The 144179-nt window shown below is 37.3% G+C and overlaps 3 protein-coding genes across 3 annotated transcripts in view; 2 read left to right on the top strand and 1 right to left on the bottom strand.

The window, feature by feature from the left end:
* The window catches only part of LOC149785090 (uncharacterized), a 2360-nt gene extending 865 nt beyond the window's left edge, over nt 1-1495 (top strand). The window contains exons 2-4 of the mRNA XM_089931256.1: nt 318-390; nt 707-860; nt 1043-1495. Coding sequence (XP_089787382.1) covers nt 318-390; nt 707-860; nt 1043-1046 — 231 coding nt within the window. The 3' untranslated portion in view covers nt 1047-1495. The remainder of the gene's footprint in view (nt 1-317; nt 391-706; nt 861-1042) is intronic.
* The window catches only part of LOC149785089 (nose resistant to fluoxetine protein 6-like), a 42729-nt gene extending 39055 nt beyond the window's left edge, over nt 1-3674 (bottom strand). The window contains exon 1 of the mRNA XM_089931274.1: nt 3287-3674. Within this exon, the coding sequence (XP_089787400.1) occupies nt 3287-3611 (325 nt within the window). The 5' untranslated portion in view covers nt 3612-3674. The remainder of the gene's footprint in view (nt 1-3286) is intronic.
* Nucleotides 3675-44067: 40393 nt separating this feature from the next.
* Nucleotides 44068-111374, top strand: LOC149785091 (RUN domain-containing protein 1-like). Its single transcript, XM_089978836.1, has 17 exons — nt 44068-44209; nt 45562-45705; nt 49469-49613; nt 51395-51487; nt 58622-58729; nt 61884-61993; nt 68873-68915; nt 70254-70344; nt 73442-73500; nt 81021-81110; nt 90085-90233; nt 98470-98590; nt 102201-102293; nt 103235-103345; nt 105573-105763; nt 106874-106968; nt 110436-111374. Exons 2-17 carry the CDS (start codon nt 45563-45565, stop codon nt 110540-110542), a joined length of 1749 nt encoding a protein of 582 aa, XP_089834962.1. The 5' UTR covers nt 44068-44209; nt 45562; the 3' UTR covers nt 110543-111374.
* The last annotated feature ends 32805 nt before the right edge of the window (nt 111375-144179 follow it).

Consider the following 144179-nt stretch of genomic DNA (forward strand, 5'->3'; position numbering starts at 1 on the left):
AAGTCATTATGTATTAATATTTTGCTTTCTTAGACTGTCAATATTTATTATTTTCTTGTTTTATTTCTTTCAGTTGGATAAATAACAGTTTCCAGACAAGTTTCTTTGAAAGGACATTCATGTTGGCAGTAAACGTCACATTTTATTAGCCACTGACGAACAACTCAAAGTTTTGGGAAAAGCCAAGGTCTGGTACGTAAATGCCACCTTCAAAATAATCAGGGTCCCATTTAATAATAACTTATTATTATTATTTCATGCTGTAATGTTGCATATTAAAGTAACTTATCACGGTCTTCTTCTTTGTTTATAATTAGGTATTCAAAGCATTGAAGCGACTTCTCCAGTCTCCTCCTGCTGTCAAAGAGATTGTTGCAAACTTTGAAACAGGTTAGTACAGCAGTAGTAGTAGTGATTTTAGGTGTTGTTGCTAGTCTCCTAATATTAATATAACACATTTTTTTTATTCTTCTCCAATTATTAGCCAATGAATTATATTGTGTAATTTTACTGATGAACTATTTTTCTTGATTCTATCAAGCTATGGCCATTTTATACGCTCGTATACCTTCTGTTCATGTTAGCTTTCAGTATAATTTCATTTTACCTTTACATTAAAACATAGTTGCTAAAAATTATTTATTTATATTACTTAGCACAAGCACAGACTTCTTCATCACCATCACATTATGTTTTATTTATTTAGGTATCTGGCTAGCTTTCCGGCGTGTGTATCCAGGAGTGCCTATCCACGACTGTGCATTTCACCTGGGGCAAGCCATGTGGCAAAAACTGCAGGAATTGGGGTGGAGAGAAACCGTAACATTCAAGAAAAGAGTGTTCATCAGTTTTGCAGGAAGGTAATAATTATTACTGGCACTCTGATGAATTTGCTAATTTTTATTTTGAATGATATCTCTGTCATTGTTAAGGTAACATTTCATTGTATTATCTCCCATGTTTAAGGCTTCCTTATTATTCATAAAAATTTTAATGTGTTATCTTATTAAAAAATTGCTTTCATTATGTGTCTCTTTTTCAGGTGATAGCGCTACCATTTTTGTCTGCAGAACATATGGCCTCTGCCTTTGCTCATCTTAAGGAACAGTCCATGAAGATTCCTGTTATACAGTTGGGCTGACTATGTGGAGTCAACCTGGATTACAAACACCACATTCCCAGTTGAATCGTGGTCAATGCTTAGAAAATCTGTTAGAACCAGTAACGATGTAGAGGGTTGGCATCGTAGGATCAACACAAAAGCTGGCAAAGCCAATCTTCCTTTATGTGTGCTAGTTAGCCTCTTATACAACAAAGCCACTTCAGTTGTTACACAGATTCATCTGGTATCAGAAAAAAAGTTGAGAAGATACCACAAAAAAAAACATATAAAAAAATACAGGCAAGAAAATTCTGTGTGTGAAAAGAGTACCAGAACGGCATTATCTCCTCCTCAAAATTACTGAAACGTTGCAGCAGCATATACAACCTGACAAATGACCGACAAGGAAAATTAATTGCATTTATATACAATGATTTTTTAAATCTGAAAACAGAAATGCATATAGTAATTATGTTTTCTTCATGTATGTAAATAAAACTGGAATGTACAATTCGGAATAATGTTGTTAGTCTTCTGTTCTTTAAGAAACCTGTTTGAGCTAATCTTTCGTCTTACTGAGACATCTCCTTCAATCATTCATTGGATTGTAGTTTTTACTGTTCTATTCTGGAAAAAATGTATGCCATATTACATGGGGTGCTGTATTATAAACGTTTCAATACTGGCAGAATCAAAGCATACATATATATCTTTGGTTATTTAAATAATTAAAAAAATCAGTTTTAACACACAGAAGTAAATATATGTAAAATGCAGTAACAAGTTAAATCATCTTCTCTCTCTCTCTCTGTGCTCGATTATTTATGTGCATTATATTTAGGAGGATAGCAAAATAAAACAGATTATGCCAAACAATGAAAACAAATTTTCACTTACCATGAAAAAATATTAATATTTGTACTTAGCTGAAAACGGAGAATTTCAAATATGCCACTAACTTGTTAGTTTCTTGTGATTGGTGAAAGTGTCCCAAAATTTGCACAAGTATGCTAATGCAGCCAGCAGTCAACCAAAAAAATGGCTTGGTGGTCCGCATAGTATACCAAGTGCAACACCTTCAAAAGCAGGCAACAAAAATTGAAATTAACACCAATATTGGTCCTTGGAGAAGAGAAACTTAATCAAGCAACACTGTTTTATCTGCATTCAGCCCCGTTTAAAAAAAGATCACAGAATTTCTAGTTGATTTGAGAGGATAAACATTTGTAATTTTTTCAGTCACGATAGTCATTACTAAATAATACCAAGAAATATGACAATGTTTGTTAATTTGAATGATAGAAAAAAATGGACTTATTAAGTTATTTTAACCTGGCCAACATTTTATTTGTATTTTTACTGGCAATGTGAATTTTTTACAAAATGTTTAGTACATGTATGCTATTATACAGTGAAAACAAGACAATTACTGTAATTCTTTGTGTTTGGTCAATTTTTTGCCCAGATATGCTTTGCCCATGCAATTTTTAAGGTAGGAAAAAGATTGGGCCAAGAGAGAGAGGTAAATATGACAATACTGTATATTTGACCTGTAAATTAATGGGTACGAAACGACCAGTACCTCGGGTATGAAACGACTAGCACCTAGGGTACGAAACGACTTGGGTACAAATGACCATGAACCCGATGTGTTTGGGGAAGGGTGTAGGGCGACCTAAAAAAAAATTCAAAAACAAACACACACAAATATATCAGAGAGGCGTCAGACATTGTAACACTACCATGGTTATAGCTGCACGCTGATTTGTATTCATTCGTGGTTGTTACGTGTGTTTTCGCAAGTACCTGCTTGGGCCGATAACTCAGCCCTTCGCCCGTGATGATATTGTCCATCAGTATCAACACATATTCATAGGGTTTATTTATCGGACTAGTACCTGGTTTGAAAGCATGACTAGAAAACAAAACGTTTCAATATACCGCACCATGAACCAATGCGTAGACTGCGCCAAGGAATGAGATGCAGTCTACGAGAAATAACTTTATATGTACTATAAATATATTTAAATTGTACACATACTGTTATTTTGTGTTGTTACAACTTTAGGTGTTTCTTTAATTAGAAAACATCAGATTCGTGTGATTGCTCAACTTAATGCACTTGTATTGCCTTCAACTCTGAAAGGGGTCTCGTAACACATATATTGACCTACATGTACTTACATTTTAATGCCCACTGCTGCATGGGATTTCCCAGTGAGTTAGTTAAGATCATCAGTGTATCTTTTAAACAGGAAGATTCTCCCGCCGATAGTTTCAGTTTGTTTTCATCAGTCATCTTAATACTGGAATAAAAACCATACATTTCCCCTACCTGGGGCCTCATTTCTTCCAACATTGAGATTAGAACATGGGACGCTCGCATCTTTGAGCCGATGAATGCGTTTAATCCAATTATTTTGTCAGAATAAGTTAGACCGTTACAAACTCCATTTGAAATGGAAATTAAAACCACGTACAATGCACATGATTTCCAGAATTCTCCCATGTTGATATTTCAGTTGGTTGGTCCAAATCGAACAATGACAACGACAACGCTCCTATGCTAGCAGTACCTATGAACAGAAAAGTGTTATGACGCTTTACAAGGTCACGTGATAGGTTTCACTGTCTACATAATAATAAATAATAATGAGGACTTTGTATAGCGCCTAATTTTTAGAAGCTGTATGCGCTTTACAACATTAACAACACCTTTAACATAAAAAAAACATATATAATGATATTATTACAACAACAACAACAACAAAAAACATGAAATTAGAAAACATAAAACATGCTGAAAATATTTAAGGTAGGAAACATTATTAGGTCTTTAAGTTTGTTCCCGCAGTCGAAACAATTGAGTTTTAAGAGCACTCTTGAATGGGATCACTGTGTCTTTGTGTCTAAGTTCAGTGGGAAATTCATTCCACGTTGCTGGGCCCTGGTATGCAAAAGAACGTTGTCGGAATACTGAGTATACGATTGTCAGAAGAGGAGCTTAAATATCTTGCTGGTGTGTACACATGCGTGAGGTCGGAAAGGTGTGTTGGACTGGAGTCCGTCAGTGAAACGTAGCACAGAGATCAAATTTTGTTTTTGATTTTGGATCGAATCGATAGCCAGTGTAGGGTACAGAGCAGCGGGGAGGTGTGATCTGATCGTGGTACTCTGAGTATGATCCGAGCAGCTGTGTTTTGAACTTTTTGAAGTTTCTGAAGTAGATACTGAGATGAACCAGACAGAATTTACAATAGTCCAGTCTTCAAAGTACTAATGAACACACAAGTGTTTTAGTGGCATCAACTGAAAGATATTTGCGAAAGGAGCTGATGCGTCTCAGCTCAAGATATGCAGCCTTGCGTATGTTCATAACATGTTGATGCAATGTGAGAGTACTGTCCAGAGTAACACCTAGTTCGTACTGACTGTGTTAATTTAATGTTGGTATTGCTGATATTTATTGTTTGAGGTAAAGGATGTGACTCAAAAATTCTTTGTGTTGTGATCAGAATGACCTCAGTTTTATCACCATTCACCTGCAGCTTGTTACATGTCATCCATGATTTCACATCAGAAATGCACCTCTCTACACCTATGATGGTAGCATCAACTTCAGTTGGGTGGCTAGATTTGTATATTTGCGTGTCGTGAGCGTACGACTGGTGAGACACTGGATGATGATCTATGACACTTGAGAGCGGCTTAGTGTATAGAATGAACAGAACAGGTCCAAGAACAGACCCCTGTGAAACACCACAACACACATTAATTGGGCTGGAGTGTATTCCATTTGCAGACACAGTTTGTGTCCTGTTGATCAAGTAGGACTTGAATCACAGTAAGGCTGTATCATTAATGCCAAATACATGCTAGAGGCGGTGAAGTAATATATCATGATCTATTATGTCAAATGCTGCAGAGAAACTAAGGAGGGTGAGGACTGTAATCTTTCCGCTATTTAAAGCAGAGAGAATGTCATTAACTACTTTTAAAAGAGTAGTTTCAGCACTGTGGCAAGGGCGATATGCAGATTGTACATTGCTAAAAAAGACTTTGAATTCAGGTGAGATACAAGCTGGGATAGAACAACCTTTTATAAGATTTTTTATATGAATTGGAAATTAAAAACTGGGTGGTAGTTCTTTAAATCGTTATGGTCTTATGTCACGTGTTTAGGCTCGAATAAACAGTAACACAAGAAAGAGTAAAAACAACCTTTGAAAAATATAATAATTTATTTCCTGGAAAAATTCTTTAAAAATGAAAAAAATATGAACTTACGGTTTTATAGAATCAAATCCAAAAATAATCCAAGAATAATCCACGATTAAAATTTTGAAGTCCTAATAACAAAATGTTTTACTAATTTCAAGTTCGAATCCCGAAGAAGAATCCAAGATAGAAGACGATGACGTATGGTGAAATCTGTAGTGTTGAATTCTACTGTTCCTTGTAGAAACAAGAATTATCACTCCGGTTTCTGATAGCTGAATAAATCTTCATTTAAAAAAAATGTCCTTGTTCATCAGTTTCACATGAGCACACGTATTTTTCAGAAAAATAACAGAATTAATCCTTTGGAATCCAAGTAATTTGAAATAATTCCAAACAGCACAACATACAACTTCTAGTGTAAGAAAAAGGCCCAGCTGCAACTTCTGCTGAGAATAATTCTCCAAATTAGAGGTTATATGGAATGACAATTTTTTTTTTAAACTGACAAACAATTAAAATGAATTAGATCAGATATAATTAAATCAGCTATACATAACAATGGTCGAGTGTTGGTTTCTTCACCAGAGCCTTTACAATGGCAGTTTTGTAAAATTATGGGAATTCCCCGGATGAGAGAGAGGTATTAATAACATCAGTTAGTGAAGGAAATACTGCATCTAAGCACTCAAGCAGCAGTGATGTTGGAACTGGATCAAGTTCACGTGACTTTGGTGCACCTTTCATCACGATCGTACGTACTAAATCCATAGAGACAGGTTCAAATGCCGCTAATGGTTGCCGCTGAAATTCTGTATCCCAACTGTATGGTGTTGACGAGTCGATTGAAATTGTGTTGTCAAGCTTATCTCTAATGGTTTGTACTTTGTCACGGAAGAAATTCGCAAACAGGTCCGAAGGTCGACTAGAGAGAAGGTAGTTAGAAGTGGTTTACTACATAGTTAGTAATCTCGAAGAGCTCTTTGCAGCTGGAACTTTCCATGATCTTAGTACTGTAGTGGGCTGATTTCGCTGCATGAGCTATGGTTTTGTGACGTTCTTCTTAGCGGCTTCATATATTTGCTTATGAATATTGAGTCTGGTGGAAAACCAAGGACTCTCAGCTTTGCGGCGGTCACTTTTAGCAGTGCGAAGCTGGTCCTTATCTCTGCTATACCACGGAGAACACTTTTGAATTGATAATCTGCACTTGGTGGTTGGGGAATGTTTTTCGAGCAATGAACGCAGGCAGTTATCGAGTTGTTCTGCTGTAGGAGGTAAGCAAGTTGTTAGGTTTGCTTGGATGTCACGCATTAGTTTGGTTCTATTTATCATACGGAGGCTTCTCTTAGTAGCAAATAAAGGTGGAGGGTTCGGGACTGATACGTCAAGATGGCATATAATGCAGTGGTGATCTGATGCAAGTTCGTGGGATACCAGGGAAGACCGTATAATATTATCATCATGACTATGAAGAATCCAGTCTAAGATGTGACCATGTTTATGGGTGGTTGGTTAACTGAGTGACTGAGGCTCCAGTAATAATCAGGTTGCCACCTATCGAATTTCCACACTCCAGGAGATTCGGAAACTGCTCCAAAAAGAGAGATTCAGTCAGTTTGTTTTTCTACTAGGAGGAGGGCGATGTAGGCAGACAAAATGGACTGACCTTTGTTCCAGTGTGAGTGTGGTTTGAACTAGTTCAAACGATGTTTGGTAGAAATTGAAAGTTGTGGCGTGGTTAAAACGTTTGATTATGAAGTTCTTTGTGATGACAGCAATTCCACCTCCGCGAGAGTGGCGGGGGAACGACTTGATGGAGTAACCGGTGGTTGTTAGATCCGCGCACTTGCGCTCATCGCCTGATGTTTTTAGCCATATTTCTGTCAGGAAAAACTCGTCGATATTCTGATTGTTGATAAAATTAACTATTTCTGTGCGCTTTTCCGATGGTCCTACTGATTGGGCATTGAATAATGCAAAACGCAGAGGTATCACTTGGATAGTTGACACAAAGGTTGATGATTTAATTAGGTTATCTAAATTAACGGTCGAATTTTCAAATTTGTTAGACGGAAAGGGCATAAGGGAAATAACTGGAATTCTTCTTCCTGTTCTACGCCAGCCAGCTTTGAAGCAACTTTTCTTTTTTCGCTTCTGTTTACATTAAGTATTGATCAATGCTGTCCCAGTTCGTTTAGTCTAGAGCACAATGAAGTGTGGAGAGCCATGGAGTAGTCATTTAAAGCAAAACTTTGCTTGTTGTTGAGAGAGAGAGAGAGAGAGAGAGTTGATCTCATATGGGTAACGACTTAATATTGAATTTATGAAAGGAGTTGAACAATGTCCAGCTTTTGCAAGCCTTGGCGAGTTTCAGAAATTTAATATTAAATCATCGGCGGCACGATTTACCCAAATACACCCAAATACTGTCAAAATATACCCAAATACATCCAAAATACTGCCCAAATACTACCCAAATACTGTGCAAATATACCCAAATACTGCCCAATACTCTCAAATAGTCCAGAAACAAGCACGTGAAATATGTCTATGGATAATTACATAAGATGATCCCTATTTCCAGTGATCGTGGCCAACGATCTTCTTTTCGTCCTTATTTGCTATGTATATGCTATAATGTTTTCTGTGTCTGCACTGGCCTTTGTGTGGTAAACTTTTTTCTTTTGGTAATTTGGTGTTTATTTCTGATAGAAAAGTTTTGTTTCAAAATGAGAGACAAGGTGATGAAACTTTAAGATTATATACCTTGCATTTGACTGCTTGTAATGAACAGTAATGTTTTGTTCAGACTGTCTAGCAGTTTATTAATGATCAAAAAAAAATATACAACTTTAAACTCGTCCTATTTCCAAAGAAAACATGCTGCAATTATCAGTACTCAATAAGTAGTCCAAAAAAAATCCATGGAGGAGGGGGGAGGGCACACACTCGAGGGCAGTAGCTAATTATATCTAAATGTCGAAGGTGTGCCCATACAAAAAAAATTAACATTCTTCTAGAATATAGATAACTGGAATTAAGTATGCAAATTATGATCATATATGTAGTCTCTTACCTAATGGTAATTGGAGATGTTCGTTACATTATGTACAAAGAATTTCTAATTACTTTAGTAATTTAACGTATTTCATTTTGACACAGAACTTAACTTTGCATTTAATTGAAAAATTGATTCCTAACACGATGCGGTCATGTTATTACCTAGTTTTGCCTGGGTACAAATAGTCTACATCGTGAAATGGTTCTCTGATGCATGGATGTTATTTAAGTATAACCTTTTGGGACAATCATATTTCAGCGTTGATGTGTGTGCCGCATAGTTTACCTGTTTTGAAAAAGAGAGTCGCTTGTTTACGATGTGTGCAGTGAAGAAGACAGTGTCTAAGTCTTTCATGGAACAGGATTCCTAAAGTTGAATCGAGTTAATGGTAAGCAAAAACTTACTTTTGCATCTACCACTGTTCTGTGATTAAAGAAGGGATGTATCGTAGAATCGCAAACATGGTATATGTAGCTCTTTTCACCGGTTGACACATGAGCTCATAGTTGTCTCAGCAGGCAAATTTCGCGAAATTCACATGTTTTGGAGCCCGTAACTTCAGTTTGGTACAACGCAGAAAAGACAATGCCGGCTTGATGAATAGAAAAATATCTCGGGAGTACAACAGCCATAAAGTATGGTCGTGTGCCTTTAAAGACGGAAATAGAAGAAGGAAATCGAGGGTCATGGGTGGAAGCAAGTATTTGGAAGTTACGTACATTCTGTCTTATATAATATGATAGAGAGGGTCCTATGTCAGAACTGGTCATGTGGATAATCTAAGGTATTTTTGTCACTCTGTATGATTTTTTTTTCCTTTCAGATTATTGTTTGTTTTTCTCAACATCAAGCTCGCGTCGAACACCTGTGAGTCTGATAGACGCAATAGCTTTCATTTGTTGTGCGTAAAAATAGTCCCAAACAAATAGTAAAAAAGTATGTCATACATTTTTGCTAACTATAAATCAAAGAATAAGTGTCCTTCCAAATAAACAGAACATTTTTAAAAAAGACAAAATATTTATAAACACAAAATGTCCAATGCATGTAATGTCGCATTGTTTGATACGGTGGATAGTACCAGTCTGAGTTGGCCTACATATCACAGTGTAATTGTTTACGTTGAAATTCTACATCACAGATAAACATTAGATTGTTGCGATATTTTTTTAAAAAATAAGGTTACTGGATGCCGAAATACACATATTTACTGTAATGTATGTGTGACCAGATATTTGCAGTATTTGATTTGTAGCATTAGATTGTACAGATGACGTAAACAAATCTCTTTTTGAGTGGGACTTGCATCACATATTTACTACGTAAATATGGTGTGGTTGGATAAAGTTCTGTCAGTTAGGGAGACCATTTTATGTCTGTATTCTTCTGTGAACAAAGGTGAGTTTATTTACTTCAGTAAGTTCACCTTTAAACCAAGCTTGTATATAGGGTGGATTCCATGCTAAAAACATACCGTCTCTCCATCCCCACCCCCACCCTCACTATCATCTGAGCAATACCCGTAGTTTTACTTGTTATTGTTCTTGTCTTGTTTTGTTTTTTTGTTGCCATTTTTCATGCTATGATATGTTATACATGACATAACAAACCCATGTGGGTGTTGTTACATATTTAGGCTCTTACAAAAAGTAACAAGAAAAAAGTGAAGACAACAAGCTTTATACAATTTGGCAAATACTTCAATTCCCTAGAAAAACAAAATAAAAATGAGAAAAAGAACTTACGGGTTTACGAATCAGATCCAAAAATAATCCAAGAATTAAACAATAGAAGTCCTTGTAATAAAACGTCCTAATGAAACTGAGTTCGAATCCAAATGAAATCCAAAATGGAAAGTGATGAAGTATGCTGTGGTCAGCGTCGTACTGCTGTGTCAATAGTTCTTTGTTGAATCACAAAAAATAATATTCCAGTGTTTGAATTCTGAGTAAATTTCGGTAACTGTTCTTGTATAAGAATTAATTTAGAGCAATAGTATTTCCATGGAAAACAAACTTGTAATCCAAATAAAGTAAATTATACAGAATAATTAGCCCAAAAACTGGTCACGACATAAAACACTTTAACGTCTCAAGTGTTAAGGCACTAATGACTGTTCTTTCTCAAAACATCAATAATAACTCTAGCTACAACGCAAAACAGATGCCCGGATGTGGGTCAATCCTCTGGAAAAACCTAACTGATACATGTTATTTGAGACGTATTCCAGATATTGCCTTAATCCACTTTATGAATCTTACTCTGAGAAAGAATAATAAAAAAGGTTGTTTACTACAATTTTTACAGGTTCTGAATCAAAGTCAGGAACTAGGTCAGCATTAGATACAAAGTTTCTATAAAGTTGTTTACGTCAAAAATAAAAATAAAAAACAGTCAGAACTGAACAACATCAAATTCAGTAAATAAAGTTACAATACACTATCATGTAATAGAATTTATAAAAAAAAAATGCAAAACTTATAAACAAACAATTAAATCAAAAATAAATTAAATCAAATATACATAACTGGGTAAATTGGCCATATTGAAAAAACAAGACCATATTTCCCAATTCCTTTTCGCGAGTGAAATCAAAAAACGGCGGCCAAAAATGTTCGTTCAGAACAAAAATTTCCACAATAATTCCATTGGACTTATTTGGATTAATCGGAAGCACATAAAGTGATATTTTTATATTTTGACGAGTGGTAATATAAAAATATGAAACTACACATACTATAGGAAAACTGTACGGACTATGTGATATATATATATATATATATATATATATATATATATATATATATATATATATATATATATAGTTCCGATATTTTAATATTGTTGCTAAGGGTATTGACGGAAGTTAAGTAAATATACTCACCGCTTGCTTGCATGGTTATAACGTGCCCGCATTTGAATAACTATTTTTGTCTTATATAGAAATTAAAAGGTCGACTAGATGTCAACGTCCAGAGGTAGTTTTACATAGATAAGTGAGCAGGAGAAGGTATGAATATTTATAAGTTTGGACTGGGCGATCTTGACTGGTACACTAGTGTTTTATTTTCCAATAGTCGCAACATAAACTTCACTTTGCATACAAATATGCGGCGGCCGTTGCCGTTAGATAGGGAATTTCACGCCACATAACTTTACTTCTCTTTCTGTTCTTAATCATTTTAACACGTGTTGTTTTTGCAATATATTTCGTCTTGTTTCTAATACGAATTTATGTTGTCCGTTTCAGAGTTAAGGACTGCTTTCGTTTCAACTTCGCCCTTAAATCCAACTCGACAGAACCAATGTTTTCACGTCGCTGATTAAATTTTAAAAAATAAAACTTTTTAAAGTTTCACAGAACTACTTTGTCCGTTAAGTACTCTAGATGACTCAGCATGCAAAATAAATTATCTATCTTATGAAGACCCCAGCCTGTTATCACCTTAAGAAATACACATTATTATGTTATGTTAGGAAATTATTCGTGTCTTCCTTTGCGTAACCACGGTTGCTTGATGCGAGCTTGTTTTTGAAGAAAAAAAAACAAAAAAAAACAATAATCTGAAGGGAAAGAAACTCATACCGAATGACAAAATTACCTCAGATTACCACCATGACCCGTTCGGACATAGGACCCTGTCTATCATGCTATAAAATATACTTTTATTACAATAGACAGGTCCCTACGACAGAAAGGGTATGAAATCAAATGATTTAACCTAGCAAAGAAATGATAAATCCTGATTCCAAATGATGTGGTGTCACATGAAATGATTTAACGAACAAAACCAAATGATGAATTTAGATTTCAAATGACGTAGTATTAAATGAAATGATGTAGTGTGAAATGAAATGATTTAATCCAACAAACAGAATGATGAATTCAGATTCCAAATGATGTTGTGTGATATGAAATGATGTAGCATGAAATGAAATGACTGAACCCCAAAAATGAAACAATGAATTCAGATTCCAAATGATGTGGAGTTAAATGAAATGATCTGATATTAAATAAAATGATTACAAGAACAAAACGGAATGATGATATCTGCTTCCAAATGACGTGCTATTAAATAAAGTGATGTGGTCTAAAATGAAATGATTTAACTCAACAAATGAAATCATGAATTTAAATTCCAAATGATCTGGTATTAAATAAAATAGTTTAAACAACAAAAGGGATTGATGGATTCTGAATCCAAATGACGAATTGTTAAATGAAATTACGTAGTATGAAATGAAATGATTTAACCCAAAAAATGAAATGATGTATTCAGATTCCAAATGATCTGGCATTAGTTGAAATGGTCTGAAGAACAGAATGGAATGACCAACTCATATTCCAAATGACGTGGTATTAAATGAAATGTATGGAAAGTAAACGGTCTGACTCGAAACAGCATTACAATATAAGGTCAAAATGTAAAACATCTAGCGTAAATCCAAACAAACACAGACTTATAATCGACAGGAGTTTCTATAGTATTTGGCTGAGATTTTTGCGGACGACATTTAACAGCTAAGCCTGCTAAGGTTAGTGTTTCTTCTCATTGGATATAAACAAGAACTATGTTTTCCAGTCAGTATAAAGTGACTATCCAAATTAATGAATGTGTGTGGGTTTTTTTTAATCTGCCTTGTACTGCGCGAGTTTTCAAGGCTTTAACTCAGCTAGATCTATCAGCTAAGGAGATTAAATCTTCAACTTATTTAATCAATAGTAATTACCATACACACTAAACCAACAATTTGTTGCCCGCAACTTTTTGTATGTGTCATGTTACCGGCCATACGTACATGGACATTATTCGTCCAAGTTGTATATGTAAGAATTCTTATTTTTCCTCCATTTAATCTAGTTTGCATTGACATATTACTGGTTTTCTTCTTTTAGTTTTCCTCTGGGAGATCGAATATAATTTTATTAGAAATCATGATTCGCGACTTTTAGTGCATTTGAAACACCCCACTCTCCTTTCCAAACGAATTGAAAATTGGGTGGGGGGCTTAGTCATATATTTTGAAAGAATAATACGTGAACAATAAACAGTTGCCTCCATTGGAGTGTTTCTTGGCGAAGAAGAAGCACAGATCATGCTTGAATAAACCCATACTTTAGAAAATGATGTGTGAAAATAAAACGGAAAGACGATGGATTCTATCAGAATTTTAAAAAATAGCATCAACGACTTGTAAGTGATACCATGTAGCCCTTAGGGTAAAAACGCTCTCGTTCTCTCTCTCTCTCTCTCTCTCTCTCTCTCTCTCTCTCTCTGCCATAGAACGGTCTAAGCTTGTACTTTTTGTTTTCTGCTGACTGCTGGAACAATGCTAGACTTTACCTGCTATCCATCGATTTAAGTAGCATCGATATGGTATTTATTTGTACCTAGCTCAATTGCCTGTCCTAGGACGGGAGTGATACAAGTAAGTTTCATCATAATTTTTTTAAATAAAAAGTAAACAAAAAAAATAAATAATGGGATGAGCGAGTTTAAAGAAAGTTTGAATTTAAAAATACAAAACGGTGTTTAAAAAGATTGCGACCTCTTGTTTGGCAGCCTGACACATAGAAAGATAAATGTGGGTATCAATATATAAAGGCTAGCAATTGCTCGTTCTAGGATGAAAGTGATAAATTTTCAAGATAAAAAAAGTAACAAAATTGGGATGAGCTAGTTTAACAGAAAGTTTGAACATAAAAATACCAAAACGGAATATACAAAAAAAATGGGATGCCGCCGCGAGTTTCGAACTCTCGACCTCTTGTTTTGCAGCTGGGGCACACATACAAATGTGGGTGTTTATATATAAGACTAGGTTAATTGCCCGTCCTAAAACACGAATTTAACCAATTAAAATTATTTTTTTTTTAATTGGATGAGCGAGTTTACAAGAAAGTTTGAACATACAAATACAGACAAGTTTTTAAAGATATGGGTTGTTGACACCCTTCAGCTCTCCCCAGCATGTTAGCTGGTTTGAACTTTTGAGGTGACACCCTGGTGTTCCGGATTATGTGTGTTTTGGTGTGGGTTTCCCTGTTCTCCCAATTAGTGTTATAAGTTTTTATGATTAAGTTAATAAAATTTCACTAGAATAAGTGTAATTTAGTCATGGTTGCTCTATGTTTTGTTCATCAATTCATAGAGTTTAAATTGTCCAAAAATGCTTGGGGGGATATATTTCCTTCCCTTTGGCTATGCCTAGGCTGGCAGTGGGCCTAGATCCTATCATCCCTTGCTTGGAACTTAGGATTGTACTACCCACCCTAAGAACTATTAAGTCCCAGGGTTGGATTCCATTCCTTTGGTCCCTGTAGTTTTGCATGTTGAAAGTGACTCTGCCAAAGCCATTTTGTCCATGTGTCGAGGAATAGTGAGTGCTTTGTTGTAAGTGTTCCATTTAGTTGTATGGACAGTTCTATGTAGGTCAAATCTATTACAGTTGTTTTCCTTCTCTATACTTATTTGTGTTAGAAGAAATTTTGAATGCATAGATTTAAGCCGAAAAAAAAGTATTTAATGTCGAACACAATAAGGTGTCTATTTGTTTTGTGTTTTGTTTCGTGTGTTGTAGCTGTGTGGGGTGGGCGACAGCTACATTGGGGAATTAGCTGGTAGAGCCAACAAACAAACATCTAGGTTACATATTTATTTCAAATTCAAAAGCTCCCTCTAACCCTTTCTGACTCTGTATACCAGCCCTGCGGACTTCACTTGAGACATCCTGATATCATATTTCTATAACTCGCTTGAATGTTTCTGGTACATAGATCTGTGTTCCTACATTAAACTAAACATTTGATATCTCACTAATGATTTGTCTAGAAGCTGATTTGAAAACATATAAATGATTATATTATATCTGATCAGACTCACGCTCACTTTCAGCCTCTTCCTCAAAATATAAATGTTAAATAAATGTAGTTTAAGTGTAAGGGTTGGCAAAGATTGTCAGAGTTCAAATATAAAATATATATTTCTTTAAAATCTATATATAAGATACTCTTGCTAATTAGAGAAACTTAATCTACTATCTTGTCTCTAATATCATCAGCATTTTCAAAATCTAAAACTAATTGTAAGTCCTGTAAATAATCATGTAATTAATTTACATAAACACAAATGCATGTTCTCACTTACATAGACCATAGAGCTAGACCTGTTAAACCAAATGATTAATGTCCACAAGGTCATGGGGTGAGTGTGCTGTAAAGATTCTGCTTGTATTGTGTAGGAAGATGTGGATTCTATTCAACATGACTATGTACAAGACTAGAAAATTGGAAAACAGCTAAATCATATAAAAGTCCCTACTACAAGTGCATGTGTTGTGTTTTGTTAAAAGTGTTTAGTTGGTTTCTATGCCTTAGCATATTGTGGTCAAAATATGTTTTGTTATCTTGTTGCACCTTAGCCCAATAAGCAAAATGAAATTTCCCATCACTCTGACGTGATGGAGAACACTGTTGTTATGTAGCTTTAATTGATATCAACAATGCCAGTACACTTCACCTCCCGATGCCGATATCACACAAGATGCAATAAATGCGGAGGAAAGCACAAAGGAAAATGTGCTGCAAATTCATATAAATGTGCCAACTGCAGAGGAAAACACACACCAAACTCTAGGGAATGCCCCTACACAACACATGAGATACATACAAATCATACAAATCATGAAATACGGGCAAATCTCCTGTAACTTATCCATAAATCTGAGCAAGAACAACAACGCAACACAAGCAGCGACACAAACAAACCAAGGGAACCCTACACCAACAACACCAACTACCTCTCATGGATCACGCGTTACGCACAGTCGACCTCAATCACCCACAACCAAGAGGAATGACACACATACATTAGACAATCAAGAGGAATGACACACATACATTAGACAATACACAAAAAACAGATACTACACTCAAACAAAACATACAAGAACCAGCACGTAGTCAGCACATACACAAGAAAAATACCACCCCTAGTGCAAGAGAAGAGGAAAAATAGGTAAATACCACAACAGAGGACAATATCTATCCCGCCTTAATACCCAATATTTCACTGACCTGCGGGAGGGTATACAACAGAACACGCAGCACAATCAAATTAAAAAGCAAGACTTCATCCTCTTACTCCTGCAACTACTAGAAACAAATCTTGCCCAATGACAAATAAAAACTCCAAACTTTCCTGTATCTTATTAAAAATCATGCTAAACAAGTAAATAACAACATTGAACAATGGATACACATAACGACAAAGAGTATGCAAACAAACTCATCATATGGCAGTGGAAGTGCAGAGGCCTAATTCCAAACCATGGAGAACTAATATCAGCCATTAACATAACCACCAGCAAACCGAAAATGCTATGCTTACAAGAAACGCTCTTAAATGAAAAAAGTAAGAATCTTCACAAAATAAATGATTTTCACAAAAAGTTTTTAAGCATAGGAGTAATGGAAAAAAAGGATGAGGACTTGCCATATGTGTTCACAGTGATATTACAGATTTAAAAGAGATAGACACCAGCCTTACTTTAAATGGAAACCTAATTGAAAATCAAATAATTAATATCAAATTGGGACAACAAAAAAAAACCTTACATATTTATAATATATATAACCCTGGAGGAAATAATACAGTCCACCCAAACTTTACTCGGTGCTATTCAAAGGTAAGGGTGCAAATATTATAATTTGTGGGGACAAATTCCAGACACCACCAGTAAGATGTTGCGGTTAATTTTTTATCAGCTGCTTCCAGCATAAATGTTTCTTCGGTTCCGCTATTTAACACCAAAGACACAACTCCGGAAAACTTATTGGCTGAATGCCGCCATGGATATGTAGTGTATATACTAAATTTTGCAGCACTGAACACAGACAACCTGTACACACCATTAACTGTTGCGGTATGTTTGATAGTATTATTTTGCTGAGACCATATTGCGTACCCGGATGACACTGTGTATACGTTATTGATGATCTGTTTATGAGGAATTTTAATCAGATTAATTTTGTTGACGATCTCAGGAATTACACTTACGATGTCTTCGAGTGTTTTATTAATTGTATCAACGTTCGTCTTGATATCAGAGTTTCGTGTCAGCGGTCAATGGAGTACCAAAGAAAACATCTGTGATTTCATCAGTTTTTCTAAGATTTCTACGAAGATTCGTGAACATACTAACATGAACGTCATACTCGGCCCGTAGCGTGGATAATTTAGTTTTTTATTTTGAGTTGTTTAGCAGCATCAATGTTATTGGTCGTACAAGCGTGTGAAACTACTCCCTGGTAATCTTAGACCTTTTCCGGTTGCTTTTTTAATGCCATTTCAGCAGCGGTTCCAGCAGCACCTAACGCGGCCGCCTTTTCAACGGCTGGTGCGGCTGTGGCTATCAACGCTGCGAGAAGTGGAAATATTCCTCCGGTTTTAACTATGTCGTTGATGGCTCCGGCGGAAAGTTTAAGTCGTATTCCAGTCTTGGATTGTTTAGCGTCATTGAGGTGTTTAAGTTGACGCGCTGTCAACGACAGTTTATTTTCACCGCCTGTGATTTGATTCTGCTTTAGCTTTATTGTGGTCCCACATATTTTTGCTGACGCGGATTGTAGCTTCTTGATCTGACCAGGAGTCAGACTGGCACTAACATGATGGTAAGACATTTTTATAAAACACTCGTATTTCTAAATAACGTGGATTAAGGATTTTCCACTGGTGCATCAACGATTCTCATTCGACCACCAACACCTTGAAGTAACACTGCTTCGTCGCTAAGTATAACCGCGATTGCTCTGTAAGGACCATGAACAACTGGTGGGCCACTCGCGACAACAGGAAGTTGTGTTACCTGAGCTCTAAAGTGTATATCAACAACAGATTGCCTAAATAGATCTAAATGTTCCAGCGAGAAGTAATAGATTGGATACAATGTTGTAAAATCCAAATGTGATATTTGTAAACCAGTATCTACGCTTTGATCACGTCACATATACGACAACAATCGATCATACGCGCGAGCAACATGATTGTGCTCAAAATTTAAAGTTATATCCTCGGATGGTTCTTGATGTCCATTTATCCTCAAAGAAACCTCACTGACTCCAAGAGTGTCAAATATCATATGGGAGTGTTCTTGATTACCCACCCGATTAACATTTTGCAGCGCAACAAATATGTGTCTCGGTGCAGAAATACCCTGCTGAGTCGCTATTTGCCATGTGAATAACCCAGCAACATTACCTTGGATACTATCAGTGGACCTTGAGTACCACGACAACAGAGATTTACCACCTGTGTTCATAAAAGAAAGTAATCGCTGTTCTTCAGCAATCGATGAAGTCATTACTGGCATCCACAGTGAAAGTTTATGTAGATTTACCTTACCAGTAGCATCAGCGGCTGGTCGCCAAATAGCGTCATTGTCGTTACCTTTTCGTACAAGCACAACTGTATGTTTCGCTCCAAAGATAACTTTTCGGACATTTCTGCAAATCCAAAGATATGTAATAGTGAAATCGCGCATGAAAATCTTCCACGGTCACCTTTCAGCGCTAATTTACGTGAGGCAAATTCCATAATGTAATTAGGGTTGTGACTATGTGGCATCAAAAAATGAGCACCTGGTCTATCTATTGTTGTAGGTGGACCCGGTTGTGGGTTAGTCTCAGTATTACGTAGCACTTGTACAAAACTAAATTGTTTGGGGTCAGGACTATTAGAATTATCCTTGGCAAACATCATTGACGGACCGGTTGATCTTGTATAATCGTCGGAGTATCTTGCTAACCCTACTATTGCAACGTCAACGTCGTTTTGAATTGTTTCTATGTTTTTTTCCATCAATCATGTATGTGGCACTGTCAAATAACGCCATAATACCATTATTAACAAAACCAACTATGACATAAGCTCCATATGGTGTACTGGCAACAACATCTGTTACAAGCTCATCTTCTACTTCAATAAAAGCGTCAGCGGGTAGAAATATATACTTGTATCATGGATCTGCAATTCAATTCTTCCTCGTGCATTGGGTACACGTGCTTCATAAGAATAATACTGATAATCACGCACAGATTCATCTTTTTGGACTGGTTCATTCATGTCAAATGCTGTATCGGATATACGTTTGAACATCTCTCTCTCTTATAGTAGTTTTTATTGAAATCTTAATAGTATGTGTTCATTTTGAAGATACCTCTCCAAAAATGTGATCAGTAGTTACCATAAATAGGTGAGCTGTTCCGTTTGTCATGTCATTTTTTTTTCCAAAAACGTACAACCTAACCACTGTATAACGATGATTTTTTTCTATCAGTAAATCGTTGGATGAAGTAAAATCTTGAGTTGAAGAGCTTGGACAATTCATGTATCTTAGCTTTATTCTTATTTTGGCACCGCAATGTGTCACGGAAAAGTTTACAACATTAGGTCTACCGTTTTTTTTTTCTTCTCAGAAAGGCAACAAACACATGACTTTTTAAAGAATAACGCGAGTGTCATTGCACTGTATAACCCTACCTATGTTTAACTCTGAATTCTAAAACCAAAACATGCGTTCAGAAACAAATTTACCAATGTTCGACCTATTTTCTCTGAGTTTAGACTGTCGATAGAGGACACGCGTACTAATAGTATGGAAAAATGGGAACCAGCCTGCCAAAATAGAGTATTTATATGGGTTAGGCTGACCAGGATTGGTTAATAATGTAAGTTATGTTGTAGGAAAAAGAACCTTTTGAGAGGTTATCCTAGTTGTAAGTGAAAAAAATAGAGACATTGTTTTATTGATGGAATTTCAGTCCTTTAACATTCTTGAGTTTGGATTGCTCATTACTAAAATTAGCACCTGACTCTTTGGTGCAGAATTGAAAGCACATGTTTCAAACAAATGCAGGTCCAGAAAATGCCGCGGCTCATATCCTTTTCTCTACACAGAAGCTGACATCCAGGTTTCATCTATACTGATAAATATAGGTTTGATCATGAGTACTCAAAAACTGTAAGTTATTGAACTTTGAAGATCATGGGGTTTGCATAGGTTTACTGTGGGGACTGAATTAGTACCGTGATTCCTAGAACAGGGCGCGTTTTGGTGTTGCTTTTTCCCCCGCCTTAGATATGTGAAAACTCTTCAACAATGTTGGTCGCGTGTGCTTCGAAATACAGGACATCTCTTAAATTTGAGATATACAGCAAAATGTTAAGCAGTCAGTTGACAATATATATTACAATACCTTTTTATAACATTGATGAATGAATGAAAACAATGAACATTTCTCACATAGAATGTGAGGTTGTCTTAGTTATCTTTGTCCTATAATACCGCAATTAATAATAAACCAGAAATGGTGTCCTACGTTTTTTCTTTACCATTCTTTCTTTCTCTCTCCAATATAATGTTAAGTCTGCCCATTTCTCAGAACACTCCAGACTAAAGTACTACCCGTTCTATTGTCACCCAATGCAGTAACACGTGTGTGTGTGTGTGGGTGCGTATGTCTGCGCGCGTACGTTGTGTGAATAGTATATTTGGGGTTTGTACGCGTTCGCGTACGTTTGTATGGATAGTATATTGGGGTTTGTACGCGTTAGCGACGTTGTGTGGATAGTATATTTGGGGTTTGTATGCGTTAGCGACGTTGTGTGGATAGTATATTTGGGGTATGTATGCGTTCGCGTACGTTTGTATGGATAGTATATTGGGGTTTGTTTTCCCTCCCTTCTGTGTGGATAGTATATCTTGGGGTTTGTATGCGTTAGCGACGTTGTGTGGATAGTATATTTTGGGTTTGTATGCGTTCGCGTACGTTTGTATGGATAGTGTATTGGGGTTTGTATGCGTTTGCGTACGTTTATATGGATATTATATTTGGGTTTGTACGCGTTAGCTACGTTGTGTGGATAGTATATTTCGGGTTTGTATGCGTTAGCGACGTTGTGTGGATAGTATATTTGGGGTTTGTATGCGTTAGCGACGTTGTGTGGATAGTATATTTGGGGTTTGTACGCGTTAGCGACGTTGTGTGGATAGTATATTTGGGGTTTGTATGCGTTCGCGTACGTTTGTATGGATAGCATATTTGGGTTGTTTTCCCTCCCTTCCGTGTGGATAGTATATCTTGGTTTTTTTTCCGCTTCCCTCTGTGTTGATATTATATTTGGGTTTTTTTTCTCTTCCCTCTATGTGTGTGTGTGTGTGTGTGTGTGTGTGTGTGTGTGTATTGGTCTCTGTTTGTCTCTATAAAACTCACCTTATCCCTATCAAATACACTCGTCCTACCTACCTACAGTAGCGCGTATTCAGGTCAGCCACTTGCAACACTGTTGCCATTTATCCCCTAGTGTTCAGTACAGTGACGTCACTGACGCTGGAAATTTTGAGACTATAAATATGGACTTGGGGATTTCCACAGGTTGTAGCTATACATATGTACTAGAGTTCATAAACAGGAACGTCACTCAAGCTAAGGCTTTAAAAAGATAGTGGGATTTTCCAAAGGAATAACCCACAAGTTGTAGCTATAAATAGATAGTGAGATTTCATAGGAATTTCAGCTGATTATAGCTATAAATAGATACATGGGTGTTTACCCACGATCATCACGCAAGTTGATATTGTAAGTAGTTACTAAGTTTATCCATTTTAGTCTAAACTATTGTAACTTAATTTTCGGGGATATGTTTATTCTATGACAATTTCGTCATTTTAGCGTTACTTTTAGTCACATCCATTTTGGCGTTGAGCTTTTCCTTGATTATAGCTATTTATAGCATCATTACAATTATGCAAATTAGTAGTTAAGTGGGACGATATAGGGTCTGTGGCATTAGCACTAGAAAACACCCCTGGGACGATATAGGGTTTATGTAATTTTAACATGGACAAAACCCCTGGGACGATATAGGGTCTAGGGGAATTAGCATTACAGACATTTCCTGGGACTGTATAGGGTCTATGTAAATTTAACATTAACACCCCTGGGACTGTATAGGGTCTATGTAAAATTGAAACAGGGAGGGGTCTCTATTTTTTTTAATAAAAAAAAAATGGGGTTGGCAATTGAATTCTATCTCTTTTCGAGAGATTGGAGTGGCCCTGAAAAGGGCCTTTGGGTTTCTTCTTCTTCTTCTTCTTCTAACACCTCCACTTCTTCAACCATCTTCTCACTTTTGTCACTATTCCTGTCTTCTTTTTCTCCTTTTCTGGCATCCAGTCAGGATGGCCTAGAGCTCTAAACTTTTCCTGAACTTTTATCCAATTCTGATTCAGCCTCTCAAACTCTGCCCGTTTCTTTTTGTTTTCCTCATCCTTTCTTTCTTTACTCCATGTCTCCTTTATCTTCTTTACTTCTTCCACCATTACTTTTCTTATTAATTCTTCAGCTTTCTTCAGCTTTTCCAGACCTCTTTTGACAAAGGGCCAATCTAACCATTTCACCATTCCTTCCAAAAAGCACCTTATTTCTACAATATTATCCAAGGCCTCTTTTAACATTCCAATTTTGACATATGCAGGATTAATAAACCCTCTCAACTTCTTCACTTCTTCTTCTATTAACTCCTCTATCTTCTCCCTGGCTACTTTTAGTTTGTTAGCAAAGTCCAGACTGTTTCTTATCCTCCATTCTCTTTCAATTCTTTCCACTACATATTCACTATCTATCATCCAGTAGTATGTTTCCTTTAAGTTGTTGAACAGGTCAGATACAGCTACCATTTTCTTTCCGTTATTCCGTAGAATGGTGCGAACGATGAACACTGTGGGTTCTTATAGTTAAAGCGCGGACGTGATGGAAAACATCCCCCTGAAACAAAAGTTATATTACCTAGATCATGACCAAACAACGCGCGGATGTGAAGGAAAACATCCCCCTACTTTTCTCTTCTCATATTATCTACTATCCACATACGTGAAGCAGCAATAAACAAATCCAAAATCTACTTTCCACACACGCAAAGCATTAAAATGAAAGCCAAATCTACTATTGACACAAACATACGTTATTGATTACAAAACCCAATAATCTACTATCCACACAAACGTACGTGAGTGCTTACTAACACAAACACATACACTCACACTAGGAAAAAAGAGAGTGAGTGTTTATATTCACACTACATACACACAATGGCAAATCGATTACTATTTCTTTTCTAAAGGTTTGGGTAGCCCTGAAAAGGGCTGGGTTTTTTTTGTTGTTTTTTTAAGAACTCCAGGGCACCTGGTTTTTCACTCTTCTTTTGACTGGGAGCGCAGAGGGAGGATGATTGGCTTCAGCACCCCAATCCTCTGTCTCTGAAATATTGTACGAAATCCTCTCTCCTATTTTCTTTTCCTCCTCTTCCCTGTCTTCTCTCCTCCTCTTCCTTCTTTATTCTTCCCTCTTCTACTATGGCCTCCGCTGCCAGTTCATTTAACAGGCGCCTGGCATATTCCAGATATATCTGGAGTTCAAGAAGTTTGCTTATTCTGGTATTCATTGTCTTGTTAACGAATGAACAGGGTAGCTAGACTGCCAAGCGAATTTCAATTTATAGTTAAAGCGCGGGCGTGAAGGAAAACATCCCCTAAAACAAAATTTATCTTACCTAGATCATGACCAAACAACGCGCGGACCTAAAAGAAATACTCACTTTTTTATACTACCCATTACTAATTTAAAAATTTTCATTAATCACTTCAATATACTATCCACATACGCAAAGCAATCAAATCAAACCCCAAATCTACTCTCCACGCACGTCAAAAAGCAAAAAAAAACAAATATTATCATTATCCACACAAACGTACTTGATCTCTTACAATCACAAACACATACACTCACACCACAAAAGAGTAAGTGTTTATATTCACACTACTCTACATACACACATTGGCAAATCGATTGTTGATTCTTTTCTAGAGTATTGGGTAGCCCTGAAAAGGGCTGTTTTTTTGTGTGCGAAGTTGAAGCTAGGGCGATCTTTTAGTTTCTAAGAATGCGACGTCCTCTGACGATAGACTTTATGACGATAGGTCTGCTTCTTCGGAAAGAGAAGAAGAACTCTTTGGTGTCGATACGACAGTCGACAAAGCCTCTGTCAGGTTCAGGTTGCTGCTGCTGCTGCTGTTGCTGCTGTTGCTGCTCTCTCTGCTGTTTCTGAAGTCTGTACTTCTCTGTCCATTCTTCTTTCTCCCTGTTCATTTCTTCTCTGAAAAGCTCTTCTATCAGGTCTTCAGTGACTTTTAACATTCTCACATTCTCTGTTTCTTCAGGCTTCGGTATCAGACTGTGTCTGACCCTATGCAAATTCACGTAGGCTTCGTTTAGCTTAGCAAGTTTGGAACACTTCTTCGTAGGAGGATGAGTCGACAATGGATGGTTAGACTGGAAACTACCCTGGTTTTCAAAGTCAAAGCGCGGACGTGAAGGAAAACATCCCTCTACGATTATTGAGCCGGAACTTTCAATGAGTGTCATGAGAGGGATAGTAAGAAGTCAAAGAGCATGAATCAAGATTCCTATAGCCAAACAAACCACAAAGGCATTTTTTTTCTTCAAAACACAACATTTTTTATTCATAATCACTTAACACTAACAAACAACTCTAACATTTTTAACAATAATCCAACAATATAACATCAAACATTTTTTCAAATCACAAACATTTTTTTCAACTAACACATTATTTTGGACAGGGCTGAAACGTTGTGAATGAAATTGTGATTTCCACTGTTGGAAGTCATTAGGCCATTGATGGACACTACGTTTCCTAGCTTGAGACAAAAGATAAGCATAATGGTCACAAAACCATTTATCTACTTTCACATCGTTTCTTGAAGAAGAACGAGGATCAAAATGAGTCACTAAATGTTCTAAAGAATAGCCCAGGCTGCGATGATGCAGAAAATACACACAATATTGTCCACACACCAAGGAATCTGTGCCTTGTAATTTCACATTATTGAATCGGGTGGTCTGAGCATTTCTTCTCATAAAGTCAATGATATCGTCTTCCAAAGGAGGTAATCCATACGAATCGAAATATTCCACACATCCTTCTTGAGGAAAGTAGACGGCTACCCAGTGGGTTCCTGGGAGATGACTGTCGTCCGTGTTGATCACATAAGCTAGATGGTCTTGAGGTTTGCGATGAGGGAGTTCATCTTTAGCACAGACGACAGGATTCCAAGAAGCCGTGTACCAACTGTGGTTCAAAAGGTAATAAAGTTCCCAGGTATCCATTTATTTGTGTGGTTTTTTCTTCTTCTTCTTCACAGGTAATGATAAGTGATCAATTCGATTCTGACTTTTGCTTGAAAATGTCTGACAAGTAAAAGGCGTTTAGCTTCGTCTCCCCACTCTGATCCAAGACAGCTTCGATGCGATGGATCTCTTGAGTGGTTAATGGTGGACAAGAATGTTCAAGCAAGTCTTTATACCACTGACGCAACACGACTTCGTCCGAGATGAGACTCCAAGCTTCGTCCAGATACTCGTTCAATTTTTCTTCTGGACTCAGCATCAGGCATTTATCGTGTTGAATTTGACTGGGATGATCGTTTTGACATCCATAGCAATCTTTCTTGATCAATTCCGTCATTTTTTCGACCAAGTGTTTGGCAAAACAGGAGACTAAATGGGCTTCTTGTTCTGGCCATCTTGACTTCATCATGATGACTTCTTCGTCTTTGTCTTGAGATTCTTCTTCCCCGGTCTCCTCACATTCCATCTCCAAAGTTTCTCCACTAGGTAAAGAGGAATAACAGTCATCCAAGGCTTCTAATAGTCTAGAATGACTTCTCTCAAACTGTTGATTTCTATGGTATTGTCAAATTCTGCATACAGGAGGACGTTCACTGTATGATCTGGAGGTGGATTTGCATACTGAAGTTCCACACGAATCTGACCGGATTTTATAGGGTGGAAATGTCCTTCGTCGCTGCCTTGGTCTGGAGTGAAATCAAAACCCCACAAAGCATAGCCTCCTGCATAATCGTCGTACGAAATACCGTGACTGGTGTTGGTTCCTAACTGTCCCGTGACTTCGTACAGGGACAAGTACGATCTCAAATAATTCTTCGCGACACCAAAGTTAGGCTCAAAGGGTCGGGTACACATGGTCTTGCCGTCGCTACTGACTTCGATCTTGGACACATTGTAATGTTGAAACTCAAAAGGATTTTGATCGTGGGTTCCGTTGAAGGCTGAATTCCTGACGATACCAACAATCAAACGTTTGGGTAACTGTCCTTGGAACAGATGATCTTCGATCATAGATCGCTGTTCAGCGGGAATGGTGAACGTTTTCACTTCTACGCGTCGTATCGGATACTTGGCGGTCGTTCTGCTCAACGTGTGACTGACGTCGTTTCCCACTTTCGGTAACACTTCCACACGACGCACGTAAAGTCGGGCTTCTTGAATGATAGTTTTGTATTCATTGGCATGGGGTATCAGATGGAAAGCGGCACTGCTACGATTCAGTCTCAGACGGATATCCACCCCGTTCAGCAAATACTTTTCTTGTAATCACATGTCCAAATGCAAACGATCCATCAGTTCTAAACTTCGCCCTTGCAGAATTTTCTTACGACGGTCGTTAAACCCCACATTGTGAGGATTGTCATCTTCTGTCAGGACTGTGTCGCTAAACGTGGCTACACCTGCCGTGTCAGGTTTCCATACCACGCAAGCATCCAGATGAGTATTCTTGGCTTCTTTTCCGTACGTCAAGAGATTTTCAAGGTAGGCACGATATGGGTAAGTATCCATGCTGCTGATGACCAGTTTGTTATTGAAGTACAAGTCCACTTCGCTGAACAAGGAATGCATGAAATTGTTGACAGGAGCTACTCTAGCATCGCCTCCTGGATTGGTGTTGTCCATTTTGATCACTTTCACTTTCAAGTACAGGTAACTGCTATTCAGATCGATGTAATCTTCGGGCTGACCTTTGATTTCAAACTCGATGGGAGCGGAATCCGTCAAAGAGGAGACGGGATGAAATTCCACCCACTGGGATTCTTGCATCGTCATCATAGTGGGTGGCATGGCAAACAGATCCAGTTCCGACTTGGAACAAGCGCAAGAGTCTCGATGCATCGTTTTTTTTTTTGCTGTTTCTCAATACTTTAATAATCGAAAACGTCTAGGTCTCGAACGGTTCTTCTTTTCTTTGTCTTTCTAGCTTTAGACGTGTGAAGTCTGGTGAAAGGGTGTTTTCTTCGTCGTCTCTTTCTGCCTTGTCCTTGCTGAATGCCTGACTCAGTAGCGTGCAGGGCATTTATAGGTGTTTCTCGTCGACCCAAAAGGTCTTTACCCGTTTGCAGCAAGACATTTTTGCCTGCCCTCATGAAAGCATCTTTGACATCCATAGCAATCTTTCTTGATCAATTCCGTCATTTTTTCGACCAAGTGTTTGGCAAAACAGGAGACTAAATGGGCTTCTTGTTCTGGCCATCTTGACTTCATCATGATGACTTCTTCGTCTTTGTCTTGAGATTCTTCTTCCCCGGTCTCCTCACATTCCATCTCCAAAGTTTCTCCACTAGGTAAAGAGGAATAACATTTTGGAGAAATTCTTTGCCTTGCGTCAATGCCGCATCTTTCAAGGCGTGCAATCCGCGTGTCACCATCGGTTTCAACACCGGAGCCACCGAACGAAAGGCTGATTTTAGCACATCTCCTAAACCGTGTCCTCGCTGTCGAGCAACCCCTCGGTACACTGGATACATGACTTACGAGTCGTGAGAGAACCGTTTTCGAAAATGGAGTTTCACCGTGACTTTTCCTTTGGTGAATGAAATATTTTGTCTCAGATCTCCTTTTATAGCAATCTAGACCGTGTCCAAATATGACTTGCTGACAGGCAAATAATGAGGATGTACAAATTCGCGGTGGACGTGATAAGTGTTTCCACCTTCCTCGTCAGCGGCCGTGGCAGAATCCACTTTGAAAGGAATGACACGCAGTAATGGCACGGAGGTCTGTCCCACCACGTTGTACTTCACCACATCGGAGTACACAAAGATCAAATTTAGTCCTTGGTTCACTTCTACTGGGGAACGAAATAACTTGCTAAAAGAATCGTTGTCGGAAATGACTGGCAATTCGTTTTTCTTTAGCATGGCCATCCTCATCTCCGTATCCCCATCCAACATGTCAAACAATTCAGCACAAAATAAAATGGACATGATTTTACCCACCTCAGGAAATTTCATTTGGAAGCGACGAGCTACTTTGTGGTATTCCAGGGTGACACTTTTTTTGACACTCTCCAAAGCTTTAAGAAACACGACATTAAACCTGGAAGCAATGGTGCTCACCAAATATTGACCACTAAAATAATAGCCTGGAGGAATGAACAAGTGATAGGTGGTCGACTTTTGAGTTTTTGTGCCAGGGGTTTTCTTATCATATTTCACGTGGGCATCCAAGTACTGTTGCAAGGGTTCGTCATGAACTTCCACCGTAAAAATATTTTGATTGGGAAGGACATTGAGTACTTGGGTCGGGTGAATGATTTCCACTAAAGCCACTTCCCAATGGGCTTCGTGATCTAATTGGATGGCCTGAGGTAATTTGGCCGTGTAACAACACAACGTGTTGTGGGGAAACACCTCCATTGTTATTGTTCATAATTCCAGAGTTCTATGGCTATCCGAGGGATTACTGGACGTCAGAGGAGTGTCTCCGCCCAAAATGGGGTTATTGTTTTTGTTGGAGTGGTGACTGACACTGGCACTGGACACAAGGTTCCCGTTGTTCCCGTTGGAAGAGAATTTCAGGGAGGGATTGGGAAGCAGGTAACCGATGCAACTGCTTAATAAAATGGTCCATAATTGTTTGTCTCCTTGTTGCAAACTCAAATTGGCAATGGCTGCCCCGATGACACAATACACCACGAAAATTTGGCAGAAAAAGACGATTTGCGTTTTAGGCACACGTTCTCCACACCACATCCACAAGGGTTATTTCTGTAAATCTTGCACGGAAGAACTGGGTGAAGGAGTGGTAGCCGTAGTAGCTGCGTCTGTGTGAAAGGGCATGATGGTCACTTCTTTTTATAGTCGATGACTTGCGAAGCGTCGATCCAAGAATCAAAACTGGGTGGATATCCTTTCCAACGTACTTTGACTTCTCTGACATCGTTTACCCACTTTACGGGTTCTGCGTTCGAGAATGCTTTCGATGTCGTACACGTCGTCTTCTTTTTTGGTGACACGTTGTAACTCGGGCAAATAAAACATTCCTTTGAGCACTTCTCCGTTCATGTCTTCCAATTTATAGACGGCAGGATGACGGCCATGCACTCGTCCAGTGACACGAAACAATTCGGTAGTCCAGTTAGGTAAGTAACCTTTGTCGAAAGTGCGTTTGGTTTTGCCAATGCGTACCCAATCTCTTACGACCAACACTCCATTTTTCTTGGGGACAGCCCTCGTCGGGGACGTACCAAACAGGCGCTCAAACACCAACACTTCGTTCTCGGGAGTCACTTCTTGCGGGGCACGTCCCGATGGTAAGATTGGTTGTACGCTTTCACCAGGTGCGGTAAGATGTCGATGTACTCCAGAGTGTGATGATGCGTAAAATATTTCTACATGCGTTCTTTCAAAGTGCGTTGAAAACGTTCCACGATGCTGGCTTTGGTTTCAGGATTCTCGGTGGTAAAAAAATGAATGTCACGTTTCTTTAATTCTCTTTGGAAAGCTTGGTTGAGAAATTCGGTGCCTTTGTCCGTTTGCTATCGAAGAGGGTGACGACCGCTTTGTTTCAACACTCGTTGCAGGGCTCGCACTAACTCACTGCTCGATTTGGAAGTCAAGGGTACGACCCAGGCAAATTTGGAAAAGACGTCGATGACACAAAACAAATATTTGTAGCCACGATTGTAGCTGACCAAATGAGAGACATCGGCTAAATCGGCTTGCCATTGATGATCGATGCCTTCCACTTGGGTGCGACTTCTGGCAAACTTGCGTCGAATGGGTTTGTGTAAAGTGTAGGTAGCTTGTTCTTGTAACCATCGTTGCACTTGAGGTAAACGGAAACTTTTCAGTCGAGTTTTGGCAGCACGATACAATGTTTGAACTCCTGCGTAACCTGCAGGATGGGAGAGATCGTAGTAAATGCTGGCTAACACTTTTTCCATTTGTTTGTGTTTGTTTGTTTGTTAATAAGACACCCACTCTTGGAGGATGCTACTCTTTTTCTCTTGGGGTATTTTCTTGGATTGCAATGCTTTGCGTGTGCGACCAGCAATAGGTGTCGAGGAGGAGGATGTCTGAACAGGGGATATCGGTTCTTGTTTCACTTCTGTCTTCACTTCTGTCTTCACTTTCTTTTTCTCTTGTGACGAAGAAGGGGTGGTCATCATGTTTTTAATCCATCCAATTCTGGAGGTAGGTGGTGTTGTTAACTTGCTTACTTTTTCTGGTGGAGTTTCAAACCCTTCTTCTTCTTCTTCTCCTTTTTCTGTCTTGGTCACTGGTAGTGGTGATGGTGCTGGACTTTTCATCAAGGTCTTAAAATCTTTCAGAGTGGGAGGAGCTGTTTCGTCTGAGGCTTTCTGGTGAAAGAGTTGCAGTCGTTGCAAGAGTTGACCGTACTTTTGCGATTTTTCTGTTTCGGACAAATCTTGGCGATACATCAAGGACTGCAATTCGTGTTGTAACTGGGACATCTCGCTCAAATGGGGATTGGGAGGTAAATGCGGGGTACGTTGTTCTTGCCAACGATGGTATTCCATCCATCGTTTATAAGGCACTAAAGCTAGTTTTCGTCCTTCCATGGGATGTCAGGGGTCAATTCTGAGATCTTGGGACTCCAGAGGGCCTTTTTATCTTCCTCCCATCAGTCCTCCCAACATGGTTCCCAAGACTTCTTTCACTAATGGGCCTAACAAGAGGGGTAAAATTCCTCCACGTTGGACCAACATCTTCTTCTTTTGTCCGATGGGAATTTTCTTTTGAACCATTTGGCGAAGAACGTGACGAGGTTTGCCTAAGCATTGTTTCTGGTGTTTGGACAAAGGGATCGTGCCTTTCAAGACGTTCAAACAACATTCGCACACGGTATCGATGACCTCTTTGGAGGCTGATTGAATGAGTTTTTTTCGTAGGGGTGGAGAAGCTTTGGACAGGACAGATAACATGTCCCCATGTTTGACTAAACGAGGAGGCAGTCCTTTCCTTTTCTTTCCTTGGGGTTGTTTAGAAGAGGGATGTTTTCTGGAGGGTGACATCTTCAGGAACACCAAAACACTGATACCCCTACCCGGTCACACACCTTTTTTATACTGGAACGCGTCGCCACTGATTGTCTTTACGTCGTATTAACTTCAGGACAGGCATGACACGTCGTTCAGGGGTACGTAACGGACTAAATCGAGCCAGTTCTTGCTTGGACAAACCCAGTAAACTATGTAACATGCCCGATCTTTCTTGAACTTTGATTTTGGGAGAAAGTACTTTGTGAGCAGCAACCACTGCCACTAAATTGTAGGGTCCTGCCACTAGGGAAGTTCTTGGGGTTATCAACGGAGAAGTTCTTGGTGTGATCAACGTCTCCAAGTACTCTTCAGTTCTTGGTGACATCAACCGGGAAGTGGATGAACCTGAAGCTGCCGGAGACGCGAGCCCGTATTTGTGGATTTTTTTCTCGACTGATGCCATACAAGGGACGAATCAATTTGACGGGGAGATGTGATTGAAGGGACGTCATGTTGACGCTATGTGAGACAGACGAAAAGTGTCTGAGGATTTTATAGATTTTTTTTGTTGAGAGAAATTAAGTCGTGGACGGAGACGTGTACAGGACAGGCCCTCCGTCTTGGCCCCGGTGGTGAAACAATTGGGTACGAAATCGCAAATCATCGGGGGTCGTAGGTTTCAAATCGATGAGTAAATAGGCGTGTGGAGTTTGAGTGGCATCGTCGTACGCCTGAGTCAGCCAAGGCGTCCCTAACTGTTTGGCTAAGACTTGCACTTGCGATTTATCTCCAGGGCTTTTAAACAAGACCACGTAATGCGCATTGAGACTGATGGTGCGATGGGCTTTACTTTGTTGAAACAAATTTTGGGTGATGTAAACGACACTGGCATTACGGTGATGCCCTTTGCGCGTAAACCACAGTTTAATTTCTTCTTCGTCTTCTCCTAACATGTCGTCAAAAATGACCAAATGGGTTTGACGGGAGTCAGAGACGATGCTGTCGTCTTCTTTAGGAATGCCTTCCACAAACACGATGGAATCGCCTTGACTTTCTCGCAAGGGGCTGTACGCCGATTGCCACTCTTTGTAACACCACACGATGCGCTGAGGTGGACGATCGATCAAATGATGTTTATGTTCAATCAAACGTTTGACGAATTCGGTTTTGCCTGAACCGCTAGGTCCAGCAATGAGCATGTTAAAGGGATGGCGAGGATACAACTGGCACGATCTAAGTGTTCGTCGATGACTTTGACAGTAGAGGACGAGCGAGCAGAGACAGCAGAGGTAGCCATAGTGTTAGGAATGTCACTTGTGACACGAAAACAAACAAGACAAGAGTTTATATACTTTTTCAGAACACGTTTATTGAATGTTTTAAACATGAACACGAAAGACAAAAATACATAAAAGCCAAAGGCTTAAGTACAACGATAAAAGGCACATGAAAACCATTAACGTAGAATAAACAGAAGTGTCTGTACAACATGTTTTGGGTAATGTTCTGACCAGTTCTATAGGGGGTAAGGTCACGCAAGTGTCCTCCCAAAAAGGTCTTTCAGGCATGTCCACGACAGTCCTGTCCTAGGTGACGGGTTCTTCTTCTGGTACCGTCACCAACACAGGTTGAAAAGTAACTTTATTACTTGAATAACTCTCGTGCATACTGGGCCACTTTTTGGGTCCAAGCTTCAAAACCCCCTTTTCTCCAGGCACGGACATCTGTCCAATGGGGGTGTAAGTCACAAGCTACACACTCATCGTCATACACGTCTTCGGTAGCTAAAAGTTGACGAATCTTTTTTTCACGTAGAGGTCGAGAAGTATCCAGATGAAAACGCAAGGCTTTGAGCAAAATGAGTGTCTCGTGAACATTTAAAGGCACCACTTTCATGTTGAATGGGGTGGTAAATACTGTTCGTAAAGAGTCCACAAGGAATCGGCTGGTAAACGAAATCCCAGAAAACATGTCACTAAGACACACACTATGCGTCGTCCCAAATTGAACGGATACAGTTCTTGTAATAACTGATGGTAATGATCCACGGTTTGAATATGGTCATTGAGTTCCTTCCACGGAATCTGTTCAATCACTTGTGACATAAGCCGTGGCATGGATTCCTGATTTTATAGTTTCTTTATTTCGAAAGCAATAAATGTACTTTCTAACTAGACATCTTCGTTCTCCAGTGGGGAATCTAAATCTTCCATACTGTAACCTAAACTTCAGAGTTTGTTTAGATGTTTGCTCTTCCGCTAAGCAGATTCCACGTAAAATATGTTGGTAATCCTTTAACTTGTCTTCCTCAATGCGTTGCACTAGGTGAATCTCGAAGTAACCAAAATGATGAACATTTCGTTCATTCACTAACTCAAAGTGTTGAACAAGGTCTGACCACTGAAACAATTTCTGACGAATCAGTTCTTTTATACCATTCAGGTACCAGTGGTTAAACATCTGGTGACGTAACGGATGCACATGTTCTTTACGTTTGACTTGTATTTTGACCAGCTCTCGGTAAATGCGTTCTCTCAACTCCACAGGCAAAGCACGAATGTTCTCTTGTAAAGTATCCATGAATAGGTCATACTAAATTCTCTTTCTGACACAAGAAATGTACCGTTTGCACAGACATGGTTTTAATTCATTGTCGAATCTAAATCGTTTAATCACTATCTACACATTAAAATTCGTTCAGAAGTTTCGTCTTTCACTAAGTTGACATTGCATAAAAGATGTTGGTAATTCGTTAACTCTTCCTCTGGAATTGGATCCAGTAAGTTTACAATGTAGTAGATAGAATTATCAATACCAAACCAATTCTTTTTAAAACCAGGGGGTCGTTGATCAATGTCTGTCCAATGGAACACTTTCAACTGAATCAGTCCTTGTATAGCATTCAGGTACCAGTGGTTCAAACACCGGTGACGTAACGGATGCAACTGTTCTTTACGTTTCACTTGTACTTTGACCAGCTCTCGGTAAATGCGTTCTCTCAACTCCACAGGCAAAGCACGAATGTTCTCTTGTAATATATCCATGAATAGGTCAATCCGTACAATTCACAATCTTCTCCTAGAGCAAAAGTAATCCACATAATGAGTAATTTCTGACCACTGCCATTCAGGGTAACGTTCAAGAATGTCACTGAACTCCTTTGATGTAAACGGTCTAGAATAATATAATAGGACGAATGCACACTTGACCTAGAGAAAGCTAACACTTTGATTGACTTTTTCACTTTCCTCTTGTGAATTTCTCGGCACAAAAGTTCTACAGTCACTCATTGAGATTTCACTCTGGCAAACCCCTGCCAAACTTCCTTGTAAATCTTCTCTTGCAGTTCTTTAGGTAATGATTCAATATCGTTTTTGAAATGAAGTTTAAATACTGGTCTCTTTGATGTCCAACATTTGACTCCTAACCAATCTGGTTTCTTCTTCAACGACATGGTAAGTTACTTCAATGTCTCGGTCCCACTAAGGGTAAGTAATGACAATTCGGTGACCAACGAGCATGTTCTAGGTAGGCCGAATCTTGCGGTTCCCAGTGGTGAAGTGACACACCGCAACTGAAGTACTTGACTTTATCCCCTTCGCCCAAGTAGAAAAATCCGGCTCTGGCTAATTCTTCAGGGGTCGGTCCTCCCAGATACTTAGGCCATTTTCCTTTGAACGATTGAAGACGATTTTCCGACAAACGCACAGGAAACGAATATTCGTCTTTCACAGGTTCGTTTCGATGAGGGTTGGGTGACATGGACAGGAGTTTGCTCAGGGCTGGATGACATCCGTAGGGGGGTAGACTTGAAGGTGGACATTCACCTTTAAAACGAAACCCAGTAAAGTGTCCAAGAGGACAAGCGGCATCGCTTTCACATCCCTCAGGTTTGACACGCACAACATCACTTTCCACGATAGGGGTAGTGAGAACAAAGTTCCCATGATGCTTTACGGCATCGCTAAGGTCACAGCGTACAGCATCGTTCCCATCACAAGGCTCACAATCGCATTCCACTTCAGAAGCCCCAAACTTGAATTGTGCCTTTCTGAACTTGTTTTGTGTTTCTCTGAAAGTATTCATCTTGTTCGCTTGGTCTTGGTAGTCACAATGAACTATCGATCTTGCCTAGGGTTCCTTTTTCTATACAGACCAATACGAACGTGTCCATACGGTAAGGTGAAATGATTGGGAAGTCGAACTCGCTTCTGGTGCACGATTTGATAGACTTTTTCCAAGGGCCGACTGACGATGTGGTGAGTGGGTAAACGTACAATCTTGTTGGGTTGATAGGTGATCACTTTAAAGTGGTCATCTTCTCTAGACTGCAAGGCTTCTTTCAATACGTCAAAGCTCACCACTCGACTGGTACGATAATTCAGAGTCAATCCTTTTACTTTACACTTCGTGTGCACTTCTCCTTGTTTCTCCCGGTATTCGTAACCGTAATTTTTAGGACCACCACTGGCGAAACTTAGAATCTTGTCGTCGGGGTGTTCGTCTGTCCAGGCTCCTAAACAGTCTCCTTCGATGTCAGGGTGCTGTTGAATCGGGTGATGGATGTAAATGCAACTGTCCGTGTCAAAGTACAAGACGCGTTCCCCTAACAGTTCTAAAGTTTCGTACAATTTTAACCGAGCATGAGCTGTCACGTAAGCCGCAATGATGACATTTCCAAAGGGGTCATCTTGTACAAAGTCCAGATCTTCTTCGTAATTGACCAAGATCAAATCCTCGCGAACGACGTCCACGTGTTTCATGAATTTGGTTTTGTCGTGAATCATCTGAAAGTAGCAGGAAGGTTCGGTCAAATATTTCGTCTTGGGTAAACACGGTCGTTGTGCCATTTTGCCCCACAAGCAATTTAACATCACTTTGGCAAACGATCGCCTGCCTTCGTTTTTCTCGATGTGATCTAAAGTGATGCCTTCTTGTTCCCGGTATTTCTCTTTGAATGTCTTTTGGTCTTCGGGAGTGTGACACCAGGACGGATAGCCACTGGCTTCTTGCTTCAGTTTCAAAAAGGCATCCACGTTGTCTGCGAAAATGCCTTTCTGCGTACAGTCACCCTTGTGGTATTGTTGTGTCTTGGGAAAGTGACAAATTTCGTACACTTCTAACACTTGGTATTCCATGCCCAGAGCTTTGAACAATTCTACGCTGACCCAGGTTCCCGTCAAGGCCCGTTCTTCCTGGGTGTGCTGACAAGGTTGATCTTGGTTGCACGTTTCGGCACAAGTACGGCACAAAGGAAACATCAGTTTGCCTTGGCAATGGTGAGGTAAGACGGGATGGTACAAGTCCGTGGGAGGCAAAACTTTACACTTGATCAGACCTTCGTATTGTCGAATGTTTTTCAGGTCGATGTGTTCCGTCAACAATTGTGGGTGCCCTGCAGGAATGCGACAATATTTGCACACGTAGGGATACAGCGAACACACGTCCAAGTATTTGATTTCTTCTCCTTTATCTTCGTCGGCTTGGTACAGCAAACATCCGTACAAACTATCCCTCGGGTTCACGGGGTCCATGAACTGGTAACTTTCCACGAGGCGTTTAAACTCGGGATCGGTTTTCAAACAGTGATCGTACTCGTGTTCCAACATTTCCACCACTTGGTATCCTTCCTGTTTTAACTTTAGGCGTCGCTGACAAGTGGCCTGGTACAAGACTTCCATGGTTCGTTGTAAAAACTGATTTTTAGTGCCACGATCAGGGTAACAGACGGGGCATCGGTGAAATAAGCAACCGTTAAACTCGTACACGATCTTGGGGTTTTCTAAGTCCCAGCCATCGACCGAATGCGTTCCGATGGTCTTTTCGCCCCCTCCGTTGCGGGCATGCTGAATCCATTTGTCTTCCTTGTCGCACAAGTAATGTAACCAGCGTAGGGCTTTGACCGAGTATTGACGTTTGACATAGTTGGTCGTTTGAGGACTGATGACAGCCACGGTGTTTTCAGGCATGAATCGTTGCCGGTACACTAAGGAACACGCTTTGGCAATGGTGCAAGCTTCTTTCAAAGGATCGACCCCTCCGTGTTCCATGAACAGTTCTCGAAATTTTCGACAGCATCGACGTAAAATGTCCACGTCGGAACGACAATACTTTAGCATTTCTTCCTGAAAGTCGAAAGGGTCCGAGGCGTGAGCCTGGTACCAAGTGTAGAAAGCTTCTCGTTGTTCGGTACGCATGTTGTCAGGGTCGTAATAGTGAGCCTCAGGCAAATGGGGTAGAACGGCGTGTTGATTGGCTTCCGTATTGAAAAAGTGTGGAAAGTACCCTTTAGCCATTTCTGTCATTCCAAACGTTTTAGGCATTCGACTCAAAGGCATGGCCAAGTAACTCAGCGAATCTTTAAACTGCACTTGTCCCACTTGCATGAAAATGATTTTGGCTCCGTTCAAAGTGACTTTAGGACGTTCGTTGCCATGTTCCGTATAGTATCTCAAAAGAAACTGTCCATCGTATCCGGAGAAATTGTGAGCCATCACTGTGGCATGACGATGACAATCTCGGTAACGTTCAATGTCCTCTTGGCTCCACGTCTTGTCGATGGGGTCTAAGACCCATTTGGCAAAATCGTCTAGCGTCTTTGGTCCTCGAAAGATTTTTTCACGCCCTCCAGGAATTTTGCTGCAGTGAGGGCAATAACTGAAGATAGGTTCTTGAATACACTTCTCGCACGCTCGATGAGCCGCGCAAAAATTAGTAATGTGAATGCCGGTCTCTTGCATGCATTCGAAATCGAAAAAGATGAAATTGCCTTTTTTATTCTTGTGACCGTCCTCTTTCTCTGGTTGGGGTTGGTATTTTTGCACGTAACATTGGTGTTCCAAGTCCACGATGTCGTGACAAATGTGACATTTTTTCTTTCCTCGACATACGTGTGCCTTGGTATTATTGGTAAGTATGCCTTGTCCACACGCAGGGCACAATCTCAGCAATTGACAAGTACATTTCTTCTGTGAACCTTATGTTTTTAAGTGTTGTTGGTAACAGGTAGGACTGAAAAACGTGCGCAGACAAGTTGAACAATGCACTGGTTCTTGTCCTTCGCTCAGACAGGGTGGAGAGGCCAAACATCCTGAGCATTTCGATCCGCAATGTTTGTGCTGCTCTCGATTATTATAACCATAGTCACATTTCTCACAGTAATAACCGTATCCCAGGAATGCGGTAATACTGGTAACGGTATTGAAATGGTCGTCGTGATGATAGAGGTGAATGTATTTTCCATCTTTAAAGTCTTGGCCTCGAAACAACAGAGGCCCACGCACTTCTTGAGGGTGCACTTTCAAGGTGTAGCGTGGAGCTAGGACATCTTGCAATGTTTGCATCTCAGGAATGCCACAGGATGTGTCTTTGGACAGGCCAGCTTGTCGTAACAGAAGTTCTGCTTCACTTCGTTGTTTGGCTCGGTCCGATTGTCGAATTTTCTCCCAGTCTCTTGTCCATTCTACCGTGTCGTTCTTGTTGACATAGGTTCGTCCCACCACGATAGCCCTGGCTAAACACATCTGGTCTTGAGGGTTGTGAATTTGGACGAGGCTACGCTTAATGCTGCGAAGCTCGTTCACCAATAATGTCGAGTGTGGCTTTTCCATCGGTGATGTCAAACTTGTCATTAGATTGTTGTACGTGTTGAATCTTGTCCATGACTTTGGAAGCAGTCAATTCTGCAGGGGTGCTAATCTCGATCCAAACAGGGGATTTCAAACCGTCGTGTTGTATGGAAAGTCTCAAGCGATCGTCTTCTTTGGGTTGACATTGTCGCTTAAGTGTGGTAAGTAAAGAATCCCACACCCCGGTGATGAACCCTTCTGCTTTCTCCAACAGTACGTCGGACTTGAAATTTTTAAACTTCACCGTGTATTTGTAAGCCGTGGTTCTACATTTTCTAAAGGAGCGCTTTTCTGTCTCTCGAATGGAATAGTATTTTTCAGGGTTGACTAAGGGTGGTGAACTTTGTTTAGAGGGTTTGGATTCTGGTTCACTCATGTCCTCTTCAAAATCACTGGCATGAATTTGTGCCAAGACTTCAGCTGTGGTACGAGGCGATAGATCACGTTTCTGCCTCTTACTTTCTTCTTCTTTCTTCTTGAATGAATTGGATCGTTTCATCTTGATAGCAGAACTTCAAATGACTAAAGTTTAAACACCATGGACTAATTTATAGTCATGGCAGACCAGCGTATATAAAAGGGTGTGTGTCTTGTCCTTTCACTATTCATTTCGCTCTCAAACCGAGCACAACGATGGAAGAGACTACACAAATCGAACGTTTCATCAGAGCCTTGCACGGGGTCATTAGAAAATTCTCTTCAGACCAGCCGACGGACTACTCTCCTTCCTTGCGAGATAAAAGTCAAGATACTTGCTATATCTGTCAGAAGAAAGGGCATTGGTCTTCAGAGTGTCCAGACCGTCAAAAAAGAAAAAAAAGGGGTTAGAAAAGACAAAAGTCAAGATACCTGTTATTATTGTCAAGTAAAAGGACATTGGTCTCCAGATTGCCCAAAAAAGAAACAAGAGGAGTCAGAAGAAGAGAGGGATTCTTCAGAGGAAGAAGAAGAAGAGGAAGAAAGCAGACAGGTGAAGAAAAAGAAACAGGAGAAGAAAAGAAGACGGGAAGAAAGTGAGGAGGAAGAGGAGGAAAAGACTGTAACGGTGAAGAAATTCAAAAGAGAGACTAAACAATGAGACAGAAGAAGTTTACGAACTTTTTAAAGTACTCTGTTGTGAATTGTGAATTGGATTGTAAATATTTATAAAAGAATAAATTAGTCATAAAAAGGTAAGTGTCTTTGGGTTTTGATTTTAAAATAAGAACGTGCACTCACACTCATACACACGTACTATAGGGGTAAAATGGTTCTTTTGAGTTATTGGCAATTGAAAGTCTATCTCTTTTCGAGAGACGTGGGTGGCCCTGAAAAGGGCCTTTTTTTGGTGTAGGGGTGAGCTTAAGCAATCAACTTTAACTGTGTTAAGCCTTTGCCACGGCCAAGGCCTACTTCTGGACTGCGTACTGTTAATGATAATGATGATGATTTGGTTGAAATCACTAAGGGTGGTACGGTAGGCTTAGTCACAGGGTTGGAGTGTTTAGCTCGGGAAGGTCGTATTCTTTTCGGCCGTAATAAAGAAGTCTGATACATTTGTTTCAGACTTCTTAACTCCGCTAAAATGTCTAACAGTACCGTGGCCGTTTGATTTTCACACCCTTGTTTCTTTGCTGCTGCTTCTTCTTCTTGTTGATTTTTTCTTACCTCTTCTTCTTGCTGTTGTTGCTTTAGAAGAAAAGCTTGTTCCGCTTCCTTTTGCTGTTGTATAAATTTCTCCAATTCTTCTTTCTGTCTCTGTCTAAAATTCTCCACGTGTGGTAATGAAGGAGAAGGTGGCGAAGGTACCGGAACAAATTCTTGCGAGGTAAAAAAATATTCAAAATCCCAATTCACCTCTTCTGAAAGTAAGTCCGGGTTCCCTTGGGTGGTCTCCACTGCTGGTGCACCCCAAATGATCGTTTTCTGAGTTTCCGTCATGTTGAATAACTTTCGCATGAATTGACCGCGCACAGGCGCTAGCGAATCTATATAGACCATGTGACGTCACAGACTGCTCTCTTCGGAATGGATGCGGGCTGACTGAATTTTGTAAGGCGTGTTTGGATTGGTCAACAAACTCAATCCGTTTCAATCCTTTCTCTTCTTATAAATAAGTGCAGTTCACTGCATTGATTCACCTGTTCTCGGCGCCTCAACATGTGGACCGACGTACAATCTTCCACGCTTGTCTTCGATGATGTTCCAGACGGACATACCAATGTATGTCCGATCCAACTGGACAGTTGTCCATAGGACAGACACCAGCCTATGGATACGTAGGATCTATGTAGAACGTCAAGGATGCCTCAAAAGAGTCCTGATTTACGGTCCTGCAATCAGGCGCAGCCTAAGGACAAGAAGACCAATGCGGTGCCCTTTATGTTAATATATCTTAATATTAACATAAAACCCAAAGGCCCTTTTCAGGGCCACCCACATCTCTCGAAAAGAGATAGACTTTCCATTGCCTACCCCATTTTTTTTAATTTTTTTAAAAAAAAATAGAGACCCCTCCCTGTTTCAATTTTACATAGACCCTATACAGTCCCAGGGGTGTTAATGTTAAATTTACATAGACCCTATACAGTCCCAGGAAAGGTCTGTAATGCTAATTCCCCTAGACCCTATATCGTCCCAGGGGTTTTGTCCATGTTAAATTTACATAGACCCTATATCGTCCCAGGGGTGTTTTCTAATGCTAATTCCATAGACCCTATATCGTCCCACTTAACTACTCAAATTTTTGAACACCCCAACAAAATTTCAGGTCTTGGTAATGCTTTATATATAAATCTCAGGCTTGTACTAGTGTATGTCTGTCTCTGTCTCTGTTGTGTTTGGCCCTGTACTATCATTGTCCCTAGACAGTCCCACCATGTTAAATTCCCCTTGACGCTATACAGACCCACCATGTTCAATTTCCCTTGACGCTATACAGGCCCACGATCTATTCCCATGTTCAATTCCCCTTGACGCTAAACAGGCCCACCCTGTTAAATTTCCCTTGACGCTAAAGAGGCCCAAGATCTATTATTCCCATATTAAATTCCCTTGACGCTAAACAGGCCCACGATTTTTCTCCACGTTAAATTACATAGACGCTAAACAGGCCCAGGGAGGTTTTTAATGCTAATTCCCACTGACGCCGAACAGCCCCTATTCACTACTCTGCTGGTTTGGGAATTAGACCAGCTTATATTCTTTCTTATTTTCTGGGTCACATTAGTTGGTCCTATGGTTAATTAGCTGTAAGTGAACCATTCTTTGCCGCCTTGTGCGGAGGGGCCTGATTGATTGATTAATTGATTGATTGATTGGTTGGTTGGTCATGTATTAAGATCGTGTACAGCGATTCACCCTATAACGATTAGTTAATGTGCACACCGTTGTCTTCTAAATTACTCGACGCTTTAGTGTATGCATCGCATACTTATTAACTGCATGGCTTAAATGTGCATGTCTGGACACCGGAAAGGGTTCCGGCTGGAGTCTCCAAGCGTCTGCATAATTGTTCTGAAACTCCATAGATGTACTATTTAAAAAAATTATGCTCAGTTTTTTTAATGAAATCGGGCGATCCCATACAATCAATACTGTTTTATCCACATTTTTAATTATGACAACCGTACTATAATGTACTTAAAAATTGCATTAATTAATATCATTCGAATTTGAATTTTGTGTACATCAGTTTTGGAAAAAAAATGTAATTAATCCGTGAGTTAAAGTTACTCCTTCAAATTTAACATCACCACATAATTTTCCTAATTGTATGGTTGTAATTTAGACCCCAAATCGGTAAAATATGTGATTTAAGAGAGCAAAATCGAATGGGAAACCCGATACAGTCAGGCCATAAATAAGGTCCAGGAAAATTCAAAGATGAACGTAGTGGAAAATAATGAAAGAAGTAGTTAGATTAAGGTCACAAATGTATAGCATCCAAATGGAAGAAAGAAAAGCAATCAGACAAATATATTAGAAATTACTCAAATAGATAAAGCAAAAGTTATTTCAAGACCTATTGTAACAAAAAGATTCAACACATCAACTTTACCCCCCCCCCCAAAAAAAACGCTTAATTAAAAAGAAGACACAAACACACGAAATGTACCACATTAAAAGTGAAAACTATAATATTGGAGTATGCAAAATAGATAGTGTGTGTGTGTGTGTGTGTGTGTGTGTGTGTGTGTGTGTGTTTATAGTTGATAGTTGAAGATTTAATAAATGCATTAGTATTTGTACATTATAAAATAAAATCACAGCAACTAAAATGAAATTTAAAAAATAAGATGTTGAACACGTTTTCAGTTTTAAATCTTTGATCTTTGACCATTGAAAACAAAAGAAAAAAATTAATTAACAACCAGACGCATTTTTTAAATCACTTTTTCAAACGTTTTGGATATATGTGGCAAACATCATCAAAAAAAAAAAAAAAAAAAGAAGGGGGAAAATGATCAAAGACAAACAACAGAATATTTTTGAAATGCTTCAGAACATTCGTATTCTTATATGATACTCGTACCTGGCACAGAAATAAAAAAAAAAAATGTTAGGTATTGTTCGGCCTTTCTCTTATTACTGGCTATTAACGAAAATCCCAATGTAAACATATCGAAACATCTAACCCTGATGATACAACATTTAAATCTGAGTAGAAATTATGTTGACTAGAAATGTTGTGAAATCAGGACCAGCATTTTCCTTGCGTTTTTTTTTTTTTTTTTTCTTTTCTTTCTTTTTCCTCATGCTGTAATTCGGGTACTGAAACAAGTGGTCCTCGCTCTCTGCATTTTGTTGACTACCATATAAAATTTTACGAAACTTAACATAGCGAGGTATCTTTTCTTCGGAAAGTGCCCGGATATTCATAAACGTTATGTTTTCTCTTAAAACAGACCAATAAAGCTGTATAATTTTGGTCTGAAAAATGTATTAAAATATTTGGATAGACGGCAGTATTCTGGCGATCCCATTCAGCAAAGAGCAGGTAGCATTGATGAACAGTCTGTAATGTTTTCGTCTTTAATGGATGACCATATGGCCACGGCAGTATCTGTTTGAGATGGACGATCGATTTTAATGTTCTATGTACAGAATCTGTTAATTAAGAAATTATTAAAAAATTTTGCTGCACATTTACCATCTGAATAATTAAGACGATTTAAAATAAATTCTTAGAGACCCTTGAAAAGATTAAAAAGCAATTTTATTTGACCAGCAAGCTTTTTTGTTATGTATTTTTCTTGTATAGCTCTTGGCTAACTCAATAATCTTACAGTATAACACGTCCAGCTTGAGAGTTATGATGAGGCAACATGTTATTCCCAGTACATACAGTATAGCGTGTTGCCCGGTTAACTGTCTCGGGAAATAGAGGCCAAAGTTTCACGAAAATCTACTTGAACAGAATGTTCACATTCCATGGCTACCATTGTATTTGCATTTTAACCAAAGTTGATGTCTTTGGGACTTGAAAATGCATCCATGTTTTAGACATAAGTGTGTTGGCAGTTACAAGCGTACTTAGTCCTACGTGTAAGACTTTGATGCTGATATTTATGTTTTGGGCATCAGGGTCTTCCTGCCTAATGGCACTGTGTAGCGCGTTTTGATGTTGACTAACATCGTAACGAAAGTCAAATTTTCTGTAATATCTCACACAACTGGCAATAATAATAACACTGCTTTTCTACAAAGTAAAGTCATAATGTTTTAGTCAGACTTTACTTACTCTGGTGTCTTTTTCTCTTAAATTCAAATTCTCACAAAAGAAATGGACCAGTTTTCAAATATGATAGTCACAATGAACATACTGAAAATCGTTGAACAAATGGATGGTCATATCAACATGGGTTTTTTACCTGAAGTCTTCAAATGGCATCTGGTTTGGCCTAAATGAAAATGATTTGAAAATCTTATAGCTCAAGATTATCAGAGTTGTATTTAACACTTGCCAGTTAAAAAGAAGGAATCTAAAGATCATTTTTTATGGTTGATCCTATGTTCTCAAGTTTACATTGTTTTTAGCAGGTGAGGTTCTGCTGTAATTGAAATAGATTTTGCTGATATGTACAGTATTTGCAGAATATCAGTTTAACCCTGCCTAAAGGAAAAGGAGTGTGCTAGGGCTTAAAGGTTGTATGATATAAGGTTATGAGTAACAAAGGAATTTTGAAGACATGCTTCATTTATTGTCAACCAGAAAAGTACCTCATATAGGATTTTTCACACAATGTGTGTTTGTTAGTGATTAGGGTACATTTGTTTACTATAATATAGATCATTATTATAAGTGTCAGACTAAACTACAACCATCATTTATGTGCATTTTCATTTCAGCATGATGCAAGAAACAACTGTCTCGGATGAGAATAATGGCTATGATAGTTTTGATGAACAAAACAATGAGAGACCAACAGAGAGATGGGCACCTTTAGGTGCAGCTTCCAATCCTGAACCGCCTCTTTCAGGGGTAGAAGAACGGTAAGATTGTTAGATATGACCAGCTTGAGATTTTCCTGGAAATTGTAGAGTTTGCTGCATTTGCAAATTAAAAAACAAAAATGGCAGATTGCAAGAGAGGTTTCATTTTGACCTTTCCTCCAAAACCCCTATTACTTCGAATACTGTGTCCCATCAGACTTCAATGATGACTTGAATTTACCTTTAAAGTACTTCAGTAACTCGTGCTAATTTCTTTGATTCTAAATTATTGTTTAATTACTTTTATTAATTGTTCTTATATCAAACTGTCAGTTATCATTTACAATGTCTAAAGTATTTAGAGTGAAAAAATAAGACATTCTGTAATATTTTACAATTTGCTCACTTAGAACACTGTCAAAGTATGAAGTAATCTGGGAAGATTGCAACATCACCATTGATGAGATCATGCATCCTGGTGACTTTATTGACTCGCCTAATATTTGAGATACATCGCATGAGATAGCAAATGACATAGATGGCTTTTTTTGGGTAACCTTAAGAGTGCATTGTTAATTTTTACATGCTCCTTTCAAATCCTAAAGGGGCCCTGAGTGACCGAGCAGTCTAAAGCGCTCTCCATTACTGATCACTGCCATGTCACCTCTGTCTACAGTATAACTGTAAGTGTTATTTTTCCGGGTCAATGTTACTGATCCAGAAGTGATCGTGTACACAATGTTGTCCGTGATTTTGTTCATCTCTTTTAATTTAGCGACGATGTCAGTGATTCCTTTGGCAGTGTGTGCGAATGTTGATTATGCCCGATTAAGGTCTCACTGTAACGATGCCACCATGTCAGAGATTGGGGCCCCGAGTGGCCGAGTGGTCTAAAGTGCTCTCCATTACGGATCACTGCCATCTCACCTCTATCTACAACATATTTCCAAGAAAACAGGTTTCTTCAGTTTGAAACTTTGCCTCACAGATTCATTTTATTGATATCATATGTTGTGAAACAGTCTAAACCTTTAAAGAAAATGGCACCAGATGTTAAGCACAGCAGGCTTAATGGTGTGAGATGTGAATGAAATGTGACTGAAACTAATAGAGCAGTTGGATCTTTTCACACTTAAAAACATGTCAGGTCAGAAAAAAGAAAAAAGGATAAAATAATACCATATTACAAACTTTAAAAAAGAATAAGAGAGTCATGTAATACAGCACTTTGATTGAGCACATCATCTAGCTGATTGCTGAATTCGTGACTTCACAAACATTCAGCCATGGTTAGACATGTAGACTAATTCAAGTGAGTGTTGAATATAAATAATTTGCAAGTATGTTTTGTGTTTGTATTCTGGTTCAGTTTCGCATCGATTCTGCCTATTTCGGATAGGAATTTTGAACAGTGCAGAACCAGGATAGTAGCACAAATAAAATTTACATTTTTCATACAGTGTACTGTAATTATTGCATGCGATATCTAGATAACACCTTTTATACTCAGATTACATTTTTTTTGCCACTTACATTAGCAATAATTACACTTATACGTCGCTTTGTGTTGGCATGTATGCACATGCAAGGGCACAGCCTAAGGAAAATATTGTATCAGCATCACAACAGGTTACCTTCACAGATTATTTTGTAGTTTTGCAATGACACTGGCTGCTACTTCTGCTAGATTTGTTGGGGCTGATTTTTATAAATCTAAATTATTCCCATGTATAAGGCTGTACAGTCCCTAACCTGTATCTTACATGAAACTCCAAGCTGCTGTACATATGTTAGGAGACTGGAAACAGGATAATGGGGAGGTAACTCCCTTTGCTACAGACCAATTCACCAAATGAGTTATTTATGGGTAACATAAATGAAGAAACCAATTTTGTTTTATGTAAAATTTATTTTTGCTATAACACCTGATCATAATATGGACTCGCACGCCCTAGCCATCCCTGCAGTTACATCCCTGTTAGAGCTGGCACATTCACTCCAGTATTAACTGACCATGTTTGGTGCCAAGCCCTTTGAGGGGAGAAAGCACTAGCCTGTCTTATATCTAGGCAAAGAGATGACTTCGTAGCAATTTTTTTTGCTGTGGTGATGATTTTTGTAGCTTTGGAAAGCTGGATTTTTAAGGTAATGAATCTACTCCTTAAAAATATTTTACTTTAAAATTTATTTTTATGTTGTCCTTCTGTGTGCATGATGTCCATGCTTGGCAGCAGGATATCTACTATACTTCAGACCATGAAAAGTTTTACACTTTATCATGGTCATAAGTAGATAACCTGATTAGATTTTAAGATTGGTTGATGTGTTTAAAGTTATCAACAGCACTTGGGATGATTATTTAACAGCGATAATACTCAAAGAACCAGCTGACTTTGGTGTACTAGGTATTTTTGTATGAAAACTATTCAGAGTATTAAATAAATTACTTCGAATCGACAGTTCATTCGAATATGGCAGCTCAAATTTCCCACAATTCATCACTTCCTGAGACGTAGGTTGTTGGCCCTGACTAGTAGTAAATGAATGTAATGTATCAAGATAAAGAAAGATCAAGGTAATTGAAAAGTTTCCATGTTTCTTCAATAGTGTACAATAGATTTTGGTGCTGTTTGGTTGTGTATTATTATACCTTGTCTCTAGCTCAGATTTTTTCTTTTTCAATGAACTTCTTCAGTGCATGTTTGCAAGGTTCATAAATTGGAAACAATGCACATTTTATTGAGATCATATCCACTGCACGGTAGTTGTCAGATGCGACTCTATGAGAAAGCATTGTATGCAGAGCTTATCTCAGCGAGAAGATGCAGCAACTCCATTTGCTTAAGCTGTCAGCTACAGCCCTCTTGGTCCTCTTGTTTGTTGAAACTTGTACATCTAATGATCATTATCAGATGCTATCACCTGTGATTTTCTATCTTGTAATACAGATTCCAGTGTGAAAGATCGTTTCTAGATTTATGTCAACGAAAAAAAACATTCTGTCTTGTATTGCTTTACAAAGACAGAATGATAATGTCTTAACATAACATAAATTAATCAACTGTATTGAAGACTGTCATCTGTAAGTATGGTATATACTCGCTTATAAGTCAAGTCAAACTACAAATAACAAAGATCCTGATCTGTTGAGGCATAATGCACCTGCAAATCATGGTCTGTGTTGTTTGTTCTACTGATTACTCCTAACAAACTGCACAGACCAAGACCTGCTGGCACATTATGTGACAGCAGATCTGGGTCAGTGCAGTTTGCAGCTGGACTCATAAGTGACTACATACAGTATTTCAGGTTTCAGGGGTCAAATGATTACAGTGCATTGTTCAGTTAGTAACACGACTATATGCAAATTAGTTTTGATGCATTGAATCCTGCTTATACAAATCCCAGTTTATTTGACTTTTATTTTGAAAGCGTAATCAAGCTGGGTATGTAATATATTAAAAAAACGCATACATGTTTTGTTCTGAGTTTGGGAAAAGAAATAATTTTATATGGCTTCAAAATATGTCTGGCCTGACTGCCTGGACGTATCCCTTGTACCATATCAGACTCATTCTTTCTGCCAACTCGGAACAAAACACATGCAGTTTTGTCTATGTATCTCCTGTGAACTATATGATACATATCAGTATTTTTTAACTGCACACTTTTCATAATATAATTGTATCATGATGAAGGTGGTGATAGACATCTGTAATATTATATTGCTTGATAATGCTTAACTTCATTGTCGTATATAAGATGATGGTGATGATGATTGTCATCATCATCATCTTAGACATTATAATTCTTACCCTTCCAGGCATCCAAGTCATTTAGAACAGTTGACACAATTAGAAGAAGAACAGGAACAGCTGAACACCTCTCTCCTGGCCCTAACCACCCATTTTGCTCAAGTTCAGTTTCGCCTGAAACAGATTGTCAGTGCTGAGCCAGATGAAAAAGAAGTAAGTGTCCATCTGTCCTAAGATAGGCATTCCATTGTTTGATTTTTAAACAGTTCAGCGTAATCAGTTCAACACCCACCCACCCCATCCAACCCCCACAGAATATCAATATGACTGACTGTTCAAATCTTTTTTATTGTACTTAAATTTATGGCTTGATACTGTGATTGTCCAAAAAAGCTGTATCTGTCTGACTGTAGAACATTTTAAAAAATATAGGTCACACTGAGTGATTTTCCATTCAGCAATGCCTTCATCTTGTTAATGACATGTTGCATCCGAACATGATTGTTATTTAGGCTCTAGGAGCATCTTCGCTAGCCAAGGTTCCTGTGATAACCCTATCTTCACTTTGGCATATTGAGCAGATATTTCTGTGCTTCAGGTCTGTGAATTTCATTGGATGCGGCGGAAAGACACTGCATCTAATCAAAATTAAAATGTTCAGATTTGAACACTGTTCCTACATGATTGAGACAAAGGGAACACAGCTTAAATGGACTGATAAATACGCAGTTTTCCAGTGCCAGTCCCTGTTTGCACAAATACCTTTCACTCAAATACACATGTAATGGCTTCTGTCTGGCACATAGTCATACTTTCGATGTTAAACTTCCAAAGTATACTTTTTAGGCTAATTGCCTCCACCATTTTTGACCGATGTACAGTGCACCATGCTGTTGGCTAGTTGGCATTACATGCTAAGGGAGGCAACTCATGAAATCCAATTGATGTCAATGAACGAAACAACAATACATCTGTTTGATCCACTAAGGTGTAGATAGGGTTATCATATCTGAACCTTGGCTAGCAAAAATGCTCTGGCAGTGGAGGAATCTTGTTTGTTTTTTTTTTTTTATAGTTACTAACTTCTTAGCATTTCATTGCCAATGCATTATTTTACAATCACTTTATTAATTTTCCAATACAGATAGCTGTTAAAATTGAGTCATTTTTTAATAGGTACTCATTTATCATAATGACTGAAATTTAATAAAACTATGCTACAAAATTACTGCAGCACATTGGATAAAAAAAACTGCACTTCATTTATCACATAACTTTTTATTTTTGGCTTTGAGGGATTTCAGTTCCTTCATGCATATGGCATAGTGTCAATTCTCTTTAACAAATATAGTTTGCACTGCTAAATACAGTATCAAACTTTTTAGTCTTGCTGAAATTAGTAACAAAGGATTTATCCAATGGCCTTCATCAATTTGAAATGTCAAAGGAGACAGCTCAGATATTGGTAAATAGTTATCTTCCTTGGATATTGTTCTGTTGATGTTAGAACTGGAAACAAAAAGTTAAAAGAAAAACTTTTGAAAGGAAAACACCACAATAAATTAGAAATTCCTCTGAGAATGTTTCAAATGTTAATGTAAATTCTCTTTTAAAATCTAAAGAAAAAAAACTCTTGAAAATTTGTGTATATTATTTTAGAGTAGTGTAATTATGATAGTAAAAAGGATTCCAGTAGCAATATCTATGGAGTTATGTTCTTATGTTGGAACTTATGTAGGTTATTATCATTTTAACCTTCCAAGCCATCAGTGTTCTCAGTACTTTGATTCAGTAATGTAATTTCATAATACTATCAAGCATCATATCAAAGTATGCTTTAAATTACTTATGGCATAATATTATTACAATAGTGAATATAAACACTGTGGTAAATTGTTGTTTCTGTTATTGTTGTTATGCCTTCGATTACCTGTGACAATGTTATAACAGTAGTGATTATAAACACTGGTAAATTGTTGTTTCTGTATTTTTAGTCCTTATTAAAAGAACTAGAGGAATTTGCCTTCAAAGGTATCCCTGATGTGCGTGGAAGCAAAGTTCAAGATGCACAGTTATTGGAAGAAATGGTAAGATTTTTTAGAAGTAACTTTTTATTCAGAGATTGATTTGATTTCTATGTTATGATGATAATGATGAAGTCCATTTATATATGACATTACTGCTGGAATTTTTTTATATTTCTATGAGGTTAGCATACATGCCAACCATTACGCTTTTGGCGTAATCATTACACTTTTTTCTGCTAAATTACGCCTTACGCATAAATGTATTCGGATTGCATGTTTTCGGTATATCCCCCTCCAAAAAGTTAATAATTTATTTTCTCATTTTTGTTAACATCCCATTAAGCCCACAGACAGTATTCTAGAAGAGATGACTTCTTTGTAACTATGACATAAGAGTACACTTGTCCATAGACTGTCATGCACTTTCCTAACAGTATTATGTCTATTTAAAGCAGCTGCCCTATTTCCAAGAAACATGCTGGTTTCTACTTTCAAACTTTTGATCTCAGTTTATATTGATAGCATCTGGATGGCTTAGTTAGGAGATAACAGACTGGTTTTCTAACTTCTAATCTTTGCTTGCAGACTTTTCTTTGTTCTAATTCATATCTGGTACAGAACCAGTCTTTAGGTATTTGGTGCTAAAAGTCAAGTCAGATTTATTTTAGTTGATGCATGTGTTAGAGCAAAAATGTTCTTCAAATAATTTCACAGATGGATTAGGAAAAGACGAAAAACCAATTCAGAGATGAATACATGAATTACACAATACAGTATTCCATTCTAGGGAAGCTTCACGCCCCTTGCAGGTTGTGTGGAAAGGATTTTAATATTGGTCAAGGTGGTAAAACAAAGAAACCTTGAATTAGCTTGTTTTACTAACTCCAATACTAAGGTAACTTCTTTTTTTACAGCAGAACTAAATTGTGGACACAAATTTTATAAATGCAGAGGTGTTATGTACCGAGTTCTTAATACAACACAGACTACCCTTAGTGGTAGAAGACTACATTGGTCCTTTGTTCAAACGGATGTTTCCTGATTCCAAAATTGCAGAAAATATGCATGTGCAAGAACTAAATCATCTATTATTGTTAGGTATTTAGCAGAAGATACTAAACTTAAAATTGCAGGAGCCACGAAAATTGGGCCGTTTAGTATTGCAACAGACAGGAGTAGTGATTATGATGACAAAAGGTTGTACCCAGTCTGTGTAAAAGACTTGGACAATGAAAAGGACAAAGTCAGAGTGCTCTTCTTTTGTTACCAGAATTAACAGTAGATTCCAGTGGAGAAAGCATTTTTTTATTTGCTTGATAATGCTTTTAATAAACATAAGTTGGCAGAACTGTATGGGTTTTCAGCTGATACTGCATCAGTGATGACTGGAATTCATAAAAGAGTTGTATTCTCTATTTTGAAAAATGTCTCCATCATTGTACAAATCAGGTTGTCTCTGTCATATGATGCACCATGCTGCAGGAAAAGCTGTTATGCATTAAATAAATATAAGTTGGCAGAACTGTATGGCTGCTGATAAATTAAAAGGAGAACTCCTGAAGTATCAAGTTGGCACTCTACCTGACGATGTACTTCATGCAAAGAGAGTTGATTTTTTTCATCTTATTTCCCAACTAAAAGACCCAATAACTGGAAGATATAAATTTCCTCTTCTTTGTCAGGTTATGAAAGGAATATTGGTTCTTTACCATTCTAATGCTGACTGAGAGATTGTTCAGTATTGTTAACAAAAATAAAACTGAATTCAGATCCAGGCTCTGTAACCCAGCGCTTAGTGCTCTAATGGTGTGCAAAACATTCATAGTCTCAGCTGGTACAAAGTGTTTTGAAATGCAATATGAGAGTCTGTTGCTTTTTTAATTGATGTTAAAAGTCCAGAGGGATAAATAAATCATTTTGTACATCTGTTCATTGAATTTTTATCATGTTTTATGTGGATTACTCTTTTTGTCCACTTGGATTACACTTTTTCCTCACCAGGGGTTGGCATGTATGGGTTAGCAGAGTTCGTAGAGGTTTCATGGCCAGATATGTGCAGCTTTGTCATTAAAAGCTGCCATACAATGGAACTGGCTGTTTAATTTGATTTTTTTATGCTGGTCTTTTGTTCCGAAAATCCCGTATTAAATGTACATGAATTGTTCTTTTCTGCCATCTGTTTGTCTCTGGTGGCAAAACATATCACTTTTCTGACAGCATTGTCATCATCATCAGTAATATATAGGTGCTGTGCTAAAGTCTTTTGAAAGTCACACGTCATCTATTCCAGTAGCTACACTTACCTGAAACTTTTGGATGATTATAAACAATGTTGTAACCTTGATTGCAACAAGCAGCTTAATGAATTATGAAACAGATTTCATGGCCACTAACTTCAGTTTCACTTATCATATAATATTACATTTATGACAAGGCCCCAGGTGGCTCAGTGGTATAAGGTGTTTACCTTTACAGATAGGTACCTAATGATGCTACTTGTAAAACTTTACCAATTTTATCCAAGTTTTCTGATCAGTTATTTCTGCACATTTTGGAGATAAGTGCATGAGAAGAAAAATATAGTCTGGCCAAGTGAGAGTCTTTATGACAAGTTTGATGAATCCAGAGCTGTTTCTCCCTCTCTAGGGTTTCACAGAGCATGCACAATTCATCCAGTTTTTTTTTTTTTTCTTTATTTAAAGTATGAAAATAGGTATACATTTTCATCTGCACAAAAGAAAATTATTTCAGATATTGCTACAAATTACTATTCATGATATTATTATGGTCTAATTGTTTGGTGTTCTGGCAGTTGATTTGTAACATGGGGCTCACTGTCAGTTTTGGACCAACTTTTAATTTGTTGCATCCTTTATCATACTAATCATGTTTTGTAGTTGTGATGCATTTCATTAAAAGATGGCCTAGTGGTTAGAGTGTCTGCCTCGGATACGGAAGGTCGTGGGTTCAATCCCTGGCAGAGTCATACAAAAGACTTACAAAAATGGTACTAACAGTTGCCTCGCTTGGCGCTCAGCATTAAGAGGCTAGTGTTGGGACTGGTTGACCTGGTGTCAGGATAATGTGACTGGGTGGGACAACATGCTACATGTCAGCGACATGATTCCCCAGTGCTAGACATCACTATAAACTGTCTCACTGCAGACATCATAGCGATATGACTGAATAATTGTTAAAGCTACGTTAAAAATCCAAATCACACACACATTCATTAAAGGAACATGGGCCGGGACTGATAGTCAGGCCTAAGTTACAAATAGATCACCATCCTATGATAGGTAAGTGAATAGGACTAAAATTCATCAGACAGCAAGAAACAATGATAAAAAAATAAGATTATACTTTAATATCAACTGTAGAGTTTAGTGTTAGGACTGTTAGGCCTGGTGTCAGAATAATGTGAATGGGTTGGTCATGATGCTATATGTCTGCAGCATGATGCCTAGTGCTTGACATCACTGTAACTGCCACACTTCAGACATAGTGATATGACTGGAAAATTGTTCAAGTTACATTAAGTATCCAATTCACACACTTTAATATCAACTTTAATTACAATATTCATACTATTGGGATATTTGGGTGCTGGCAGAATTAATGTTGCGCAGAGTCCATATACCTGTTAGTGTGCACAAGGTTGGATGAAAATCCATCCACTGCAATACATTACAGTGCAATAATCATGACATATACATTTTTATACTCATAGGAGAAATTGTGTAAATAAAATATTTGCATGACAAACATTTCATCAGGTTATTTCACCTTTGTATTATCACACACACCCACCCTCCAACAGTGAGTGAAATTTGGTAATACTCCATGCTTTTATCAACCTCATTATAGATTAATACCACTACAAAATCATGGAAATGAAAGCAGCACAGGTTTTTACTGTGAGACCCAAGTAATCGGTAGAAAAGTAGACCACAAATGGACAGTTTTCTGCAAATTTACTTTCCCTGAAAATTGCCCAGCAGGTGCCAACATAGAGTTAGTCCTAGCTAAAAACTCAACATTGGCTGACATATGTTCATGATGCCTTTGCTAATAATGATCAAGATAATATAGGTTATTTTATCCACCAACCCAACCCACCCCAGCCTTAAAAATTTACCCCTAGGCCCAACATATGAAACTGTTTAGTGCTACCTCTGACTGAAATTTGATGAGAACAAACAGGTTAGATAGTAACCTTTAGCTTTATAAATGTTAAATACAGCTTATGCCTTTCACAGAAATTTTCTGGTAATAAACCTGCATATTTCCATCAAATATTAAACGTTATCATGACATCATCATTCTCAGAGATTTTACTTTACTGAGAGTATGTCAGGATAGTTTGAAAACATATTATTTCTTAAAACTTAAGTTTTAAATGTAGGAAAATGAGAGTTAAAGAATAATTACAATAGTGTGAGGTGAGAAGTATAGAGTGACTTTCCTCTTTTACAATGCTGGTTTGACCAATAAAAAATTACTGAAGGGAGATAATTCCTTAACATTAAAGATATGATATTTTACAATGACGGATTCATTACAATAACAAACTATCTGGAAATGAACTTGACCATTGTAAGAAGTGTTAACTGATTTTGAATGGTTCTTAGATCCTTAAAAATATTTGAAAATTTGGGGTTGGCTTGTAAAATCTTTGAAATTGTTGGAAAAGTTCTTTAATTTTTTAATCTATTATTTTCTCTGAGGAAATAAGAACATTAAAGCTGAATAAAATATCTATCTTTTTCACATTAAATTTTTTTTTATTTTCATATTTTCAAACAAAATGTGAATAAATAATAAAATAGGATAAAATTGAGTGGATTAAATGACACACCATACCATTTGAAGTTGCTGTTTTTTTGTATTGGTGCATTCATTGCATTTGCAAAATGAAAACAGAACATGACCCCATCTATGACTGAGCAGTGTGTGCGATTAAAAAGGAGCACAGAATGTGACCCCATCTATGACTGAGCAGTGTGTGCAATTAAAAAGGAGAGCATTACCCACTTTACAGTTGGTGAAAGTTGTTAGGGTCAGAAAGTGATGTGCAAGACATGCAACAAAGTTAAATGACATTTCCAGCATTTGAGAAAGTGTGTGAAAAGTAAAAACCAGAATAGAATCACAATAACAAATTTGTCTGCTATCATCTTGCACTCAGTTTTGGAATATTGACTGTTAGTTCACCAGTTTTCTCATCAGCATTTGAAATTTGAAATATTGAATAGCTGAATCTAAAATAAAGAAATTGAAGAATATCTCTGTTAGTATTTTTGTTTTTTTATTCCTCTTTTACCTGTTAATGCAGTAATAAACAAAGTAACATGCATAGAAAGTTCAGTTCTCTTTAGAAAATACAGTGGTCCCCCTTCCCTCTTATATGGCCACCCCTTCTGCACCGGGGAAAATGGCCTTATAAGACAAGTGGCCTTTCCAGAGGGGAGTAAATTTTTTGTGAGAAGTACATGTAATGTACATAGTACGAAAGCTACATACTTCAAAGCATTTAATATCTTCATTTAATATCTTCATTTAAAAGTAACATTAATTATTAAAAGGTTCTTCTTGTTATAATAAAAGACTTATTTCAACTGAATATACATTAATAGTTCTTATTCGTGACATACGCGTGATATGCGAGCAGGTATTGTTGTCATGCACATTGCAAAACCATTCAAAAACGTCATTTTAATCTTGGTACATACATAATTTTCTTTCCATTGTTCCATTTTCCCACTGCTGCTGAATAACCTCCTTGTCGGTTATGACATTGATTAGTTGAGTCATTTCAACATAAAATTGTTTTATTCAAGTCTTTTCCAGATACAATTGTTCGTCAAGTCCCACCTCCCCTGATGTGGTTGAGTAGAATAACCGACTTTCTTCAAAAATAAGTCTCCAATTACGTGATGACATGTTAATGTTTGGTAATGATTTATTCAGATGTTGCTAACTGTATGCGATTTAATTATGCAGACAAAACTTTTGTTAATTGGATGAAATGCATTCTTTGTAAAGGAAGCCATAATTGTGTTGACACGTGATTTTTCGGTCTTTGTCTGGTACTCTGTTTTGTTCAAGATTAATTTCTATGTGTGTGTTAATGCACAAAATCTATTTTTAACCTATGCTGACCCTGTTATGACAATTACGTCTGGTTGTAACCATCAAAGAAAAGAACTCGACAGATGTGTGAAGCCCAAAACTCTATCATATCATAACATCATTAAGCCCATTTCCTGTAAACATTGGCTTTTATAGACAATGATACAATATTAATCTTACTGTTACATGTACTTTAGTCAACACTTCTTTCAGTCACTGAAACTTGACATTGGGAGACATGTATCAATGATAATCTGATTACTTACCTTACATCACGATATGAATTAATTATTGGTTCTGTATACATTTGAACAACAAAGTGGCCGCTCGTGAGGGAAACATTTGACATTTTTGTACTAATGTGCTGGTCGGGTTAGAGGGGTGGCCGTTCTTGAGGGGTAATTTTGAATACAAACTTGTCGATGCCAAGGGATTCTGGTCGTAAGAAGTGGGCGGCCTCTGGTTGGGTGGTGGTGGGGTACCGTTCAAGAGGGGGACTACTGTATGCTGTATAAAATCTTTTTTAAGCCAATGAAAACTTGCCAAGTCCAGGACTCTACAAACCATGTTGTGATTTTCAGTCAATGATACAATATTAATCTTACTGTTACATGTACACTTCTTTCAGTCACTGAAACTTGACATTGGGAGACATGTATCAATGATAGAGATAATCTGATTACTTACCTTACATCACGATATGAATTAATTATAGGTTCTGTATACATTTGAACAACAAAGTGGCCGCTTGTGAGGGGAACATTTGACATTTTTGTACTAATATGCTGACCGCTGGTCGTGTTAGAGGGGTGGCCGTTCTTGAGGGGTAATTTTGAATACAAACTTGTTGGTGCCAAGGGATTCTGGTCGTAAGAAGAGGGTGGCCTCTGGTCGGGGGGGGTGGGGTTGCCGTTCAAGAGGGGGACTACTGTATGCTGTATAAAATCTTTTGGAAGCCAATGAAAACTTGCCAGGACTGTACAAACCATGTTGTGATTTTCAGTCAAGATATTAAGTTTTATGAATTCAGGGCCAGCTTTTCAAACATTTTCTGTTTTTCAGAGTGACAAAGAGCATGAACTGAAAATAAGTCAGCAGCGAGAAAAACAACAAGAGTTGATAAAACAGTTAAAAGCACAACTGGAAGATCTGGAAACTTATGCATATGAGGTAACCCAGTCTGAGTTTCCATTTTTAGACCAGAAGAGTTTATGGGTCTGCCATTCGTCTGTTGTGTTGCATGTGTAATGTGTCATCCCTCCATACATTAGCACAAGTTTGTTATCACTACTTCTCTCAAGAATACAATGAAACATTATGTGCTTGTCCATCTCAAGGTCCAGTTAATCATTAATGAAAATGGTGTTGTTCATACAACCAATATGGCTGCCACATCAGCTGTCTGGAAAATCTTTTGTTATCAGTACTCCTTTTGAATGGATGGTCATATTGAAATTGAGCTTTCACTAACAGACTTCTTATGATGTCTAGTTGGTCTTAAATAAAAACCGTACCCATTTGACATCCAGTATGACCACTAGGGCATAACCGACTTTTGATCCGGAAATCGGATTCCACCGGATAATATGAACTTCCGATTAATCGGAGTCGGACAAGGCAGGAACGACCGATTCGGATAATAAAAATAATAAAGTTGAATTTCTATAGCACCGTGTCTAACACTGCGTGTCATTCGATAGTGCGTTAATAAAGTTAAATAAGAAGTCAGAAAAGTCCAATATGGTCAACACAACGGGGTGAAACGATAATACTTGAGTTAGACCGAAAGATTTAAATTTATTAAAATATATAATACAGTCCTACCCGTTTATGTCAACATCCTCAATAATGAAGGCATAATATTGAATACATTGACACATGCTAATGAGGTATTAAAAGAAAATGATTCCGCAAGAGACCAACTTTATAGGACCAAACAAAAGCCTGTTTTATTTTTATTTGACCGCGACATTAAAGCATGGTGGCAAGATCAACTAATTGTTGAACAAAGAATGGGTCGGAACTGGCAAAAAAATAAAAAATTTCATGGATTCTTTGTGGCTTTGAACTTCGTTGCATTTTGCTATAGTCCTGCCATATCCTTCCCCTTGTGACATCGGTGTGATATGCAAAACGTGTGTAACACGGTTTAAAAAGTTAATTTGAAAAACCTTTTAATTTAGCATTTCCGATTAATTGAATCGTATCCGGAATCGGAAAAATTTCATGCCCAAAATCCGGAATCGGAAATCAGTAGAAAAATGCTAATCGGTTATGCCCTAATGACCACACAGTGTACATTTTGAAAATCTTATCATTACTTCATCCAGATGGAATGTCATATTGATCTTTGGTTCTTATTATGATATCTAGTTGGTGTTACTTGAAAATGGTGCTGATCTGATCTCAAATATAAAGTCATGTTGATATGGGGTTTTCGGCAGAAGATCTCTTATGGTATCCAATTGGTTCTGAATGAAAATGATGTTGACCTAACATCAAACAATGTTTACTATCTTGTTAGACTACTCCTTCAAAATTTATGGTCCTATTGACATCGGTTTTTCAGCAAAGAGTTCTTAGGATATTTGGTTGCTTGTAAATGAAAATGGTGTTCCACAGACATCCAGCATGTTGAAAATGTTGTCGCTAATTCACCAAAATTGTAATGGTGCTGAGTTCGTTGTAAATAAAACTGGTGCTGATCTTACATCCAGTATAGCTGCCACAGCAGCTAATTTGAAAATCTTGTCATGCAAGAATATCACAGATGGTTTCAGCACTCAGCAGTTAGATAGAAGAAATTGTCTTAAATTCCTTGAAATTCTGTTCGGAAAGTCCTTTTGTTATAAGCCCACCATATGATGGTGTCTATTATGACATTGCCAGTCCATCTTTATAACCAAATTCCGTGTTACGTTCTGAACAGTAACTTGAGTTTTCCACCAACTATTGTTACCTGACTTTGTAAATAGTTTGCTTTTTGGCATAAAGGAAGAGGCCTGTCAATTTTGTGTTAAAAGGTAACAAGTTGGTGTCAATGGAATTGGAAGAGGAAAAATATTTTCTGCTTAGTAACATTAGTTGTACATCACAGATCTGGTCCATATTTTGTTGATGGCTTGGAGTACAGACAACCTTTTACTTTGGGGTCAAAGGTTAAGCTTGTATTGACCAAAAGAAGAAAAATGGTTTTGTACAATAACTTTACTTCACATTACAGACCTGGACTAATTTTTGTAGATGTCTTGCACTTCAGTAAAGCCAAAGTCTCTTACTTTAGGGTCAAAGGTTAAGGTCACAGACCTGGACTGATCTTTGTAGATGTCTTGCACTTCAGTAAAGCCAAAGTCTCTTACTTTAGGGTCAAAGGTTAAGGTCACAGACCTGGACTCAACTTTGTAGATGGCTTGCTTATGGAGTAAGGTATAAGCCTATTGATTGGGGTTCAAAAGATGAAAGGACAGGATCACTGGCTGAAAGAAGAAAAGTGGTTTTTGCGTAATAACTTTGATTCTAAACCAAACACCTTAACCAGAATTTGTGGAGAGTGTGCACCAAAAGTTAAAAATGAGGCCTGTTGATTTTGTGTGACATAGTCTTTTGTTACTCAAAGAAATTGGCTTTTGCACAGATACATTTGTTTTATGATAAGATCCTTAACCAGATCTTGTGGATGGTTAGCATGTAGAATAATAAAAAGCCTGAAGACTTTGGGCTCAAAAGGTCACAGTCATATTAAGTCTAGTAAGATAATGTCTGCACATTAAGTTTAGCTCAAGGCCACATACCATGAAAAGGTCAGGGCCTTTGAGACCAGTGATGCCGTACTAGTACTGACTGTTATACACAAGGAAGACTTATAATATGACATTCATTGTACTCATGCCTCTTGTAAGAAAAGAAGGTGGTAAGCGTGGTTTAATAAACAATGATCACTCCTTTTATTAACAAAAGCTCTCAGCCTTGAATAGTGTTGCTTTGGATTCCACCATATTTGTTACATTTGCAGAAAATAGTTTAAATCTTTTGGCTTATTGTTTGTTTTATTGATGAATATCATGCAAACGACTATGCTTTGATACAATAGGAAAATATTGTGATGCAAGTATTTCGTAACTGTCAATTTACTGTTCCATCTTCACATTTTTTAATAACATTGATACAGTAGTTATAGTTGCAATTGTATTTGTATAATTTATCAGTAGCATGCATTTCTGCATATATTTTATCAGATTTTTTGTAATTGAGTGATTCTTTTATGTAGTCCATGTGACTTCTTATTCTATTTCTGTCTCATATGGACATTTTTTCTTTTTGGCAGACAGGAGATGCTAATCTACCCACTAGCAGAAAGATTGAGAAGCAGTCTGTTATAATTGATGAGCTGAAAAACCGACTTGATTTGAAACTGGACAACTTTGACAGGCTCAGGTACAATACTTCACTTCCAACATTGTTGTATCTTCAGACTTGGAATAAGGACAAATTTGATTGATTAGATAATATCTCGACACTGTGACTCCCCCCCCCCAATAGTTCTGTAGTCTGTTCCCTTGATTACTGTTTGGAGCAGTATTCCAGTTCATTCAGTAAATTCCTTCCCCATGCTTTTTGTCTCATCTGTCTAAGTAAAATTTGAGAATGGATATAACTTTTCTAACATTAACATTAGGACATAACTCCACTACCTCTCGAATCTGGCACTTTCAGAAAGACTGAACATTCATCTTTCTCGTCTGTATAACATTTAAACAAGGCGAAGAACTTTTACTCATTAATTCCCCTTACCATCACTAGATGTTTGCCAGCATAAGCTTATGTTCAGTATGAACAACATCTCGCATGCTTCTCAAAATCCAAGGTTATCTTTGTTAGTTTTTTTTTTAGCCCATCCATCAGCAAAGTTGGACTAGCATTTTGAAAAAAGGTCTTTACTACATGTTGCAATCATCCATTTTTCAGTTTTGATAATGATTTTCTGAATTATAGCACAGTTGTGAACTTTGTGTATCAACACAATATCATTGGTGCATTGTTGATTCTGCAGTGTATGTGCAACATAATTTTAAGGGATTTGGTTCACATTTTTGTGAAAAAGTCTAAGAGCAAAGAGACATGGGAAGTCTTGATCAGCAGAAAAGCAGTGTCACCAGTCTTCATCCAAAAGCATCATTAATTGCCATTGTAGTTGGTGATGCCATATACCCCCAACAAAATACACACGGACAGACAAACAAATTACGTGTATGATACCCACCGTGACTATTACCTCAGGTCAATTCAAAATGGAGGAACAAGGGGTTGCTGAGATGCAAGCCCCACATCCATCCCAGACAACACTAGAGTCACATATTCACTGGTACAAGAAGCGATGATGCATTTGCTGGCCTCAGTAATTGTGTCCCTACATCCATCACAAATCTCCTATGTACTCTTTTATTTCACAGTGGATGTAAATCGCCCTACAAGTATAAGCAGGGCCTTTGGGCCAGTAAATTCGGGCACATAGGATATTTTTGAGATATTGATGGCCTCTATTGCCATCTTTCAAAGTCGCACATTGCCACTCAAGTTGACAACCAGTCAGTCTGTGCTTTTGATACCCAGTGTTATTAACAGGGCTGCACACAATACAATGGCTAACCCCCTGAAGACTTTGGTTAAGCTGTCATATAAGTAAGTACCATCCAGAGGTTCCATAGCATTTAGAATCATATTGGGTTCCAGGTAACCAGCTCAGTCATTTCATTGCACATTCCACCCAGACAGTTACTAAACCGACTGTCCAGCCAGCCGTCATTGCACTTCCAGGTTGTCCATACCAGCAACCAGCAGATCATTGATTTAAAGCATTACTGTTGCAGAGATACTGTGCCAAACACACAGACAATTGCTTCTAGCAGTCCTTGCAGCCAGGTATGTTCCATATAGACATAATATATATAGACACAATGCCTGATGTGTACAACCCCATAGTGATTGGGGGAAAATCTCAACAGCTTGACATACTCCAATCCCACAAAAGAGTATACACAGTTACATACTCCAATCCCACAATAGAGCATACACAGTTACATACTCCAATCCCACAAAAGTATACACAGTTACATACTCCTATCCCACAATAGAGTATACACAGTTACATACTCCAATCCCACAATAGAGTATACACAGTTACATACTCCAATCCCACAATAGAGTATACACAGTTACATACTCCAATCCCACAATAGAGTATACACAGTTAAGCTTCAGACCATCCATGGAGAAAATTTACTGAATTTTGTCAATTTCTTAGTGACCACTGCCACCATCTACTGGTTAGAAGGTGAAGCTTTGAGTAGACTTAGTAGATCACCGCTCCTTCCGTCTACTGCTGCAGTCAACAGAAATAAATGAGATAACCAGTTGCCTGTTGATAATATCCATGATCTGGGTAACTCCAAGGTATACTTTTCCAAAAGCCAGCTGCCAGCATCATTACACAGGTTAGCTTGTCGAGATTTAATATTGTGCTACCGACCCTTAGATAAAAACGTCACCATAATCAACATGACAATTCTGCAGTTTTATAAGGTGGATCAGAATGCTTTGCATTACACCTTCAAGCTGATGTGATATATGGTTACAGCTTCTTCCATGCTATATTTAGCATCACTAGTTATATTTCATTGGCTGAAAGTTGGGTAATGACCATCCATGGGATTCAACAGCCTAAATTGCCATGGTTATCAACAGGGCTGCAAACAACACAACAGCGAATGACCAGATGGCCTCAGATAAGGTAGATCTAGTGTAGTGAGACGCCTGTCTCTGCTTAAATGCACTGAAGCCACAATGTTCCTTGGCTGTTCTTTATGTACCCTTTGGTATCCCCCTACTATACAAATGTACAGTAGTTAATGTACAGAAGCCAGGAACACAAAAATGGCCTTTCCTACTTACCTTGCATCCTGCAGCTGGCCCCTAAATTCTAGAGGAAATTCTATGTAGGGGATAGGAAGCAAGCTTCCTCTATCCCCAAGCCTTACAACAGCTGTTGTTGACTTGCCACCCTGACTACCTGCAGACAGCCTACTGGTTGGCACCAGACCCTTATTTTCCAGTCTTGGATTGATTTGTTTCATCAAACCAATAGGCCATACAATATGTTTCCAAGGGACTTTGAATTTTGTTTATGTAGCCCCCTCCCATTTTGTCTTCCTTTTGTATGATGGATATACTGTCCAATCAAGAGAAAATAGGAATTTTGAAAAAGGAAATTTGGCTATTACTCAACAATCACATGGTGATGATAGTTTGCAAGATGAAGACTTCAGGGTTGTATTCTAGGCTGTTTCTAGTTCCCAAAGCAAACGGACAACTCAGACCAGGGATAGAATTCTAACAGCTCAACAGGTACATCACTGCACAGAGGTTAACAATTTAGATGGCACAATCAGCCAGGCTTTCCATTAAATTAGGACAAATTTGCAGTCAATCTAGAACTAACCAATGGATATTTTCATGCCCCTATCCATCCAGCTTCACACAAGTTTCTTAAATTCGGCTGCCATGGAACAATATACCAATTTCTTGCACAAATATTCAGTCTCAACATCAGCCTGTGGACATTCACAGTGGTCCGAAACTGTATTGTCATTCTCTTCCAGTCAGTCTTGTCAGTAGTAACTGAAACATAACTGACATTCTCCAAAAATAAATGGTAAGTTCCACTTTAGCAAAGAGCAGAAACAGTCTTCTTTCCCATTTTAGTCTTTTCGCTCATGAAGTCTATTTCCAGTAGGGAGTCAACAGCATTAAATGCTTTAATCCAACTTTTTCTCTGGCTTTTGAAGAAAAAGATTGGCCCCATTTACTGTTAAAAGGCAATTGCTGTTATCTCAAAATCTATTTTAAATGTATTCAGTCAAATTAGACCTCTTTCGTAGTAGATTGGATATTGGTCATGATAAGGATGTTTCAGATGTGCCAGCCAGTTTTGACTGAATTAAATCCGTCTATGGTTTTGACATGGTTTGATTCAGATCAGTTCAAACCTTTTGACAGAACAGCACTGAACTGCCATCATACAAAATATTGACAGCTTTATTTTTGGCACGCAGGGTAACCCTTTTACCTGCCATCATACAAGACATTGATTGCTTTATTTGTGGCACACAGGGTAACCCTTTTACCTACCATCATACAAGACATTGATTGCTTTTTTTTTGGCACACAGGGTAACCCTTTTACCTGCCATCATACAAGACATTGATTGCTTTATTTTTGGCACACAGGGTAACCCTTTTACCTGCCATCATACAAAACATTGATAGCTTTAGTTTCAGCACACAGGGTAACCCTTTCAGTGGCCCTGATATACAGGTTAGATTGAATGGTTCTGTTTTTTTAATAATATAACCAGGTGGACAATCAAAGGGTGATCACCCATTCCTTCTTGATTGATATGTCAATAGAGGAAGCAATCCAAAACCCAATCTGTGCTGTCAAGTACATGCACATGGAGAAGGATCATGGGGCCGGAAAATATTTCTTTCTTCTGTTTAAGGCACAGAAAGATGTTTTAAGACTGCAAGCCCTTGCATCATGGCCTAATTGCGAAATACACTCACTGTACTCAGAGATGTCAAATGATCCAATACACCTAATGAATATCCCAGCTCATGAGATTAGAGTGATCTCGCCAAGCCTTATTTTTTAACAATGTTTCAATCTGATGCATCATCGAAGCTATAAGTTTGGCATGGACAGTCAGCCTTCTCAGACTTGTATCTGTATGATCTAGCTTGTCAGGGACAAGAATTGAATCTGGTGTGTTCTATGGCTGCAGACTAGACAACCACCAGAGCAATTTGATATTGGCACATCCTTGTAATGGGTGTGGTTCAGTACTTTCACTGGATACGCATAGCTACCAACCCTCACAATTTTTCAGCGAATTACGGATTCTCCAATTCTTGGTTATTTTAAATCTTAAACGTTAAGCGCTAGTCATAATATTGGCAGTTGCCGAAATGGCCCGATACTGTTGGTCATGATATTAGTAGAACTACAGCCGATTGGTACAGTTGGCCCGGTAGCAAGCATTTTAGCCGATTTTAATCTATATGTATAAGAGTAGTTTTACCAATGCTTTTGAGAGAAAAACTGGGGTCTAACAGGAATTTCGCTCCATGCATGTGTCACCAACACTGATTTGAATTACCATTCGGTATCACATCAGAGATCTTGAAAATGGCTTCACCACCAAGGAAAAATACAAAAAATTGGCCATGCATTCAGCCATTGAACATTGTTATACATCGTGCTTTTTGCACACAGTGTGCCGCAAATTTTAGTATTGGGCATGATGGCAGAGACAATGTGAGGAAGCACATCAGTTGCAAAAAACACGTAGAGGTTGTGAAAATTAAGATTTTGCAGATTTCATCTCTGGAATATTTTAAGCCATCGATGGAAGACCTGCAAGCTTTCTTGCTAAACACAATCTACCTTTGTCAGCTGGAGACCATGCTAAACATTTGTTCCCAGACTCGAAGATCACTTCCAGATTTTCCTGTCGAAGAACTAAAAGTGCTGCAGCTCCTGTGCATTCCTCACAGCAACAGTGACAGTGAAAGAGTATTTTCTCTAGTGAGGAAAAATAAGACAGACTTTAGGACCTCCTTAGGTGCAGAAAATTTGTCAGCAATTTTAGTCACCAAGATCAACCAGCAGGCAAGAAGCCTGAACTGTTTTGAAAACAAATTTACGATCAAGCAATCAAGGAGGTTCAAGTCTGCCGTAGTATCATGTCTTGATAAATAACCACAAGAACAAGTGTAGTTTATAAATACCATAATAAATAGAAATGCAGATATATTTCTGCATATATGTAGTGTTTTTGTTTTATATTGCGATCTTGATCTAGTGTATATAGTATTGATGGTCAGAGTGGATGGAGTTATTGTCATGGTATTTTTCACTAATTCATGTCCAAATTCACTAATTTTTAACCCTATTTTCACTAATTGCAAACCTGGAAGGTTGGCAGTTATGGATACTCTAGAATTGTTTTGTTTGGAAAGGAAAATACATCTGACTTACCTGGGTACTTTTGTCACAGGCTATAAAACCATTGCTTGTGCTGTCTTTATGTTAGGAGAGTGGTTTATCCTTCATACAGGGAATCCAGCCATTTTTCCATCAAAGGGTGCCTGTGGTAAAGGTAGGAGTCTCATGCATTTCCTTGTCCTGTTACATATTCTCAGTGCTAATTTGATCGGAGAATTTAATTGACAGAAGTAGATTTTTTAGAAAATTAAGTTTCTCCCAGAATATTTACCTGATCCCATTAAACTCTTCTGTTCGTCCCCAAGAATGCATGCATCCTTGCTGATGTATGACTTGGCATGAACTGGTAAGTTGATGGGCAGCCACCTAGAGGGGAGGTAATGGGTAAGAGTTTTTTCCCCTTGTTGTATAAACAGGAAAGATGAAGTATTTTTTCTTTTCATTATTGCTGGGTTTGAGAGGTGGTGGGGTTTATTTCCTAACATTAACATGATTAGGTAAGTATTCTGTGGGAAATGTTATTTACTAAATGTTTTCTTTCTGCTGAACCTTTGTTTAAATTACGTGTACCCTAATCTCCATCAACTATGACCATGGCAACCTATTGACTGAATGCCAAATTCTTGATGGTACTGATGTCTTTATAAACAATCTTTTTGGGGCAAAAAGGTTTCCTTCTATTAGTCACTACCTGTAACTTGTAGGAGGGCACTATACTTCAGACATGACATCACAGGGTGGCAAACCTTTTAAGCACAAATTAAACAAAAAACACTGATGGTAGACAAATGAAATATGGTTGACATAATAATATAATAAAAATGATTTTATGAAGAGATAGATAGATATAGATATATATATATATATATATATATATATATATATATATATATATATATATATATATATATATATATATATATATATATTCTGATCATTACAGCAGTTTTGCATCTTTTACAAACATTTTTTAACATTTTGATTTTCTATTCAAAAACCATGTTTACACTTGCCTAGTAAGCAGATATCTCAAAATCTATTTTAAATGTATTCAGTCAAATTAGACCAGTTAGACAATTAGATATTTTGAGTCAGTCCCAAGACTTGATTAGGTTCTGATTAATGTGACCACATTTTTCATTGTATGTTTTTTTACACATTTTTACACCTACATTACTGTACACTTTAATGATAATAAAACAGGCACTGGTGTACAAATGCATAATTGTTTTGTTTTTTTTTTAAAACTTTCAGTGCAGAAGAACTAAGGGAAGTTGTTGACCATGCGATAGGACAGGTAGGATTTTTTTAAAGACATCTTTGACAAGTTTTTCATTCAGACATCAAGAACAGAAAATTATTTTGTTGCAGATATTCATCATGTCCGTGTTCTGCACAACTCAGAATGATGTGATCATTGTACTGTCATGTTATACATATGAGGGGCCCCAGGTGGCAGAATGGTCTAAAGTGCTTGCCTTTAACGATCACTACTATTTCACCTCTGTCTGTGTGGGTTCATCTATCAGACTCAGCCTTTGTGGATACATGAGAAAGCTTGCAAGTAGGTTCCCATGGGTTGGTGGTTCATTCTCGAGGTTTTCCATGTTCTTCCACAACCATTTATACTGTCCACTGTGCATAGCCTATCATGTGCTGTAAAATATGTTGTTAAGCCCACAGCAACAACAGTCATATATATGACATCACTTGTCATCAAATTGTATCTTAGAGCTATGAAATTTTGGATTAATAATGATGTGCCTGCAACTTCTCTCTTTGGTAAAATAATGAAAAAGGCAAATGTATGACATTTTTAAAAGTGGCAATAACAGTCCTGTGAAAGAAAATCATTCCTGAAATTTAGCTATGTTCAGCTTATTTTTGTGTGTTAATGTGTTCTTACGTCATTTTCCTTGCAATAAAATTTAAAAATGGAATGGTTTTCTTGGAAAGTTGGAAGCTAGGAAAGCACTACAAATAAGAATGGAAAACTATACATCCTTACCAAGGGGGATTACACATGTAGTAGGAATTACCCAGATATTGAGTGTTATGTAACTGGCTTACCAATGTAAAATTATTTTTTCTCACAAACCATGTTGTGAGACTTGTATATTCCACTTTCAGTGGTTTAGCATGTTACAGTGATGATAAAGTCTTAAAGTTCAAAAAGCAGCATGTGTTCAATCTTTGTTTATCTGTTTGTCGGAGTACTTGTTCTTCTTTCACTAGTGCATGTGTTATCCAAGCTCAGTGACATCATACTTAAAAGCACTTAAAAAAACTTATGCACAAAAGTTTTCATGACAAAATTGTACGTGTTACAATGAATGGTACCAAGGTATCAAAGTCAACACACACAGGGCATTGATATACAATCATGGCAGAAGTGATTAAGCAATAATTGACACTTAGCTTGCGATTTATTTGATAAGCAGTTTATTTGATGTACTGATAAGTACTAATTGACAGTTGAGATTTTATATAATCATGGAATATCACACTTTCAGGAGATTAATTTAGTTTACTTCAGCTGACAGAATTGAATACCATTCTTTTTATAACTATTCTTTCTTCATTCAAGTACTATGAGTTATTCTTATGGGATTTTTTTTCTCCCTTTATTCCACAGATTGTTAACCCTGCCAAATTGAAGGAAAAACTGGTTGAACAGCTAACAACACAGATAACAGATCTTGAAAGATTTATTCAGTTCTTACAAGGTAATAAGTTAATATCAATCCACAATTTTTGCCGACAGTATCCTGGTGATTCATGTTGTAAGTTTTCATGGTTTTAAAAAAACTGACATTTTTGTTGGAACTTTGTGTACATGCATCATGGTAAAAAAAAAGATCCTGTTTTGATGATGGCTGGATCATTTCCCTTTAGTTCTTTAAATTATTGGTTTATGATGAGTACAGAATGGATAAACGTTTGTAACACTAGAAGAGAAATAAATCCACAGTATGCATTAAGAGGCATGCTCATTGTCTCGATTGACATTTTCTATAGCACTGTGACATAAATTCATGACCTCACAGTGACATAAATATTTCCAACAGTTATAACAGTATATTGTTGATTTTATTGCTGTAGATTGTGACTTTTTATTGGTCAGAAAGCTCATTACTATTGCTTTTGTGTTAGAAAAAAGAATTAAACAAAAAAATGCATCAGGAGGCAGCATTGTCCAGGGATAGGGACTCTGGCAGTGAAGATCAGAAGGTTTTTGGGTTGAGTCCTGCCATAGCAGTGCTGTAGTGTCCTTGAACATAGTACTTTACACTGAATACATGCAGGGCTGGATATAGGCCGACCATTCCCATGACCTAGTGGTTAGAGCATCCACCTCAGATGTGAGAGGTCGCAGGTTCAGACCCGGGCCAAGTTATACCAAATACTTCTAAACGTGTACTCACAGCTGCCTCACTTGGTGCTCAGCATTTTAAATTGCCAAAGATGTTCTTTTATGTTGAAATATGTTTTATCATCTACAAAACTTCAACACCAACATAGTACTTAGGCAGATGTTGGTATTAATCTGCAGTTGATGGATATCCAAGCCATGGTGTGTCTTTTATTGTATATAGTGCTTTCAAAAATGGGTTTTCCATGACTTGTAAAATTTGGGATACAAAATTATAGCAATTATTTCATGTACCGTAAGTCTTAGACACATTGCACATTTTTTCTCCTTATTGATTGATGTTTTCTATAAGCCATAATATTATGTACCAACAATCGACTTCATGCTTGTTAAGAGGCTGCCATTATGAATTATTAGATCAAAATGATCTAAATTATGACTTGTTTAAAAAATCAATAAATATATTTAATTTTCTATCAATTTCTTCACCTTTCAAATATATATAGTTTTATCAAAATGTGTATTTGCTGTGAGTATTGACACAATGTTGTACCCATAACAGCAATAACTTCTTCCATTTTATTTGGTTCTAATTTAGTATTATCAATTTATCCATAACTGTATTGGTCACAACTCTATGTCTGTGGACAAGTAAATTTTGGCCTTAACTTGAAAGGGTTGTAATTCCCATTTTGTCTAAGCAATATTCACACAAGTGCCAGTCATACTTACCAGTGAGTATCATATGGTGTGTTGTATATTTACAGTGTATGTTGATATTTATCTATTAGGACTGAAACTGACTGCAACTTCTAATGATACTACCAATGGAAGAAATATGTACTGGTTTATGTGATATCTTTTCATGGTTGCATTGAAATGAATTTTATTGGTTGGAGGATAGGGCATCCCCTAAGAAGCTGATGTTTTGAACCAGTTGCATGACTGAAACAGTTATGTATAAATACAATGAATTGTCCTAGGAATGCATCAAGATGGATCATTTTTTTTATAAAGCCAGGCCCATATGGTGAAAAGTTAAATGAAAGGTCAACAAAACAGACTAAAACTGAACTTGACTAATTCAGGGAATCAGATAAAAAAAGAAAACAGGAGTTCAAAGATTCTTGGCTGCAGGAATTTCCATTGCATCTTGTATATAATATATGTAAGAGATAGCCCACAACTGCAGGGAAAATGAATGGATTGTTTGAAGGACTAGTTATTATAATGGAAGATACTGTTAACACACCAAAAAAGTGCATACATGTCAGTTAAAATTTGATAATATAATGGTCAAATATGAGAAAAAGAAGTGGGTGATTTAGACAGAGTAATTGATAAGTACAATATGAGCCAAACTGAGCATTACAAGTAGCTGTTTAACAATGCATAAGCCTTAGCAAAGCGGGGACAATCTTTTTCAAACTCCGAATTCCATTATGAGGTTCAAATCAGAGATGTAGTTGAACTTGGAAATGATAACATGAACAGAACTACATGCATAGATTTCATCAACAGTATATTTGACCTTCTTATGAAAAATGTAAAGGATAAAATATCTAGAGCTAAATTCATATCCATCCTTTCAGATGCTAGTACTGATTGACCATTATAGACCAATAAAATGCATTCTTATTAGATTTGTAGACCCTGACTATAAAAGTAGAAAGTAAGACAAGTGATAAATATCCAGTATTTTTTTTACATGCCACAGACACCGCTCCAGTGGCCAAGTGGTTAGTGCATCCACCTCGGATGCGGGAGGTCATGGGTTCGATCCCGGCCAAGTCATACTAAAGACTTACAAAAATGGTACTAACAGCTGCTTCCCTTGGTGTTCAACATTAAGAAGTTAGTGTTAAGACTGGTCGGCCTGGTGTCAGGATAATGTGACTGGGTGGGACATCATGTTACATGTCTGCAGCATGATGCCCCAGTGCTAGACATCACTAAAAACTGCCACACTGCAGACATCATAGCAATATGACTGAAAAATTGTTAAAGCTATGTTAAAAATCCAAATCACACACACTCACACACACACACATGCCACAGATCCATACTGTGATCATTTAAATGATGCAGCTTAAAAAACCTAAACATTTTAACAGTCCTGTCTTGCACTGTTCATTTTAGCTATGAAAATATGGACTTGTGGGTTTTTTATATGGACAAGTAAACGTTTTAATTTACTTGTCATGGACAGTTTGATTTTGACAAAATTTCTGCACCCCTGTATGCATGTGTTGTATTGCAACATGAAACATTAGATGCGATTATCACACATTAGCAGTGATATGTGTTACACAGCAGAGAAAGAACATGCATCATGAACTGCATTGCAACACGAGAAATGAGTGATGACATGCAGTTTATGTGCATGTGATAGCAAGCTTTACTTTCAGCATGGGTTTTACTTATTTCTTACAGTGCATGACATTTTTCAGGGGAAGCAAGTAGTCCTGGGCCACTTGGAAAAGAGAGATGCCTCTGTCCTGTTCATAAGGTACGAATCAGATTTTTGTTCACCCACTTGATAAAGAATTTCAGTTATTTGAGACCTTTCATGTCTTGCTGAATCTCAGTGATTTGAGATCCTTCTTGTCTTGCTAAATCTCAGTGATTTGAGATCCTTCTTGTCTTGCTGAATCTCAGTGATTTGAGATCCTTCTTGTCTTGTTGAATCTTAGTGTTTTGAGATTCTTCTTGTCTTGCCCACAGCAAATACCACAAAACAAGAAATAGCAGTTGCATCATCTGTCTGTCCATCCATCTAATATTAGCATTTAGATTAAAGTATTTTTAGATGGCATTATCACCCGTTTTCATTGCTGCATCATCATCAGACTTTGCCAAGAAATGTACCGTGGTTGAGAGGAATATCTCTGGAGATTGATGGCCAAGGTGATCTAAGGTTAGGTGTCAGTACTTGAAGTTTTGGATCTGACAGATCTATAGGTTAGTACTTTGGGATAAAAATATTGCTACTGGTGTGGAGATCAATAGGTTGAAAATCAAGGTCACAGTGATCCATTTCTTATGGGGGGCTTGGGCTCTCATATCGTTTTTATAGAGGGGCATTAGATTCTAAACATTCACCAGCACATATCGTACATCCTTGGAGATGATGGATCCAGGCACGATTAAAAGGTCAGAGGTCTATGGCACAGAGATTATTTAGTCATGTGTTATTAGAGCTGCAAATAATATTGTATATGAGAAGGTAAATTTATGAATTTTTGTCTTGTTCTGAATGTGTCATTGTCGATATCTAATATACTGATACTGATGGTATACTGATCTTGGACTCAGTGGACTCCATTTGACCATTTAATGAAGTCATACTGTTGTAAGGTGCACCTTGATGACTTCTTGTCCCCTAATTCAGTTTTAACATTGTGATGCACCATGCCACTTTTCTTGCATGCCTTGTCTCTTTTTAGGTACTTTCAAAATGCCAGGCTCTTCTGGGGGTCTTGCTGCTTTTTTACAAACATTTAGTGCCCTTTTTCTATCCCAGTCAATTGCATATTTTCTTTCCACTTAATTGAAACAATGTCTAATAAGTAGTTTCCCATCCGATTATAATCCACATGAAGGCTAGTAACATAGGTAAGATTTGTCCTCATTTCAGAAAAGTATGAGGAAACTTCCTGACATACATTGAAAGTTGTAATCCTGCCCTTGTGAAAGTTGAATCCATTTAATCTAGTGAAAAAAAGAAGAAAAGGAAGTAGAGAAAGTAAATAAAGCTATTTCAGAATGTATTTATAGCTTTAGTAATTGATAATTACTATTATTGGTAAGATATATTTTTTGCATTTTTTATTACTCACGCATTCGATTTCCTTTATTGGCATTATTGATACATGCATCTTTTGTCAAAGTTTGAAGAAAAAATTAAAGCCAATACTGAAAAAGATTAACAGGATTTGGAATTCTTCAACTTTTTGGGATAAATTGCACATAAAACATCAGATCTTTAGAATGGATAAGTCAGCTGCTCCCGATGCAGATTTTCTAAATTTGCAACAACAGTGATAATAATAATTGACAATAAATTAAGATGCCATTTTAACCATGAGATGGATGCTTGTTAAGATCTTGAGGGAAAGACCAACTTGATAATAATCAATATCACTTTCATGTTTGTAATTTTAAAGCAAGTCAGTAATTGCAGAGAGAAAAGATTATTAAATGAGAGAGAGCGCTCAGTCCACAAACAAAACTCCGGGTATATTAAGCCATTTTATTGCCGACCCTCTTGTATGTTTGCAAAACCTGGACAGAGTACAGATGCCATTCCAAGAAGCTGAACCATCTTCACATTGGCTGTCTGAGGAAACTGATAAGGACAGGGTCCCAGACACAGAGGTTCTTACATGATCAGGAATTTTAAAGCATCCATATTCTGCAAATAAAATCACATTTGAGGTGGGCAGGCCATGTCACCAGGATGTCAGAAAAGTGATTACTAAAGAAGATCTTCATCTAAATGAGGGAGGGAAAGTGATCTCAAGTTGGTCAAATGAAATGCTTCAAAGATTCGCTCAAGTCATTCTTGGCGCACTTCAGTATTCACCATGAGTCTTCGGAAGATTACTGCAGAGTTTCGTCCATAACGGAGCTACAGATTTTGAATGAAGAACTGCAAAGGCAGTGCAGAAGCAAGCAGCATAAATCTCAGAACTGCAGCAAATACTCTATTGATCAAGCAAACCCAAGGAGATAAATCTCAGAACTGCAGCACATCCTCTATTGATCAAGCAAACCCAAGGAGATAAATCTCAGAACTGCAGCACATCCTCTATTGATCAAGCAAACCCAAGGAGCATCTCCTGTCAAGTGTGCCACAGATAGTTCTGATACAATTGGACTGATCAGCCATTCATGAACTCATAGAAACCAAACCAAACAGTAATGTCAAGGTCGTCTTTGTACTAAAAGACAAACTACACACACACATACACACAAACTCGCATCAATGTATCCCCCAGTGGTGCAAAATTGAGGGTTTAAAAAAAATCCTTGGTGTCAGAACTGGGGGCCAAATAAAAAATGTGGGGGTCAAAAATGTACTGATAAATTTTCATCTGAATTGTACTTTTTCAGCTTGAAATAGGATATTGTAACTTGCACAACATTCTCTCTCTCTCTCTCTCTCGCTCTAAACATACAAATAAATACAACATGCACAATTAACAAATGCATTGTCCATTCAAAGAATAATTTTATTAGTTCAATTTTCTTTTAAAATCATACTTTTAACAGTCTCCTTAAAATCTTTTTGAAGCCATATTACAACCAACACATTACGTACAAGCCAGTACAAAAACCAAATAAATCTTTCTAACCAAATGGCAGTTAATTTTCTGACTGTCATAAAATGTGTACTATCATCAGTTTCATTGTACTTTGCCCTAAAAGACATTTATCCAAAAATCAAGGAGGCTAATGATTCATCTTCTTTCTAATAAGTTACACTTGAACTTTAAGATCTTTCTTTTATTGCAACAAAGTTAAAAACTAGCAAAATCTGCAATGACCCCTGACTGTGTAATCCAAATAACGCATTTATCTCAACGAGTTTACTGATTTCTTTGTTGTGAAAGAATATCTTGGGTTATAATGTGTTCTCCAGATATCTTGTGGCGAACGAGGGCAGATTTTTTAAAATTCTTAAACCCTGTCATGAAAGGATTATTCACTTTTGCAGTCTTTGCAATCACGTGATCAAAAGTTACACCGGTAATCCTAATGGATGTGCCATATTCCAGTCAAAGGAATTATTTTCTCCATTTTTCATTAAAGTTAGATCCACAGTTACTCTTTTGTAATCTGCTTCTTTCACTTTCTTCGTTAATGATTCTTAGTGCACAACGTTTTATTCTGGAGATCACTTTCTAGTGCAACAAGCATTGAGGTTAAGCATCTAGATGAAATACTGCTGAGCTCCATGGAAATCGCGTGAGAGCTCGCAAGATTATGGGAAGCTACTCTGTCATAACATTGCCTATGTTAGTCTGGTTCCTTGTTTCTTATGTTCCCTGCGTTGCACTCTTATACAAATAAGGGAGCGCAATGCATGAGTAAATAAAGCGGGTAAACAGTCAGTGCCTATGCTTGAAGTATAGACGATGCCATCCCTCGTCCAATGCATTGGATATTAAATAAATCCTGATCACATTATGTGAATCCTTTGTGTAAAAAAAAACGCATGGCAACAAAATGTGTGTCAATTTTCTCCAGCGTGCTTCCCTGACGTACAAATGTATGTAAAGGGAAACACTGTCCCATATACAGCATTATAATGAGGGAGTATTATCGTGTAGTTCATTGCAAATTTTACTATAAGGTGGTATTCTTTATGACTCCCATGGGCAACATAATATGGGAATACTGTATGTATATTTATAAAATTACTCATTCATAAATCTCATAAATATACATACAGTACTCCTGCATTGTATAATTTATTCATCTTTTGATCTATTTCTCCTAACATGAAACAAAATTATGTTAATACCCTTTGCATTTAATCAGTTTTAAAGCGTTTTATTATTGTCAACAGATTTCTCACTTTTTGCTTCACCAGCAATAGCTAATGTTAAGATGGACTGTAGAAACATAAATATTCACGGGGACAACATTTTGTAGTTTGTTAGTAAACAGAGTTTTATTAGAATAAAATTGTGGGATCACACTGTTTGTCATGTTTTTGTTCAACAATACTATCCTTCATGGTGGATTTAATTTTATGGAAAATGATGAAATTGAATCCCCAAGAAATATTTCTTAATTTTACAGTAGGTACTGTTTTCATACAGCCTGTAGCTGTGGCAGCATTGTCTACAATGCTTAGATTTTATGCAAGTTCTTTAAAGTTATAATAATGTATAGTATTCATAGCTTTGTTTGCAGGCAAAACAGACAGACAGATTGTTTCAATGATTTCTGAGCAAGTCATTATTTAAGTTTAGAATAATCATCAAATATTAAACTGATTTGTTTTGTGCCTCTTTAACCCATATTATCTGGGTTATTCACATTTGTGGTATTATCATGAGCCTAAAGTTATGTTGCAATATTGCCATACATGCCAACCATTATGCTTTTGGCATAATCATTACGCTTTTTTTCACCAAATTACGCATTACGCGTAACTATATTCAGACTACGCGTTTTCGTTATATCCCCCCTCCAAAAAAATTAATAATTTGTTTTCTCATTTTTATTAACATCCCATTAATTCCACAGACCATATTCTAGAAAAGACAGCCTTTATTATGTAACTACGACATAAGAGTACACTTGTCCAAAGACTTGCATGAACTTTCCTAACAGTATTATGTTCTATTTATAGCAGTTGCCCTACTTGAAGAAACATGCCGGTTTATACTTTCAACTTTTGACCTTGGTTTCTATTTATAGCAGCTGTTTGGCCTTTATAGTAGAGAACAGACTGGTTTTCTAACTTTTAATCTTTGCTCGCAGATTCTTTGTTCTAATTCAGAACAGAACCAGTCTGTAGGTATTTGGTGCTAAAAGTCAAGTCAGATTTATTTTAATTGATGCATGTTAGAGCAAAAATATTTTTCAAATAATTTCACAAATGGATTCGGAAAAGATGAAAAACTGATTCAGAGACGAATACATGAATTACACAATACAGCGTTCCATTCTGGGGATCCTTATGCCCCTTGCAGGCTGCGTGGAAAGGAATTTAATATTGGTCATGGTGGTAAAACAAGAAACCTTGAAATAGCTCGTTTACTAACACCAGTACTGAGGTAACTTCTTTTTATAAAGCAGAAATAAATTGTGGACACAAATTTTATAAATGCAGATGCATTATCTACCGAGTTCTTAATAAAACTAGGATAGCCTGTAGCGGTAGAAGACTACATTGGTCCTTTGTTCAGATGGATGTTTCCTGATTTCAAAATTGCAGAAAATATGCATGTGCAAGAACAAAATCATCTAACATTGTTAGGTGTTTAGCAGAAGATACTTCACTTAAAATTGCAGAAGCCATGAAAATTTTTAGTATTGCAACAGACAGGAGAAGTGATTATGATGACAAAACGTTGTACCCAGTCTGTGTAAGAGACTTTGACAGCGAAAAGGGCAAAGTCAGAGTGCTCTTCTTTCATTACCAGATTTAACAGTAGATTCCACTGGAGAAAACATTTTATTTATATGCTTGATAATACTTTGAATAAACTTAAGTTGGCATAATTGTATGGGGTTTTAAGCTGATACTGCATCAGTGATGATTGGAATTCATAAAGGAGTTGCATTTTATATTTTGAAAAATATCTCCATCATTGTACATATTAGGTTCTCTCTGTCATATGATGCACCATGTTGCAGGAAAAGTTGCTGATAAATTAGAAGAACTCCTGAAGTATCAAGTTGGCACTCCACTCTTACCTGACAGTGTACTTCATATGTATAGAGTTGATTTTTTCATCTTATTTCCCAGCTAAAAGACCCAATAACTGTAAGATATAAATTTCCTCTTCATTGGTTCTTTACCATTCTAATGCTGACTGTGAGAGATTGTTCAGTATTGTTAACAAAAATAAAACAGAATTCAGATCCAGGCTTTGTAACCCAGCACTTAGTGCTCTACTGGTGTGCAAAACATTCATAGTCTCAGCTGGTACAAAGTGTTCTGAAATGTAATATGAGAGTCATTTCCTTTTTAAAGCTCAAAGTGTTATATATGAAAACTTGAAGCAGTAATTGATGTTAAAATTCCAGAGGGATAAATAAATCATTTTATACATATGCTCATTGAATTTTTATCATGTTATATGTGGATTACTCTTTTTTGCTCGGATTACTCTTTTTGTCCAGTTGGATTACACTTTTTCCTCACCAGGGATTGGCATATATGTATTGCCATGTTTTTACGATATCATTACAGTACAACATTGTCAATGCATGTCCATATACAAACAACATAGACCCTAACCTGTCTTTGCATAATATGCTGGCAGATTAGCATCTGTGTTGTTTGTTGTACTGATTACTTCTAACTAAAAGAATAGACCCAGATCTGAGGTTGCATTATGTGGTGGCATATATTGTTCTCTGCAGTTTGTATTTGGACTGGGCTTATAAATGAGTATATATATCAGGTTTATACTATTTCAGAGCAATAGAATATTTTATTAGCAACGATTCATTCTCCACTGAAGACATATGCCTGATCAAGTGCCTGGGTCAGGGTTACAGACACACAGAAAATGACGTTGTGGTGTCCACTGTCCATTGCCTGAAAACTTTTTATTTATATCTGACAATGATAATTATGATAAATGTCCTTCTCTGTAATAGTGCTTTGTATAAGATTGAAGTGGAAACAGAATTAAGTGATCCAGGGGTGGGTGGGTTTGGGTGTAATTTAAAATCTTGAATTCTTGGATCTATATTTTTATGTCATGCTGAATCAATGATGATGCATCATAATCTGGTAGCATCACTAGTGTAGACATGATTGAATCTGTGGTATTAGTCATATTTTGTATGTAGACATGACTATCTGGTAGCATCACTAGTGTAGACATGACTGAGTCTGTGGTATTAGTCATATTTTGTATGTAGACATGACTATCTGGTAGCATCACTAGTGTAGACATGACTGAATCTGTGGTGTTAGTCATATTTTGTATGTAGACGACTATCTGGTAGCATCACTAGTGTAGACATCACTGAATCTGTGGTGTTAGTCATATTTTGTATGCATGCATGACTATTTTTGTTGGCAGGTGAAAGATATTCTAAGCAAAACATTTTTTTCAAGTTTAATTTTGATAATTATTTTTGAAAACTGTTTTATGTTCACGAAAGGAATCTCTGTGTGGAAATACATAGCGCATTTTTATTCTTAAAAATGTATTAGCTACAAAATTGTTTGACATCTCAAAACTCTAAAATTTCAGAGTCACAAACAAAGGTTGGTTTACAGTACTAAATTTTTATTTTCAACTGATGTGCTAATTTTTATAATTATTTCAGATTCCCGTAGCCTCAGATTCAGGACATAAACATGGTTCCCAGCTGTCTCATTCACACAAATCCCATCCAACAGGCCAAAAAGGAATGGAGGTATGGAGATCAAATTTCATCATTTCTGTGCATGTGTGACACAGTTTTCTCATATGTGAAAAGCATGTGGGATACATCTATCTCTCATTGAAACTGGAAATGACATTGTTATGCTTGTAACGTCATGAACATTCCTGCAGTTTTAGTCCTGGATACATCTATGTTTCCAACCTGTATACAGTTCTTGTTTTATTGTGAACTAAATATTTCTTAAATGTAAAAATTTTAAGAAAATATTTTGTATTTCTATAGCTATATCAACACCAATAATATGCCATCTTTCTTTTCTCAACACTTTTACCCATGTGAGAAATGATATGATGTGGGAGAGAAAAATCCCATCCTTGGAATCAGAATTTGGGGGCAGGTCCTTCCAACAAATTCAGACCTTCAGATGGAAGTTCAGGGTTGCATCTAGGACATGCAATCATGCAAAAAAAAAACCCAACCAAATATAAGATTTTTTGCAAGATTTTAAATCCTGTGTGGGCAAAATCGCACAAAAAATAAGAATTGTGCTCATTTTTTGTTATGAATGCTTTATTTTATTCTTTTAAAAAATTTTGCTGTAAAATTCCTGGTTGTCACTCTTGGCGAATATGTTGTACTTGTATAGTTGTAAATACATCACATATTTCTGTGTGTCATGTGCTCACTTCTGATTGGTTAATAACAAAGGTCAGAAGAGCACGTTTGATACAGAGTCTGGCTTGGCAGGACAATGTGTTAAATGGCTAAATCAGTTAAAACTTGAACCCTTTTTCATTATTTTAGCAGTAACACTTCTAACAACAGTCAGGGTGCAGAAGTGTCTGTCAATAGGCACAATGACAGCGAACAAACACTTCCTGATGCTAATCCCATATCGGATGATGCTAGTGATGATGTGCTTAAAAATGGCGGCGATAAAACTAAGGGTCCATCTAATGCCAAGAGAAAAAAGTACTCTTTCAATTCAGACTGGAAACAAAATCGACCATGGCTGAAAATGAATGAAAAAAATGAGATGCTTTGCAGATGGTGTGTAAAAGCTGGCCAGAAAAATTCTTTCACACTTGGAAATACTAATTTTAGGTCATCAACCCTTGACAGACATGTTGAATTACCAGCTCACAAATATGCGATTCAGGATTTGAAACTAAGTGAAAATCTGAAAACTAATGCATGACAGCTATCAGCAAGAAATCTGAATCAATTATTCATGCTAAGTCAGTTGCCTGTTACTTGGTGAAGGAGAATATTGCTTCTCTAAAATATGGCTCACTGTTGGATTTTGTTGACTTTCTGGATGTTTGTGTTGGCAACATGAAAGTAGGAGGAAACACAACATATTCATCAAGGGCTTCAGTAGCAGAATTTCAGGTAAGTCTTTATTTTATTTACATTTTTTCTATTGAAATTTAGATGGAAAAATGGTGTATAATAACAAGCAACCAAAACATGATCAGTTAGGTTCTGATCGGTGGATATCTTGAGGAATCCCTGTGTTAGTAAAAATAGTTATTGCATTACGATCGGCCAATGAAATTGCATTCGGTAGCTAGTCGTCATAACTTCCTGTCAATGTTTAATGGTGGATAACATTTTCTTTTTTCATCAATCTGGACTATTGGTACCTGTTTCTTTTGCCATGAAATTCTTTCCTGTCTAGACAGGTCACATTTCAGTATCACTGTAACGAGTTTTCATGTGTTTGGAATGATGATACAGTCTCTGTAATTTCCTGAGCATATAAGGAATTGCTGTAGACATTTTGATACAGTACATTAGTCAGACAAATCCCACCGCATGAAACTTATATAATGCTTTAGTAAATAAGTTATTATTATTATTTGCTTTGATTATCATTGCAGCAAATGACACTGACCCTGATCTGCTTATATCACAACTGTGCATATGTAGGGACCCATCAGTGATATATATAATACCAACGTTTTTTGTTTTGAAAATCATCATATATAGACAGGCATAATCACTTCATTACTATACTTGAATGATTTTAATTAACAGAGAGTGAGAGAGAGAGAGAGAGACTGTAGTGCCATATTATTGTAGCATTTAAACCTTGATGGGATTTCTTAAAACAGCTGAATTATCACAATGCAATATCCTTAGATGCTCCATGGTCTTAGGTTAAGGTTCTTGCACAATTTTTTTCTAATTTTGGTCATTTTACTTTGTTTTTTTAATATAATATATTTGTTTTACATTTCTCAAATACTTTAATAAAAATAAAATAATAATAATAATAATAATGATGATAAAATACTTTTATACTTTGATTTATCATTGAGCTTTATTTTTTCCAGGATTGCATAGCAACAGTGAGAGAATCAGAGTTAATGCAGAAAGTATGATGTAGTCCATTCATTAGCATCTTAATTGGTGAGAGTACAGACATTTCAAATACCAAGAAGCTGGTCATTTATGCCAGAATCATGGAACCAACCATGTTCATTTCTACAACACATTTTCTTGGTAATGTGTCAGGAGAAGAAATCAAAAGAAGCTATCAGTCCCCCTTTGTGTGACCCAAAACATGTTTTGACAGAGTGGTCTCTTGCTAAGGCTATCATTAAAAGAGAAATGTACCCTAGAGACAAAATGTGTGGACTCTGGCAGATTGTACATCAACATCTTGCAGACACATTTCCAAATCTTCAGTTAGCATCAGTGGCCATGGTTATGCCATACCAAATCGCTGACTTTGAGAGAGGATTCAGCAATCAAAATCGAACCAAAACTGCAGGATGAAGCCGTATAGAAGAACAGACTCATAATGATTTCAATTGAAGGACCTCCTCTGAGAGATTTCAACTTTAGCAAGGCATTGGTAGAGTGGAGGATGAGGAAGGACGGGAGGCTATTTAGGAAATAGTGATCACATTTGCAAAATAATGCAGTAACAATTACAGTCTGTCTTGGATACAGATGTATATATGTTCCAGTAAAGAGTTAACTATTATAGAAACTGTAAAACTGTTATAGAAACTGTATATACTTTCCCTAATTCATTTTTAGCTTTGGACTTTTCCTTAAAAATTATTTTTTGTCATCCATGAAAGGAAAATATGTGCTCTTCTGATCTTTCTTAGTATGGATTTGTAATCAATCAGAAATGAGCATGTGACATGCACGAAGTACATGACTTGTTTAAGATTGACCAGAGGAGTGACACTGTTTTCAGTCTATGGTTTGATTCTTTAATGGTTTGTGTGTCTAGATAGAATGTTATTAGAAAACCTAAGACTTTGATTTCAGTTTTAAGTGTTATACTGTAATATACAGAAGACATGATATGCATTTAATGCACATATTATATTTGCTATTGTTCTTTTTGAATACATTGAGGTTTTTTTAACACCATTCTGGAAGCCCCACCTTATGGCTATGTTGGCACCCCCTTTTTTCAGATTCAGTGGGGACAAATACCCACATTTTTTAAATCCTAGATGCAACCCTGGAAGTTCCCTAACCCACACTAGTGTCTCTGTGTTTTCTCCAGCTTGCACAATCCCCTCTAAATTTAAGGAATCCCCAAGCATGTTACTATTGAAATTAGCAAGCACTACCTATAATGTAAGTGCATGTGAGAGATCAGCTTCCATAACCAGTTGCTTTCTAAATGACTTTTTGCAATGGTACAGTGAGATGCTCTCGTTGATTATCTAGTAACTGAAATTATTGTTTTGCCATCTACACTAAGCAAGATTGTACAGTGGACATAGAGTTTTCAGTATTTGGTGGTATTGTCTTAGCTGTTTGAGTCAAATGCATATGATGTCATCATCATAACACATGAATGCTGCGGCTATACCAGCAATGAAGACAAACAAATGTACTGTCTCTGCTGTTGCATGCAGTTCTAATGCATGCAGCATATAGCTGTTGTTATAATACATACATCATACTGAGACCACTCCGGTAGTATAGTGGTTTGAGCATCTGACTCAGATGCGGGAGGTCACATGTTTGAACCCCAGCTGTGTCATTCCAAAGACTTGTAAAAGGGGTACTTAAATCTGCCTCGCTAGGTGCTCAGCATTAAGAGGTTAGTGTTAGCACTGGTTAGCCTGATGTCAGAATAATGTGACTGGGTGGGACATCATGCTACATGTCTGCGATATGATGCCCCTGTGCTAGATATCACTATAAACTGTCACAATGTAGACATTGTAGCAATATGACTGAATTTTTTTAAAAGCTACATTAAGAATCTAAATCACACACAATCCATACATGCCAGCCATTACACTTTTGGCATAATCATTATGCTTTTTTCCACTAAATTATGCCTTATGCATAAACATAATCAGATTACCCATTTTTGGTATGTCCCCCTCCCAAAAAATTAATAATTTGTTTTCTTATTTTTATAACATCCCATTAATCTTTCAGGCCGTATTCTAGAAACATTGGCTTCTACATAACTACAACATTAGAGTATGCTTGTCTGTCCTTGCATGCACTTTTCTAACAGTATTATGTTCTATTTATAGCAGCTGCCCTATTTCCAAGAAACATACTGAATTTTACTTTCAAACTTTTGATCTCGGTTTCTATTTATAGTAGCTGTATGGCTTAGTTAGGAGAGAACTGAATGGTTTTCTAATTTTTAATCTTTGCAGATTTTATTTTCTAATTGATATCTGATACAGAACCAGTCGGTATTTGGCACTTTAAGTAAAGTCAGATTTATTCTAGTAGATGCATGTGTTAGAGCAAAAATGTTTTTCAAATAATTTCACACATGGATTAGAAAAAGACGAAAAACCGATTTAAAGATAAATACATGAATTACACAATACATTGTTCCATTATAGGGCAGCTTCACACAGGCTGTTTGGAAAGGATTTTAATATTGGTCATGGTAAAACAAAGAAGCTTTGAATTAGCTCATTTTACAAACACCAATACTAAGGTAACTTGTAACATCTTTTTTTAAAGCAGAACTAATAAAAGCAGCAGCGTTATTTACCAAGTTCCTAATAGAACATGGACTACCCCTAGCAGTAGAAGACTATGTTGGTCCTTGGTTCAAACGAATGTTTTCTGATTCCAAAATTTCAGAAAATATGCATGTGCAAGAACAAAATCATCTAATATTGTTAGGTGTTTAGCAGAAGATAATTTGCTTTAAGATTGCAGAAGCCATGGAAATTGGGTCGTTTAGTATTGCAACACACAGGAGCAGTGATTATGATGACAAAAAGTTGTACACAGTCTGTGTACGAGACTTTAACAATGACAAGGGCAAAGTCAGATTGCCCTTTCTTTACCAGAATTAACAGTAGATTCCACTGGAGAAAACATTTTTTATTTGCTTGATAATGCTTTGAATAAGCATAAGGTGGCAGAAGTGTATGGGATTTTCAGTTGATAATGCATCAGTGATGACTGGAATTCATAAAGGAGTTGCATTCTATATTTTGAAAAATGTCTCCATTAGTGTACATATCAGGTTGTTCCTGTCGTATGATACACCTTGCTGCAAGAAAGGCTGCTGATAAATTAGAAGAACGCCAGAAGTATCAAGCTGACATTCTACCTGACAATGTACTTCATGCGGACAGAGTTGATGTGCAATGGCACCTTTTTTCCCAGCTAAAAGATCCAATAACTGGAAGATGTAATATTTTCTCTTTTTTCTCAGGTTATGCAAGGAATATTGGTTCTTTACCATTCTGATGCTAACTGTGAAAGATTAAGTTTTGTTAACAAAAATAAAACTGAATTCAGATCCAGGCTGTGTAACCCAGCACTTGGTTTTCAACTGGTGTGCAAAACATTCATAATCTCAGCTGGTACAAAGTATTTTGAAATGCAATATGAGAGGCTGTTGCTTGTTAAAGCTCAAAGTGCTATATATGAAAATTTGAAACAGTAATTGATGTTAGAAAACCAGAAGGGGTAATAAATCATTTTGAACATATGCTCATTGAATTATATTATATTATGTTATATGTGGATTACTCTTTTTCTGCTCGGATTACTCTTTTTGTCCACTTGGATTACACTTTTCCTCACCAGGGGTTGGCATGTATGAAAATCAAACATATAGCATATTGCTATTATTATAATGCATGCAGCATATTGCCATTATTGTAATGCATACAGCATATTGCCAGTGTTGTGATGCATATGGCATATTGCCATTGTTATAATGCTTTCAGCAGCATATTGCCATTGTTACAATGCACACAACATATTGTCATTGTTGTAATGCATAGAGCATATTGCCATTGTTATGTTACATGCAGCATATTGTCATTGTTATAATGCATAGAGCATATTGCCATTGTTGTAATGCAAACAGCATATTGCTATTGTTACAGTGCATACAGCATATTGCCATTGTTATAATACATACAGCATATTGCCATTGAACTGATGCATACAGCATTTTGCCAGTGTTATAATGCACTGAGCATATTGCCATTTTTATAAAGCATGCAGCATATTGTTATGATGCGTGATCATTGCTGCTGTACTGATAATGAAGTAATGATGAAAAATGTATAAGTTTTACCTTTATACATTAAAAGTTATTTATCACACACACTTTTGTTGATACATACTTATAAGGGGTCTATGTGAAAATCCTGGAGAAATCACTACATACCTGCCAACCACAGTTGAGAATTGTTATCTACTCATATAAATCTGTAGAAAATGACTGAACATTCAAATTTAAATTTTAATATTTGTTATTTATTTTTTGATGCATTTAATATACTTCCAGACAAAAAACAGCTGGTACAGTTGTCAGTTTCATATATTAACACACACACACACACACACACAAGTGTACATCAATATGTGCACGCACATAATCACACACACTTACATTAAATAAAAAGTGAACTAGCCAATAATCTTTAATAAAAATGGCTTAAACATTTTCATTCAACACTACAGAATGAATGTCATAACATCTGTTAACATTCATCTCCAATTCGCTAAACTTCAAACAAGTTGGGTTCTTCCACATTGTGTACTTTACTGGAACAAACTTGCCAGTTTGTCCCTCTCACTATAGTGCTCAATGAAATAGCAAACAAAAAAATCACTTTAGCTATTGTCTGTCAGTTAAGTAACTTGTGGAGTTGTGGGATTTTTTCTTGGACACTCTGTACCTTTGAATCATCTTTATGATAATTGTACAACTGCCCATGGGTGATAGTATTCCCTGTGCATTACGCATTCTGTGTGGATTACAACTGTTTATTGTTTGTACAGGCTATAGGTATATATTGTAGTGTCAAGAAAGGTCTCTCTCTGTCTCTGACTCTCTCTCATTAAGATTTTCAGGAAATCATTCTAGAAAACACAACCATGTTGTGCAGTTCAGGTATAAAAAATTATGTTTTTCATGTGATGCTTTGTGATCTGACAGGTATGTCACCAGTGTATACGATTGATTCTCTTAGTTATTATCATTGATTGCCAAGCTTGTATTAGCAGATAATAAGATATGAATATCACTTTTCGGTTTTAACATTAACATCAACATTAAGATTTAATATTACAGTTAATGAAATTTATATAGAGAGGGTAAATCATAGAGCTCTACTCAGACCAGTTATATACAGAGAGGGTAAATTATAGAGCTATACTAAGACCAGTTATATACAGAGAGGGTAAATCATAGAGCTATACTCAGACCAGTTATATACAGAGAGGGTAAATTATAGAGCTATACACAAATTATATACAGAGGGGGTAAATCAAAGAGCTATACTCAGACAAATTATATACAGAGAGGGTAAATCATAGAGCTATACTCAGACAAATTATATACGGAGATGATAAATCATAGAGCTATACTAAGACCAGTTATATACAGAGAGGGTAAATCATAGAGCTATACACAGACAATATATATACAGAGAGGATAAATTATAGAGCTATACTCAGACAAGTTATGTACAGAGAGGGTAAATCATAGAGCTATACTCAGACAAGTTATATACAGAGAGGGTAACTCATAGAGCTATACTAAGACCAGTTATATACAGAGAGGGTAAATCATAGAGCTATACACAGACAAATTATATACAGAGAGGGTAAATTATAGAGCTATACACAAATTATATACAGAGGGGGTAAATCAAAGAGCTATACTCAGACAAATCATATACAGAGAGGGTAAATCATAGAGCTATACTCAGACAAATTATAGACAGAGAGGGTAAATCATAGAGCTATACTCAAATTATATACAGAGAGGGTAAATCATAGAGCTATACACAGACATATTATATACAGAGAGGGTAAATCATAGAGCTATACTCAAATTATAGACAGAGAGGGTAAATCATAGAGCTATACTCAAATTATATACAGAGAGGGTAAATCATAGAGCTATGCTCAGACAAGTTATATACTAGGAGGGTACATCATATGGCTGTACACAGCATACAGGTAGACTAAAATAGATCCAAAAGTGGAAGTTTGCCTACAGTATACAGTCTTAAGCAGAACATTGCTCCCCTTACTAATTATGTCTCCTGAATAAAGTAACCTGGATATTTTCTGTGAACCCTATAAAGCAATATTATTGAATAAGATAGTAATCAGAAATACATTTCAGTTTGGGCTTCATCTTTGAAAATTATGCCATATTTTCAACACATGCAAGTTTTTATAAACTACCACACTCCTCTGAGACTAATTTCTACAGTATAACTAGTATGAATTAATTGTCCTTAAGATTTAGAAATTTCAATGGTGATTTCTTGATACCAATGATTTCTTGATAACAATGATGTTGTTTGAAAGAACAATGGCTGGGATAGATAGAGAGAGGGAGAGAGAGAGATATATATTGATTGATTGATTGATTGATTGATTGATTGACAGACATTTGCTTGTTTAGAATAGATGGACATTGATATATATTTCAGCTAGAGGCAGATAAATATACACTCAAGATTTCACTTTAGCAATAATTTGTGGTTTCTTTTGGTACCAGCAAGCAGACAAGATGAAGGAGTCCCATGTTAATATGATCAAAAAGACACTGGCCATGCTGCAGATGTTTGTCATCACTCAGCTGGGCTGTGGCAGTCATGAGTTCAGGAAGAATCTTCTAAAGAAGACAACTGTTGGCAATCACTGGGGGTAGGTCTGTACTTGTAGTATACACCAAAACCTTCCATGGAAGATATCTCTGTATGAAGGACACCAGTCCCTAAAGGATTGATTAAATCCCGAATGAAATTCCAGTCTAATGTTGACATAGGAAACTTGACTTTTACCTAAGTGCATCAGTCCCACTCTTATTTGGAATAAGGTACCCTGTCAACATAGGAACAATTGTAAGCTTCCTCGAGAAAGATTTTTATTTTGCAGTTCTCTTTCTTGTGTTAGTAGACAGCTTTTGGAAATTGAAAGAATGAGTCCGATGTTGTGTTATAATTATTTAATTTATTGTTTAAACTCACGATTCAAAAGGTATTGGTTATTTGTAGTATTTAAAACAACATTTTATTTATTGTTAGAATATAGCAAGTTCTTGTTAAATTTTATGAAAAGGGCACCTGCCATATATGGGGTGAAATTATTCCATCTTATGACTGTCCTTTATAGATATGTTTCATCATTAAACAAATATGAATAAACAAAGTTAGCGCATGTCATTTTTTGGTAAATTTTGAAATTCATCTTTATCAGAAAATGTAACACATAATATCAATATGCTTATTTTAAATACGGAAGACACAAAAATAGTTTCAGTGGACTGCAGCCTTACAGAAGCATTTTCCAGACTGGTGTTATTTAGGTTAATGTAATTATGTAATTTTGTTTCTGTTAATGAGATGTCGAATAACCACTTGTGATGTCAGAATTTCATGTAAGTGACCAAGGCATCCAAATGTATGTCCAATTCATTTCACTCTATTGCTGTATCATCAAATAATTTCAGTAGTTCATATCACATGATAAGCAGAATGAAAATTTATGTCAAAAATTTCTATCTTGTGCTCACAAAGGCTTGCAAAAGGAGAAAACTTGAGACTCATTACATAAATTTCATTTCAAAAGAATATTCATCAAGGTACCTCAATAATATTGCCAAAGACATGTCAGGATAATTTATTTTCAAGGGTATTGTCTTTTTATGCTTTAACAAATTGGCATTTTCATTGTAACTTGAATTCATAGATATTCCACTTCTAAAAATGTTATTCATGACAAAATTTTATTTTTCATTTGTTCTTTTAATACATTTGAAGCAACTTCAGAATCCATGATATTTCATTCCCTAAATTCATGATAGAGTGTGTATAAAAGAAAGTCAGTGATCAGCATATGTCTCCTTTTAATACATTCTTCGATTACATGAATATTAGGAAATAAATAAATTCTGCTATCTCTAGAATCCAGCCTTCCCAAAATGATGAAAAATGTAATCCCATTTAATAGAACATACAGAGGGAAGAAAGTCTTCTAAATTACCTCCCCTTTCCACTGCTAGTTGGCTGCCCATACGGTAGATGTTTACAAGGTTAAGCTGACAAGTAATCACCTCTCAATATGCATCAAGATCATCTTTAGTTTTACCCATCAATCAAACGGTGTGGTACAGTATTGTGAATTAAGGTTTCTGTAAGTCATTGGTAACCTTATTCATGATTTTTCGATAATATTTATACCAATTTTTTAGTTTGTGGGCTTTATTTTTCTGACTTGGTAAGTCAGATGTGATGTTCTTGATACTTGCAGCTTATAAGTTTTAAATGTAAATGCTGGTTGAATTTCTCACTGGTGCAATTATTGACTTTGTTGACACTTTCAGGTGTTTAACAGTTATGTATAGAGGATGTGCAGAAACAAACTGCACAGGAGTTGCCCCTCCAGCTCTCATTACTCCATCTCCTAGCTTTTCACCCATATCAGTCTCAATTTCAACAGAGAAATGATCATTGGCACAGGGAGAGGCACATTGGCCAAATCCCGTCGAACAGCATCAGTCTCAACCACAGCCTAACTTCAAACCCCATCAGACTCCTCAGTCTTGGAGGCAGTATAATAAAGCTCAGAAAAAAACAACCTCCCCAAACCTCTGTCATACCTCAACATTTATCAGCAATCTCATATCAGACTTTTTCTGCAAAGTCAAGGGTGACCCAGATTGTTTTGGAGATGCTTTGAATTTCATTTATTTCTACCCTCCCTTTCATGTTCCCTTTTGATGATCTAGGTTACAGACAATCTTAGGAATGTGGAAGCTTGACTGAAATAGGCCATTTCTTTACTGTCCAAGGTTTTAAACAGAAACTGAACTTTCTAGGGGTGTATTCAAGGCTTTTTCTGGTACCAAAAGCAGAAGCAAAGAGGAACAATGGGTTTGTCCCATCCCACCACAAAACTACACCCTACATCAATCCCTACTGATTAGAGAAGGAATGACAAACCATAAATTGTAAAGCATCATCTCCAAGAAGGAAGGGATTCCTGTGTTGCCCCCAAGTGAAATCCAGAACAATGAACTCTTGATTTTAGCAAAAGCAGATGAGGTCCTAAAAGACCTAGCTGCATCATGCCCTTCTACTCATTTGGGTCTACACTTTCATCCCACCATATTTGTCAGGTGATTTAGGTGGAGGAAGTTTCAAACCTGTGACAAGGCAGTAAATGAGGTTTAGAGCCACCTTTTTGGCTATTGCTTGTGTCATTCTCCCCCAGTTTGTGTCCAGAGCCTCTTTATGATTTTCAGACATTAGGATCTTGAGTTTGGAGAGGCTGTCTGCTGCACAGCCTACATCAGACCATCTGTTGTTCTGTCATACAGTGTTGGTAAGGGAGCTAACTCAAAAGTTATCTTGAGGCCAGGAGGTGGCCAGACAGTAAAAGGGGTGCTATGTCTCCTCTTCTACACTTTGGTCTCCAATTTCCACCTCCAGTTACAGTGTCCATTCATCAATTTGACCTCTTAAGTCTCCAGCCTTGGACAGTGGTGCTTTCAAGGTGCAGATCTTCGGCTGCCTGCTTCAGACTGTTGAAGCAAGTGTCATTTTTCTCCAGCTACTTTGCAGAGATTGTTGGAAGCTGTTGAAAAGACGTAGAGTCAAACACTTTTAATGTCTCTGTTACTTTCTTCTGAGCTTCTCCATCCATCTCTGTTGGAGACATCAAAATTTTGCCTGGGGCACAGTATAAACATTTTGAGGGCTGCTTCACTTAATGTGGAGATGCTGTTCTGAGGGTTTATTCCTTCATAGACTTTGCAAGGTTTTTAGGATCATCAACACTTGGCCCAGCTAAGCCAGCAAAATGACACCTCAGTCCTTGAATGTTGATGGGGCCTCCTTCCAATGTTTTAAGCTTGGATCTTAGCAGAACTATCAGATCCATTTTAAAATTCTATACCACCCATCCTTCACATGATGAGGTGACCAGGAAGTGCATCTTCGACTGCCAAGTACCCCTTTTCCTGACATCCCAGTAGTTGCCAGACTGGTCTTGTTTTAATAGGTTTGATTGGACTGGATAGAAGATGTGTGGGTCCTTCCCACAATAAAGAAGGACTACCAGGTTCACTTCCTGGGCCTTCTGCCTCTTTCAGGGATCACATAAAAGAAGACTTGTCTCAGATCCTGCCTCTCATAGCATGTCTGTCAAACAAGAACTCATAATGCATCTGCTGACTTAATTTCTCCAGGAAGACTCCAATTGCGGCCTCTAGCCAGACGGATACAGTACAAAGACCTCTGTCTTCGGATCCAAGTTCATCACTGTCTAATTTGGTTGCAAAATCTGGACTGCTTTCTAATTGTAGTTCCAGTATGTACCTGAGAATCCCACTCATTTTTTTATTCTAATGCCTCAGATTTGAGTTGGGATGTTCATCATGATTCAAAGGGAGGTAGTTCTGCAGAGTTTGTGGTTTAGAAATAATCTTCCTTTCATATCAATAACCCAGAAAAACAGGCTGCATTTCTTGCACTACAAGTGTGTGTCAGCTACATAAGATGTCATTGTATCATGGTCACCACAGGCAAATGGCATACTACAGATGGCAACTGGTTACCCATGTCAGTTATCTTTGCTTTGAAGACTGGTACCTTCTAAATTGGTCTATCCCTTTTGATAAAACTCATTGTTCACCACATTACAGGCAAGAGAAATGTCTATTCTGTCAGCCTTCCAGACAGGGTTGGATGGTCCTTACAGAATGGGCTCTTCACCAGTCATTAACAGAGACATTTCTTCAGCAAAAGAAACAGCCAATAGCTGACTTTTCTGCCATGATGCTGAGCATTTAGCTCGCTCTTGCCTTCAGTCTGAAGTAGAATTGTTTATATGCCTTCACATTTGTAAGAATAATACCACAAGTTTTCACAGGCAGGACCGCTATGCCACAGCTTATCCTGATAGCCCCCATGTAGCCCCAAAGTTGTGGTTCATTGACCTTCTTGACCTGTTGACAGATGACCCAATTAGGAGGAATAATAATAATGATAATAATGAGGACTTTTGTATAGCACCTAATCTTTAGAAGCTCTAAGCGCTTTACAACATTAGACAACATCTGTAAGATAAAAAACATGTATAATGATATGATTACAAAAACAAACACCATGAAATTAGAAAACATATATAAAAAACATGCTGAGAATATTTAAGGTAGGAAACATTATTAGGTCTTTAAGTTTGTTCTTGCAGTCGAAATAAGTGAGTTTTGAGAGCACTCTTGAATTGGATCACTGTGTCTTTGTGTCTAAGTTCAGTGGGCAATTCATTCCACGTTGCTGGGCCCTGGTATGCAAAAGAACACTGTCCATATGACTTTGTTTTCATAGTGGGAATAATGAGTATACGATTGTCAGAAGAGGAGCGTAAGTATCTTGCTGGTGTGTACACATGGGTGAGGTCAGATAGGTGTGTTGGACTAGAGTCCGACAGTGAAACATAGCACAGAGAACAAATTTTGTGTTTGATTCTGGATCAGATGGATAGCCAGTGTAGGGTACATAGCAGTGGGGAGGTGTGCTCTGATCATGGTACTCTAAGTATGATCCAAGCAGCTGTGTTTTGAACTTTTTGAAGTTTCTGGAGCAGATATTGAGATGAACCAGACAGAATTGAGTTACAATAGTCCAGTCTTGAAAGTACTAATGAACACACAAGTGTTTTAGTGGCATCAGCTGAAAGATATTTGCGAATTGAGCTGATGCGTCTCAGCTCTAGATTTGCAGCCTTGCATACTGTACAGAGTAACACCTAGGTTTCATACTGATTGTGTGAATTTAATGTTGGTGTTGCTGATATTTATTGTTTGAAGTAAAGGATGTAAATGAGAAAGTCTTTGTGAAGTGATCAGAATGGCTTCAGTTTTATCATCATTCATCTGCAGCTTATTACAAGTCATCCATGATTTCACATCAGAAATGCATCTCTCTACACCTTGGATGGTTGCATCAACTTCAGTTGGGTGGCTAGATTTGTATATTTGGGTGTCATCAGTGTACAATTGGTGAGACACTGGGTGATGATCTATGACACTTGAGAGTGACTGAGCATATAGAATGAAGAGAACAGGTCCAAGAACAGACCCCTGTGGAACACCACAACATAGATCAACTGGGCTGGAGTGTATTCCATTTGCAGATACAATTTGTGTCCTGTTGACCAAGTAGGACTTGAACACCAGTAAGGCTGTATCATGAATGCCAAATACATGCTGGAGACGGTGAAGTAATATATCATGGTCTGTTGTGTCAAATGTTGCAGAAAAAACCAAGGAGGGTGAGGACTGTAAAATTTGCAAACATGTCCAGAAGGTCAACTGGAGAAAAAGTAGTTGGAAGTGGTGTAGGGTGGGTTGGTTAACTGACTGTTTGAGGTTGAAAACATTAATGGAATCTATGAGTTTAGGTGTGTTTGGGTTTCCGGGACAGTCAAAGTGAAAGTTGAAATCTCCAAGAATAATCAGGTTGCCACCTATCGAATTTCCATACTCGAGGTGATTCGGAAACTGCTTCAAAAAGAGAGATTCAGTGAGCTTGTTTTTTCTACTAGGAGGAGGGCAGTATAGGCAGAAAAAAATGGACTGACCTTTGCTCCAGTGTGAGTGTGGTTTGGACTAGTTCAAACGATGTGTGGTCAAAATTCAATGTTGTGGTGTGGTTAAGACGTTTGATCATGTTACAGCACAGAAAGTCCCTCTACACATCATTGTTGAGATTTTCCACCTTCATGCCTGGCTTATTTCAAATGTTTGATCCACTAAGACTGGTTTTTAAGCAAGGTTGCCAACTGCATTGCCGAGGCCAAAACTTTTAAAACATTTGTAATGCCAATTGGATAAAATTATATTATTTTTACATTAGAAAACACATTCATCCTATCTGTCCCCCTTGGATGTTAATTGCTGATTTTCTGTTGGCTCCACCATTAGTTCAGACCCACATCTTTCAGAACTGATTAGGTAGTTTGAGATTCAGAGATCAGTTTCACACTATTTAATACCGTCGTGGAACCCTTGATTTGTTCTTTGGTCATTATCAAAACCTTATGAACCATTGAGTGAAGCTTCCTTAAGTACTTAGTTTTGATTCTTTACCTGTTTCATTGAGAAGTGAAATGAATTCCTCATTAGTGGCAAGGGTTGTTTTTGCTTCCATGGTAACTATGATTAGGTAACTCGTTTTTGCCATTCTGGGTTTCTGGCCAAGAATCAGCTCTGGCAGCCCCTACCACTTTTGAAGTTACAAGCTTTTGTAGGATCTGTGCTTTGAATGATCAAGATAGACTCCTTTGTCCAATTAGGGTCATTTGTTTTTGTTAGGGTGAATCAAAAAGGAAAAGAAATTGTCCTAACCATCTCTTCCTGCCTCCCAATGGTACTTTTAATATTTTGGCAGCCACCATCTTGAGTTGGATGATTCTGGCTACCAAAAAAGCATATCTGTCTCACACCAAGAGAAATCTTTCTTTCATGATAGTTATAGCCCATAAAATTTGGGCTTTTGATGCATCTTGGGCCTTTCTTAATCATTCTTCCCAAGACAATGTCATGAAAATCATCTTCTGGTTGTCACGCATACACAGTTGGACCAAATGCATTAATACCTTCATTCTGATGTGACAGAGATTGCAGTATAAATGAAGAGAAGGTGACTTCCACATTGTTTGACTACTGTTGATGGAAAGAATCCTGACATAAGAGCCCTTAATATTGGACAAATGATACTGATGTGCCGTCAAAGATAGCATCACATGATACTGCATTTATACTGCCCTCTTGTACAATAAATTGTTCTGCTCAAAAGCAAGTCACATTGGAGAAAATGCAACCAAACTTTGCAGATGTGCTTCATTGTTTCATCGTTGCTCTAGATGCTTTTTCATGGTATCAGTAAGGCCTAAGTAGTTAGAGCATCCACCTCTGATGCGGGAGGTCGTGGGTTCGATCCCCAGCTGAGTCATACCAAAGACTTATAAAAATGATAGGAGAAACTGACTTGCTTGGTGCTCAGCATTAAGAGGTTAGTGCTTGGACTGGTAAACCTGGTGTCAGGATAATGTGATTGGGTGGGACATGGTGCTGTATGTCTGCAGCATGATGCTCCAGTGCAGACATCATAGTGATATGACTGAAAAATTGTTAAAGCTGCATTAATAATCCAAATCATGCACACACATGGTATCATTACACTAACTGGGCCAATTATCTGTTATTGCATCCCATTGTAGTCCTTAAGATAATTAACATTTTGTCTGGAATGTTTGTTAAGCTATGAGGAATGTTACTTGTATTCAGTAAAAAGCAGCATTAAAACTTAAATGAAAATTAATCATGAAGTCAGTTCAATAACCAGACTTTTGTGCTGGATGACAAAGTAGATGTGTTTGATTTGGCTGGTTCTGGAAATGTCACTTGCACTAAAAGTCCAGTTATTTTATTCAGATGCAATTGTTTCTAGAAAATTCAACACAGTCTTTTTGTTTGTGTTGTGTCCATGTTGGTATCTCTTTCAGGGAAGACAGTCTTGAGGAATCTGAACTATAAATATATAACTAATGCACTTTATTTCATAAAAATGGGGAAAAAAAACAACCAAATATATATATATAAATTGATAAGTGTAGTGATACCTTCTATAGAAAGCATCCTACCAACCCATATTATTTTGCAACTACTTTTGTTTTTGGCTGTTTGGAAGATGTCAGCCAGGTGACCAATATTTGGTCCGTTTGGGTCTCTTGTTTCAGTCTTTTGTGTGAATTTCATTATTCCCTATCATATGTAGCTTTCCCAGATTTTATCACACTGATAAGTAGATTGCTAGATGGATAGACAGATGAATGGATGATATAATTGTTTTCACTGGTTATTTTCTTTACTCAGGGACTTGAGAGCCCGACTGGAGATAGCGATAGACAAGGTGTACTGCCTGGCAAAAGAGCAACAGGAAGTCCAGGCTCATAAGGCAGAACAGAGTGACAACTATTCCAGTGATTCAGATGAGGTGAGTACATAAATAACTGTTATGAAGTGTGCATAAGGAATGCAGAAGGAACTCAAAGATAATCCAGAAGGAATGCAGATTAAATAATACATTTTTTAAACCCCAGAAATGCAAATGCAAAACAATGAACTAAGAAATATTAATGAAATCAAAACCAAACATGCATTTCATTAATGGATTTGAAAGCTGATTAGTTTAAATAATGCCACTAAATTTCCAGTCAAAAATCCTTTTACACGATAATCCAGGACCAAATTCTTTGCATTCTGACATTGTTTTAGTGATGTTGAAATTCCGTATTTTCATGGAAAATGACATTTTCGATTTCCATGCCTTTTTCAATGTTCCAGATTTTAATTGGTGCTTCTGGTCATATATCCAGCACACTTGCACACCATTTAAATGTATTTTAGTCTGTGTTCACAAAATAAACTATATACCAGACTGAAACTACAGTATTTGCTGGCCTATAAGATGATACTTTTTGACCAGAAAATCTTAGCTTTGTCTTATACTCCAAATCGACGTATAAATAGATTATGTTATCCAAATCACTTTTATCAAATTTTTTTGATGTTGTTGTGGGGTTTAACACCATTTTTCAGCACACGTTAGGCTATACATGGCGGGCAGTATTAATGGTGGAGGAAGAACCCAGGAAAACCCCAGAAAGAACCACCGACCCATGACAGGCTACTGGCAAGCTTTCTCACATAACAACATTGGCTGAATCCAAGACTCGAACCCATGCAGACAGAGGTGAGATGGCAGTGATCCATAACGGAGAGCGCTTTAGACCACTCTGCCACTCTGGGTCCCCAAATTGTTTGTATGGAAAATAATTCTCCAAGAGTACGAAAAATAATGTGTAAAAAATATTTCATTTTGGGGAAGAGATCATTTATGAACAAATACAGGATCCCACATTGAGTATTTTAAACAATTGCATGATCGTCAGTATTAAAAATTAACATAGATCAGTTGTAATTGTACTAAAGCAGCATGCACCAGTAATGTACATTGTTTGTAATATACATTGTTTAAATTTAATTACATATATGTGCATTAGAATTTGCATGTTAGAAGATGAATAACCATGAGAAAGACATGTTCCATCACATTTTTCTTCTTGCACCTAATGATCAAATAATCTGCATGCTCCATTGAGAGACAGACAGACAGACAGACAGAGATGTCTAAATGATTGTAAATCTGTATTGTTCGCTTACCTGATGACTGATTTTACTTGTGTACAAGTGCAGTACTATATTCCATTATCAATTAATATCACTAGTTAAGCAATTCCTCCTAATGATGTTTCCACTTCCATTATTAAAAAAATCACATGGCTTTGTAGTGGTATTTACATGCTAATTTAATATGCTATGGCTGTATTCAGTCATTCCAAGATAACACCTGTTTGAGGTCAAGATTCTGCAGACCAGATCAGATTAGTGAGGCTACCAATAGGGAATTGAGGCTACCCATGGGTATTATGATTACCATACCATGCAGTTAAAGGAAATGCCAGGTGGTTACTATCGTAAATTTCTCAACCAGTGACATTTTTTAACTTGCCCACTGAACGGACACTAATTTAAAGTACATCTAGCGTGAGCAAAGATCAAAAACAATGGCCACCTAAGTACAGGAACAGGACATGCACTTTAAACAAAATCTTAATTGTTGGGAATGGAGAGGTCGTTATACTTGCAAAGAAAATTAGCATGCAAAATGGTCATTCTTGGGATTTAACCTAATGGAGACTATATGGATATAACTATTGTGAATATTTAAACCCTGAAGGAGTATGGTGTGTATTTTCATAGTTTACATTTACTGTTTCATTTATTAAGGTTTTCTTTCTTTGATAAAAGCTTCAGCAACACAGGGGCAATAAGTTGAAGAAAAAAAAGAACCAAAAAATCCACGAAGACCTGAACTTTCTCTCTCTCTCTCTCTCTCTCTCTCTCTTTCTCTCTCTCTCTCTCTCTCTCATATATAGGACCATATTTTATTTTGATCACGAGGTGCAAAAAGAAAAATGTTCATGTTCCTAAATCACCATTGTGGTTTTCAAAACCTCCCAAAATAATATTTGATCTTTGCAAATTAAAAAAGTTATCAACAGATCCTCTTCTTTTTCTGAGTAAATTCAGCAATCTCAAAGCCTCCTATCATGGCCATATGTCCCTGTGTATAGATGGTTTGAAAGATGGAGACAATGTTGGAGCTGCCATTGGAGGGGGGCATCCCTCGTTTAAAATAAGTCACCCTGTGAGACTGAAGTATCATTTATGAACAGTACCTCATATTAATACATTTCTTAAACTGGTTGCTCACCTGATCTGAAAGTTTGTGGCTTCCATTTTCCTGGATGTTGGAATTATAATGATCATGTGATACAGACTGGAAGGAAAAGCAGTGATAATTTGATAGCATTCATATAAGTAGATTTATCAATCATATGACTTAACAATGCTGCATCACAGTGTAGAAATGTTCATAAATACTGAATAATCAGATCCTACACTTATATTGGCCTATTCAGATTACAAATTACATTAAATTTGTTATGTTTTTAAAGATAATTTTTTGGTGTATCAGTTTTAGGCAGGTATGTTTTGATGCAGGTCATTTAATTATAGAGGCCTCTGCATGAACTACTCCACACTGCTACCACATGGCTTAGGCAATTACAGCATTTCAGTAGAGGATGCAGTCTGACCTTCCATGTTCAGAGGTCCCAAGAATAGGTTGGAGGAGAAAAGACGAAACTCAGACTATGATCTTGTGATCTAATCCCTTTGGGCAAGAAAAGGGTGGACCCAGGGGAGGTTATAGGGTGGAGATCAATGTTTCCAAACTATGACCCCCAAAGCCTAGTTTCTGGGTGCAAGGATAAGCCCTGGAGTTATTGCCAGCTGCATGCATACATTTTTCTTTTCATTGCCAGTTAGTCGATATTATTATAGGGTGCTAAGTTATTACTAAGGTGCTAAGTCCCCTGGGTAGGAATGGACTTTGGGTTCAATATCATTTGCATTTACAAATATATGTTCATACCCAGTAAGTTCATATATGGTTATTTAGTGGGAATCTCAATAGATTCCATGTTGAGACAGATGAACTAAGCCCCAGGGGTGTTGGGTATAAGCAAACACCCCCTGGCATGACACAGAGGATTCATTCTGACGTGTTGACACTTGAGACATGGATCGTACAACACTTTGAGACAAACTTTGATAGTTTAAATTTTTTAACTTAAAATCACTACATCTAGGGGAGAGATAAAAAATTTCATAAGTATTTGCACAATATACATTTATAGGAATATCATTGACCCAAGTTTTATGTGCCTAGTATTAAAGGTGTGGAGGGAGTTCAAGAACATCACACAGTATCTGCACTGTTTGAATGTTCAGGGATATTAAGTCATATGACCCGGGTTTTTATAATTACATAAAAACTTATTCTACTAGATTTTTTGGGCCTTACATGGAGATTCAAGATTCATGTCATCTTCCATCCATTTGTTTGCCTCTGCCTTGAAATATCTGACTGGAAGGATATATTGGTGAAGACAACATTTATGTTTCTTAATTTTCAGAGTCAAGAAATGAGCAGCCCAGCTCTTACTCAGGCTGTCAGAAAAGACTTGGCTATGGCCATCAGAGATTTGATGCAGCATGGATTATGTGAGGTAAAATGTCTTATCTGTAAAAATGTTTCTTATTTGTTGTTGTGTCCATGTATATTAAGAAGGATATTTAGTTTTGAGAAGAATCATTTATCTAAATTATTCATTGGAATTACAATGTGCTTATTGACTTTTTGGACTAAAACACTATTTAGGACTATTGTGAATTCATTCAAAGACATTCTGGATTATATCATTGTGATTCATCAATCTCTCTCTCTCTCTCTCCCCCTTCCTCCCTCCCTCCTTCCCTCCCCATCACAGTTTCCAAACTACTCTATAACTTGAGACCCCTTTCAGCTTATGGATGAAAAATTTGTATAGTTATACATTACCATTAGAATGTATCTGATGTTCCACCTTAGGGGTTATATTCAGGGTTATGGGATAATAAGTTTTTCATCACACTTTCCTTTCCTTTCCACAATATCAAAGCTGTTTGAGATTAAGAGATGAAACTTGACATATCGTCACTAGCAGGTGTAACATTTCACATTGATGATCTAATAAAAGATAGTGTGTGACAAAATTTCACTGTATTTGCTCATTAAATCTGTGTCATTCCTTACATTATTTACCTGTTTATTTCACCTTTGAAGTCAAATCCAGTGTATGTTATCAGTTTTGTAAACAATAGAGAAGTTATATGATCAAAATGAAAGTTCATTGTCATCTAAAATACCTTAACAGTGCTAGTGCTCCTTTCTTAGCACCTGTATATGAAATTCTTAGCTTTAGATGTATCAAACATTTTAACAGTGCCAGAGTGCTCCTCTCTTAGCAGTTGTATGTGAAATTCTTACTTCTAGCACTGAGCTTGATGTAAAGTATATCAAACATGTGTCTAAAGCCATTAAACATGAATGGTATATCTTGGCATAATACAGGTATTATAGTTCACATTTCTAAATTGAATTGACACTTTAAATTATTTTTTTCTTCAGCCCAGCCAAAGTACCAGTCTAGTTGCCCTTGGGTGTTTGTCATCCAGATCTGCAGCTGTCATACGAGACATGCATGCATGGGATTTGATGGAAAAATTTTATGAAATGAAGGTAAAAGGCACGACTGAAATTTGATTTGAAAAATATTATAAAAAGAAGGTAGAAAAACCCATAAAATTCTTTTTTACACATACAGATCCAGGCATGTGTTAAAACAATTATAAATGTAAATTTTGTTTATTTCCTACGTGTTCACATAGAAGCTCATAGTTTTTTTAAGACTGAAGTTGACATTTTATTCTGACAGATGATGGTAGTACAGTCGCTGTACACATAGGTGATTGAACTTGATAGGGTACACACAAGTATAAGCCATGTTCTCTTGCACCTTGTAATTTCTGTTGGTTGGGTTGAAACTCTGGCACCAAAGTCATGAAAATATTGAGCAGAAAAATTGAGCTAAAAAACTTTCTTAAGACTTGTTTCAGATCTTTGAGATTTGGCATATGTATAGAGATACCTATAATAAGATAGTACTGTAATTCTCCTTTGACTACATTCCCCAATAACGTTAATGTTAGGAATATAAGCCCTACTACCTCCCAAATCAAGCCCCATTTGTGATCGGTGTTTGATCAGACTTTTCAGTTAGGCTTTTGTCATCAAGATTTTGCTTGATTATAATTGCAAGCAAGATCAATGCATATTAATGACATGATCATGCATTTGATTGACTGAGTTTTGATCAAACGTGTTAGATGGTTTTTTATCCTAAAGATGTTAGATGAGTTTGATCATGAGCAAGATTTACACATATTTATATGTATCTGATTAGCTGAGTTTGTTTCCACTCTGAATACAGAATGTTGGCTTGGATTTGGCTCGAAATAAGCTTATAGATCTGTAGACTGCTTCTCATCTGTTTTTGATAAAACTTGGTGAATAGGTTTAAATCATCAAACTCTTGGATAAACTTAATTATGACCAAGAGTCTGTGAATTAATTATGCCTTTATCCCAGGAAAGAATTTTCCTGGCTATAGTACAGGTAAAATTGACATGGGGTAAAGTTTTGGAGCTAGTTTGCATATGTTTATGTCCATAGTTTTGCATGCCAGGGCCCAGCAATGTGGAATGAATTGCCCACTGAACTTAGACACAAAGACACAGTGATCACATTCAAGAGGGCTCTCAAAACTCACTTATTTCGACTGCAAGAACAAACTTAAACACCTAATAAAGTTCCCTACCTTAAATATTCTCAGCATGTTTTTTTTAATGTTTTCTAATTTCATGGTGTTTGTTTTTGAAATCATGTACTTATATGTTTTTTATCTCATAGGTGTTGTCTAATGTTGTAAAGCGCTTAGAGCTTCTAAAGATTAGGTGCTATATACAAAGTCCTCATTATTATTATTATTATTATTATTATTATATGATACTGCCTCTTGTTCTCTGCTTCCACCATATATATATATATATATATATATATATATATATATATATATATATATATATATATATATATATATATAATATGTTGGGTACATATAGTACTACCATATCAATTTGTTCCATCAACATTATGTCCTATCCTGTCACAAATTGTCTCTCGATTCCTCTTGATAACTTTTGAGGGAGTCCTGACTGAAACCAAATATAATATAGGACTTAACATTAAGAATACCTTGGATTTTCACCAATTGCCAACAGCATTTAATGGAGTTATGGCCTCTTTTTGGCATTTGTTTTTCCCTTCCATTGCTTGGTAGAGTCATCTATGCCATATTGATACATTTCTAGCTAAAAGGGTTTGGATAGTGCAGTGTTCACACTTTGTTTACACCTCTCAGATTAGATCCTCAGTTTTATCTAGTGTAGCTTTTATTGGTCATACATCCAAGGGTGGTGGATTCTTCTTTGTTATCTGGCCTCCTCCTCCTAAAAGACTTCTGTATGCCAATATCTGGATAATCAAGAATATAGTTATGGCTTGTTTTGTTGGTGGAAGGAAAATGGTGGTCATTTGAACTACACAGAGTTTCTATATACATTCTTTTTGGACAGCATGCACTTTAAATTAACTCGTGCTTAGAGCAACTTGTATTGAAAGTCATGTTGTCATTGTGGAATAAAATCTGCCTAAAGAACCCAGAACAGCTTGTAAACTTTGTTAATTAAACCCAAATTTTGGTGTTTGTTTTTCAAAGGACAAATTCATAAATTAAGCAATCATTTTGACTTGCACTATTCATTTTATTTTTCCAGGAAAAAAACTTAATTTGAGTTTATGTTGGGTTTTTTGGCAAGTTAATTTACCATAACTCTGTATCTTTCAGCATGGTAAAGAATATAATGAATCTCCAGCTCGCAAGTTGGCACAGTCCTATCACCTGGAAATCATAGGAGGAAAAGCCATCACTGCCAAACAGACGTTGCTGGGGGCTATTAACACTGTCAAGTCTTCTCACACCCCACTGAAGCGAAGTGAAGATGCACACCTTAAGGCATTTGTTTCATTGTCCCTGAAGTAAGTGTCTTGTTGATTGTCTTGGAGGCATGACAGATATGAATGGTGGTTCTACTGCAGCAAATTTAATTTATGAGTCAAGGCATCAGCAAAGTCATTAAAAGACAATTCTCCCTGTTCATAACACTGTCCATGGAAGCCATTGAGGACACCATATTATAATGAAGTACATGATATATATGATTATATGAGCTCTTAATGAAAAGGGATCCATCACCATATATGTCTTGCTGCAGTAACTGTGATACAATGAGGGGCATTATAGTGAGGGAGTGCTTATATATTCTGAACAGTAAAACTACTTTTGAAATTCTTCATTTATCAAATACATGGACAAGCCTGCTACTCCCTTTTTAATGCATTTTTTTAAATAATTGTCAAGATAATACAGAAGAAACACATTTTATGTCATCCTGTGTCGGGGAGTAATGTTAGTTCAGTTGGTTTTGAATTGGACTCCAAGGGTCACATGATCAGTACCGTCTCAGGCCAGACTGGGTTGGCAGACTTGGTGTGTCTTTTGGAAAGGCAATTATGACCTATTTCCTGAGCATGATGCAGCCAGTAATATGTTAAAGGTGCCATTAAAACCATTAAAAATCATCATGTGTCCATGTGAACATCATCACAGTTTTTGTGTCAACAACACATTATTGATCTACTGCAGCAAATTTGTGTTCACCAGTCAGATGATGTGTTGTATTCTTTTTAAGCTTGAAACAAAATTTGGATAAGCCTTTGTGTAAAATATTACTGGACCAACAGTGATTGTAAACTTGTTTGAGCCAGTTTATTTGAAAAAGAAGTTACACATCTGTGAAAAAAACTAGGATCCATGGTAAAACAGTTGAGGGATTAGTTAAGAAAAGATTCTACTCTAATTAGAGGGTTTAAAAAAATCTGCAAGTTTGTTGAATTTTTTATTTTCTCCAATTTCTTTTATGTAAACCATATGTTTTGCCTTGCTTTTGATATAAAGGTATTGCATTTCAGATTTTGACAAAGTCCAAATAATCAGCAGTGTTACATTGTGTTGAAGCTTTTTAAATGTTTGGCTAGATTGTTATTTTTTTGAACACATGTTTAATATATACTGTTGATATTTTTCAGTGAGAAGAAGCTATCCACATGGCTGAAGTTGATCTTCAGAACTCAGGCTTTGATCGACAATTACTATCAGGACTGGAGCTATGCAGCTCGGACAGGTAACATGCTTTCAGATCATTATACAGTGTTGAAGCAGTATAAGGGGCATATTTCTAATCGCACTTTGATGATGAATCTTAAAAACACAATTAGCTGATTAGAGTCAAGCTACTAACTCAAATCCAGCCCATCCAAGCAAAATAAAAATACATTCAGCTCATCTCCTTTATCTTACTTATTTTAGCTTCATTATGGCTATATATACTATTGGCTTGTTTTCTCTGATTACTGACATCATCAGTTACAATGGACATGATTAATTGTGTGTGGTGCAAACATTTCAGTAAGCTGGAGGAATCATCCCTCCATTATTAGTTGTAGAAGGTACAATTTGAACCATACATGCAATGTGCGTTCACTTTGATCCAAGAAAATATGGGCCACTGTCACAGCTATGCATGTGACCCAGGCAAAAAAGGCAGACAAGAAATGTACTCTTAAGGATATCGACACCATCATCAGTATTTCCACTGATGCCACTTCCATGGCTAGTTTTCATAAGTCTGAATCTTTGCGTGTGGTAAGCTTTTCCATCCAGAAAGAAATATGACAATCTTTGCCATTATGGACTTCTAACACAGCTACAAACTGTCATCATCCCCACTGCACAGCCAAAACATGTCATCACAACACAACCTGTCAAGCCAATCCTGACAAGATATTGTGTTGACAAGGTATAGCGTCTTCATATGACCAGTCAGAGATACTCCTTCATCACAGGCAGTTCCCAGTATTTGCTACAGTGACTGTTCCTAGGATAGCCTGTACCAGACTTGGCACCAGACACCAGTTGTCCACAGATAATGTCTACTTCTCTGGTGCAGTTTCAGCATGCACCTTCAGCTACTTAGAATGGGTTTGGTGACCTATTATCTCTGTATACCAAGTCCCACATTGCCACAACCAGAGCATTATATCACATAAAGACTACAGTGCATGAACCAACATGGTATAGCTGTCAACCTGTACCATTTCTGGACATTCCATCACCTAATACAGACTCAGTACTGGCAATGGTGATCATTCCCTTGATAGCTGATACCAGACTTGGACTCTGAAAGTGAGCCAGCCCTGACCACAGCTAAACCCCTTACATAGTTTTAACCTCATTGCATAGCACAGATGGTCACCAAACCCAAACAAATAAATTAACACAGCTTGTTATCTTCACTAGATTCACCAGTGAAATTTTGGAGATCAGAAGATTTCAGCATTCATCTTCTTAACCATATGTAAAGGTCATAGGTCAACTGACCTCAGGCTGTGTTGCTTATGTAATCAGGAGGATGGGTTATCATTCATGTGGAGAGCCAGCCATCATTTCCTAGAAAGATACCCATTATAGTGATTGGATGCTCAGCATTCCCTCCTCCTATTATTTAATCTTCTAACATAATGTGATTGGGGAAAGTATTAAAATGAGAAAGCAAATTTTTAAGCAAATTATGTTTTGCTGAGAATACTTAATCAATCACATAACTTTAAAAAATCCTCCCAACCACCCCAGCCTCAATTATTATATCGCTCAGCTAAAAAATAGCAACACCAGGTGATCGCAAGAGGAGGTAATGAGCAAGAGTTATTGCCCTGTGTCTATGTGAGCTGGACAAGATAAGACTGTGTTCGTCTTTTAGTAGGTCTGGATTCGTGAGGTAGCAGGCTGATATCCTAATGTAATGTGGTTGGGTAGGTATTCTCAGAGAAACTTAATTTTCTTACAAATTTGCTATCACACTGTATGGTGACAATGAGTCAATTGAAATTGTGTCATATTTTATGGGATAAAGTTTTGAACAGGAGTTTTTTATGTGGACACAGTAAGATCTAAAGGACACACGGTACTAATTATACGGAAGAACTGTGAACCAGTCTAGAAATGGGTGAAGACATAATAGAGTATTTACGGGTTTGGTGGTCCATAATTGGTTAATAATGAAAATTAAAATTTTAGGAAAAATATCTTTTGAGAGCTTATCCTATATGTAATTTAACAAAAATATAGCCAATTTTTACTGATGCAATTTTAGCATTCTTACAGGCTTGACTCAGGAGTACTCAATAATGAAAGTAGCACCTGATTCATTTGGTGCAGAATCAATAACACGTGTTTCATGCACATTTATGTAAACAAAATGCCACGGGTCATATGGTGTTCTCCACTCATAAGCTTGCACCAAGGTTAGATGTGCATGGAGAATTATAGGTCTCATCATCAGCACCCAGAAATTTGAAGTTATTGAATTTTGAATATGATGGTGTTTCCATATGTTTACTATTGGAGTTGAATTAGTACCGTGTGTCCTAGAGTACTTAAGTACCAGTATAATAGACTGAAACATGAAACAATGAAAACATGTATTTATTAATAGGTGAAAAATGGTGACAGTGAAGAGAACAGAAAGATGTAGATGTTTTGGCCAAAAGTATTGATGAAATTCAAGTTTCTGAAGTTGGAGGAATGGATATACACATTTGCTTTCACTCATGGATTACCCACAATTTTTTTCCCCCGAATTTTGACTCTTTGTAATCTGTGTGTCTTTTTATCAGGAAAAACAGATTCAGAAATATGCCCTACAATTTTTACATCTTATGTTGATGCTAGAAATGGCCAAAACTGCTAAAGGTGATCATAATTGGAAGATGGCAATGAAAATGAAAATCCATTTTAAAACAAAGTATTCGAAAATGAATACATCTAAGGTTTGTGTAGTTTGCTAAGTTGCTATAGTCTTTGACCACCATTAACTTATTTTTGAGCTTGAAGTAACTCCTACAGTAATGAAGATTTAATTTATTCAGAGGCTGAATTGATTATAAAAGAGCAAATGCACAATTTGTCATTCAGTTAATGATTTATTAGTTTAAAAAGATAACTAATAAAGAAAATATGGTTATTTATTATAATAATTTATTGCATTAGTGTAAGTGTCCGAGTAAGATATGACTAAAGTTGGCAAAACTATCGAAGCAAGCTGGATTATCTCTTTTTTTATAACACTTCTTGTAAATTATGTACTGCAGTTTTCATTTGTCCCATTAAATGTTGTGTGCCTTGTCCCCCACCCCCAATTTGGAGGGTGAGGGACACAGCATCCCCTGCCATTGGAATCCTGTGTGTAAAACTGCTGGATTTTAATTGTTACTGCCTGTACATATATGTAGAAGCTTATATAGAGACAGAGTATAATTGAGTAGAAGTCTCTTCCTTTTAATGAGCTTCGTTTCCCATTTTGGACAGACTGCCCGGATTCAGAAGAATGGAACTCGCATTCCTGACAAATATACTTTTAAGTTGGCACCTCTGTTATTACGAAAGATGAATAACTGTTCCTTTGGTCTTTAAATCTGTTGTTGTTACGTGTTGTTATCAAGCAGCACAATCAAAGAAAATGGTTATCCCATGAATAATAGTGAATCACCATAAGTTAAGTTAATCTGTATTTTAAAAAATTGACTCTTGCAGGTTTTGATGATGCCATCAAGGCGCTGGAAAAACTCTCATCAGTTCCTTTCCATCTTCCTGTCAACTTGGCTGTGCGACCATTCAGCAACATTAAGGATGCCTTCTAGGCCTGTCGGAAGTCCTTACTCATGCCATTATCACAGAAAACATAAGTCATTTATAAGGAATCCATATCTTATCTGTACCATGTACAGAAGTGTTTGATGTTAAACTTGTCACCACATCAGCTAATGTCCTACTCAGTTGAGAAGGATCAAACTAGGTTATGTTAGCTAATGGTACTTTCATCTGAGTATTGTATTATTTTGCTTTATTTGGACCACCCTGTGAGAAAGTGGCTCAGTGTAACCTAGTTTCTGACATCAAGTTACTATTGTATGTAGTGACAGATGTTTTGGCAGGTATGCTGAGTTGTTTCATATGCACAGAAAGACATGCACTTTACATTTCATAATGTAAAGATGATGGCACAATGATGACTTAAATCACACACTGAATTCTGATTCATTTTCTTAATACACTTTTTTTGGTGTGTTTATCATTGCAAGCATATATAGCTTCTTATCTGTCTGGGGCATCATTTGCAGAAATAAATCAGATGCCAATCAGAAGCTCACATCAATTCCTCTCCACCTTCCTGTTGACTAATAGAACACAATCTGATTGATTGAGCATCAAAATTTTTAGCTGAAGCATAATTGATAAAATGTGGTGAAATGTGGACAAAGTTTGGTGTCCTTGAAGCAAAACCATTCAAATTGCTATTTTGAACATATTCTGCCAGAAAAATCAATTGTTTCATGTTGGAAAAGATTCCATTTAACTGTGTTGATGCATTACCAGACATGATGGGGATAAGATTCCATTTAACTGTGTTGATGCATTACCAGACATGATGGGGATAAGATTCCATTTAACTGTGTTGATGCATTACCAGACATGATGGGGATAAGATTCCATTTAACTGTGTTGATGCATTGCCAGGCATGATGGGGACAAGATTCCATTTAACTGTGTTGATGCATTACCAGGCATGATGGGATAAGATTCCATTTAACTGTGTTGATGCATTACCAGGCATGATGGGATAAGATTCCATTTAACTGTGTTGATGCATTACCAGGCATGATGGGATAAGATTCCATTTAACTGTATTGATGCATTACCAGGCATGATGGGGATAAGATTCCATTTAACTGTGTTGATGCATTACCAGGCATGATGGGATAAGATTCCATTTAACTGTGTTGATGCATTACCAGACATGATGGAGATAAGATTCCATTTAACTATGTTGATGCATTGCCAGACTTGATGGGGATAAGATTCTATTTAATTGGTTATGTTGATCTATCACCAGACTTGATGGGGATAATATTCCATTTAACTGTGTTGATGCATGACCAGACATGATGGGGATAAGATTCCATTTAACTATGTTGATGCATTACCAGGCATGATGGGATAAGATTCCATTTAACTGTGTTGATGCATTACCAGACATGATGGGGATAAGATTCCATTTAACTGTGTTGATGCATTACCAGACATGATGGGGATAAGATTCCATTTAACTGTGTTGATGCATTACCAGACATGATGGGAATAAGATTCCATTTAACTGTGTTGATGCATTACCAGACATGATGGGGATAAGATTCCATTTAACTGTGTTGATGCATTACCAGACATGATTGGGATAAGATTTCATTTAACTGTGTTGATGCATTACCAGACATGATGGAGATAAGATTCCATTTAACTATGTTGATGCATTGCCAGACTTGATGGGGATAAGATTCTATTTAATTGGTTATGTTGATCTATCACCAGACTTGATGGGGATAATATTCCATTTAACTGTGTTGATGCATGACCAGACATGATGGGGATAAGATTCCATTTAACTATGTTGATGCATTGCCAGACTTGATGGGGATAAGATTCTATTTAATTGGTTATGTTGATCTATCACCAGACTTGATGGGGATAATATTCCATTTAACTGTGTTGATGCATGACCAGACATGATGGGGATAAGATTCCATTTAACTATGTTGATGCATTGCCAGACTTGATGGGGATAAGATTCTATTTAATTGGTTATGTTGATCTATCACCAGACTTGATGGGGATAATATTCCATTTAACTGTGTTGATGCATGACCAGACATGATGGGGATAAGATTCCATTTAACTATGTTGATGCATTGCCAGACTTGATGGGGATAAGATTCTATTTAATTGGTTATGTTGATCTATCACCAGACTTGATGGGGATAATATTCCATTTAACTGTGTTGATGCATGACCAGACATGATGGGGATAAGATTCCATTTAACTATGTTGATGCATTGCCAGACTTGATGGGGATAAGATTCTATTTAATTGGTTATGTTGATCTATCACCAGACTTGATGGGGATAATATTCCATTTAACTGTGTTGACCTATCACCAGACTTGATGGGTTAAAGATTCTATTAAACTGTGTTGATGCATCACCAGACCTGATGGGGATAAGATTCCATTTAACTGTGTTGACCTATCACGAGACTTGATGGGGATAAGATTCTATTTAATAAGTTATGTTGATGCATCACTAGACTTGACGGGGATAAAATTCCATTTAACTGTGTTGATGCATCGCCAGACTTGATGGGGATAAGATTCTATTTAATTGGCTGTGGTGATCTATCATAATACTTGATGGTGATAAGATTCCATTTAGCTGTGTTGACCTATCACCTGACTTAATGGGGATAAAATTCTATTTAATAAGTTATGTTCGTGCATCACTAGACTTGATGGGGATAAAATTCCATTTAACTGTGTTGATGCATGGCTTTACTTTGATGGCGATAATATTCCATTTAACTGTGTTGATGCATTGCCAGACTTGATGGGGATAAGATTCTATTTAATTGGTTATGTTGATCTATCACCAGACTTGATGGGGATAAAATTCCATTTAACTGTGTTGATGCATTGCCAGACTTGATGGGGATAAGATTCAGTTTAATTGGTTATGTTGATGCATCACCAGACATGATGGGGATAAGATTCTATTTAATTGGTTATGTTGATGAATTACTTGAATTAATGGGGTAAATATTCCATTAACTGGTTATGTTATTGTATCACCATACTCAATTCAGTTTTGTTAATCTACCAGTAACATCCTTTCATCTTCAGATACTATATAATCATCACCAAATTTATCTTGTCAGCAGATCAGATTTGAAAATATCATTTATTATGACATATCTCAGTTTAGTGTTGACTTGTCATACAAGAATTTGTATTGTTGTGTGGAGTTGCTAGAGTTTTAATTATACAGATGACTTTTCAATGGCCATGAAAAATCTCTTTCAGACCATGACCAAAACAGATCTCTCCCTCATTCATTTTATCCTAAATGGAAGGAAACTTGCCCAATTAAACTATAGCATTCCCATTAAACTATAGCATCCCATTAAACTACAGCATCCCATTAAACTATAGCATCCCATTAAAATATAGCGTCCCCATTAAACTATAGCATCCGATTAAAATATAGCATCCCCATTAAACTATTGCATCCCATTAAGCTACAGAATCCCATTAAACTATAGCATCCCCATCAAACTATAGCATCCATAGTTCATACTTTTCATCCTCAGTCTGTTCATGGGTCTTAATTGAGAGGTTCTGTAGTACACCTGAATATTTAATCTGCTTCTGGTGCTGATTAGTTTGGAAAGTTTTCAGTTCAGGGTGTTAAGAAAATAAATGGATGAGTAACTGCTGGTAGTTTTTTGATTATATAAGACTAAAATTTTGAAGTTTAAACAGTTTACAGACCATGTTGAAAAAAATATCTTCTTAATTAACATATTGTGATAAAGAATACTTATTTTGTTAAAAGATTTAAGGTTGTTAAAACATTTTTACGAAGTTGTTAAACTACAGCTGAGTTCTACATTATAGAAACAAGTTTTGTAAAATGAAACAGATCAACAAAGCAAATGATGCAATTTTATGATGCCAATTTGCAATTTTATTATATATATTTGTGCACAATATTTGAAAGACAACTTAAGTCACAAATACAAAATTGATGTATTGTTTCAGTGAAACTAAACTGAATTCTTTGCTGCTTTAAAAAAAAGTGAAATATTAAATTATGCAATAATATATCCTTTACTACCAAATGAAATTTCAGTTTATATAGTTTGTGTCATCACCATCAGTAAAGAATTTACGGCTGACTACATAGAATGCCATTAGTGTTTACATAAAATAATACCATCTTGATCCCATAACTGTCACAGTGATACATAAAGAATTTACAGCTGACTACATGGAAGGCCATTGTGTTTACATAAAATAATACCATCTTGATCCCATAACTGTCACTGTGATAAATAAAGAATTTATGGCTGACTACATAGAAGGCTGTTAGTGTTTACATAAAATAATACCATCTTGATCCCATAACTGTCACAGTGATGCATGAAGAATTTACGGCTGACTACATGGAAGGCCATTAGTGTTTATGTAAAATAATACCATCTTGATCCCATAACTGTCGCAGTGTCACATAGAGCAACAAGTTGACTAATCTTTATCAACTTTTGTTTTGTCTTAAAAGTAGGTCGTCATTCTTTAAAATTTGAATTTATATTTGGTTTGACCAGTGAATATTTAGTTTATGCATTTAATAGTTTGTGCAAATATAAATTTAACATAGCCATTCACTTTCTTTTGCCAGATTAATTTGGAATTCATTTTTAGATTCTGTTGCAGCTGTTAACATTATTATATATTCATCTTGTGGGCACCAGGGGGCTATCACTGTGTGACGTAAGAAAAAGAACAAACATGTTGACATGACAGTCATGCAGAGTCTTTAATGTTGTGGGCTGAATAAGATCTCAGACTGGTGTTCATTTAACTTAAAAATTTTTTAACTCACTGCATAATGTGCAATATGCTGTCAGCAGCTTGTGTTACAGAATATTATTCTGTTTGTTTGAAATATTTAATCTTAAACAAAACAAGTGTTGTCCTCTAAATGTAATTATGCACTATAGACAATATTTCCTCATTTAGCTCTACTGGTCACACACACATGAGCTTATGGAATGGCCAGTTGTCCATCGCCCATTGCTCATCATCTGTTCATTATCACATATCTGTTACTCCCCCTAAACTACATGGATGATTACCATTAAACTTTATGCACACTTCACCCCAAGGGCTAGTTTGTGCCACTACAAATGGTGCTGCTTAGACATTCGAGATGGCTGCGACAGCAGCTATTTTCTTGTCACTGTTTTTCCCAGGCAGATGTAGCTGCCATCTTTAACTGGTGCTGATCTGACATGCAGTATGGTAATTACACCACTCCCTCGATAGTTCACACCCTGATAACTCGTGAACCCACTTATAACGTGGGGTCAGGCATGGATCCCATTTTTAAACCACAAAATAACCCAAAAATTGATGTTGGACTAGCACAAGTATTTGTTGTATTATTGCACTAAATAAAAAGCAGGCCTCCTTTTCTATTATTATATTAATTACATCTTTTAAATCAAATAAAGCAGGTGGAATAATAAAAAAAGTTGAAAGGGATACAAGTCCTACATGCTTACCAGCGGCCCCAGTCATATGTGGGGTAACTCATTTCAGTTGATCAGTCGAACACTGTCATAAATGTTATTGTGTATGTAATGTAAATAAACTACCTTAAATTAACCTACTCAGTCATAACTGTAATTAAAGAAGGCAAGGCAACCAAGTGAAATGAGTACTTCTTAAAATAAAGAGCTTCATTTCACAGATAAGGACAATTGTGGGGAAAAGGAGTTTCAAAGAACTCCTGAATTCACGCGTGGCCATCAAGGATGATAAGAAGTTTCACTATTACTTGCAGTGAGATCACGTCAGCAATATTTTACTAATTGAACAAAACAAAACTTGAATTTGACATAGGCGATTGTCTTACAAAATTAATGTTGCTTGTTTTTGATAAAAACGAATCTTGTTTGGTAGTGTATCAACAGTTAATCTGGTTACCTGCTTCATAGACTCCTTGTTTCACAAAATATTGTTGAACTTCACTCCGTGAACCAGACTAGTCAACAAAACAAAAAGCTGTGATGTAATACACGAATGTTTACGTGTACAGTGTTGGTTGTTGAAACCAGTTGGAGTCATGTTATCGATCTTCCAGATTTTGGACATTTTGAAAATAAATGTAATTTATAGAGAATAACAAACAACTTCATCAGAAAAAGTGCTTTATGGACAATTATTCTTGATGCAATTATAAAATGTGGATTCAGTCATTAATCACCCAGTCCCCCGTCAACCCCATTGTTCTCTGGATGTCTAGTGTATTTTTTGGAGGTCCCATGGTAACTTGTGCCTTCATTTATAGCGCATTCTGTGTTTTTGGACCCCGATGTGTGCGAGTTATCGAGGGAGACATGTATCTTGAAAATCTTTTTACTGATCCTGTACCTGGGTGTATGGTTATATCAGAATGGGATTTTCACCCAAAGACTTCTTATGATGTCTAGTTGGTCCTGACTGAAAATAGTACTGATCATACAGCCCATATCAACAGAGCAGATATCTTTAGAATCTTATGATCATGAAGAATATCTGAGATGGCTTTAACATTGAGCAGTTAAAAAGAAGAAACTTTAATGAGCTGGATTCCAGGAAATTCCTTTTGGTCATTAGAGTGTCAGTCCCTTTGATTGATTCTTGTCATTTACTGCATTCGACAATTGACATTACTGTTTTAATGCATGTAATCATTTCATGATATAATTTCTTTTGTATAATCAGTATTTATTTACCTTTCAGTATTTCAAAAATCTGAAATCCAGTTTTATGAAAATTTAAATTCTCATCTGTTTCTCTGCCTTGATTTATTAGGAGGGCTTATGAAACATTTGCTCATTCCATTTTTTCTGCTTTTTTCACATAAAGTTTGAACTTAGTTCAGCAGTCTTTCAAGTCATATAATTTTGTATATACTAATATGAATAACAAGTGATACAAATCATGGTAAAATCATTCCAGGATGCAGTAATCCTAATATCAAGTCTCAATGCCTGACATTAATTTGTTTAATAGGAATATTATTCAGTCGGCATGATTGTCTTTGTCTTGCATATGTGCAGTACAGGCATGTTAATCTTCATTGGAAATGCATATCATTTACCATCTTGTAATAACTTGCATCAGTTGTAAGTTATTTTTTCATGTTTTTGTTTTCTTACTGATGAAAATTGGATAGAAGATTACACTTGTTCAATTTTGTGGGGTTTCTTTTGTCAGTTTGCAAGACTATATTTTTGAAACACAATGATTAATGACTAATCCATCACCAAATAGAGGGACATTTAGACTTGTTTTTTGTGTCTAAATTTACTGTACAGTATGAAATCTGGGGGTCATAATCATGCTATTAACTGTTGGTCCTTAAACTTACAGTATTTGAGTATGTATATTATATTTTACTTGAACATTTTACTTCTTTAATAAAGAATTTTTGTTTCTTATTTACAATAAGTATATAACCACCATATAGAAGAAATCCAGAACCTTGTAGTATCATATGTAGAAGTATTTAGCATTTTATCTCATTCTTTATCTACAGACTATTTTCTTGTTTAGAAATTCTTTGTATTTATTTGCACAGAGTTTTATTCTTTATATTGTTGCTGTTTTTTAACACAGTGTTATGGATAAAAGAATGCTTCGAATAGATAATGAGCATAATGCTTGAGGTATCTGAATGTAATGCAAGTCCTTCCACAAACTGTCGATGATGTTTAACTGAATGTAGTGAAACCAGTCTACTCTGACTGCTGATTATTTTGGATCACTGATCAATATGGTGACAACATGTAGTGTATCTCTACATGGTCATTATGAATCGAACACTTGATGACAAAATATGTGTGCTATCTGTGAGAGGAAACATCTCGACATTTTGTTCCATGTGACACCCACAGAGTTAAGTTTTTCACAGAATAATTAATTTCTTATGCCTAGATATTTTCATTGTGATATGTTTTTTTAAGCGAAAGTTCAAAACTTGCACGTTTTGATAATATGGTGTATCCTTGATTAAAAGATGGAATGCATCCAGGATCATTTCATTCGTGATGTTGCACACATCTGCAACATAATAATGTATGGTAATAGTGAATCTAAATGATGTACAGTTCTTATTTGTATACAGATATGACCATGGAAAAAAATTCTATCTAACAAACTTGACTCAGATCTCACAGAATATTTTGTCACCTCAAAATCTTGTACTCAGAAAGTATAACACATTTACCACATTATTTTATTCCATACTTGGCTGGATTATACCTGTTCACCTATAAGTCATATAACACATTTACCACATTATTTTATTCCATACTTGGCTAGATTATACCTGTTCAGCTATAAGTCATATAACACATTTACCACATTATTTTAAACCATGCTTGGCTGGATTATACCTGTTCAGCTATAAGTCATATAACACATTTACCACATTATTTTAAACCATGCTTGGCTGGATTATACCTGTTCAGCTATAAGTCATATAACACATTTACCACATTATTTTAAACCATGCTTGGCTGGATTAACATGTTCAGCTGTAAATCATCTTTATTGTTGTACTCATTTCGGACGAAATTTTTAAAATTTGAGTAGTTTTAATGCTAAGGAATGCAAGTCATGGGGATTATTTATTATTTCATACATTTCTGATGAAATTGTTGTCACATAAGATTCTTTGGGTGTATAGACCAGTGATAATAAAGGGTCAAACAATTCATTGGTAATACTAGCAATGTAGGATATTGTATCATACTCCAATTTCCCAGGACTACTCAAGTTTTATATTTGTATACCACATGATGTGTATATATGGGCAGAAAACAACCAAGCCTACTGGCTGCACTTGTGCTATATGTAGCTGGGGACAACTTGATTGATCCAGAGTTATAGTGGTTTTTTTTTACTAGGTTTAAAATTGCCTTGGTTGGTGGAATGATGTTTTCTCAGACAGTTAGCAAGATTGATTGACAGGGTACACCAATATAAATTGGTCATGGGAAATTTTAAGTATGATATAATACTTCCTTGGATTGTTCAAACCTTATTGGCATAGGTCTACTCGTACAGAGGGTTCTTTGTAATACATAAGGTTGTGTTGTGATTTAAGTTATTTTGTTTTACTGTTTTTATTTACCTTTTTTTTACATTTGCTGTCTTTGATCTTATAATTAAAAAAGAAATCCAATTGTTTTATAATATTGATACCAAAGTTTGTGATAAAACAAATGCTACAGGTCAATAGTTATTAATATTAAACCTGAATATGTCACACATAAAGAATCATTAGAGAAGGTGATTTAGCGACATGTAATGAATACCCAACACCAAACAACTTAAACCCGGATGTGTCATAGCTTAAATTACCAGCATATCGATGTTTGTGGTCTTTGATTTACTAATTATATCAAGCAGAATCTGTTTTACCTGTGATTTTAAGTGAACAGCAGTAACCCTAATCTACCACCACGTCATATGATTGAGATCTGCATGTACACCATTGGCAGTGGTAAATTTAATACTTTTTTCCCCCCTCTTGCCACAATGGGCCATATGGCTCAGTGAAGGTTGTCTAATCTATTGTATACAGTTAACAGTATTGAAAGAAATTTCCCAATTCTTACATGTATCTTTTTCGTACTCATTGAGTCTTTTCTCTTTTCTTTCTTCATGAGAATATGGCATCTAAATGTATATATATCAGTCTTTCTTCTTTTGTGTCATATCTTTGCTTTTGCAGCTCTCTAGACAAATAGCAACCATGGGACCCATCTTGAAAATCCTGTTATCACTGCTCTTCCTTAATGGGAAGCCATATTGGCATGGAGTTTTCACTAAATGACTTAATATGTCATGTTGCTTAAGAATAATAAGTGCCGATCTGCTGTCCAATATGGCCACTATGGCAGCCATCTTGAAAGTCTTGTTATGGCTAATCTTCCTGAATGGAAAGGCATATTTACATTGGGTTTACACCAGAAGACTTACGGTGCTGCCTAGTTGGTCCCAAATACAAATGGTACTGCACAGTATCCAGTAGGGCCAACACAGCAGCCATCTTGACAATCTTGCTATTGCTTCTCCATCTAATTGGATAGTCATGTCAACTTCAGTTCTGTTTACATTACACTCAGTGACTAAATAATTACAGGCAGGATTGGGATAACCTTGATTATATTTGCTGTCTTCAAAATTTCAGTATTGTGACCTGATTAAACCTAGACTGAGAGACATGCCTTGGCAGTACTGCTTTTTATCTATGGTAATTGTGCAATAGTAGTTTTTTTTTCTTAACTTTCCACTAGTATCCTGTGTGAAACTTCTATTTACCTGCAAAATTTAACATTATATAATGGTGGTTGGAATTAAATATGGTTATATAGCTTAGGATATTATTGAATTAAATGTGCAATAATTTATACAATTTATTTGGTGCATTTACACTGTTCACATCTGTGTATTTGTTTGATCTGTAATGTTTGACTTCGTGGGACTTATTCCTTTCAGCTTACAGCAAAATGTCTTCTCTCAGTTAATAAGACCTATTTTTATTTCTGATAGTCATTTTTCTGTATTTGCCTCTATTGACCTTTTGGACTTAAAAATATTATACTAGCTATATGAAGGAATGCAACTAATTTTTAATTCTTAGAGGAAACAAGTTGTTACCTCCCATTTATATTTGACAGCTTCAGTACAAAAATGTTCATGAAAGATAATTGCTGAAATATTTTCTGTCAAAATGTTTGATAATTTTTGTTTCAATTCGCTTTTTAGAATAGACACAACAGATATTAACATCCAACAGTTAGATAATATGTTTTTAGAGAGATATTGGCATTTTGGATCAGACCATAAATTGTCACAAGATTATCAATATTTCAAAATTTTATGTTCATTTTTTAATTGCATTTAATTTACTATATTTTCCTGATTGGCCAAGCCATCTGTATTCTCAATATTTTCATTAATCTTTTAGTTCATCCCATTTAGATGCAAAAAACACTGTTTCATATATATTGATGCATGGGTTAGTGATGTTCTGAGATCTGATTTAAATTATGTAAATAGTAGTGTTTATTAGTTAAATATAAGACTTCTGATTGTGCTTCGACTTAACTACAACACCATTTTGTTGAAGATTATGGCATTCATATATGTAACATGTATACCATCAAGAATTTCAGACATTTCCAAAGATTTCCTGCTTTTCCAAATAGTTTTGGTTTGTAATATTCATTTTGAGTTCTATTTTTGAAGCTTGTGATTCACTTTTGAGAATCTTATCTTTACTCAGTCTCAGTCAAGCTTGTATTACAAGCGTAGAAGAAAAATGCTTGTAATTAACAATGGTTTTTAATAATGCCAGACATTTTTACAATGCTGGGTAATTGTCAGCCAAAAAACATATTTATTGCAAAAAGCTTGAGCATCAGTCTTTACTCAGTGAAAAATGAGTAGCAGTTCATAGTAAAAAGCATTTTCAGGGTTGTACAGAATGCAGTGACATTACATGTTGCATGTACAGTATCACAGGGTTGTACAGAATGCAGTGACATTACATGTTGCATGTACAGTGTCACAGGGTTTTACAGAATGCAGTGACATTACATGTTGCATGTACAGTGTCACAGGGTTTTACAGAATGCAGTGACATGTTGCATGTACAGTGTCACAGGGTTTTACAGAATGCAGTGACATTACATGTTGCATGTACAGTGTCACAGGGTTGTACAGAATGTTGTGACATTACATGTTGCATGTACAGTGTCACAGGGTTGTACAGAATGCAGTGACATTACATATTGCATGTACAGTGTCACAGGGTTGTACAGAATGCAGTGACATTACATGTTGCATGTACAGTGTCACAGGTGGAACTTTATCCTTTAATAGCCTTGGTTTATATATACATGACAGATATTTAAAAACTTTGAATTGTTAAATATATTCATATATCTGAAATTCATGTTTAAGTTTCAGTACTTCCATTACATTGGTGTTTTTTAAGTCGTTATAGAGTGTTTGTGAATAATTAAATTGCCAAAGTGTTGTCTGGGTTATGGGAATACTCTTTTCATTCTTTTACTAATTTCATCACATTCCATCCTTTTTAGTTATTTACTTTGTTCTGTTTACTTCTCAGATTAATATATTGTTGATCTATGAAATCTATTTACTTTGTTGATTTTATTTTATAATTTTTTTATACAATACTTTCATTTGTGTTAAAAATATATGTGCAACGTTATTAAATTGTGTCACTGTTCATTCAGTTTGTCAATACATGTTTATCCTTTTGGTAAGTTTCACATAATTTTTTGGCAGTCAGAAGTCTATGAAAGAAAAAAGTCCATTTTAAGTACTACAGTAATTTTTTTAATTTCATTTTAAAGATCCCCCATTAAGTATTTTTTTGCACATTGCAGATGAAAACTTTTTTAATTCAACATTTTCCAATGTTTATAAATGATTACAAACTATTTTACCTATTACTGGTTGCAATCTAAACACATTCAAATTCTTAGATCATAGTATAAACTGTTCTGCCCACAAGTACTTGGAACTGTTACTGGCACATTTTACTTTACAAGAACCTCAGTTAATTTTTTATCAAGTGTAACATCATATAACAGTTTAGAGCAGTTGTGGTTTCCTTCATAATTCTGACTGGCTTTTTATTTTCACCTTTCATCAATAACAGGCTGTATAAATAAAGCTAGATACCTCAGAAACATAGCATTTTGTTTTTCTTCAGTTCTGTAATCTGTCAAAGTCAAGGTCAGACATTCCCATAGTAACGCATTAATCATTTGGAAACACAATGACATGCTTCACATGGTAAATAACTGATCTAAAAATAAAGACATAAGCAAGAAATCAAATGTGTCCATTTATTTTATACCATTCTGATTTCTGTCATAGACCCAAATAATATATAGAATGGTCTGTTGTCTGTCTGTCTGTCCATTAGTACAGCTTTGTTATAACTACTCTTCCTGAACTCCTTGGAAGATTCCCGTGAAAATTTGCATAGATTTTTTTTAACATGGGTTTTTACTAAAAGACTTATGGTATCTAGTTGGTTACTAAAAGTCTTCAGATGATGTCTGGTTGGTCCTAAACTAAAACTATTAATCTGACATAAAGTATGGCCACCACAATGGACATCTTTAAAGTCTTGTTATCCCTACTTCTCCTGAATGAAAAGTAATATTACCTTGTGGTTTTCAACAGAAGACATCTGGTATCTAATTGGTCACTAATGAAAATGGGGCTGCTTGCACGTCCAATAAGGCCACCACATGGACCATCCTACAAATCTTGTCGCTAATTCTAAATGGATGGTTGTATCGACTTGAGGTTTTCACTGTAAAACTTATTATGTTGGTTTTGAATGAAAATGGTGCTGATCTGACTTTCAGTATGGATTGGCCAGCTTGAAAATCTTTCTATTGCTTCTTCCTCTTGATGGACAGTTCTAAATGACATCTACTTCGTCCTAATGAAAATGGTGCCAATCTAACATCCAATATGACCGCCACAGAATCTAATTTGATACACTTATTATTCTGCAAGATTAAGAGATGGTTCAACACTCAGCATTCAAAAGGATGAAACTGTCTTTATCTTGAATTCCTGGATATTCATTTGGCCAGTGGAATGTCCTTTTTTTAAATGCCCATTCATGACATTGATGCAGCATATATTCATATATTGTTTCCATTGTTCATCCATCTGTCCTTCCATCTGTTTTTGTTTTGCATTTATGTCAGTTGTTTGTTTGTTTTGTTTACTACTGTGAGTAGTATGCAATCTGAAATTCATTACCACATCTCTTTTGTTTTTATAGGACTATAATCATTGCTAAGTTCGACTTCAACAGGAATAGGCTATACTGATTGTACTTTTCTGTCCTTCCATCCAGCCATCTGTTCCAGCTATATTTTTTTTTCTCAACTTCTTGTATCTTTTACATATTTTTCTAATCCTCCTATTTTGATCAAACTTAATTGAAATGTTCCTCTCTATAGCAGCAATGTGGAAAATGTATTTTTTAAATTACTTTTGGACAAAACCATTATGGTAAATTGTATAAGTTCTTCATGGACGATTCCATAGAACTTGTTCTAGCAAATTTCTTTTCCCTAGCAAAAATTGGTTTCCTTGGCAACCAGAACATATATATATATATATATATATATATATATATATATATATATATATATATATATATATATATATATATATGATTTGATAAAAGTTTATTGAAATATTTCTTAGGATATTTTACTTCCATATATATCCTTTATATCCTTCAGATGTGTGTTGTAACATGTCTGGTTAAGTTGTTGCATGGCTTACCTATCAGCCGTTTGAGTTCCACAATGACCACATGGAAAATGTTTATGCCTGAAACCATGGTGCTACGTTTGATCTACGCTTGTAGTAATGTGCCTTAGGTATGTCCTACCAATGTTGTAATATTTGGAAGTTTCCTTACCAACTGTATTTCTTCCATAGCAATTAGGTGGAAAAGTACTTTCTGACATTTCCTTCAAAAAACACTGCAGCTTGAAAAAAGGACTTAGCTCCTATTTCCTCTGCATTGTATATCAAATAATGTGTTAAATGTTCACTTAAAATCAACAAACCAAGCCAAACCATGAATCAGACTTGGTAGGAATATTATTTCGGACATGATATGTCAAGAGGCCATTTGGATACAATTACACTTAGGATACCAAGACACTATATAAAATTAAATTGAATAACAGCTGGTGAAACATTGTTGAAACAAAATGCTATACTTTCTCAAGATTGGCTTGTAGAGCCTGCCACATGCTCTCTTTGGCAATGGGGGTGATTGTTGGAATGCAGAAATGAGTGTGCAGTTACATTGTTTAAACTTCTAATGGGCAATTTTAATCAGGGAGTTGCACATTTTGGTCGGAAATCACAAAGGTGGGTGGGCGGGTTTTATTATTCTGATGGTGTAAGACGTTGGTATAGATAAAGCTTCACATAAAATTACCTGGTACCTGGGAACCAAAAGTGCTCCGCAGAATTTACCGATGTATTCAAAAAATTCTTGATCAGTGTCACGTGACTGTTAATGTCCAATCAGATGAAGAAACTTCAGTCCATTCAAGGATGTCACTTTTTGTTATCTCATATGACGTCGCCTCTTATGACGTCGAAATACTTGCATTCCATGGTAACGTCAAAGTACGGTAGTTAGGACGTAAGCGTAGTTTCCTGGACAAAGATGTGTGGGTATTCAGAAGCAATGATTGCCTTATATTTATAACGGATTGCTAAAAGCAAAAGAACAGTTCGAAAAGAGGAGTATTTGTTAATTTCAACGGGGTTTGGACGGTCGAATATGATGCTAAAATTTACATTTGGAGAGCGGACCTTTTTGATAAGGAACCACCCTACAAATTGTATGTGGTCAAGAGTTACGAGCTTTTTGCACCTTGCAGTCTTTGAATATACCGATGGCATAGTCAAGGGAGGAAATACTGGGTCCAAGCATACATGGAACGTGGTACAGCTAGCTCGAGAAATCCGACGTCAGCAGGACATCAAGGTGTCTATTATACCTGGAGATCCCTCCAACCGCCATTCGTTCTAGGAATAATTAAATACCTGGTTATTTGGGGCGATTGAAATATATCTAACTCAGAGACAAGGAATGAGTATCTTAAATATGTTTAATATAAAAATGTTTAGAGAACAAAGTAAAGTCATGATATTACATGCAATCTATAATCATGTCATGATGTTATGAGTACTAGTAACCTTAAATAACGCACCCCAAACAAATCTTGGCACATTTTGTTCGCCCGAAGACAGCTCAGCAGTGCGTCATGACTGAAATATGACTGTAATATTATCTGGGTCAGGCTAATTTAAACAACTGTGGTAATTCAAGTGCTAAAAGAAGGACTTTAAAATAGTTGCATTTTTTGAGTGACGTTATTTTAAAAACAAAAATGTCGATTCGTTCATATATTCGAGCTGTATTTTAGGTCGCAGAATGACTGATAGATTGCATTCCTAAGTCTTCTCTGATTTCATTCACCTCAAAGTTCACCCACCCATGACGCTGTCTAACAGATATAAGGCCATTATTGTACAATCGATGTTAACTATGTCAAGTTTTACCATTTAAACCGTAAACATCTATGTTGAATATTGTATGTATTATGGAAGTGTTTATTAATGGTGATTAAATATAAATGAAAGATCATCAGTTTTCTGTGTGAAAGTGTCTTGGTTGTTTGATTTATGAAATCCTAAATTGGCTGTAGAAAGGTGCAACCCAGTGATGTGCAAACAAAGGTGTCACGTATAGAACTAAACAGCGAGGACCGATTTGGCGCACCTAACATTTTGAGTTGTTGCCATTTTCTATGGAGAACTCTGCTGTATATATTGCATTTATATCCACCCTTGATTTTCTTGACAGCCCTAGTTCAATACATAAGTAAGCCATGTGCATAGTTCTGCTTGTCAAAGATTACATTAGTGAATATTAAATTATACTGCAAGTTCATGTTCACCTAAAGAGCAGTGGTGCATTTCAGGCAACATATAAATATTTGAGCTTTATTTAAGAAAATCAGAAAAAAAAATATTAAATTAAAGCTGTCTAATAAGAATCATCTTTTTTAATATCACCATTTATTGCTCTTCAATTTAATGCTAAAATATATTACTATCCTTGTCATATTATGTACTTACTGAGTAAAAGGTCAAGGTGACCATCTATATGTACATGTATTATTACAGAAAAAGAGTTTCAAATGAGATAAAAAAATGACCTAAAATTCCTTCCAGAAGACATATAATTTAAACCCAAAGTAAGGTAGACATAAGTCCATTACAATACAAACTATGAAGTTTCAAACATTCACTGAAAGAAATTAGCGGGATACAAAGTCTTGAGGTCATCACCATTAAGCATGGTGGAAGAGACATAAGTGATCGTATCTGAAGCATTGTGTTTCAAAACACAACTAGGAAACATCATATTGCTTACTATAAGTACTCTATAAATAGTATATTATATAAATTTTATATACGTATTGCTTAGATATGAACGAAAATGCAAAACACTACACCTAACATAGTCAAATCTCCATACTGTTTCCCTATCCCTTTTTGGCAACAGTTGATATAGCTGAATATGTTTTTAATATCCCGCTGAATTTCGCTCTGGGATTTACAGAAGGTATTCATTTTACTTGTTATCCACAAATAGTACCATACGATTGCATTTATAGTAAAGTTAATCGCACTTGCATATGTGAAGTCACTGTATTGCTGTGGCTGTCTATATGACTCACGGTACTAATTCAGTTCCCATAGTAAACCGATGCAAACACTATGATATTAAAAATTCAATAACTTAACATTTCTGCGTGCCCATGATCAAACTTATATTTACCGGTGTAGATCAAATCTGGATGTCAGATTCTGTGTAGAGGAAAGCATAAGAGCCGCGGGCATTGTCTGGACCTACATGTGTTTGAAACATGTGCTTCCAAGTCCGCACCAAAGAGTCAGGTGCTTATTTCAGTAATGAGTGTTCCAAACTCAAGACTGTTAAAGGACTGAAATTCCATCAATAAAACAATGTCTCTATTTTTTTCAGATTTAACTAGGATAAAAAAATAACTTACATTATTAACCAATCCTATCCAGCCAAACCCATATATATTCTATTTTATGTTCACCTATTTCCAGGCTGGTTCGGATTTTTCCATACAATTAGTACCTTGTGTCCTTAAGTCAGGATATATTGCTCCATTAATGCGAAATAATAAAAGTTCCGGAAATGTACATGAGGTATATACATCTCTGATAGAAATTAATTTCGCAACCTCGGTTAAAGACGATGACGCAAACTGTTTTAAAAAAACGAAAAGAAAAGAGAAAGGTTATACACATGAAGATAAGCCCACCTGTTGCCAGTCAAAGTCTAGCTCACTTGCAATCTGATTAAATTCGAGATCTTCAAATAACATGTAGCTCTGATTAACACCAGTTCTTCTACCTAAATTACAGCTTTTTTCCATGATTACATATTATGTATATTCATATTGTGTGACTGACCATGGTTAGTAATCGAGTTAAGGGCTTTTATGACCAGTGACATTTATTTTGTTAACACCAAAATACATAGCTATTGTTTCTCTATGATTATAGATCAAATATTCAGATCATTGTTAACGGAGGTAAACATGTTTACTTGTATTTGAGTTTAGGACTTTTCACATGGAAATTATCTGATCGTGTTGACAACTTATAATGTTACAGAAAGGAAGCCGACCTGAATCATGAATCTATTACTGTGTCGTAGCTTTAATAGAAATGTTGTTTACTTCAAACATACCCATTCCTACCATAATATCCGAAGCGGAATCAATCTTGTTGTTGTGCTCAGTTTTCATTTGAGAAGATTTATTTATTTAAATTATTCACTGGAATTACAAAGCGCTCATCATTAATACTTCTTGGACTAACTCAGAATTCTGGGATTATTTTAAATTCATTAAATTACATTTTGGATTATAACACTGTGATACATCAAGATCGTTGATACAAAAGTACATTCGAGGCTAATGGCACATCAGAACGTTCAAAGTTGGAATTCATTCTGAACACCACTGGAATTTATTTTGAACTTATGCCTTTGAACTTGTGATTTAACTTATGTGGGATTTAATTCACTAAACTCAAGTTCTTTTATTAATATTCACTTTGTATTCAAGAGAAATAAATTATTTGTTACATTTTATAAAACTTTTTGGTTTTCGTTCGTTTCTGTTAACTAGTTTAAGATCATAGAGTCGTAACAATATCTAGATTGTACTTTTTTATACATCACTGTAGAGTGTTTCGGTTGTTTTGCAAACACTCTATTATATAACTGACATTTGTCCATAAGTGTAGACTAAACTATAAGATAATATTTGCAAACATATTTAGATATCTGAGTTCAGGACATTGGTTTTCCCCTTGGGAACTCCTCGTCTAGCTGATATTTGTCGTTTTTCTTTACTATAATTTAAGTAGAAAACCTTACCATGTTTAATGCGTAGAATGTTCTGGAGATGAACTCTTCACCTCATTCTGGTCCTCAGACTGTGTCTTCGATTTTTATATAATGGTTGTTTGCATCAGAATTATCGATTCTTAGTTTAACGTCTCTTTAATGGAATCAGTCTTTTAGTTGTGTTCAGTTATAATATGAGAGAGATTATTTATTTAAATTATTCATCGGAATTAACCAAGTGCTCATCGACTTTAGGTCTGAAACACTATTTTATAATTTTTGTGAATTCATTCAATGATATTTTGAATTATATTATTGTGATACATCAAGATTGTTGGCACATCAGCACATTCAAAAGTATAAATAATTCAGAACTCTACTGGAATTCATTTATAACACTGAATTTTACTAAACATGTGGGTTTCACTCTTTTCTGTTACTTAGTTTAAGACCATTGAGCCGTAATATCGATGTACAGTTGACTTTCAGGCCATTACGAGTATTTGATTGACTTAATTCCTACAATCCTGACTACATTAATTATCTTAGTCATTTAAGAAACACACCCACCCCCAAAAAAACCCAGACTGATATAGGGTTCACTATCTGACTACCCTGATAGACTGATTGACTGTGGACGTAACTTCCATACTGACTTATTGACTGCTGACAGTTCATCTCTCGATACTAATTTATTGACTGCAAACTTGCCGACTACACAGCTGAATAATGCGCTGTTTGCATCCTAAACACCCTGACTGTGCATTTCATTGTAGGTATTCTAATCAGCTCGTCCTGATTATCTCGTTGACTGTAATCGTTTTGTCACCATAGATTTACTGATTTACTGCTTGCAATTCAAACATCTCGACACACTAATGGACCGTAGACCTCCCGGCCATTCCGCCTGACTAACTGACATTCTTAACATCTTGAGCGATGTTTTTTTTTACTAGACATTCCGACTTCTGAACATGTAGTTTGACTGCGAACATTCCCGATATTTTAAAAGACATTTTGTCTGAAGACATTCCGCCCATGTTGACAGACATCTAACTGTAGATATTCTCGTCATATTGACTATGAACAGTAGAGTATGTATATATATATATATTGTGACAATTTGGCTGCAGATATTTCGATTAACCCGACTGACTGCTGAGTATAAACGTTATCTACTAATCAGGCCAACTTGGAGAGAGGTTATATTTCGATCGTCCCCATTTACGGTATTTCCAGCATCAAGCAAATTGATTGTATGCATTCCGACAATACCCGCTGTCTCATTTACATTAACAAATCTGTCTGGTATAACGGACCGTTTGATTTTAAACAAGACTGACTTCGTCACTAGTTATTCTGTGCGAGTAGCATATCACCCTGTGATGGGTAAATAACTTAATTTCCACAGTGAACATGTATAGCAACAAACACCAGTTGATGAACTAAAGACTGAGAAGATAGACTAAACTGGTCCGTAAGTGACACTGTCCGTACGGAGGACACTGGTACACAATGCCGACTACCCTATAGAAATAACTGACTACAGTCTGACTATCGACTATTCGGAGCCATTCAACAAATTACCCATCATCACTGCACTGAATGATTGGTTGCTGCGTAAACAGATTTACAAGTGTCACGACTAATCACAATAAAGATCGGGTTAAGGAATTCATTTCAGAGAGGCCGCCATATTGTAGTTTATGCATTGAAGCGATATGGCGGACAAAAGTTGTAATCATGGTTCCGACTTCGCTGTTTTCACATGTGAAAGAGATTATATTTTCGTTCGATGAATTCTTGGTCAAAAGAGATGCCCTTGCTCACTTTCGGAGAGTACCATAACACAGTTACGGCTTACAATGTGGTGCATTTCCACTAGCTTGACCAAAGACGAAGCATGTTCAAATTGACCAACGATTGACAACACAGCACCAAAACTTTAAAACTGGTCAGTCAACTTCTGAAAGAGCTGCCGGTATATCGTGAAGTTGTGTGCATTTCTAACAAGCACAGTGGAGAGAATTGTGGCATACCTCTATGCTACTTTCATGTACTGCGACTGAAATTTTTTTATATGTGAGTAGTGAAGTGGGATACTATAGGGTCTATGGGACTTACCATTAAAAACACCCCTGGGACAATATAGGGTCTATGTAAATTTAACATGGACAAAACCCCTGGGACAATATAGGGTCTATGGGAATTAACATGGACAAAAACCCTGGGACTGTATAGGGTCTGTGTAAATTTAACATTAACCACCCTGGGACTGTATAGGGTCCATGTAAATTTAACATGGACAAAAACCCCTGGGACTGTATAGGGTCTATGTAAAATTGAAACAGGGAGGGGTCTCTATTTTTTTTTAAAAAAAATAAAAAAAGGGTAGGCAATGAAAGTCAAGGTCTTTTCGAGATATTGGAGTGGCCCTGAAAAGGGCCTTTGGGTTTATTCTTCTTCTAACTCCTCCACTTCTTCAACCATCTTCTCACTTTTGCCACTATTCCTGTCTTCTTTTTCTCCTTTTCTGGCATCCAGTCAGGATGGCCCAATGCTCTGAACTTTTCCTGGACTTTGATCCAATTTTGATTGAGCCTCTCAAACTCTGCCTGTTTCTTTTTGTTTCCTGATCTTTTCTTTCTTTACTCCATGTCTCTTTAATCTTCTCTACTTCTTCCTCCATCACTTTTCTCATCAGATCTTCCCCTTTCTTCATCTTGTCCAACCCCCATTTTACATTCCTCCACTCTGTCCAGTGCAATATCTTTTCTAGGAAGCACCGGACTTGGATGACATGATCCAGTGCTTCCTTCAAACTTCCCACTCTGACATAGGGTTGGTCAATGAAGCCTCTTGACTTGTTGACTTCTTCTTCTATCATCCCTGCTATGATATCTCTGGCTGCCTTTAGACCTTGAACTTGACTGGTTACCAAGTCTTTCATATCTCTATGCCTCCATTCCTTTTCTATTCTTTCCACCACATATTCTACATCTATTATCCAAATATAGATGTCTCTCAATAGATTAAATAAAACTGATACTTGAGTCATTTTGTCTCAGTTATTCCGTAGAATGGTGTGAACGAGGAACACTGTGGGTTCTTATACGAAAAGCGCGGACGTGAAGGAAAACATCCCCCTAAGACTCAAATCTTATATTACCTAGATCATCACTTAAAGCTACCGGAATATCGGACTGGGAAAGGCAATTGATGATATCAAAAAAGCGGGCCACATCGTCAATGCCACAAGACCGGGTGTCCTAATGTGACGTCATCGCTGCCGACCAATCGTGGCGGGAGTCACATACTGCTTGGTTTGACACCTGGGGCATTTCAATCCAACTAAGAAACACGAGTGTGTGGTGTGACTATTCCCACTCATGTCTATTAGCCTTTCAGTCAGGTTGTTAAGGACTAGTTAGTCCTACACCTGAGTGGCTAAATTAAAAAGTACTCTTTGAGTACATAAAAGCCTGGGGGATGAGGCTCCTTTTCCTTCCCCCAGGAGTAATTAAAAATCACGCAGTGCGTGAATAAAAAAGTGGTACATGTTCAAAAGAACGAAAACCACTATAATCCAACTAACTAACTAACTTAAAGCGCGCGGACGTGAAGGAAAACGTCCCCTACTTTTCTCATTTCATATTATCTCCTATCCACATACGTGAAGCAGCAATAAACAAACCCAAATTTACTTTCCACACGAACCAACTTAAGCTCTTACAAAACCCAATTATCTACTATCCACACTAACTTACGTTTCCTTCTGCTCATTCTGTAGTGTTGATCAATCAACAAGGGTAGCTAGACTGCCGAGCGATTTTTAATTTGTACAAAAAGCGCGGACGTGAAGGAAAACATCCCCTAAAACAAAATTTATATTACCTAGGTCATAACCAAACAACGCGCGGACCAAAAAGAAACACTCACTGACTTTTTTATACTACCTATAACTATTCTGAAAAAATTTAATTAAACAAATAATATACTATCCACATACGTAAAGCAGTCAAATCAAACTCAAAATCTACTATGCACGCACGTCAAACAGCAAAAAACATTATCATAATCTACTATCCACACAAACGTACTTGAGCGCTTACAATCACCCACACACACATAAACACATACAATCACACCAGAAAAGAGTGAGTGTTTATATTCACATTACTCAGCATACATACATTAGCAAATCGATTGTTATTTCTTTTCTAGAAATTGGGGTAGCCCTGAAAAGGGCTGTTTTTTGTTTGCTAGGGCGATCTTTTATATTCTAAGAATGCGACGTCCTCTGACGATAGGCTTTCTGACGATAGGTCTGCTTCTTCGGAAAGAGAAGAAGAACTCTTTGGTGTCGATACGACAGTCGACAAAGCCTCTGTCAGGTTCAGGTTGCTGCTGCTGCTACTGTTGCTGCTGTTGCTGCTCTCTCTGCTGTTTCTGAAGTCTGTACTTCTCTGTCCATTCTTCTTTCTCCCTGTTCATTTCTTCTCTAAAGAGCTCTTCTATCAGGTCTTCAGTGACTTTTAACATTCTCACATTCTCTATCTCTTCTGGCTTCGGTATCAGACTGTGTTTGACCCTATGCAAATTCACGTAGGCTTCGTTTAGCTTAGCTAGTTTGGAGCACATCTTCGTAGGAGGATGAGTCGACAATGGATGGTTAGACTGGAAACTAAGCCGGTTTTTAAAGTCAAAGCGCGGACGTGAAGGAAAACATCCCTACACGGTTTTCGAGTCGGACCGTTCAATGAGTGTCATGAGAGGGATAGAGAGAAGTCAAAGAGCATGAATCAAGATTCCTATAGCCAAACAAACCACAAAGGCATTTTTTCTTCAAAACACAACATTTTTATTCAAAATCACTTAACACTAACAAACAACTCTAACATTTTTAACAAAATGGAAGTCATTAGGCTATTGATGGACACTACGTTTCCTAGCTTGAGACAAAAGATAAGCATAATGGTCACAAAACCATTTATCTACTTTCACATCGTTTCTAGAAGGAGAACGAGGATCAAAATGAGTTACTAAATGTTCTAAGGAATAGCCCAGGCTGCGATGATGAAGAAAATACACACAATATTGTCCACACACCAAGGAATCTGTGCCTTGTAATTTCACATTATTGAATCGGGTGGTCTGAGCATTTTTTCTCATAAAGTCCTTTTATAGCAATGTTGACCGTGTCCAAATACGACTTGCTGACAGGCAAATAATGAGGATGTACAAATTCGCGGTGTACGTGATAAGTGTTTCCACCTTCCTCGTCAGCGGCCGTGACAGAATCCACTTTGAAAGGAATGACACGCAGTAACTGTACGGAGATGTGTCCCACCACGTTGTACTCCACCACATCGGAGTACACAAAGATCAAATTCAGTCCTTGGTTCAGTTCTACTGGGGTACCAAAATAATTGGCAAAAGAATCGTTGTCGGAAATGACCACTAATTCGCCTTTTTGTTGTTCTACTTTCTTCTTCATCTCCATGTCCCCACCCAACATGGCAAACAATTCAGGACAAAATAAGAAAGACATGATTTTACCCCCCTCGGGAAATTTCATTAGGAGGCGACGAGCTACTTTGTGGTACTCCAGGGTGACACTTTTTTTTGACACTCTCCAAAGCTTTCCCAAACACGACATTAAACCTGGAGGCTATGGTGCTGACCAAATGTTGACCACTAAAATAATAGCCTGGGGGAATGGACAAGTGATAGTCGGTCCAATTTTGATTTTTTGTGTTAGGGGCTTTCTTGTCATATTTGACATGGGCATCCAAGTAAAGGTGCAATGACTCGTCATGAATTTTGACTAGGAAGGACATTAAGGACTTGGGTCGGGTGAATGATTTCTACTAAAGCCACTTCCCAATGGGCTTCGTGATCTAATGGGATGGCCTGAGGTAATTTGGCCGTGTAACAGCACAACGTGTTGTGGGGAAACACCTCCATGGAACTGTCTCTGGGTAAGGTTAAGTAAAATTGGTTGTTAGTGTGACTCATAATTCCAGATTTCTGTGGCTGTCCGAGGGGTTACTGGACGTCAGAGGAGTGTCTCCGCCCAAAATGGGGTTGTTATTGTTATTGGACTGGTGACTGACACTGGCACTGGACACAAGGTTCCCGGGGTTCCCGTTGGAAGAGAATTTCAGGGAGGGATTGGGAAGCAGGTAACCGATGCAACTGCTCAATAAAATGGTCCACAATTGTTTGTCTCCTTGTTGCAAACTCAAATTGGCAATGGCTGCCCCGATGACACAATACACCACGAAGATTTGACAGAAAAAGACGATTTGCGTTTTAGGCACACGTTCTCCACACCACACCCACAAGGGTTGTTATTGTAAATCTTGCAGAGAAGAACTGGCTGAAGGAGTGGTTGACGTAGCTGCGTCTGTGTGAAAGGGCATGATGGTCACTTCTTTTTATAGTCGATGACTTGCGAAGCGTCGATCCAAGAATCAAAACTGGGTGGATATCCTTTCCAACGTACTTTGACTTCTTTGACACGTCGTTTGCCCACTTTACGGGTTCTGCGTTCGAGAATGCTTTCGATGTCGTACACGTCGTCTTCTTTTTTGGTGACACGTTGTAACTCGGCAAATAAAACATTCCTTTGAGCACTTCTCCGTTCATGTCTTCTAATTTATAGACGGCAGGATGACGGCCATGCACTCGTCCAGTGACACGAAACAATTCGGTAGTCCAGTTAGGTAAGTAACCTTTGTCGAAAGTGCGTTTGGTTTTGCCAATGCGTACCCAATCTCCTACGGCCAACTCTCCACTTTTCTTGGGGACAGCCCTCGTCGGGGACGTACCAAACAGGCGCTCAAACACCAGCACTTCGTTGTCGGGAGTCACCTCTTGCGGGGCACGTCCGATGCTTCGATGGTAAGATTGATTGTACGCTTGCACCAGGTGCGGTAAGATGTCGATGTACTTCAGAGTGTGGTGATGCGTAAAATATTTCCACATGCATTCTTTCAAAGTGCGTTGAAAACGTTCCACGATGCTGGCTTTGGTTTCGGGATTCTCGGTGGTAAAAAAATGAATGTCACGTTTCTTTAATTCTTTTTGGAACGCTTGGTTCAGAAATTCGGTGCCTTTGTCCGTTTGCCATCGAAGAGGGTGACGACCGCTTTGTTTCAACACTTGTTGCAGGGCTCGCACTAACTCGCTGCTCGATTTGGAAGTCAAGGGTACGACCCAGGCAAATTTGGAAAAGACGTCGATGACACAAAACAAATATTTGTAGCCGCGATTGTAGCTGGCCAAATGAGAGACATCGGCTAAATTGGCTTGCCATTGATGATCGATGCCTTCCACTCGGGTGCGACTCTGGAAAACTTGCGTCGAATGGGTTTGTGTAAAGTATAGGTAGCTTGTTCTTGTAACCATCGTTGCACTTGAGGTAAACGGAGACGTTTCAGTTGCGTTTTGGCAGCACGATACAATTTTTGAACTCCTGCGTAACCTGCAGGATGGGAGGGTTCGTAGTAAATGCTGGCTAACACTTTTTCCATTTTTTGTGTTTGTTTGTTAATAAGACACCCACTCTTGGAAGATGCTACTCTTTTTCTCTTGGGGTACTTTCTTGGATTGCAATGCTTTGCGTGTGCGACCGGCAATAGGTGTCGCAGAGGAGGATGTCTCAACAGGGGATATCGGTTCTTGTTTCACTTCTGTCTTCACCTTCTTTTTCTCTTGTGATGAAGAAGGGGTGGTCATCATCTTTTTAATCCATCCAATTCTGGAGGTAGGTGGTGTTGTTAACTTGCGTACTTTTTCTGGTGGAGTTTGAAACCCTTCTTCTTCTTCTCCCTTTTTCTGTCTTGGCCACTGACAGTGTTGGTGGTACTGGTGATGGTGGTGCTGGACTTTTCATCAAGGTCTTAAAATCTTTCACAATGGGAAGAGCTGTTTCGTCTGAGGCTTTCTGGTGAAAGAGTTGCAGTCGTTGCAAGAGTTGACCGTACTTTTGCGATTTTTCTGTTTCGGACAAATCTTGGCGATACATCAAGGACTGCAATTCGTGTTGTAACTGGGACATCTCGCTCAAATTGGGATTGGGAGGTAAATGCGGGGTGCGTTGTTCTTGCCAACGACGTTATTCCATCCATCGTTTGTAAGGTACTAAAGCTAGTTTTCGTCCTTCCATGGGATGTCAGGGGTTGATTCTGAGATCTTGGGACTCTTGGCCTTTTTATCTTGCTCCCACCATTCGTCCCAACATGGTTCCCAAGACTCCTTTCAGCAATGGACCTAACAAGAGGGGTAAAATTCCTCCACGCTGGACCAACATCTTCTTTTTTTGACGAATGGGGATTTTCTTTTGAACCATTTGGCGAAGAACGTGACGATGTTTGCCTAAGCATTGTTTCTGGTGTTTGGACAAAGGGATCGTACCTTTCAAGACGTTCAAACAACATTCGCACACGGTATCGATAACCTCTTTGGAGGCCATTTGAATGAGTTTTTTTCATAGGAGTGGAGAAGCTTTGCACAGGACAGATAACATGTCCCCATGTTTGACTAAACGAGGAGGTAGTCCTTTCCTTTTCTTTCCTTGGGTTTTAGAAGAGGGATGTTTTCTGGAGGGTGGCATCTTTGAGTCTTCAGAAGCACCAAAAACACTGATACCCCTACTTGGTCACAGGTCTTTTTTATACTGGAACGCGTCGCCACTGGTTGTCTTTACGTCGTATCAACTTGAGGACAGGCATGACACGTCGTGCAGGGGTACGTAACGGACTAAATAGAGCCAGTTTTTGCTTGGACAAAACCAGTCAACTTTGTAACATGCCCGATCTTTCTTGAACTTTGATTTTGGGAGAAGGTACTTTGTGAGCAGCGGCCACTGCCGCTAAATTGGAGGGACCTGCCACTGGAGAAGTTCTTGGGGTTATCAACGGAGAAGTTCTTGGTGTAATCAACGTCTCCAAGTACTCTTCAGTTCTTGGTGTCATCAACGGAGAAGTGAAAGAACCTGAGGCTACCGGAGACGCGGTTACCGCCGTTACTGGTCGTGGTTTGCGAGTGTAAGGTTGCGTCCTGGCCGAAGTGCCTCTCTTGCGACTAGTTTTCTTCTGTGGGCGTTGTTTTTCTGGGGACTTTTTCTCTGTTTCTTTTTCTGGGGGCTTCTTTTCTTTTTCCGGGGTGGTGACTGGTAAGAGGAGGGTCCCGCCACTGGAGAAGTTCTTGGAGACACGGGTCTCCTTGTGGACTTGGTCTTGACACCGTGGCTCTTTTTCTTCTTCTTGGAGCTACGTTTGACTTTTTTCTTGGGGAGAAGTTTGGGAGCATTAGGATCCCATCTTAAGAGAGAGCGAATGATGACCCCTCCTAGAGTACCGCTCCCTCCAGCTTTCAAAATGATTTGTTTTTTGGTTTGAGTGTCGATGCGGGGATCGGCCAGTTGGGTCAAAGCGACTTTGTTTCGATCAAAAAACGTTTGGTTTGATGAGGAATCTGAATGATCCCTTGCAGTAATTGACGTGCTGTCACCATGAACCATCGTAAGACTTCTTTGAGACTAGCTTCTAACACACGAGCTCGTATTTGTGTTGTTTTTTTTCTCGACTGATACCATACAAGGCACGAATCAATTTGACGGGGAGATGCGACTGAAGGGACGTCATGTTCAAACTGTGTGAGACAGACGAAAAGTGTCTGAAGTTTTTATATATTTTTTATTGGAGTGAAATTAAGTCGAGGACGGAGACGTGTACAGGACAGGCCCTCCGTCTTGGCACCAGTGGTGAAACAATTGGGTACGAAATCGCAAATCATCGGGGGTCGTACGTTTCAAATCGACGAGTAAATAAGCGTGTGGAGTTTGAGTGGCATCGTCGTACGCCTGAGTCAGCCAAGGCGTTCCTAACTGTTTAGCTAAGACTTGCACTTGCGATTTATTTCGAGGGCTTTTAAACAAGACCACGTAATGCGCATTGAGACTGATGGTGCGATGGGCTTCACTTTGTTGAAACAAATTTTGGGTGATGTAAACGACACTGGCATTACGGTGATGCCCTTTGCGCGTGAACCACAGTTTAATTTCTTCTTCGACTTCTCCTAACATGTCGTCGAAAATGACCAAATGGGTTTGACGGGAGTCAGAGACGATGCCGTCGTCTTCTTTAGGAATGCCTTCCACAAACACGATGGAATCGCCTTGACTTTCTCGCAAGAGGCTGTACGCCGATTGCCACTCTTTGTAACACCACGCGATGTGTTGAGGTGGTCGATCGATCAAATGATGTTTATGTTCGATCAAACGTTTGACGAATTCGGTTTTGCCTGAACCGCTAGGTCCAGAAGTGAGCATGTTAAAGGGATGGCGAAGATACAAAGCCTCCCAACTGGCACGATCTAAGTGTTCGTCGATGACTTTGACAGTGGAGGAAGAGGGAGCAGAGACAGCAGAGGTAGCCATAGTGTTAGGAATGTCACTTGTGACACGAAAACAAACAAGACAAGAGTTTATATAATTTTTTCAGGACACGTTTATTGAATGTTTTAAACATGAATACGAAAGACAAAAATACATAAAAGCCAAAGGCTTAAGTACAACGATAAAAGGCACATGAAAACCATCAACGTCGAATAAAAACAAGTGTCTGTACAACATGTTTTGGGTAATGTTCTGACCAGTTCATAGGGGGTAAGGTCACACAAGTGTCCTCCCGAAAGGGTCTTTCAGGCATGTCCACGACAGTCCTGTCCTGGGTGACGGGTTCTTCTTCTTCTGGTACCGTCACCAACACAGGTTGAAAAGTAACTTTTTTCTTTGAACAACTCTCGTGCATACTGGGCCACTTCTTGGGTCTAAGCCTCAAAACCCCCTTTTTTCCAGTCACGGACATCTGTCCAGTGGGGGTGTAAGTCACAAGCTACACACACATCGTCATACACGTCTTGGGTAGCTAAAAGTTGACGAATCTTTTTTTCCTGGTGAGGTCGAGAAGTATCCAGATGAAAACGCACGGCTTTGAGGAAAAGGAGTCTTTCGTGACCATTTAAGGACATTTGGGTGGTAAGTACTGTTCGTAAAGAGTCCACAAGGAATCGGCTGGTAAACGAAATCCCAGAAACAAGTCACTAAGACCCACACTATGCGTCGTCCCAAATTGAACGGATACAGTTCTTGTAATAATTGATGGCAATGATCCACGGTTTAAATATTTTCATTGAGTTCCTTCCGCGGAATCTGTTCAAGCACATGTGATAAAAACCTTGGCATGACAGCCTGTTTTTTATATTCTCTTTTTTTCGGATGCAATACACGTACTTTCTACCCAGAGATCTTCGTTCTCCAGTAGGAAATTTAAATGCTCCAAACTGTAATCTACAGTTCAAACTTCGTTTAGAAGTTTCCTCTTCCACTAAGCAGATTCCACGTAATAGCCCTTTGTAATCCTTTAACTCGTCTTCTTCAATGCGTTGCACTAGGTAAATCTCGAAGTAAATAAAATTAGGAACATGTCGATCATTGGCAACCTCGAAGTTTTGAACAAGGTCTGACCACTGAAACAATTTCTGACGGATCAGTTCTCTTATACCATTCAGGTACCAGTGGTTCAAACATCGGTGACGTAACGGATGCAATTGTTCTTTACGTTTCACTTGTATTTTGACCAGTTCTCGGTAAATGCGTTCTCTCAACTCCACAGGCAAAGCACGAATGTTCTCTTGTAAAGTATCCATGAATAGGTCAGTCCGTACAATTTACAATCTTCTCCTAGAGCAAAAGTAATCCACATAGTGAGTAATTTCTGACCACTGCCACTCAGGGTAACATTCAAGAATCTCATTGAACTCTTTTGATGTAAACGGTTTAGAGTAATATAATAGGATGAATGCACCCTTGACCCAAAGAAATCTAACACATTGATTGACTTTTTTCACTTTCCTCTTGTGAATTTCTCGGCATAAAAGTTCTACAGTCACCCATTGAGATTACACTCTGGCAAGCCCCTGCCAAACTTCTTTGTAAATCTTCTCTTGCAGTTCTTTAGGTAATGATTCAATATCGCTTTTGAAATGAAGTTTAAATACTGGTCTCGGTGATGTCCAACATTTGACTCCTAGCCAATCTGGTTTCTTCTTCTTCAACGACATGGTAAGTTACTTCAATGTCTCGGTCCCACTAAGGGTAAGTAATGACAATTCGGTGACCAACGAGCATGTCCTAGGTAGGCCGAATCTTGTGGTTCCCAGTGGTGAAGTGACACACCGCAACTGAAGCACTTGACTTTATCCCCTTCGCCCAAGTAGAAAAATCCGGCTCTGGCTAATTCTTCAGGGGTCGGTCCTCCCAGATACTTAGGCCATTTTCCTTTGAACGATTGAAGACGATTTTCAAAGTCGCAGTATTCCGACAAACGCACAGGAAACGAATATTCGTCTTTCACAGGTTCGTTTCGATGAGGGTAGGGTGACATGGACAGGAGTTTGCTTAAGGCTGGATGACACCCGTAGGGAGGTAGACGTGAAGGTGGATATTCACCTTTAAAACGAAACCCACTAAAGTGTCCAAGAGGACAAGCGGCATCGCTTTCGCATCCCTCAGGTTTGATACGCACAGCATCACTTTCCATGATAGGGGTAGTGAGAACAAAGTTCCCATGATGCTTTACAGAATCGCTAAGGTCACACCGTACAGCATCGTTCCCATCGCAAGGCTCACAATCGCATTCCACTTCAGAAGCTCCAAACTTGAATTGTGCCTGTCTGAACTTGTTTTGTGTTTCTCTGAAAGTATTCATCTTGTTCGCTTGGTCTTGGCAGTCACAATGAACTATCGATCTTGACCATAGCCCCTTTTTATACTATTCGCAATGTAGTCTCAAGCTTGTACATCGTTCCTTTTTTATGTCTAGTTTTGGACGGTACCGTCTCTAAGGTACCGTCATAATTGTACCGTAGTGTAATGGGTGGAAAGGCCATAGAAAGGCAAGGGCAGTGCGGAGACCATCGAGTATGTTCCAAAATAGCTGAATCTTTATAGATACATAGATCCATTCGTAACTTCAGTCCGCAAGCGAAACACTGTACTTCGTATCCCAATCCAGTCTCGGGTCCCAAGTAGACAAATCCTGTTCTAGCTAAAACATTCGAAGAAGGTAATCCTTAACTATCCGTAGGCCATGCTTGAAACGTTTCCAATCGACGGGAACAATCACAATAGCCAGGTAAGAAGACCGGAAAATGGTAGGGTTTGAACTTGGAGTTCTCACTGGATTTCTCACTCGATTCTTGCTGTGGCGAAGTCATACTTCTGGTGGGTGGCTATCCTCTTACAGCCAATGTTTTATACCGACATGTCCATACGGCAAATTAAAGTGGTTGGGAAGCCGCACTCGCTTCTAGTACACGATTTGATAGACTTTTTCCAAGGGTCGACTGACGATGTGGTGAGTGGGTAAACGTACAATCTTGTTGCGCTGATAAGTGGTCACTTTAAAGTGTTCATCCTCTCTAGACTGCAAGGCTTCTTTCAATACCCCAAAGTTGACCACTCAACTGGTGCGATAATTCAAAGTCAATCCTTTCACTTTACACTTCGTGTGCACTTCTCCTTGTTTGTCCCGATATTCGTAGCCGTAATTTTTAGGACCACCACTGACGAAACTTAAAATCTTGTCGTCGGGGTGCTCGTCTGTCCAGGCTCCTAAACGGTCTCCTTCGATGTCAGGGTGATGTTGACTCGGGTGATGGATGTAAATGCAACTGTCCGTGTCAAAGTACAGGACACGTTCCCCGAACAGTTCTAAAGCTTCGTACAATTTTAAGCGAGCATGGGCTGTCACGTAAGCCGCAATGATGACATTTCCAAAGGGGTCGTCCTGTACAAAGTCCAGATCTTCTTCGTAATTGACCAAGATCAAATTCTCGCGAACGACGTCCACGTGTTTCATGAATTTGGTTTTGTCGTGAATCATCTGGAAATAGCGGGAAGGTTCGGTCAAATATTCCGTCTTGGGTAAACACGGCCGTTGTGATATTTTGCCCCACAAGCAATTTAACATCACTTTGGCAAACGATCGCCTGCCTTCGTTTTTCTCGATGTGATCTAAAGTAATGCCTTCTTGTGCCCAGCATTTCTCTTTGAATGTCTTTTGGTCTTCGGGAGTGTGACACCAGGAAGGATAGCCACTGGCTTCTTGCTTCAGTTTCAAAAAGGCATCCACGTAGTCGGCGAAAATGCCTTTCTGCGTGGGGTCACCCTTGTGGTATTGTTGTGTCTTGGGAAAGTGGCAAATTTCGTACACTTCTAACAGTTGGTATCCCATGTCCAGAGCTTTGAACAATTCTACGCTGACGCACGTCCCCGTCAAGGCCCGTTCTTCCTGGTTGTGCTGACAAGGTTGATCTTGGGTGCACGTTTCGGCACAAGTACGGCACAAAGGAAACATCAGTTTACCTTGGCAATGGTGAGGTAACACTGGATGGTATAGGTTCGTGGGAGGCAAAACTTTGCACTTGATCAAGCCTTCGTGTTGTCGAATGTTTTTCAGGTCGATGTGTTCGGTGAACAATTGT

This window comes from Sinohyriopsis cumingii, chromosome 13 (genome assembly GCF_028554795.1).
Source record: "Sinohyriopsis cumingii isolate HCF-2022 chromosome 13, ASM2855479v2, whole genome shotgun sequence".
NCBI classification, from domain to species: Eukaryota; Metazoa; Mollusca; class Bivalvia; order Unionida; family Unionidae; genus Sinohyriopsis; species Sinohyriopsis cumingii.

Excerpts from the sequence above, each read along its gene's own strand:
- LOC149785091 (XM_089978836.1), top strand. The coding sequence starts at position 45,563 with ATGATGCAAGAAACAACTGTCTCGGATGAGAATAATGGCTATGATAGT. Across the intron at positions 98,591-102,200 it reads ATTCCAGTGATTCAGATGAG|AGTCAAGAAATGAGCAGCCC; the intron begins GTGAGTACATAA and ends CTTAATTTTCAG. Across the intron at positions 106,969-110,435 it reads GAGCTATGCAGCTCGGACAG|GTTTTGATGATGCCATCAAG; the intron begins GTAACATGCTTT and ends TGACTCTTGCAG.